Source organism: Eulemur rufifrons, chromosome 1 (assembly GCF_041146395.1).
Source record: "Eulemur rufifrons isolate Redbay chromosome 1, OSU_ERuf_1, whole genome shotgun sequence".
NCBI lineage: Eukaryota > Metazoa > Chordata > Mammalia > Primates > Lemuridae > Eulemur > Eulemur rufifrons.
Window position 1 is genome coordinate 42744771 of NC_090983.1, and position 130757 is coordinate 42875527.

General features: G+C 36.6%; 2 protein-coding genes across 2 annotated transcripts; one reads left to right on the plus strand and one right to left on the minus strand.

The window, feature by feature from the left end:
* The first annotated feature begins 18875 nt into the window (after window positions 1-18875).
* Window positions 18876-38967, plus strand: ZSWIM2 (zinc finger SWIM-type containing 2). Its single transcript, XM_069469873.1, has 9 exons — window positions 18876-19075; window positions 20591-20667; window positions 22017-22057; window positions 28655-28865; window positions 30258-30509; window positions 33684-33768; window positions 34491-34603; window positions 36626-36779; window positions 37707-38967. The coding sequence occupies exons 1-9, from the start codon at window positions 18911-18913 to the stop codon at window positions 38517-38519; spliced, it is 1911 nt and encodes a 636-aa protein (XP_069325974.1). The 5' UTR covers window positions 18876-18910; the 3' UTR covers window positions 38520-38967.
* Window positions 38968-62374: 23407 nt separating this feature from the next.
* Window positions 62375-121602, minus strand: FAM171B (family with sequence similarity 171 member B). Its single transcript, XM_069469885.1, has 8 exons — window positions 121371-121602; window positions 83131-83364; window positions 80784-80876; window positions 77340-77498; window positions 71851-72021; window positions 69647-69763; window positions 63986-64109; window positions 62375-63719 (listed from the first exon to the last, which is right to left on the minus strand). The coding sequence occupies exons 1-8, from the start codon at window positions 121600-121602 to the stop codon at window positions 62375-62377; spliced, it is 2475 nt and encodes an 824-aa protein (XP_069325986.1).
* Window positions 121603-130757: the final 9155 nt, after the last annotated feature.

Below are 130757 nucleotides of genomic sequence, written 5' to 3' on the forward strand. Positions count from 1 at the left end.
CCCAGCCCAGGCAGAATAAGATTTAGAACGTGACCTAGAGTAACCTAAGGGTAATTAATATGCCATTAGCTTGAATTTGCATTGCAGTTCACCCCCCTACCAGGTGGGCTTTCTTAGAGGGAGATCCTATATGCAGATGGAATTTTGAGGACACCTGTTCATCATTTGATAACATCCCACACCTCCCAAGAGCCTGCCTCCAGACTGGGCTAATCCGGTGTAAGTGAGTGGGTCAGTAAGTGATTGAGTTGGTCCATCTCTCTCCACTCGTGGAGACAGACCCATTTTATTCCATAATAAAGAGCTGCTCTCATGAAACTGCTCTTTGCCTGACATTAGTCAGTTGTATTGGCCTTGATGGTGCTTTTTCCAAGAAAGGAATCAGAGAACCAGGATAATAGTCTGAACTTGACACTTTAGTGTATCTGGTCATTCTTCAGCCAAGAGCACACCAAGAACTGAGGGCAGACTACCACCCTGACATCTTTGGGGCTGAAACCCAGGATTCTGACACTGGAATGATAAAAGTGCCCAAAGGTCACCAAAAGAGTTGTAGCCAAGATAATCTGAGATGGTTTATAAGAGATATCTGATACTGTTTGCTTCTTATTTTTCTGTCTCTGTCACTAATTCAACCAGGAACTCTGAAAACTAGGGCAAAAAAATCCTCTCAAAACTTTTAGACACATCACATATTCTATCAATTTCATCTTCTTGAAAAAGAACAAATCTCCTGGACTTTTCTGAACTGCTCCAATCTGGACTGCTCTTCTGTGTGTACACAGTAATTGTCCTGGACCTATATCCTCCGTCTATATCTTCTGTGACCTGCGTCTTTCTCTTCCTTGGCTTACTTCTGTGTTCTGGTGGAGCACGTACTTTGGTAACTTCCTGAGGGGAGAGAAAAAAATGATGGGAACTAAATATTCTTTTTTATTTTTTTATTTTTTTTCCTCTGTCCACTTGAGGTTTTTTTTAAAATTTTTTTTATTTCAGTATATCACAGGGATACAAATGTTTAAGTTACGTATATTGCCTTTGCCCCACCTGAGTCAGAGTTTCAAGCGTGTGTATCCCCCAGACGTTGTGCACTGCATCCATTACCTGTGTATATACCTATCCCCTCCTCCCCCCCATCTGCTCAACACCCGATGAATGTTATTACTGTATGTACACTTAAGTGTTGATTAGTTAATACCTATTTGATGGTGAGTACATGTGGTGCTTGTTTTTCCATTCTTGTGATACATCACTTAGTAGAATGGGCTCCAGCTCTATCCAGGATAATTACAAGAGGTGCTAGATCACCATTGTTTTTTGTGGCTGAGTAGAACTCCATGGTATATATTTATACCACATTTTATTAATCCGCTCATGTATTGATGGGCGCTTAGTTTGTTTCCACATCTTTGCAATTGTGAATTGTGCTGCTATAAACATTCTAGTGCAGATGTACCTTTTATAGAATGTCTTTTTTTCCTTTGGGTAGATGCCCAGTAATGGGATTGCTGGATGAAATGGTAGTTCTACTTGTAGCTCTTTGAAGTATCTCAATATTATTTTCCACAGAGGTTGTACTAGTTTGCAGTCTCACCAGCAGTGTAGGATTGTTCCTGTCTCCCTGCAACCATGCCAACATTTATCATTTTGGGACTTTTTGATAAAGGCCATTCTCACTGGATAAGTGATATCTCATTGTGGTTTTGATTTTCATTTCTCTGATGATTACAGATATTGAGCATTTTTTCATATGTTTGTTGGCCATTAGTCTATCTTCATTTGAAAAGTTTCTGTTCATGTCCTTTGCCCACTCTTTGATAGGCTTGTTTAATTTTTTCTTGCTGATTTTCCTGAGTTCTATAAGATTCTAGTTATCAGCCCTTTATTGGATGTGTAACATGCAAATATTTTCTCCCATTCTGTAGGTTATTTGCTCTTATGATAGTTTCCTTAGTTGTACAGAAGCTTTTTAATTTGATCAGGTCCCATTTTTTTATTTTTACTGTTGTTGTGATTGCCTTTGGGGTCTTATTCATAAATTCTTTGCCTAGGCCAATGTCTAGAAGAGTTTTTCCCGCATTTTCTTCTAGAATTCTTTTAGTTTCATGCCTTATGTTTAAGTCAGTTATCCACTGTGAGTTGATTTTTGTGAGAGGTGAAAGGTGTGGATCCTGTTTCAGTCTTCTACATGTGGCTATCCAGTTTTCCCAGCACCATTTATTGAATAAGGATTCTTTTCCCCAGTGTATGTTTTTGTCTGCTTTGTCAAAGATTAGATGGCTACATGAGGATAATTTTATATCTGAGTTCTCAGTTCTGTTCCATTGGCCTATGTCTCTGTTCTTCTGCCAGTACCATGCTGTTTTAGTTACTATAGACTTATAGTATAGTATAGCTTGAAGTCTGGTAAATTGATGTCTCTCAATTTGTTCTTTTGGTTTAAGATTGCTTTGGCTATACGGGGTCTTCTCTGCCAAGATGGCGGACGAGAAAAACCACCAGCCAGAGTGTCTCTTCAAGAAAGGCAGATTTTTGAAGACACTGAAAAAAAAAATAAACAGACAGACAAACATAGATCGGAAGAGGGTCAGAAGGAAGCGTGCCTGAAACTACAGGTCACTTCATGGGAAGAAGTTGTGGAGGAGAACTGAAAGGAGAAAGGCCCCTGAGAGGCTTGGAGACCAGCTACAAGGGTAGGTGGAGCAGTTAAATTTCCCCTCCCTTGCATCTCTGACTGCTGGTGGGCTCCTAAGCAGTTGGAGAGACCTGCCAACACCATCCCAGAGATGGCTACTGCCAGTGATCGGTGAGCCTCCTGCAGACAGAGCTCCAGGGTCCCAGCTCTCTCAAGACACCTCCTGGTCCACAGACCCAAGCCAATGGGCAGGTGCCATATTGCTTCATTCTCCCCTTCCCCTTTCCTACTTGCGGCTGCCAAGAGAGAGAATTTAGCCACCACCTGGAGACATCTGCAGGGAATGGAACCTTTCCTTTTGGGGCCCTACAGCAGACAGAGGGATACTCAGACTGTGAGCTCCGTACCCGCCAGCCCTCCCAGGTCCTGCTTGCCTGGTGACTTCAGCAGAGCAGGGCAAATCCCAAGGTGGAGAGATATTGGGCACCCCATGGGTGACTTGAGACCAGCACTCTTCTCCCTGGCAGGTTCAGGGATTGATCTCCAGGGCCCAGGGGACAGGACTGCAGACCAGATCCTTTACACCCAGGTCTCGCATTGCCCTGGGGCACAGAAGGGATATAGGTGAACGGAGCCTACTAAGGTATGTGTGCCTTCAGGGGCAGATCAGTGTGCTTGAGAGGCAACCCTCCTCCCATGGGAGGGCTGTGCTCCCAGCTCAGGCTATGATCCTGGGCAGGGAACCTCTCAGCCCACATCAGAGCCAGGGGAGATCCGCTGGCTTGAAGTCCTGCCTCACGGCAGAGATCAAGGAAAAACCATGGAATAAGGGAAGGTGGAAAGGAGTGAGGCCAGCTCCAGACTGCAGGTCTCAGACTGCCCCACCCCCACACGCAGTCTTATCGGCTGAATGGGGCCATTTCAGCCCCTCCCTGGCAGCTTTGCCCAGAAGCAGAGAATAGAACTTTGACCCCTGCCAGCAGCATTTGTAGAGCTTGAGGGCAGGCTTACCCAACCCAGCTCCATCAAGCCTAACTTCCCCACCTGCCCCCACTGAAGTGGAGAATTAAGGATACACCTGGAAGTTCCAGGGCCCCACCCACCACTGGAGGCACTAGAGTGTCTCTCCAGAGGAACAAGAACTGGTTACAGGACCCAGAAACAACACTGCAGCCTGCTCCTCCCAGCAAGTGCTACCCACTGACAGGGAGGTCATTCTGCATACCTTTTTACTGCATCTACTGACTCATACAGGGTATGGTCAAATCTTACCCACAAACACCACCTACTGGCTCAGAGACTAAACACGGTGTGTCATTATCTAAATATTTTTAAATCTTGCAAGTTTGGAAATGTTTTTTATCTAATCTGCATAATACTAAGTTCAGCTAGGTATAGAATTCTAGGTTAGAAATCATTTTTCCTTAGAATTTTTAAGGCATTACTCCTTGTCTCATAGCTTCAGTGTTGCTGATGAGAAGTAAAACACAATTCTGATTCCAGATACTTTAGTCTCTCTCTAAATATATATCCCTCCCTCTCTCCCTCTTTCTTTTCCTCTCTCCATCTCTCTTTCTCTCTTTCCTTCCTCCTCTTTTCCTCCCTCTCTCATTCACTTTCCTTCTCTCTCTCTCATGCACACCCATACACAGAGTATGGAATTTTCTGTCTGTCCCCAGAATTATGAAATTTCAAATTCTTGTGCCTTAGTACTAGGTAATCAGAGCCACCACCTACAGCACACACATGTGCACTGCATAACTTGAGTTATGGATGCAGGGTGCTTCCTGGAGTGGTTCAATGCCCAATCTACACACCCACACTCAGCAGGCTTGTTATACTTGAGGAGCCCTTTAATCAGTTAACATATGTCTTTCATTTTCAGGAAATCTTAAATTATTTCTTTAATGTTTTTTTCCCCTTTCTTTTCTCTGGTCTCTTTCTGGAATTCTTAGACATTGAACCTCTTGTACTCACTTATAATATTTTCTCACTTGAAGTCTATCTCTTTTTTATTGTTATTGTTGATAATCATAGTGATTGTCAGAGTGTGAGTTTCACGCCGAAAAATCATTAACCTGCTATCTTGCTTCTGTAAAACTGCTTGCTAAAGACAGTGCCTCAAGTGTGGGAATACAATACCCATGTTCTGCATGACCCAGCCCTAAACTGCCCAGATCCTGTTGCACCAGGACATAAGAGTGATGTAATGCTACTTTTTGCCCCTATAATCATGTCTCCTCTGCCCAAGTGATTTTTCATCCACGATAAAAGCTTTCTGCTTCAAAGGCTCAGGGCTGTTCTCTGTGCCTGTACTCTCTGCAGCACAGGAGTAGTCACTGGCCAGCTAATAAAGACTCCTAATTTGGCTCAATTTGGTCTTCAGGTGGTCATTTCTCGTGTCTCAGACCATAACATTTGGAGGCCCCAGCGAGATTCTGCCCTAATATAGAGCACCTGGCAACCACTGGTGCCTGGAGACCAGGTGTGGAGTCGAGTGTCTTGCCTAGGGGAAGGCCTCTGAGAGACGTTCCTCAGCTCCGGGCAGAGGCTTGACAATGTACCGCCCCCGACACCTTCAAAACCGTAAATTCTTCTGGATGAGTCTTCTGCTTCTGTTCACTGGTGAGTTCTTTTCTGGTCTGTTTCTGGCTCCAGAGTTGTCTGGCGCCTCAGGAGATTGGCTGGACGCAGCTTCACTCCTCAGGCGGGTTCCAAGAGGTGAGACTTCACCTGGAACTTATTGGGCATTGTCAGAATCTGACTCTGTTTCCCCTTTTCCTCCGGCGAGTCCTGGGACGTGAGACGTCACCTAGGACTTTCGAGTCCTGGTCAGATTCCTGAGTATTTTATTTTGGATTACTCTTTCTCTACTTTCATTTCTCTCAGTTTTGATTCCATTTCGGTTTCACCTGTCATCTGGGTCCTAGGTTATGGTTTCGAACTTTAAAGAACGGTGCTCGAGCTTATCATTGGGATCCGTGATTGTCAGTTTCCTATCTGTCTTTTTCCTGAGGCCTTCCGGGGTGGTAGAACTGGGCCTCTTCCCTCTCTGCCTCCGACCCCCAACTCACCGCTTGCTCTCTCTGCCCGTCTCCCTCTCTATCTCTCCCTCTCCCTCTCTGTCCATGCCTTTCTCTGTGTGTGGTCTTCAGATCTTTTTAGGCGGCTAAAACTTCTGGTTTTCTGTTTTTCTTTTTGAATGAGATATAAAGAGTCGACTGTGAAATCAACAAGGCGCCAAACTAATCCAACTGCACCAGTCAAGCCAAATTGGCAGTTCCCTGACTGCCCTTGGTGTCGGCGGGTCCGAAGCCCATATTATCAAAATGAAGAGAGGGGTAGAGGGCCTATAACACCACCACCATCTTGGGTCCGTCCAAGGCAGCAGCGACAATAGGGAGTCTGATTTATGCGCGCTGTCTTCATTGGCCAATTGTCTTGTCCTGTCCTTCGTCCTTTATGTCCACGTGTGGTGTGAGTGAGTGAGAGTGTCACGGCTCCACGCCTGAAAGGTCACGGAGCTTGAAAAACCCTACCCTGTAGAACAAGTCTATGTCTCTGTGTTTCGTCGCCAGCATAGTTGTTTAGTAAATGTAGACTGTGTACAAAAATTGTCTTTGAGACAGATTACTCAGGACCCCTTGAATTGAATGACTGAGTCAGCTTCTTACATTGCCGTTGTCCTGTTCAGGTTGACTCTATTGCTGGGTATCAGGCTTTACTCAGTGGCCCCAGAGGATTGGGGGCCAGGGAGAAGGCTGTGATTAATGGTTGTAGACTGGACTATAATAGGTTTCCTTTTCTGGTTGCAGTGTTGCTCCCCATTCTGACCATTGCCTGAATCTTGTGATATTTAGGCTTTTCATCATGGACCAATCTCAGTCCTGTGTTCTTGCTTTCCTCTTAAATGCTTCTTGAAAAATTACCAGGACTTTCAGTGTCAGGCCAGGCCCTACAGCTTTTCAGTTAACACCTTTGACTTACAAAAATTTTGTGAACAAGAGTGACCCACATTTGGTGTTAGATGGCCCCTGGAGGGCAGGGTCCAAGTTACCTTTGCCAACAGGGTGCAGGCCATAATTTTTGGAAACGCAGGACATCCAGATCAAATCCCTTATATACAGATCTGGAATGACATCTTAGCAGACAACCCAAAGTGGTTACAGTCTTGTCTTAAACCCCACAAAAACAAGGCTGCAAAAGAAAAATCAGTTCTCCTGACTGGGCCTCCTTTAAAGGGAAAGCCCAGCCCTAGAAATAAAAAAGAAAAACCAAGCCCCGTTCTAGTTGACCAGCCAGAGGGTCCCCCTACTGCTGGGGCCCCCATCATATCCCGCTGGCCCCCCAATCCGGCTCCTAGGAGAGACCGTGAGCCCTTCAGCCCTCCGCACACCGGGAGTGGCTCACACTATAACCTTTCCACAGATCCCCCTTCGCCAGGGTCTGACTCTTCAGGGGCGCCAATCCTTCCTCTGAGACAGGTCCCTTCCCCACCAGGACCTGACTACCCTCCATTCATGGTTTATGTCCCCTTCTCAACTAGTAACTTGTATAACTGGAATAACCAAAGCCCCTCCTTTACTGAGAAGCCTCAGGGACTACTTTCTCTCCTGGAGACTGTCTTTTGTACTCACCAGCCAACTTGGGAAGACTGCTAGCCTCTTCTCCAAACCCTCTTCACTTCTGAAAAGCATGAGCAGATGAGGAGGGAGGCAGTCAAAATCATTCCTAGCCCGAATGGGTAACCCACAACTGACCCAGTCCGGGTAGAGTTTGTCTTTCCCACCACATGCCCGGACTGGGACCCAAACGAGGAACAAGGTAAGAAGGCTCTCAATCAGTATTGCCAGACTCTGCTAGGAGACATCCAGGCTGCAGCTAAAAGGCCGACTAATTTGTCTAAGGTAAGCAAAACCATACAAGGACCTAACGAGCCCCCCCCCCCACCAGCGGCGTTCTTAGAACGCCTCTTTAAAGCTTACCGCCTGTATACTCCCATAGACCGACAGGCACCAGAGAATAGACATGCCATTAATATTTCCTTTGCCACTCAGTCGGCCCCAGATATTAGGAGAAAGCTGCAAAAATTAGAAGGATTTGAGAAAAAATGATGTCTGAGTTACTAAAAATTGCCCAGAAGATCTACAACAACAGAGAGGACCCTGGGACTGCACAGTCTAAGGGGATGGCCAAAATTCTCATATCTGCTATGACGGAGCAGGAAAAATATAAAACTGAGAGACAAGGGCCCTAAAAGATCAGATCAGGGTACTAAAAGGAAAAAGGCCAGCTTAGGCCGTGATCAGTGTGCCTGTTGCAAAGAACATGGTCACTAGGAGATTAAATGTTCCCCAAAAAGCATGAGAAAACCAAGCCAACGTCAGTCCTTATAGAAGACACAGACTGATGGGGCCGGGGCACCATCCCAATAAGCCCCCAGGAGCCCAAGATAACTTTAAATGTTGGGGGCAAACTTTGGAGTTTTAGGTAAACACAGGAGCAACATACTCTGTTCTCCAACTAGCTAAAGGGCCCCCTTTCTAAAAGAGAAAAACTCTAGTTTGGACTGAAACTAAAACCCAGACTTTTGAGACTCTCAAACAAGCCCTCACAAACGCTCCTGCCTTGACTTTGCCGAATCTAACTAAGCCTTTCCATTTATATGTTGCTGAGAACCAGAGCATAGTAAAGGGGATATTAACCCAATCGCTGGAACCCTGAAAAAGACCAATGGCTTACTTATCTAAGAGACTAGACCCTGTGACGTCAGGTTGGCCAAACTGCCTGTGGGCCATCGCCACAACTGCCATCCTGGTCAAAGAAGCCTCTAAACTAACCTTGGGGCAGGACTTGCATGCCATAGCCCCACACTCCGTAGAAGCCTTGCTAAAAGGTTCCTTCCGAGAGGTGGCTTTCAAACTCCCACATAACCCAGTATCAGGTGCTGTTGCTAGACACCCCCAGGATTCGCTTCCTGAAAACAGCCTCCCTCAATCCTGCCACATCTCAGAGGGAGTCAGGTATGCAGGGGCGACTGTTGTGACTGCTGACCGGGTTATCTGGGCACAGGCTCTTAGACATGAAACCTCAGCCCAAAAGGCTGAGCTCATAGCCCTGGCCCAGGCCCCAAGACGGGGTAGAGCCTTTGCAACAGCACATATACATGGAGCACTTCACCAAGAGCGAGGACTGACTCCCCAGTGATGAGAGGAGATGCTTTCACTGATGCAACAGCAAGAAAAGTCGCACAAAAACCAGTGGGGCCTCTCCTAACTCTCCCTGCTCTGCCAAAACGGCTCTTGCCAAACTCTCCAAACTACACCAAAGAAAAAGTTAAAACAAAAAAGTCCTAAAGACTAAAACTGATTCAGGAGGTTGGATATTCCTCGGCTACACCACCAAGCCCGGCAAGCTTCAGCAAGTTGCCACGTCTGCGCTCAAGTAAATCCAGGCAAGTACGGTAATTGCTTATATTCATTGATCCTTGCTCTGGATGGGCAGAAGCTTTTCCTACAAAGTCAGAGACAGCACAAATAGCTGTAAAAAAACTAGTTACTGAGACTGTTCCCCGATTTGGCCTCCCGCTCACACTGGGGTCCGACAATGGCCCAGCGTTCATTGCCCAAATGACTCAATTATTAACTAGGACATTAAAAATTAATTGGAAATTACACTGTGCTTATAAGCCTCAGAGTTCAAGATAGATAAAAAGGATAAATAGAACTTTAAAAAAAACATTAAATAAACTAAAGCTAGGGACTGGCGAACACTGGGTGTGCCTCCTCCCCTTTGCTCTGCTAAAGGCTAGATGCACTCCTTATGTTAAAGGCTTAACCCCATATGAAATCATGTCCAGCCGACCATCCCTGCTTATCCCCAAGCTGGGGGAGGACAAGGTAGCAGAGTTAAATAACCATTCCCTTCTTAAGTCATTGCAGGCCTTACAGTCTGGTGCCCAGCAGACCTGAGACCTTGTAAAGGCTGCTTATCCTAGACCAATTAATCTTCCCCCAAAAAAAGGCTTCGTTTCAGGTGCAGTCCAGAGATCTCATCTGGATAAAGAAACTCCACCCTGCTACCTTGGAGGCAAGGTGGACTGGACCCCTGCCAGTAATCCTCACCACACCAACAGCCCTAAAAGTTGCCAGAAAATGTCACTAGATCCATCACACCCAGATTAAAAAGACATCTTCAGATCAGCTCCCAGAAAAATAGATTGTCCAGCCAACCGAAGACTTGCTAAAGATAAGACTTTCCAAAGACTCCTCTATTTCCTCCTAATTGCTTGCTTTAAACTTACCAAAGACACCCCCATCAGTCTATAAACTACACTTAGGTGCTTACAAAGACAATAAATGACACTGTCATAACACAAAATTCCACTCCATACTTAAAAGATAAATCCTTAGGCATAAGCAAAGCACCTTATTTGCTTGGGACATTTGTGTGGGGGGCAGAATGATATAGATAACCAGAAAAAGGTTAAAATAGATTGTTTATAAAATCATTTTTAACAATATATATTAATATGTTTGGCAGTGCTGTAAGCACTAAAAAAGGGATATAAAATACATATATAAAACAAATATTTTTAAATTACAATATAATATGCCCACTAAAGCCAAAAAAATAAAAGGCTATTTTAAAAAAATGTTATGAGTTATAGGTTTAAAAAAATATTTCAGGATCTTGATAAGATACACAATAGTTCAACCTATCTTTCCAGAGCTTAAAACTTATAACAAAAAAAATCAATGATTTGATTCCCCCTAAAAACCAGTGGGGAATGTCAGAGAGTGAGCTTTATGCCGAAAAATCATTAACCTGCTATCTAGCTTCTGTAAAACTGCTTGCTAAAGACAGTGCCCCAAGTGTGGGAATACAGCACCCATGTTCTGCATGACAAAGCCCTAAACTGCCCAGATCCTGTTGCACCAGGACAGGAGAGTGATGTAATGCTATTTTTTGCCCCTGTAATCATGCTTGCTCTGCCCCAGTGATTTTTCACCCACGATAAAAAGCTTTCTGCTTCAAAAGCTCAAGGCTGCTCTCTGTGCCTGTAATCTCTGCAGCACAGGAGTAGTCGCTGGCCAGCTAATAAAGACTCCTAATTTGGCTCAATTCTGTCTTTAGGTGGTCATTTCTCACGTCTCAGACCATAGCAGTGATGGTTATTTTTTGTTGCTGTTTTGTTTGCTTTATTTGGGGGGAAATATCCTCAGCTCTTATAGTGCGCTTCAGTTTTCTTCTGTAATAAATTGCTAAAAGCTCTTTTTTAATCTCAACATTTGTTTATTATAGCATTCTATATTCTTTTTTATGGTTTCAATAGACATCTCCCTGAGATTATGAAAAAAAATTCATTTTTCTCTCTGAAGAATTTGTTTCTTCATCACAGTTTTTTGCTTTTAGCTATTTAATCTCTATCTTTTATGTTAAAGGCCACCCTTAGGTTTCTAATCCTTGGTTACCAGCCCATATTTTAGAGAGGGCTATGAAAAACCCTGTTTGAAACTTGGAGTGGGCAAGTGGGGGTTTCTGACTGTAAACATCACTGTAGGTGACCTGGCCAGGCCATGTCATCAGAGAGCCCTATAATTAATATTTAGGTCTTTCGTCAGATTCTTTAGATTAGACTCTTACTTTCTTCTTCTTGAAAGGTGAATGCCTGACATCCAGTGATCTAGCTGTGGAGTAGAGTAAGGGGCTAGGATTCAGCCTCCGGTATACACATGTTTACCTAATACCACTTTTTTCAGTTTAATACTACCAGTTATGCTTGCTGTCCCTCAATGTAGAGCTCTTTTGTTCTAACGCCTCCAGAAGGTAAACCTCTATTGATTTGCCTAGGAGGAGGCAGTTACCTAAATGTTCAGAGGAAGGAGAACTGACACTGTAACTTCCTTCCTAAGGAGCTTTCAAACAATTTTCCTTATTTTAGGATATCATCCCACTGGACCCTCCAACTGCCAGAGGTAGCTTCTCCCATAAATCCTTGGTTCCTTTGGAATTCTTCAAGGTAAACTGGCCTGGTTCTTACCTTTTGCAACACAAGTTCAATAGAGAGCTTTCCCCAGTTTACTGTGTTGCCTGCTACTCATCTGTCACTCCATATTCCAAAATTGTGTTACTGTTGTCTCCACTCTGATTCCTTTTGTACTTATGGGTTCATACCTTTCATAACATGCTTTTACTACAGCTTCAGTGAGGTTTTGGAAGGTAGCTTACTTAGATTCATATATTTCATTTACCAAAAAGCAATCTTGAGTCTATTCAGCTAATAGATTTTTTTTCTCTTTTGCCACTTGAGTCACTGAGAAGAAAAGCGAAAATATACTAAATATATTGGCTTATAAGTGTTTTAATGCAGGATTCCTCAAATTTGTGCCTCCAAAAACATGATTTTTATTGGGGCCTTAGAATTGTTCATTCCTTTGGCAACTAGCTCACAGTAACAAAGAAATGCACAAAGGACTATGGTATAAAAAAGAATTATAGTTTATTGACTTCAAACAAGAAATATACTATCAAATAAATAAAAATATCCACGTTTCATGAACTGTAATTCTGTGCTCAAAGTACATAAGGCCAAAATTAATAATAGGTTATTTTAAAAGAATGAAACCTTAATAATTAATGCATAATGTTGTGCTAGTTTGATGCACTCTATGTCAATTTGCCAATCTATTAATTGACAAAACCCTTAATTTTAAATAATTCAATATAAATGAAGTCTTACGTCAACTAAGTTTTCTTTTCTGGAAAAAAAAAAAAAACATTTCATTAAGATGAGTCCAAATTGATATATTCAACTTTTTAATATGCATCTCCATTGAAAGTCCCACAGACGCCACAATCTTAACGTCTAGCCGGGACGCAACATCTTTTTTCCCTGCCCGGTTCTTTCTTCTGTGTTACCTATTCCAGGGGTTTGGAACTCATCTTTAACTCTTCCCTCTTTCTATCATCCATATCCTATGGATTTCTAAGGCATTTTAATATATGCCTTATATCGCTGGTCTGTGGCCCTTTGGGGGCCCGGGCCACGAGGCGGGATGTGGGCGGTGGGCTGGTGTGTTTGCAGCTCCCCAGAGCTCACGTGGGCTTCGCCTCCTGTCAGATCAGCGGAGGCGTGGGATTCTCATAGGAGCTGGAACCCTACTGTGGACTGGGCATGTGAGGGATCTAGGCTGCGAGCTCCTTGTGAGAGTCCAGTCCCTGATGATCTGGGGCGGAGCTGGGGCAGTGGTGCAGATTGTCATTGGCAGAGAGATTTGCCTGCACAATGAATGTGGGGCGCTGGGGTCATCCCGGGACCAACCTCCCTCTCCCCTTCCTGCCCTCCGTGGAAGGATTGGCTTCCATGAAGCTGGTCCCTGGTGCCAAAAAGGTTGGGAACCGCTACCTTAAATCCATTCTTTCCTCTATAGCTCCCCGATTATTTAGTTAATGCAGAGGCTCGTTTTAGTTACTCATTTGGTCACAAAAAAACAGAGACTCACTTAAGCTAGTTCAAGCAAGAGGGTTTATTGTAATGAATGATTGGAAAATCACACAATAATCTGGGAGGAGGGACTATAATAAAGATAGACCTCAGTGAGGCTAAGACTAGAGAGTTTTATAGATTGTGATATTAATACCTGTGGGGACTTTGGCAGCAGGAATCCACAAAGCTTTGCTCTAGTGTTCTGACATTAGTGTCACCATGAAGCCCTTCAGGATCTGCTTATTGCTATACTTCCCCAATGACCCCGCGCCTCCCTAAAAAACCTTCTCTTCAAATCTTAGTTCAGTTTTCAAAAAGGAAGCCTAGATCATCTTCACGAGCCAAGCTACTGAAGTCAGATTGGTCTATGAATCCTCATTAAATACAGTGTCCACTCCCGTTCCAAATAGATGTAACTAAAGGTACAATGATGCATGCTACTGTCCATTCACCAGAGATTTTTAGCAAGAAAGAGTCACTGAGAGGTAGGCATAGATGTAGTAGAGCCCTCTTTTTTTGTCTTTGTCTTACTTGTGCCAGCATTGCCTAAACCTGTGTAAAACCATATCAGTGAAGTTCAAGAAACAACTTTTAGAAATCAAAAGATTGGATAATATTCACATGTATATTCATTCCAGGGCATCATCTTACTTTAGAAATTCCCCCAAGGCTTAGGTCAAAGTACCATATATTCTTACTGACTCTGAAAATACACACACACATACACATGCACAGATACATATTTTCATTTCTTTTCCTTAGATAGTCATAGTTTCTATTTATAATCATATTTTTATAGTTTTACTCTGAGAATTGCAGGTGTTGCCATTTGTTACAAAGGCAATGTTCAATAATATATTCAAATTACAGATCAGCTAAATTTAGTCCCTGCTGCACAGTTGAGAATAGTGCCAAAATTACAACAGAAAAAGCACCAGCTGAATGGTGAAGAGAAGAGATTAACTGGATGCATTTCCCAAGTTGATGACTAAACAAGACAAAATAGGACACAATTTTATTTAATATTGATTTAATTTTTTTATTTACATAGACCCTAATGTCACATATTTACTCTGGTGATATTAAGGCCCATGAGGTCCACTAGAAAGATTCTTCAATGAATCAGATACTTATATTTACACATAGAATATTGGAAGCTTATATATGTTTAGAGAACTCTCAAAATGTTTTCATGTTGATTTTCCTTCAGTATGGTAACTAAGATAATATTTCCGTATATTATATTTATAGGAACGATTTATGAATGCTACTGAAAATTGTATAATAAATCTCAAATTAGACATAGCTTCTATGGCAAGTGAACAATGAGAGGCAACTCGTTTAAATAAGCTTTAAAACAAACTTTAAAGCTTTTTATCATTTAATTTAAAACAAAAACTACATAATCATAGACTCCTAAGGCTAAAATGTCCTTTAGAAGATATTTAGGACATTCTCCTATCTTGGCAACCAAACCTTCCACAGCATCCCTGAAATATGCCCATTCAGTATGCCTTTAAATGTTTTCTGTGATGGGAATCTCCAAACATCATCATACAACTGAAATTGTCCAAAAATTCCTTTTTATAATGAGCCAAGTCTGCCTCCCTAAAACATTAAGCCTTGTAGAATGGCATGAATCAAAATTTTACCCTTTCATATGTGTGCCTTTTAAAAAGTATTCCTTCTTAAGTATTCTAAGAACCCCTGCCAAAGCAGTTGGCAGCTAAAACAAAGGCATCTGACTCTACTTGACTTCTTTATAACATAAAGATGAAATACCTGCAAAACAATAGGAGAAAATTTGGAACACTGATCTACAATATTTGAAAAGAACTGTGCCAGAGGAACCAGGAAAATACACCATGTAGATTGTGCTAGTAATCAAAGAACTTATCTACAAAAATCAACTCTAACCATGACTACATGTGCTGTGGCAGCAGTAAGGACAGCAATATGACTTCAGGAACAGCTGTTTCAGGAGACCTAAAGATAAAGAAAGCCACACAAAATGAAAACTAGTGTCATTAGTAAAGAGTTTCTCCTTTTAACATTCAGGCTTTTTGATGCTGTGGGCAACAGATTTAGAAAAGGAACTTGGACTAAACTGGGTAAAGCCATTGAAAAAAACTGTTTCACAAAACACTAGAAGAAACCTCAAAAGAAAAGTTCCCCTAGTGGTACTGACCGTAGTCCTCGCTTCTTCCTATTCCTGGATCACTGAACTGTGAACCAACTCACAGGCCTAAAATGTGACAGGAGGATTCTAACAACCCCAAGTAGAAATTGAGGCAAAAACAGAAGAATCCATTTGCCCCCTTTCAGGAGCAAATACCAAGCCTAGAACAAATTACCAACATTAAGGATGAATAAAAAGAACGAGGTAACTGAGAAGAGATTCTGTAACAACAACAAAAAGGCACACCCCTCAAGAGGTAAAGGACACATGCTTTTAAGAAAGAAATTATAAATATTAGATGGCATATCTGTTTTATATGCTTAGTAAATTCACTAAAACATGGTCTCTATTAAAAATGGTAACATAATAAATGTCTTCAATAAAAGGAGAAGTGGCTGAGATTTAAAAAAAAAAAAAAAAAAGAACTGAGCAATAGGCAGAAATAGCAACCAAACAATAATTTTTAAAGTGTTGTGAAATGAACATGCAATGACATAATTTTCAATGCATTAGAGTGAAGAGGGAAAATATGAAAGGCACTTTCAGAAAGCAGAAGAAAATATTGAGAAAAAAAATAAGGAAAGAGAAAATAATAGATAAGAATAACCAAAACAAGCAAATAAAATCAGGTACAAAATACAGATAATTTGGGTTCCTTAAAAAGAATCTGAAGCAATAGAACAGAAGCAAATAATCAATAACATCATAGACTAAGACACTGAACTGACCAAGTGCCAAGAAAAAGTAATGAAAAACAACTTATAAAATCATCCTGGTTAAAGTCTTAAACACAAAGAATTTAAAAGCTTCCAGAAAGAAACATGCTACCAATATATAAAGAATGAAAATTTTGGCCAGTATCAGACCTTATATATCATAAGTCACTGGCAGAATATGTAGCATTATCTTTAAAGTTGTGAGAGGAAGATTTTAATCCAAGTATTTCATAACTAGCCAAAGTGTCATTCACCTGTGAAAGCAATTTTAAGGCAATTTAGCTTGTTCAAGACTACATAAAATATACTACTCATTCTTTCCCAGCAAAAATTATTCAAGAAGTCATTCAAACCAACCAAGAAATGAATCAGCTAAATAAAGAGAATGAAGAAGCTATGATATAAAAGGACAGATGGTGATAACAAGAACCGTTTAAAAAAAATTAAAATTAAGGATTAAAATGCTTTTAATCCTTGAGAACCAGGTCATTTACCTGTCTTCGACTGGCACCTCTGCATATTGCTCACCCACCATGTGCTAGACATGGCAAAAAGCTGAAGGTTCCTAGTACCCTGCACCTCCCTAACACTATTACAAAAGTATATTCCCCATACACACCTGCCCCAGGTATTCTGAGTCATCCCAAACTCATCTCAATGTTTCAGTCCATTGCTTCACATACTTCCATCCTCACCCCAACACATGCACTCTCATGCTGAGATTGGCAGCTGACTTCTTCCACTGACTTCTGTCACTCTTCTTCCCACCACCTAGAGCAATCTCTTCCTTACAATTCCATGGTATAATACTCTTATGTTCAGCTTTTTATGTCTTAAACTGGAGCAATTGTAATTTATTAATACTTGTCTTTCATGACAATTCTATTGCTAAAAAGGTTAAAAAATAATCCATGAAACTAAAGTTTATCAATCCATGAAACTTAGATATCTTTGTTTCCAGCAGTAACCATCCCCTCTTACCTGGGACAATATGCCACAAAATGTACCTTGCAGGGGAACACTGATTTTAAGGGAAAAATTTAATACTTGCAAAATATCACTCCTGTCACACACTCTGAAGAGATGAAGCAAACATATGGGATAGTCACCTGGCTATAAAAATGTTTTTAAAGTCTTAACTGACAGATACAAAACAAATGTCTCACAGCTAGACTAAAGTTCTGTCTAGCAATCTGTGCTTTCTCTTTTTAACTTCCATGAAAACATGAATAGTGTGACTTTTAACATCCCCCAAAATGGAATGTATGAACCTATATTCAACTGACATGACCAGTATGTCTTAAGCATGTAACCTTTTTAAAAATGGTATTTATCACTTACACATGAAGCAAGTATCACTATCTAATTATAAGTAAAACACAGCAGCTTTAACAGTTATTTGCTGTTTGTTTTTAAAAAGTCATTAGTAACCATATATATCATACACATACACACACATGGAGAAAAAGAGAGAGAAAAAAAATAATGGTTGCATAAAGTGCCTTCATTCTGAAACCCAGTTGTTACATAGGAAATATGGATTGTCGTTAGAGTTTTTAAAATCATAAGTATTAATACATAAATTAATTCAATTTATAGTTTTCTTTGTTCTCAATATGAAGGGTTTTTTCCTAATACATATGTTTTAGTTTAACATCTATCACCATTAAATTGATGCTAAAGTTGGACATATGGCAGCATGTGTGTCAGTTGTTATTAGTCAGAATAGGAGAGTAGAAATAAAATTTAGTAACTTAAAACATTAGACCTAGGGCTGGATGGTGTTTATCCAGATACCTCACATGTGAAAACTGCCATTACCATCATCATCTTCTTTCATATTGTGGCCTTTGTCATTTTGACATATCTAGTTGTAGCTTCCTCCCATGATAAAATAGGACAAATAACCTCTGTCCTTGGCCACCGAGGCCAAGGCTACTGGGCCCCTGAGTGGTGCTATCTCCTGCTTTCAATTTCTTAGAGAGATTCCAGTAATATGGCTTCTTTTTCAATACTTATGGTTTAAAATGTTGACTCATACTTTATTACAACCCTTCCTCTAGAAATTGGTAACAAATCTTGGGGATAATTTGAATTACTGAAGGTATGAACATTTCATACCTTGAAAATCTTTTCCTTTAGAACAGAGATTTGTAAATTTAGAGCCCATATACACAAAGGCAGTGGATTCTGTGCCACCACCCCCAATGCTCACCCTCTATTCAAACATGCAATTAAGAGATGTTCTCTTGTTTTAAGACCATCCCCCTCCCGAAAAGAGAGAGAGAGAGAGAGAGAGAGAGAAACATACCCCCTGACTTAATGTCTAGCTTCCTAGGGGTTAGACCTCTGCCTTCTACATCTTCCCCCAGCAACTTGCTCAGTCTGTGCATATTGTGAGCAATCGGGAAATATCTGTGGAATATTGTTGAACGTCAGCAATCATTCTGGGCTTATGATAAAGACGATGAGTCATCACAGGATAACTTTTGATTCCAGAGCCCAAATGTAAGCAGGTTTGCCACTGTCCTAACATGCAGATTTCACCATCCGTGCCTGTGAAAAATCAGAAGAAGGAATGCAAGAGATTTGCCAGCTGTCGGTCTTCAGCCGCCAGCTTTCAAATCCACCGGCTGACTACCAGAAACACTCCCCCGTCGGGAGCATCACTTCAGAAGGGTGTGCAGGCTGTTGCATGCTGCTGCATGCTGCGGAATCCTCACCCTCCTACGCCTTTGTGGCCCGCTGTAGCTCGGCGCAAGGCATGCCGGGACACCGCGGGGCCCCAAACACCGTCACCAAGGCAACCAGCCGCACGCCGTTGTCATGGAGACTGGCAGGCGCCTAGGAACGGCTAGCTGACCCGCCACCTCTGCCCGCACCCAGCTAGGATGCTTCGCCGAGGCTATAAGGCCTCTGAAAGGCGAAGACACTTGAGCGAGAGCGTCAGCTGGCAACAAGACCAGGCGCTGAGCAGCAGTATCTACCTCCTGCGAGAGATGGGCCCTACCGGCTTCCTGCTGAGGGAGGAGGAGCCGGAAAGCAGGGATTGCCGAGTAACTACTGCTTCCTCCCCCCCCGCCCCCGTTCGCCTCCGCCCCTGGCCCGGCCTACCCGTAGGGTCCCCCCAAGCCCACCCAGGATGTTTATCCACCCTGACAGTCCCTGCAGATACTTGCTGCGCCACCCCAAAGGCGTTTCCCCGTGAGTGTTCCAGACGCTAAAGACGTGCAAATTGCAGAAGGAAATAGTATTTATTAGAAAAGTTTCTTTTGGGAGCTTAGGACCTCAAATTACATCCAACTCTTACAAGAGGATGGCTGTTGATCTTTAGGCTTGAAAATGTTAGAGGCTTGATAGTAATATTTGGTTTGAGTAGAGGAAGATGTGCATGTATAGGGACAGGGAGTATATGAAATACTCTGTACTGTCTGCTCAGTTTTGCTGTGAACCTAAAACTGTTCTAAAAAATAAAAGTTTATTAAAATTTTTTAAAAAGTGAAAAAAAAATAATACTTGGTTTGCATTATGTGCGTTCTTGTATCTGTTGTTAGCGGTCACTAGCCCTGTAAATCAAACGAAATTAAAATACTATTAATACAATCTACTTACACACTGTAAATACTTGCTGACTAATTAAAATTGGTTTCCCCTTTACTCTTTATTGACGCTGAAGCTATTATGAGACCCTTTAATAGGATGGTTTAAATGGCAGTATCTTGGAAAGGTCTTAATGAATAAAAATTTTTTTTTATTTTGCTGAAAGACAACAGATATTTCCTATTTGTATATCCCATTCTCACCACTCAAAAATCAGCCACCGCACTACCTCCCAGGAATTGATTTAGAAAATTTTAATTTAGCCCTCTAGTGGTAAAAATTAATGAAATAATTGTTTTTTTTACAACTTTAAACTCATTAATTGAAATATTAACATTATATAAATAAAATATATATGAAATGAAAAAAAAAGAAAATTTTAATTTAGTGCCATGCATTTTAAGAACTGAATACAATTTACCAGTCTGTGCTTATTTAAAACATCCTTTTTTTTAACTTTGTTGCTTACAACACTTACTGTATTTAGTAAGTTGTTTTAGGTAATATAGTCTTGGTGAATAAAATTTGTTCTCTTATGTAAAATTAAATTTAATAAGGTAAATTCAATTCAAATGCACAAAAAAACAAAAATCCAAAATGAGCTATCTTACAAAAGGCGTTTAGTTCCATACCAGGGTAGAATTTTCTTACAGTAAGAAATTTATAGTTTTGGGTTTTTGTTTGCTTTAGATTTTAAAAGTAGATGTTTTCCCCTGCCTGAGTACAGGTCACTTAAAAACCATCCTAATTAACAATGCAAGTTGTTAACCAAGGCAAAGAATTAGGAAGTGAAAAATCAGCCTAGAGACTGATACCAAGAGTTAAGATTTCCTAGTAGACTTTATTTAACCTTTTGTAATCACCTAAATTAAATTACTTCTTCAAATCTCTTTTAATCCAATTATATATGGACTTAGTTTTACTCTAAAAATTAACTGACTTTTTTTAAAGTATGCATTTTTCTTTTAAAGGTTTTTCTAGGAAATCCTCATGTTTGTAACTGTTCCACATTTCTGAAAGGAGGGGAACTTTGTAAGCATATATGTTGGTAAGTCACTTTTTAATGAAGATCTTCCACAAAGGAACATCTTGGTGTGTAACATATTCATGGTTTGAGTACAGCAAAGTTAAAGAAATTTGGTATAGGGGAAATATAAAGTTAAGATGGTCATAGCTTACCAATAAATTTTTTAGTATTTCATTTTATTTTGACATAGGAATTGAAAGTATTCACCCTTTTTGTACTAGCCTATGTTGGTCAAGTTTCAGAAAATTTTCCTTTTCAGTGAACATTTGACTATGAATCTTTCAAGATGGAAGTAGGATTCTATTGAAGATTATGTCTATAGAATCTGAAATTTTCCTCTAGTGTCAGAATCTATTTGTAGAGTAATCCCCAGAAATGAAAAAAAAAAATTCTCTCCATTTAGTTTAAACCCAACTCAACTCATTTTGTTTTGTCTACCTATAATCATACCAACAAATCATTAATATATTATGATAAATAATTTATAATTGATATTTGAGGGAAAAAATAATAAATTAAGAAAAGAGTATCTTATAGTTCTAATGCTTTTCTTTACAAGTAAAAAAAACAATATGTAACTTATTTCTAATGCTTTTCTTTACTAAGTGTTTTGCTGTTTTGTTCTGATTTTTATTGAACATCTACTAACACAAATTATTTGCTCTAGTTGACATAAAGATAAAAATATGGTCCTTTTAAAACTTGCAATTTGGTATTATGATTATACTTAAAATAAGTTCTTCCCGTTTTTATTTTATACCAAGGCAAGGACATTCTGTTCTGATTATTATGTGATGTAGCTTGTTTTGTACAGTATTTTAATCATAAACTAAATGGAATATAATCCAAATGTTTAATATACTAAATTATACTTAGTACATTTAAATAAGAATTTAATAAGTATTTCTCACTTTTAAAGAAGTTACATTCGATTGCAATTGATGAAATTTGAAAATATTTTTTCTATCATACATTAAAGTGGTATATGTAGGAAAACAGTCATTTGGTACTCTATCCAGAAAATTACTCCATTTCCAGGGAAGTTTAAAAGAAGAGCTATGAATACCTAAATCCCCTCTCTATCTTCTCCCTGTAAATGACTATATGTATGTCATAAGAAATACATGGACTTTCTTTATCACAGATGTCTTTTGTTTTCATTAGTCATACCTTTTTTCACATATGCTTAATTTAAAATATAAGTTTAATTAATATTGTAACAGAAAATTGGTAAGTTTTAAGTTTATTCATATTACTTTCAGCAATGAAAATCTTATAATTCTATTCCTTTTCTAAAAGTTAAAAAAAAATGTCTTTTAAGGTTATGTCAAAATAAATCCTTTAATTTTTTTTCTACTTGTGAATATTAGGGTCTTGTTGAAAAAGTTCAAGCTTCCAAGGAATCATGAATGTAAGTTTTGAGGTTTTCTTTACACTAATTTAAGGTTAACAAATATAAAAATGTTTTATTTAAGCATATTCTAAAATTGGATGGTTTCCTAAAGATCTAGTAACTATCTATAGCCCAGCTTGTTACACTTAAAGACACTTGGAACATTCTTCTTCTTTAATAAAAAAATGTAATTTTATATGTCATTTTCAAACTCAAAGGCACTTAAAATCAGGACTGAAACAATGGCCAGCTATTAAGTAGAAAAAATTTCCTTTATGTATTCTAAGAAAAGGTTACAGTGGTTTTTGTATCTAAATTATGTTTAACTGTGAGAAAAATAGCAAATGTCATTTTTTAGATCCCAGAGACAGTAGGCATAGCACATAATTTCATTCAAAAATATTTACTGGCAAATTATTTGCAAAAATATATATTTTTAGAGTAAAAAATAATTTTTAATTCAGTACTTAAATTGAGTTTAGAGTCAGGCATATAGTTGTATAAGTTAATAATTCAAGAGTCCTCAAAAATAAAAGAGAAAGAAAAATAATTTTAATACTGGTCATTTAAATTTGTACATTTTATAATAAAGATACTGTCATTATGAAAGTGTTATTATACCTGCAGTTGAGAAGTTGTTTGACCTATACTAGATCTAAGAACTGCATTTTTAAATATATTAATAAATGTTGGTAATATTCATAAAGAATTAAAGTGATAATCAGTTTTCAACTTTTTTTCAATTCAAAGAATATTGGTATTATTTAGGCAAGTTCATGTCCCCCCAAATATTTTATACTTACAATCACAGTAGGCACATTTAAAAGTTATACCAGATAATAAATTTATATTAGTGTTTCACAGGGATTTTTCTTTTGTTCTCTTCTTTCACTCTACATATGCTTTTAGAATTGTCTCTCATTTTCAATGTCTCTGTTAACTCTTTATCAGTGATTCCCACATCTTATCAATAGACCAGTATTTCCCATTGCCTTCTGGGCAGCTCAATTTGGAGATCCCACAGGCATTTTAAATACCAAATTTCCAAAAAAAGAAAAAAATAAATAAATAAATACCAAATTTCCCCCATCTGTGCTTCTTTCTTGTATTCCCTCCCTCACATATTGGCTTTCCTTTTTATTTCCTCTCCAAAGCTAAAAACCTTGGGATTCTCCTGGATTTTTTTTCTCTCTCATCCTCTTCTCCCATACATCTACTCATCCTATAAATTCTGTGTATTTTATATCCTACCTATCTCTCAAGTGTTTCATTTTTAACATCCTCATTCTCCCCTTTGTTCAACCTTCCTCAGCCCTTAGTACCATTCTGTGTAGCATCCTTGTCTCCAGTGCCTGCACTTTGTACTTCCTCATTCACACTCTAGACAAAACAAAAGGTTCTTTCTAAAATGTCATCCTCTCCTTAATCCTTTCTCCCCGTCCCTTCATGCATGATGACTAGGTTGTATGATTTCATACATATTGTTTTCTTTTCTGCTTCTCCATTTTACCCACCTGAAATTAAATGTTGACCTCCTCTCAAGTCTGTTATTCTCTACATTGTTTTTCTATATCATTTTCACAAACTTCTATAGTAAGGCTGCCCAAGAGAAATATTGAGCTACGTAAGTACTTTTCTAGTAGTCATATTATAAGAAGTAAAAAGAAACGGGGAAATAATTTTAATAATATATTTTAACTTAACCCAATACATCAAAATATTATCCTGTCAACATGTAACCAATATAAAAGTTATGAGCTATTTTACTTTTGTTCGTAGGAAGTCTTCAAAATCTAGTGTGTATGTTATACTTACAGTGCCTCTTAATTCCAGCACTGTATTGGAAATACTTTATCTGAATGTAGCCTTCAGAAAATTTTTCAGGTGAAAAATAGATTCACATAATATCCAAATTGTTACAAAGATAATTATAACTTTTTCAATAACTTTAGATTATTAGCTTAAATTAAAAATTCAGTTTTTCAGTCATACTAGCCATATTCCAAGTGCTTAATAACTATATGTGGGTAATGGCTACTATATTAGAGAGTGCAGCTCTACCCTATTTAATTCAGCAAATATTTATTATGCTGCATATTAGCCAGGAACTCTGCTAGGTGCTTTTTTTATAAATTGAATCATATAAGTTGCTAATTATTTGGATGTTTTTTATTTACAAAAATAGCAATTTCACATGGATCAATCTAATATTTTATGTTGTATTATTCTTTGCATTTCTTGAAACCATTCATTTAATCTACAGTAGGGAATTTTTTAATGTTTAATATTAATCCTATATATTTTGAAAATTTATACTTCCTACTGAAACAAAGATTTTTCATATCTTTTATATTTAAAAGAAGTTTTAGTAATCCTAGCACTCTGGGAGGCCGAGGCGGTTGTTTGAGCTCAGGAGTTCAAGACCAGCCTGAGCAAGAGCAAGACCCCGTCTCTACTAAAAATAGAAAGAAATTATATGAACAGCTAAAATATATATATAGAAAAATTAGCCGGGCATGGTGGCACATGCCTGTGGTCCCAGCTACTCCGGAGGCTGAGGCAGGAGAATTGCTTGAGCCCAGGAGTTTGAGGTTGCTGTGAGCTAGGCTGACACCACGGCACTCTGGTCCGGACACCAGAGTGAGACTCTGTCTCAAAAAAAAAAAAAAGAAGTTTTAGTTCACACTGAGAAAATCCTTTGTGCGTAATATAATACTAGACAGTGTAGAAATATTCAAAGAAAGTAGAAGTCTTAATGACTTTGAAATTTATCATTTATATGAAAGCTAGAACAAGCATACATGAAATTAAAGTAATTTAAAGAAAGCTATAAATAATTATTCATTAGGGTTATGTAAAGTATGTAAATAAGTGTGGAAGGAATGGTTACTTGTAATGCTTGTAATGGAGGAGGAGTGTTTTGAACATCATTCATAGATTCTCTTCTAAAAGAAATCAAAAAACAATTATCTACATTCTAGTGGTGCATGTAAGAAACCTGAGACTCTCTTTTCTTTTCTTTTCTTTCTTTTTTGCCTGGGCTAAAGTGAGTGCCGTGGCGTCAGCCTAGCTCCCAGCAACCTCAAACTCCTGGGCTTAAGCAATCCTACTGCTTCAGCCTCCCAAGTAGCTGGGACTACAGGCATGTGCCACCATGCCCAGCTAATTTTTTCTATATATATTTTTAGTTGGCCAGATAATTTCTTTCTATTTTTAGTAGAGATGGGATCTCGCTCTTGCTCAGGCTGGTCTCGAACTCCTGACCTCGAGCGATCCACCTGCCTCAGCCTCCCAGAGTGCTAGGATTACAGGCGTGAGCCCCCGAGCCCGGCCTTCTCTTTTCTTTTTGAAGACCTACAAAGATGATTTTATGAGAATTTTATTATAAGAAATATAGTTTTCAATACTAACCATTCTTTTTCCCACAAATATTTTCCCAACAAAACCTAGATTTATCACCTAATGGTTTCTTCTAAATACAATGACTAGTAAATGCCATCTGTTCCTTTTGTCAATTAAATATTTATGAATAAAATAAAAAATACATTAAAGAAAATTTTTCTAAATTCCCACCACAAAGATATAATAAACTTTCTATTTTCTACCTTTTTTTAATGATTTTATATGTATGTATGCCTAATAGTCTGTTGGAATTCTGTGTTCTGCTTTTATCACACAGTTACTTTTATATTTTCAATGCTATGTAATCTGTGTAATTAAAGTCATCAAAAGCTAATATTCCACTGAATATGGTATATGATAGGTAATTTAACATTTTCACATTATTAGGCATTCCATTGTCAGTTTATTTCTAACTACTTGTTATATTCTTTGTATGAAACTTTTTCTTCTTTTCAATTATTTCTTTAGTCTAAAGTCTCATTAATTGGATTTTGGAGTAGAAGTGTTATTATTTTAATGTCTGCCTCTCATATGTATTGCCAAATTGAATTTCAAAATACTTTGGCTGATTTGCAATGATTTCAGCAATATATCAATTTCTTCAAGTTTTGGTTTTTAGATTCATGTTTTAGGCACATTTTAACCATAGTATTAATACTTAAGCATACAAAGAAAGATATTAATAGCATATTTAAGACTCCAACAAAAATAAAGACATATAGAAATATTCTGCCATGTTAGTAATATTCCTGTAATTTTAGAAAAAAAGATAGTCACGCAAAGCAGGAAAAATGCCAGATGCAAGGATTGTAGTAATCTATATTCATTCCTAGTAAATTAAATAAGAAAATAGTTTACAAATTCTCCCGCACATCTAATATTTCTTTATAGAAGATCTAAAATGCCTTCAAATAACTTTTTTAAATACAAAGGAAATAATACAAGAAAAACAAAGCATGAAATTTTATTTATTGTTGTTTATTCAGTAAGTTTTATTCATTGTTTGTGTTTCATTCTTATTTTTTTTTTTTTTTTTTTTTGAGACAGAGTCTCACTCTGTTGCCCAGGCTAGAGTGAGTGCCATGGCGTTAGCCTAGCTCACAGCAACCTCAAACTCCTGAGCTCAAGCGATCCTCCTGTCTCAGCCTCCCGAGTAGCTGGGACTACAGGCATGCACCACCATGCCCGGCTAATTTTTTTTTCTATATATATTTTTTTAGCTGTCCATATAATTTCTTTCTATTTTTAGTAGAGATGGGGTCTCGCTCTTGCTCAGGCTGGTCTCGAACTTCTGAGCTCAAAGGATCCGCCCACCTCGGCCTCCCAGAGTGCTAGGATTACAGGCGTGAGCCACCGCGCCCAGCCTCATTCTTATTTTTAACTCACTTTTCTTTGATGCCAATGAAATTGAACATCTTCTATTGCCTTGTTTACTATTCGTACTTCTTCATGTGAATTGTACTTTGGCTATTTATTGGAATAAAACTGCAAACTCTTCTTAAATATTATAGGGATTACTCCTTTTTGCAAATGTTTTTCTAATCTGTTATAAATCTTTTCTCTATTCTCTATAGCTTGATTAAATTTTGTTATACGTATACAATTTTTCGTGTTGTTAATATGGCCATTTTATATTATTTCAGTCCTTTAAGATTGTCTTTCTTCCATAGTATTGATCGTCTTTGGGGTGTTTTTTTCCTACTTTTTTATTATTATTTTTGTTCTTCATTATAGCATCCATGTGTAGTTGTGTTAGTATAAGTTGGAGGGCGGTATTTGCTTTGAATTAATTTTCTCCGTACTGCTACCCTGTTATTTTAGAAATGGTATTGAATAGTCCTTCTTTTTCTCCTTGTTTCATAATGTTTGTTATATAAGAGCCTTCTTATATATTATATTTATTGTTTGTATGACGCATTGTGATGTCAGATAAGGTTAGCTGCCTTGCTTTTTTCTTTCAGAATATTCTTGTACAATGTCATACATTAATTCTTCCAAACTAATTTCAGAAGAGTTTGTTTTGCCCTTTTATTTTCAAATTCATGTTATACCACACAGAACAGTTTATGGCCAGCTCCTTTTATGAAATTTTATTCTTCTGTATTTCTGCTGCCCCAGAGAATCTTCTTTCCCAAACACACAATCTTTTTTTTTTTTCCTCTCCTTTTTTTAGAGAGCAGATGTTGCTATGTCTCTGTGACAAATAGCCCTAACCAAAGTAATGGTTAATTAAAGTATGATACCCTCCCACAATCCACCTGCCACACCACCTCAGACAAGAACAGAGGTTTCTGTGTTTAAATATAACTATGGCGTTTTCAGGATTTTTAGTATTTAAGTGGGGGTCTTTCCAGGAAAATGGAGCTTTTCATTATCTTGCTAGTAATTTTTAATCTATATGTATTAAAGAATGTATAAAATGAATAGAACTCAGGGGACAAATAACAGCCAGCATTTAAATTATGGCATGTTAAGGAGAGGGAAAGGGAAAGGGAAGGAGCATAGGGACGGGCCAGAGAATAAAGAATCTAGGATGTCTTGATCAAAACTATAGGCACTTAGAACACAATTTCTTATAAGGACAGCAGGATGAAGAAAATTTAGAATGCACAGAATGCATATCCCAATGGTACAGGCAATATAGTTACTGATAGATCGTCCTGAGCAACGCTAACCAAATTTGTGACAGACATGGCTAATAAGACACTCTTTTGGAAGGACACAAAACTGAAACAGGAAAATAGGCACAGTTAATTAAGTCTTGCTCTTCCATTACCCATTCACTTGTTTGTTTGTCTAACAAATACTAATTACCCCTGTTTCCTCTTTATGCATTTGTGCCGTATTTCTATTAATACTCTTGTATCATATATTGATAAAACATTTGTTCATGGACAAATGAACAAATCAAAATGTAAGGCATGATTATTACCACAATCTAAGGATGAACACTATCATATCCAAAACCCTTACAATGCATTGTTTGCACTCTTTTCAGTAACAAGAAAAAAAAAGATAATTTTCATTCTTTTTAAAAATGACTCTTTTTGTCCCTGAAAGGAATACAAAGAAGTGGTCAGTGTCAGTGTAATAATTCAACCAAAACCGTCTCTCTGATTTTTGAAAGAAAATTCTAACTTTCAGCATAAGTTATTGCATCTCTGTATCTCCGATTTTGCCACCAAATTTTAATACTTTGGGATTTTTCACTAGCTGCTTTCCAGTTGGGTCTCGTAGAAGGAGAAATAAATGACTTGCTGCGGGGGATACATCGAGTTCAAACTCCCCAACCAGGAACCAATTACGAAAATGCATATATTGAAGAAGATGGGTACATTGAACAGAAGGAAATTGGTTCAGAGGATATCTGCTCTATTTGTCAAGAGGTGCTTTTAAAGAACAAGCTTCCTGTCACATTTTGCAGGTGATGTCTTTTTCCTTTGGATTCTAAAAACTTATGAAAAGTTCTAATTTAACATGTTTGTAATTGATTACATTGTGAGACATATTGATAGAAAAAAAAGAAAGCTTTACCTATAGCCAATTTATATTTAATTAGCATTCTTTTATTTCCTGACATATATGTTGTGAGAAGTCCTGTTCTTACTCTAAACATTTCTGAGCTACATTTTAACAGTGAAGATTAAAACAGAACTCCAGCGGGTATGGTAGCTCACGCCTGTAATCCTAGCACTCTGGGAGGCCGAGGGGGGAGGATTGCTTGAGGTCAGGAATTGGGGACTGGTCTGAGCAAGAGCAAGACCCTGTCTCTACTAAAAATAGAAAAATTAGCTGGGCGTGGTGGTGCACACCTGTAGTACCAGCTATACAGGAGGCTAAGGCAGGAGGATCCCTTGAGCCCAGAAGTTTGAGGTTGCAGTGAGCTATGATCATACCATTGTACTCTAGCCAGGGCAACAGAGCAAGATCCTGTCTCAAAAAAATAAAAATAAACAGAACTCTACAATTATTCCTCCCCCCACTTTAAGTAATGAATGTAGGATAATTTTCATGTTTTTATTTTATACAAATGAATAAATGCCATGGCTTATTGTATTATAGTTACAAAGAGTTTTCTGAAAGTAAAGATTATTTTTCTTTGAAATTATAAGAATTATTTTTGGTTTTTCAAAATTCCATTTTTAAACCTAAATAATTCAAAATTTCATTTATGCACAATGTTTATTGACAGTCTCATATTCATATTATTCTTCACAGCACCACAAAATTAAACTTAGAAAATTTAGGCAACCATTTGCTATCAAAATTTTTTATTCTTTCTTTCTCTTGATTATTTGACAAAATTTTTATCCACACTGTAGTTTTTCATATGTCTGTTTATATTGCATATTGTAAAATTAACTACTTCCCAAAATATTATTTGTCTTAGCAGATATTTCTTAGGTATTACCATGTATTATGTGATATCTAGAAAAATAAGGTGATACCCTACTCTCAGTGAAGCATTTTATTTAATTTAAAGAACAATGAATAATTATCATTATAATTTTATTTTGTGTTAAGATTATATTTATTCTCTTTACAAATGAAAACTATTTTAATGATGCAAAATCTTTCACCATTTCATTGGAATTGGGGAAAATTAATGTTTGGAATTCTCATGTGTTAAAGATGATAGATTGGATAGAGTGTGTGTGTAATTAAGCTGTATCTGGAAAATCAATTTAGGGTCTATTTTGGAGAGAATAAAGATGGTAGCACAGAAAATTTTATTTATATAAATATAATATATACAATGTATGTCTATAAAACTTTGCTGTATACAAATGGTAAACTTGAATTTTATTTCTGATAGGTTTGGCTGTGGCAATAGTTTCCATATAAAATGCATGAAGATCTTAGCTGATTATCAGAATATGACATCAAACACTTCCATGTTGAAATGTCCTCTGTGCAGGAAAGAGTTTGCACCATTAAAACTTATTTTGGAAGAATTCAAAAACTCAAGCAAACTTGTGACTGCAGCTGAGAAAGAACGACTGGACAAACACCTTGGAATTCCCTGTAATAACTGTAAACAATTTCCAGTTGCAGGGAAATGTTATAAGTAAGTGTTATCAGTAAAATTAAAAGCATCTTTTTTTACATTAGGAAACTTGGAGCATTAGAATACCTATTCTTTAGCCTGCCTTTTCCTCCATATACTATATTCAACTTACGTGATGGATGCTGTAATAAGACCTCCAGACTGGTGATCTATAGCAGTCTAGCATCTAAGAATTGCCATCATTGTATTTTCTTCACTTGTGCAAGGAGATTGGCTTTGCACTTGGTCTAGGTTGAGTCTGAAGTAACACCCATCCTAGAACCTCTGGACACAGGCTTTGTGCTTTGGCCTAGATGAATTTCCAAGCTTAGAGCCCTGCTTGATCTCTCACCGCCTGTAACTTTCTTTGAATCACCAATGAGGTCATTGCCAAAAGCTCCTAAGATTGAGCCAGAGTAATATTGACTAGATTAAATGAATATTTAATCAAGGTCCTCCTACTCCAAATTGCAATGAGTGTGGGTTTTGTTTTCTTTCATATCTAATACCTTAACAATGACAACAGAAACAAGATAATTATTAGAGCCAACAATTTTCACTACTTTTCTAAGTAACCTCCAAACTTTACCACAATTTCTACAAAACATTAATTAATTGCTATACTTGGGAAATTGTGTTTTCTTAGTTAAAATTTTAATTTAATGATACATTAAAAAGAAAATATCTTGCTTCAATCTTTGTTAAAATTTTCTCTGGCATGCATCAGTTTACTTTTCAATCTTCCTGGAATTACATTATGATGAACCCAACATATGTATATGTATTTTTAAAACTCTCTCATAAAACCATAAAACTTTTTTATCACCCCCAATGGCTAATTATAACTTTCTCCTTTTAATGTAGTCGTTTTCTGTATGTGTTACACAGAAGAAAATTAATTATTAGCAAAAGTCTTTATTTAAAAATGGGTGGCCTGAGAAGGATCCAAAGGAGCATTCTAACTTGAGGAAGAAGGGCAGGATTTTTATACATGTTTAGCAGGAGGGATTCAGCTAGTTTCAGGAATGTTGGTTAAAGAAGGTCCTAGGAAAAGGAAGGACTTGATCTTTGGTATTAGCAGCCATCAGTTGGGCAATTTAAATTTTCTCAAGAGGAATGGATAGGAACAGTAAGGGGCTAAAGTCTCATGTTAAAGTTGGGGCTAGGAGGAACAGTTATGAGAGATAAGGACATACAAGGGCCACAGTGTAAAATTCTCAGTCCTTACAGTCATGTATTCCTCAAATGGTTAATGTATGGCTTCAGTGGATTATCTTAAAGATGGTCAAATCTAGCTTTTAAGTATTCTGTTGATGACAGCACACTCCTCTGTCACTTTGAGTTTTCTGACTGCTCTTTCTGTCTTGGTGGATTATTCTTCCAACTACCCCTAAATAAATGCATTCTCTACTGTTCTGCTCCCTGCTCTCTGCTCAACATTGTCCTTTGAGAATATCATCTCTTCTCATAACTTCTCTTCTATGGATCTGACTAACAAATTATTCATCTCTATCTCCATCCTCTTTTACAAATTAAAGAATGCATTTTCAACATTTGTGACTCCATTTTCCCTCTAGTCCCTCAAGTACTGACATTGTAGTCATCAGCCTGAAAAAATATTTCCGATAGTTTAGGAATAGATTGAATAGGACACAAGATAAAGTAGGAAGCTGCTTAGTTCCTTTTTTTTTTTTTTTTAGAGACAGGCTCTCTTGCTCTGTCACCCAGGCTGGAGTGCAATGGTACGATCACAGCTCACTGCAGCCTCAAACTCCTAGGTTCAAGGGATCCTCCCACCTCAGCCTCCCGAGTCACTGGGATTACGGGCATGAGCCACCATGTCCAGCTTCAGTTCCTTTTCATTAGCGTTTCATAAATTAGCTACTTCATCTTTTAAGAGGAATTTTAATTCCAAAAATATTAGGTATATGTTAAAATATTGAGATGCTTAACTTTTTCTAGCCCACCATACTTTGATGTATTGAATAAATTACACCATTGCTCTGACCCATTGATGTTAATTATTAAGAATCTTCTTTGTGTGTATAAATAGTAATAATGAATAAATTAGCAATTGCTTCTTCTAAGATGTCTGAAGGACATAGTTTCTAAAATTTCTCATGGAAATAATCTTCTAAATCTTTGATAACTTGAATAGGAAAATAAGTTTGTCTATAGGTAAGAATATTGTTTAATAAATTATGCTGCAAGTAAATGAAAATTCTCTGCTTGTGACAAAATTTGTCTAGAAGATGTAAGCTTGAGATTGTGCTTGTGTGGAAAGTGTTTTTCTTAATTTATCAATAGTTTTTATTCAGACCTTTTATATATTTACCTTTTTCCATTCTGTGGGGAAAGAGAGAGAATATAATTTCTGCTTTTAAGAAGTATGCCACTAAGTGTAACTCTAGCACTCATGAAACAATTGGAAAGCAACACTGAATAATCAAATGACAGAATATCTAATAGGCTGTATGTAGATCCTATAGGAATTTAGAGAAAGCGATAAATACAAGCTAAGTTAGTCTGGGAAGGCATTATGGAAGGGACATGTGGTGGGCAAAATAATGGCCTGCCAAATATGTCCACATCCTTAGGTCCACAACCTGTGTGTAGGGTTGCATGTCATAAGGGAATTAAGGTTGTAGATGACATTAAGGTTTCTAATCAGCTGACCTTGAAATATGGAAGTTATCTTGGATTGCCTGAATAAGTCCAATGTAATCACAAGGGTTCTTAAAAGTGGAGGAGGGGAGCAAGAGAGTCAGGGGGAAATGTGGCTGTGTGGCTGTGGAAGAAAGTCAGAGAGATGCTACATTCCTTGCTTTAAAGATGAAGGAAAGGGTCATAAGTTAAGAAATGCTGCCAGCCTCTCAAAGTTGGAAAGGGCAAGGAAATAGATTCTCCCCTAGAGCTTCCAAAAAGTAACAGAGCCCTGCCAATCCCTTGGTTTGGGCCCATTGAGACCCATGGCAAACTTCTAGCCTACAGAACTATAAGATAATAAGTTTTTGTTGTTTATTGTTTGGTATGGTAGTTTTTACAGCAGCAATAGGAAACTAATACACAATGTGACTTGAGATGAGGCCTGTCATGTTTGGATAGTTGCCAGGTAATTTTGGTCAGAATTTATCACCCAAAACCATTACAATAATTGGATTTTTCTCTTTCATGTTTTGGTGTTTTGCATTTTAGGTGTACTGAATGTATAGAATATCATTTATGCCAGCAATGTTTTGATAGCGGCTGCCATCTTTCTCATACATTTACATTTCGTGAGGTACAGTATCCATCTTGAATCTAATATGGTGTTTGTATTTGTCCTGTTGTAAAGCTAAGTAAATCTAAGAATAAGAATAGATAACACTCTGAAATAGAACTGATTAGTTATTGAAAACCTAGTAAAAACCATATTTTAAGAGAACTCTTTATCATAGGGATATACAAAACAACCAGTTCTTATATGGATGATTTATAAAATCCAACACAGTAACAAACATCTGATGACATTATAAATAAATCTTAAGAACAGGAATTGTAGTCATTAAACTTGAAAATCAGTTTTTAAAAAGCTCTCAACATTACAAATCAGCTTATTGTAACATAATGTAACATATTAAAACATTTATGGTTTCCTCTTAAAATCAACAATAATGAAACATGGAATTTCATTGAGATCATTTGAAATGTACACTTAAAAAGTATCTCCTGATGCTGAATAATAATGCTATCTTCTTCTTACTATACAAAATAAAATAAAAAATCCATAGTTATCATTCATTGTTTTTACTTTAGAAAGTAGTAATGCCATTATAGTAAGTATGCAGCAGTATATGAGACTAATAATTTATAAATACTTAAATGTAGTAAAAAATAATACATGTTTAAAACGATGAGCATTCATATTATTTTTTGTTATGCAGCCTACTAATTTTAATCCATAAAATAAAAATTTCCATGATTTTCAAAGTTATTTATACATCTACCTTTTACATATGACAGAAGAGAAACCAAAGATGGAGATTACTAGAAAAAAGATCAGATGAAGTTGTAAAATATATACATATTAAAAATGAGATGGAAGAAAAGATGCCACATTTTCAAGAAAAGCAAGGGTGAGATTCTCAGTAGAATTTATATTTCTTGTATGACTTGGGATCTTTGAGTAATTTTTCAGTTTGAATAAGTTTTATTTATCCTTTTATTTAATAAATACTTAAGGAGCACCTCCTATATACTAGGTGACATGACAGCATGCAAATGAAAAGCAAGGCTCTAGGGTCTGACTGCCTGAATCCAATCCTAGTTCAACCACATGTTGTCTATGTGACTTTCGAGCTAGTTATTTCATTTCTCTCTGCCACATCTGCCACTTTTTCACCACCGTTAAAATGGGGATAACTGTAAAATCAACCTCATAGGAATTTTATGAATATGAAATGAGTCAAATAATGTTATCTGTTATTACCATTAATTTTACCAGAGATTATCCTAGGTAATAAGGGATATAGTAGTTTCCTCAGTAATCAAATAATCATCATAAGTTATATAAAGACAAGATACAGGGGGACCTGAAATTTGCTTTGAAATAATTATCTCTGGGGCAGGAAGTCTTTTCTGCTTCATTTTCCCTCTCTCTCTCTACCCCTACTCCCCACTCCCATCGAGAAAGAGTGCTGAGCAGGTTGGTCATATTTCAGAACATTGATTAGGCTGCTTACTAGTGGACAGGCCTCCAGGCCTCTTGCCGTACTCCTTTTCAATTAAGCAAAATTAAACATACTGTGTATTATTAACAGAATATGAACTTTATAAAATATGTACAAAAAAAGCTATTTTTAAAAGGAAATGAGATAAAGTTGAAATTTAAAAAAATAGTTTCAATGAATTAACCAAACAAAAAGTATGCTTGTTCTCACTAAATACATATGTGTACATATAATATACCCACATCCACACCCCCCACACACATATATACATACACACATATATGTAAGTTTTTATCCAAACCCCATTTGATAGTTAGCCCATGCGTCGGGTACTCTGCTCACCTTGCAGATGAGAGCACTTACGGGCATAAAATGAGCCTATACAAAGGCTCTGCAACTCCATTTTCCCTGGCCAGGTATTACACTTCATCCTATTGGAATGATAGGATGCATAACTAAGGGTTGGACTTAGGAGATATTGGGGAGCAGGGAGTTAGAAAGGAGGACATTGGGGGAAGAAGGAAATTCTAGGCAAAGAAAATGGAATAAATAAAAGAAGAGAGTTTCAAGATTAAAAAAAAAAAAGAGTGGATAACAACCTTAAATGAATCCTAAAGATACACATTTTCAATTTAGATTAGACGACCTTGGTAAAAGCAATTTTGGTAGTATGATGGAGATATATCTGGAAAATAAAAAGGAGTATGAACTTATCTGAAAAATATATTTGTACTTTCTTCTAAATGACTTTTGTATTATAGGAATACATCTGACCTTTTAATCAAGCTTTTGTTTTTAAATATTTGTTTTATCTGTTTTACCAGTTGCTAATGGCATCAAATAGCAGTTAATTCACATTCTATCATCTTAGTTATGTTAGTCAGTGCTTTTGGTACAAAAATGGGGTTGGTACTTTTAGAGTTACATTTGTATAGTCTGACAGTATTGAAGTGGTAAGCATATGCCCCAGGGAAAACGAATTTCCTCTTAGATTATGATCTGCCAATTTACCATAGCAGCCTGGGATATTTAATGTGACTTACTCTATGCTTCACTTCCTACCAGATGAGTAAATTGGGTGGTGTTTTTCTAAATACATGCCTCAGTGTTGGTTTAGACTGAAATAAGTTGAGTATATATATGGTTCGCATCAAAATTTTGTTCTGGTTTTATTGACATTAACGTGCAGATCAAAAATTTCAAGTTTATATTTTTGTTTGCTATGACTAAAACTTTGTTCTTTATGAGGTTGGATCCACCTTATCCAAGATCAATATAATAGATTTTTTAACTTTATAATGTATGAGATTTATTATCTTTGCTTCAAGAAAAACTGTTACGTGATTTATATAAAGTTTATTTACTATGCTATTTATTACAACCTGGTAACATATGAACATTCATGTCTCTCTGCTTATTCTCATTCAGCCAGGTATACACACCCAAACACATTGTAAAGTTACTGCCTCTCCTACTGATTACAAAGAATAGCAAGATGCTTGCTCCAGGCTACCAGTGTCGACTCTGTTTGAAGGCATTTTGTCTCGGTCAACATGCAAGATTGCTGCCATGTGCTCACAAGGTAACAGTTACATCATTTTAGTTTGACTTTCCCTGTAAGATCAGTTTTCACAAATGAAGTGATAGTTTAAGTCTTTCTTTTTACTTTTTAGTTGTACTACATTCAGAGATGTTCAAATTGTACAATATATGTAAAAGAATTGCTGCAGAGACTATTGAGAAGGCAGTTTCTGCCCCCTGAATATGTATTCCTATTGATTAGGACTCATTTCTGCATATACTACCTACAAAAGATAAAATAGCACTTTAAGTTAGATTCCTTTACATACTTTAGTTATCTGTGGGGAGAAAAAGCTTATAAAATACTAACATTTTGCTATGTATTTTTATGATTCTTTAGATGAAACAAAAATCCCTAAATTGATATACTATTTATTAGTTTATTATGTCATATGAACTCACTAGAATCAGTCTAATAATTCTTGATCTATAACCAAGTTTTTTCTGAAATAAAATTGTTTCAATAAATAAACATTTATAGCTTTAGAGTCTCCCTTACTTAAAATGGCTGAATGTTTTATTAATTTTATATTAATTTTATTATTTTATATCTTACTGTCATCAGATCCATTTTCAACTCTAGTTGGTTATAACTTTTAGTTTTTAATATTTTTTACTCAGAAATAATTAGACAGCAATGAAATTAATAGCTTGAATAAGTAGTGAGTTACAAAATTACAAGAGTGATAACCATGAAAGGCTTTGCATTTTAATGTTAAAATGGAGATCAGTCCATAAATCAATCACTTATATTTGTAAGTAGACTTCTTCAAAATATTTTTATAAAACTTGACAAATTATAATTACCTTCCATTTTTGCTAGCTTTAATAATCACACAATTATGAAACTGGGGGAAATTTATATAATAATATACATTATGAACAAGATAATTATAGCTCTGATTAATTTATAATCTTTATTTTTAAGTTTCATAGGAAATGTATTGACAATTGGTTATTCCACAAGTGCAATTCATGCCCTGTTGATGGGCAAGTTATATATAACCCTTTAATCTGGAAAAATACAACAATGAATGGACAAACACAACAGTCTATTTCAAACATAGACATCATTCATCCATCAAAGCAGGAAGAATCGGAACTTTTTATTCCTGGTACTGGATTAATCTTAAAACAAAATAGACCTGGAATTTTACCTAGCATATCTCAACATAATTCTGATAAAATGAATACACCTCAAAGTCCAACAGATACCCATCAGAATATAACAACAGATGATCTGTGCTCTATCAAATTAGATGATTCAAATTCAAGAAAATTAATCTACGAATATAAAATTAGCCAACATTTCCCAAGGTATTTTCAAGATTTACCCACTGAATCATTTCGGAAAATATCATCTCAAACATTTCTTCCTTCTATTGATCAGAAGAATATTATATGTCACACTGGAATGGAAAGCCCATGTATCAGTGAAAAATATCACACTGGTCAAAGCCAGAAGACGACCAAAGCCTATAAACATATTAACCACAATCCAAAGAAGACTCTTGGTATGAAAATAAGAGAGGATGACAAGAGATCAAATACTTTACTTCCAGAGGATTTAAATCTTATTGCCAATTGGGGTACAACTAAACTTAGTATGTCTAAAAGGCATAATAATTATATGGGGAAAATTAGACAAAAATGTACTCATCTATCAAGACAGCCTATGCCCCCATCTTTAAATACAAAAAGTACTGAGCTATCTTTAATATTGAAAGGAGTTCAATTGTGAAAAAGTATTTTTGTGTACTATCAGAAAATATTTGAATATTAAATATGAAAAATGTTTTATATGTAGAATATAAAAAGTATATATACATTCTTAACAAATGTGTATAAAATTCTCTGTTGTCATTTTTGCCTGCTTGTCTATGACTAATTTAGTATACTTAAAGGAAATGTTCCCATTACTTATAAAATTTAAAGCATTAATAATGTGTCTTAATGAGTATACCAGTATGTTATAAATTATGAATAATTTTTAGAGCCTTTGTATCTTATTTTACAGTGATTTTTAAAAATGTTTTTACTTAAATTAATGAAATAGATTTTCCCTGCTTCAAGTCATTGTTTTCCAGTATGTTGCTTGATAGCATATAACATGCAGCAATTATTTCAAGGTACTTTTGTACTTTTTGCATTTTCCTGGCGCTAGTAATGGTCACAAATCTTTAAGAAAATCCAGATGGTAGTTTTCTTTTCCTTTATTCTCCTGGATTTTCTTAAAGATTTGTGACCATTACTAGCGCCAGGAATATAAAATATATTATATTTTATAATATAAAATATAAGCTATGCCACATCTATAATGGTTTTACTATTTTATTTTTAAGAAACTTACATTTTATAAGTACTACAAAATTTCTTGATACAATCATTATTAAAGGATCTGTTTTTTAAAGCCTGATCTATTTTCAAAATAATTAACCATTGTTTCCAAAATATTCATTTGAAAAAATATAACCCTTAGACTCTTATTTATTTTTTTAGAGATGAGATCTGGTTCTGTTGCCCAAGCTGGAGTGCAGTGGTGTGATCACAGCTTGCTGTAACCTCCAGCTCCTGGGCTCAAGCAATCCTCCTGCCTCAGCCTCTGAAATAGCTAGGACTATAGACATGCACCACCACGCATGGCTAATTGTTTATTCATTCATTTATTTATTTATTTATTGTAGAGATAAAGTCTCACTATGTTGCCCAAGCTGCTCTTGAACTCCTAACCTCAGGGGTTCCTCCCACCTTGGTCTCCCAAAGTGCTGGGCTTATAGGTGTGAGCCACCACTTCCAGCATTATTTTGTTTATTTTTAAATGCTATGGTTCAGTGGCCTTTCAAATATTATTTTTTAAAACATTGATAATATTACTGATTTTTATTATTTGTAAGAAGGTAAAAACTTCACATGATTTTTTTTTGTCATGGTGGTAATGGCATACACAGTTCTATGAAATCTTAAAGATATAAAGCAAAGTTCTTTGAAAATTACATTTGAATTTAAAGAAATGATTAATTAGAGGTTAATCACAAACAGAAAGTAATTACCAAAGTGTAGTTCAGAAACAATAACTGGGAGTTAATTAAAACATGAGCTGCATTTTTAAATTGAATGAATGTTTGGCATGTTTCTGATACATAAATGGATGGCCAAATTATCTGTCAATAATCCAGAATTTTATCAGCCTATTTGTCTTGAAAGATAGGGTCAAGGAAACTGCAAGATAATTTTCCAATTAATCAAATTATTTATGTTCTCATAGACATTGTACTCTCCTTTTAAAAATAATCCTTCAAAAAATAAGGATAAAAAATATTTTAGAAAACAAAATATATGAAAGAGCTATAAAAAAATAAGAAATTGGGGTGCTAGTCAAGAAAAACAATGATGCTGTAAAATTCATTTTTTAGTTACAAGAAAGACAATATTGACACTATTCTTATACTAGTCAAACTTGTCAATGATCATTCTGCAATTATTATTGTAGTTTTATTATTGCAGTAATATATTATGTACGAAATACCCATGATTACAAAAGGAGAATAGAAATTAGCTATTACAGTAACAATTCCTTGACTGTATAAGCAAGCTTTGCCCAGAGTTGGGTACGTGAATTAGGTGACTCAAAGACGGGAAGTTAATTTTTTAGTTTGTTATTAGGCAAAATAAATTTCACAAAAGGTGTCTGATTTCTAAGATTAAAGGTCGTCTTATTTGTAAGGATGAAGAAATAGCCTGAGTTTAGCATAAAACCGGCTCATGGTCAATGATAAATGACCTGACAGGCTACTCAGGGTAAAGGCATGTGGATGGACATATGGATGAAGGCACTGCCAAAAGCTTTCTTAGGAAAATTTTTTCTCCCCACTGTCTTTTAAGGCCACTCCTAGTCACGGAGAACGGTTGCCATCCATTTTGTTTATACCCACATACTCAGCTGACCCATTTAGAAACCAAGCCCAGGTTTTTTCCTTCTCTATCAGCTGGTCGTAGGTATGGAGCCAAAGGAGAGGCACTGCCCAGCATTGGTGGATAACAGGGTGGTCTGGACTCTCTGTCCAAGCAGCTTAACTTCTGATAGTGTTCATGGTCAAGTCTGGATTTACCAGTTCTGTATTATGATGGATTGTTGCTGGGCCCAACCAACTTTATGATGCAGTGGATCTGACAGACCCCAGCTCATCATGGGCATTTACGGGTAAATGATCAGTCAATTGGTATCCCATGGTCAGGTGCTCCATCTCTACCAGGGCATGAGTTGTTTTTCAAAGGCATATTGCATGGCTTTGTTCCAAAACCTCAAGGAACATATATGTGCTTCCCCAACTTGGGCTTGCCAGAAGCTCCACAGATCATCTTTCCCCACCACCAATACCTCTGATGCCGTAGAGTCTACCAGGTTATATGGCCCAAGCAGCAGAGCTGCTTCTATCACTCTCTGGACCTATAGCAAAGCTTTTCCTATTCTGGGTCTTTCCAAAGCTGGCAGCCATTGGTATTGCCCAGCATATGGACCACAGCAGTATTCTCAACTATAGTATAGTGGAATATGCTGCCTCCATAACTCAAAGATACCTACCTGGTATTGACCTTCCTTCTTTGTGGTGAGAAGCATAAGATGTAATAATTTGTCTTTTATTTTGGAGTGAATGTCTTGGCATGCCCCATTCACAAGAATCCCCAAATTTTAATAAGGCGAAGGTTTCTGAATCTTTGTAGGATTTATCTTCCATTCTCTTGAGCACATGTTTCTTACCAAGGAGGATGATAGCAACTGCTTGCTTGTCTGGCTCAATTGACATAACAGTATTGATGCAGTGAATCAACGTGTTGTTCTACAGGACATTCAAATTGTCCAGAGAACAGGAGAGTTAACATAGTCCTAGAGCAAAACTGTACAGTATAATATTGCTTATTCCATGTGAACTACAACTCTTATCTGACCATATTAATGGCATTTTATCATATACCTGAGGACATGTTGATCTCCTCTAACAAAAATACAACATTGGGCATGACTGCAATTGGGGTTATTACTTCACTGAATTTGCAGTAGTCTGCTCTTATCTTCCAAGATCCTTCCAATTTTTGCAAGGGCCATACTGATGAATTAGATGGATATTTGATGGGGACCAAGACCCCCTCATCTGTTAAATTCTTCAGGGGGTAGCACTAATCTCCATCATCTGCTTAGGGATATAATATTGTTTTTGATTTATTATCTTGGCTGAGTTTGGGGAACAGTTCTAGAGACTTCAACTTGCCCCCCTCTACACTATGATTACCTTTATCCCACAGGCCAAGAACCCAATATGGGGCTTGTACCAATTATTCATCATGTTATTCTCAATTATGCTTTCAGGAACTGGGGAAATAACCACTTAAGAGATCTGAAAAAACAGTGGGACCATGACAAGTCAGATGTTTCTCAGGACTCCGTTTTTTACCCGGTCTCCGTATGCCTCTACTCTAATAGAGGAGCCATAATGATGCTTCAAGTTTTGGGGTATGACTGTCAATTCAGACTACATCCGACAGTCCTCAAAATGGCTATACCCCTTTTCCAAATGCACAGAACTAGGGTGACTAACTATCCTAGTATGCTCAGGACTTTTCTAATTTCAACAAAAGTCCCATGATCCATGAAGCCCCTCAATTCTGGGCAAACCAGGATAGTTGGTTACTCTAACAGTTAGTTACATAAGTAAATGACTTTTGGGGAAGCAGTGGGAAAATTATTTCTAAGTATATTTGCTATGTTATTGCAATTTCCTTCCTACTGAGGATTGGCTGCCTCTTCAGTCAGTGGTGGATTCTGAGTCTGAAAACTACCTTATGTCCAGCAACTTGGCAGTTGATTGTGAGTTTTAACTTGAGCAATTGCCCTTGGTCTCCTAGTTATTTATCCCTGATTTCTTATGATGGTGCAAGATAAATAGCGTACCCTTGTTGTATTCACATCTATTTTGGCCCTAGTGACACTCTGTTTGATAAACTATTTCCATCTCTGTGGGTCAGGTCTCTTGCTGTTAGGTAGATAGTTAGGATCTCTGGCTCTTCTTGGGATATGGGTTCCCAATTTTGGTGCTGTTTCAAGCAATTGCTTCACCTGGGAAGAAGGGTAAGGCCAGACAATCCATTTTGGTGTTGCTCCACCCTTAATCCTATCCTGAGCAACTGCTACACCTGGGAAAGAGAAACTGCTTTATCAATCTAGGAATTCCCCAACCCAGGCAGAATAAGATTTAGAAAGTGACCTAGAGTTACCTAAGGGTAATTAATATGCCATTAGCTTGAATCTGCATTGCAGGTCACACCTCCACCAGCTGGTCTTTCTTAGAGGGAGCTCCTATATGCAGATGGAATTGTGAGGACACCTGTTCATCATTTGATAACACCCCACACCTCCCAAGAGCCCTCCTCCGGACTGGGCTAATAAAAGGAAACAATCTGAGATGTCAGGGAGGAGTGAGTTGGTTTCTCTCTCTCTCGACTCACAGAGACAGACCCGTTATATTCCACGATAAAGAGCTGCTCTTGTGAAACTGCTCCCCGCCTGAGTTTACTCCGTTGTATTGGCCTTGATGGTGACTTTTCCGAGAAAAGAGTCAGAGGACCGGGATGATAGTATCGGCTTGACACTTTGGTCATTCTTTGGCCAGGAGCACACCAAGAACGGAGGGCAGACGCCAACCCTGACATCTTTGGTGCCGAACGCCAGGATTCTGATATTTTCACCCTGCCACTTAATTATATCCAATTAGATTTTGGCAGTTAAATGCTACACTTCCCAGCACCATTGGAGTTAAGCAGAGACCTGCGACTAGCTTTGACCAATGAAACGCAGGAGAAGGTGAAAAATGTTACCTCCAGCCGGAGACAGTGAAAAGCTATTGTATAATCCAGGCTTTCTTCCCCCGCCACAGTGACTGGGATGCCACGTATTCCACATGGTGTATCAACAAAATAATGGAGTCTCCATCAGCCTGCATCCTTGAGGTAAGCAGTGAAATGTAAGTTTGGACCTCAGAAAAGAGGTTTAGGGTGCAAATACAAATGTAGGGGCCATAGGCGTGTAGATGAAAGCTATGTGAATAGGAGGCATCAGCCAAAGAGTGAATTCTGTGTAAACTGAGGGCTTTAGAGCTCTGAAGAACGCCACCATTTAAAACTTAGGAGAAGATACTATCAAAAGAGGCTGAGAAAGAGTAAGAAATGTTCTAATTTGGGACTAGACAATGCAGTTTTGCTTTAGCAATAGGAAGGCATTAGTCATTGTAGGACAGTTTAAATGGCGTAATAGGGGCAAAGGCCAGATGGATTGGGTTGAAGAGAGACTGGCAGGTGAGGACATGGGAGAAGGACATGTGCATAACTCAAAAAGGGAGATTATGAATGATAGAGATGAAATAGTAGCTGGAAAGAGGGTGTTTGTTTCAGAGGTTTTTTTAAGGCCATGACTTTAACAGTTTTAAATGTCATTGAAGACACAGCTGATGTGAGGTAATTTATAGGATAACATTCCTAGGAGGGGAAGGATCTAGAGCACAAGTGGTAGGATATGTTTTTGTTCTCTTAACTTCCCTTAGTCCTTCATGAGAGTCACAGAGTTTAAGAGCTGAAAGAAATTTTGGAGATCATTCTGTTATCTTTATGAGGAAAATGACATTTAAAGTGTTCGAACGTCTCACCCACGGCCACACAGCAAGTAAAGAGCCAAAACTACAGAAAAAATTCCCATTTCCTTGCTCCTAGCCTGACTCTCAGCTTTTAAATCAGGGGAGTATTATACTATCCCATTTTAAGCTAATGTTTTGTGGAGAATTTTACTAGAGGATGAAGCTTATAAAGGCAAAACATTGATCTTAACATGGGGTACAGTTAACTCATATTTATAGTCAGTATTATCCTTAGCAAATATCTTCATGGCTATTATCATGATTAATTACTACGTATGTAATGTGTGTTGCTTGTACATATGGTAATAAATATTTTATTCAAAGAAGCCATTATAATGAAATATTCAGAGGTACACGTTTGCAGGAACATTTCCAAAAGCAATTAGAGGATTTAATACTGATGGAACTACTTTTCTTTAAAGTGATGACTACTGTGAAACAAGTTCTACTTTTAATGTGTTCTTTGAAGAGGATGACTAATTTCTACAAAATAAAAAGTCTTTATTATTGGGTGAGTGAGGTGGGGTGGAGGGAGCACTTTTCAAGCCATGAATAGAAAATATTAATTCACATAAAAGACAATTTGGCATATAACAGAGGTATAAATCACTAGACAGTCTCCATGTTTGAAAGTTTAATTTCAGTTTGTAAATAAACTTTACTGTTTCATGGCCATCTGTTTCATAATTGAAACACATTTCCGAGATGTATGCTTATTCAAACATTTAAAACACTGAGAGTAAGGATTGGACGATACAACACTAAAAATCAAATTGAACCTCACATGGAAATTATTAGTTGCTATGTGCTAGTATATCCTTACAGTACAAAGGAGCAAAAGAACAAAGAAAATTTAAATATTTTAAGTCATTGCTTTTATTTAAAAACCACCAATAATGGACTAGAGATAGGTTTCAGTGATAATTCAACAATATGTGAACAAGATAATCAAGATACTATGATAAAAATTCCTTCCCTCCAATGAGGTATGACTTTGAGTTATGAGTTATAACTTTAGTAGAAACATGTACAAGCTATAAATAATAAAATAGGTTCCTTTTACATATTATAAAGTCATTAAACTATAATTTCCCAAAGTTTTACATACCCCTTTCACAGATTCTTGAAAATAACTATTTGATTCTTATAAGTTTTTTCTCATTATGGATAATTAATGATTTAGAAGATGCTAAAATTCTAAGGATCCATTACAGAAGAAATAGAATAAGAATCTAATGGTCATGGTTGTCAAATGTACAATTTCATAAAATAAGTTATTTTGAAGGAAAATGCATATTAAAATAGTGTTACAAAATTTATTGAAATAATCTGGATCAAAGTATCTATGTAGTTTCAATTTATGTTGCAAAACAATTATAACTGGCATAAATTTTGAAAAGAAAATATGGCACCAGCACTGATTTGTAATCTTTCATTTATAAGAGGATTCCTTTCAAAAATATCATTTAAAAAAATCTCAGTTCCTGGTTTTACTATGGTCTATAGAGTGCTAAGGAATTGTGAACAGAAAATAAGAATATGATAGTGATAATTCTCACCTGTAATATTTTTAAGCTTCAATTGATAATTTTGACAATAAGGAGTTTTAAATTACATTACTTTAGATCATAAAATCTATAAAACTAACCCAAATTTCCTCTGGGTAACTAATGTTTTATCTGATGTTTAACATGTTTTAAAATTAAATCTGAAATCCATATCTACATGTGTTTAGCTATCCAAATGCCATCATTATTTTATAGGATGATATAAAAATGACAGTAATTGATTAACTAGGAGCCAGAGAATCCTACAATTCAATGAAAAGTGAATATAACTTAATTTGAAAATGTGTTGTGTAGAGAAAAAAGTGACCAAAGGAATATGAAAAAATACATCTTTAATGTACTGTATGGGAATTTAACTGTACAATTCCAAGCAGTTTTCCACACAATACACTAAAAATTAACTTTCTTTTTATACAAGGAGATCTTTCAAAGGTTTATTTTCATTACCAAATGGATTGTATCAGGTTATTTTAGTTTTAATTTTACAAAATTTTTGTTGTGGTTAGAACTTTTATACATTTCCAGAAAGTTTAAATAGTAGTTCATTTCTATGAATGTTCCACTGAAGACATGTTTTCTTTTTCTCTTGGAAAGTCATCTCAGATAATAACTATTTCTTTAATAAAATAAGTTTCATTCAGTATATTACACTAGGGTCCCATGCTTCTGACTTAGAACCCAAGAGACTGTGCGTGTACACAGCCATTTTAAAAATGTCTGAGCTTTTAGGAAACTGTTAAAGAAGTAAATGAATATCTACAGGAAAAATAAGATACAACTGTTCAAAAAACAAGTTAGCTATTCACCGCACTATCAAACTTCTATTGCAGGGTCCTTATCCTCTCTGTCCCTTACCATCTACTGAGGAAGGGAAACAAATATGCAACCTAGATAATTTCAGACAGTGAAAGAGAACAGAAAGAATAAGGACAGATAATACGTTAGGAAGTTCCTGGGAATTGGGGGATCAGACACCAATTCAGATGGGGTGAGAGACAGTCTCAGGAACCCAGCAAAGACTAGAAATAGGCAGGAGCATTGCAAGACAGGGAAGGGGCAAATGTAACATCTCAAGGCTGGAAAAGCTTTGGAAGTTTCAAGAAGCAGAAAAAAGCCTAGAATAGTGTTCCAGTGAAGTGAACAGTGTTAGAATGGAAGATTTTCATACGGGCCAAGGAAAGAAAGGACAATTCAAGTAGAAAGGCAGTGCCTTTTCCAGATGGTTAATCAAGTTCCCTCAGCATGGAGTTCAGATCCTAAAAGATACCGGTTGGCAGAGACAGACTGTTAGAGTTGTACTTCTCAAACTGTACTGTGCTTACAAAGCACCTGGGGGATCTTGTTAAAATGCAAATGTGAATTAAATATGTCTGGAGCAGCAGTTAAGAGTCTGCACTTGCAACAAGTTCCCAGGTGATGACAAAAAGTACCAGTAAAGTTCTTCCTTCACCACTACCGTGGGAGGTGAAGTGAGGCATGGCTTCCCTTGGTAAACACTCCCTCTCCAGGAAAGGCACATCTGTCTGCTTCCCAGGCCCACTCTTACCTTAATTGGTCGGGTAGGGGAGGCTGTGGATGGTTAGCACCAATTCTGCTGAAAGGGCACCTCTCTGCAAACCCTTTGAGATGGCTTGCCCAGTATCTGAAGGTTTTCTACACTTAAAACATCTGCTTCTGTTCTCTTTCGTGGATGTGAGTCTTCAGGATAATGGGAAAGCTCCTACTCAATGTTTTGGCCCATTGTTTTACAAGTTTTAGAACAAAACTGCTAGAGTGGAGCATGTTTAAAGATAACCCAGATTCCTTTGATTAATGAATCACTGGATAACAAGCCTGTAAAAACCCTCTTTATGCCTTTTACACAGTTGCTAAGTCATTTTAGATAACCATGCAGTTATTGTTACACGACACTGACTGTGATGATGGGAGGCAAACTGCATGAGCAGATGAGCAGCACTACCCCAATCCTGTTAAATCTCCTAAATATTTTTAATGATTCTCTTCTCTGAAAAAGCACAACAAAAGAGGCTATGAGGAGCAATCTGATATTTGGAAGCTACATTTTGATAATTGACTAGCAGTGATACAGATGTTTGGTAGCAATCACAATAATCAGATCTTAACTGGAGATTATAAGATTGGTTAATAATGTTGAATCACATGAGTGACCCCTTGTAATTTAATTAAGTTTAGTATTATAGAACAATAATGTTTATATAGCTTGTGTTTTTCCTCTATACCATCTTATTTAAGTATCACATTTGCCACATAAGGCAGGTAGTACTAGCAGGTAGTACTATCATGATCAATGTCAAACCCATATAACAGATGAGGAAACTGACCTTTACTAGAAAGGTGAAGTACCACATCTTAGACCCAGATCTCCTTACTCCCCTGCTAGTCAAATATTTATTGAAGCGCTACACTGTGCTAAAGCTGTGAAAATGCAATATAGAAAAAAGTCAAATTTTATAGTAGTAGTGAGTAATGAGGGAAGAAATTAACATAAATATAATTATTTACGACTTATTTTTAAATAAGATTCTACTTATAAAGGTTGAATCTATACCAAACTGGAGATATAAAGTGAATAAAGTCATATTTATGAAATTTAAAAAAGAGACACTGAAGTCACTTTTTTTTTAACTTACATACATATCAGTTTATTTGTAAAATTCAATACTCTTGAATTGTTGTTTTACTTACACTAAGTTATTTATTAACATAATTTAATGATATCAATGGAAATCTTTTCTTACCTGCCCTTTCTGGGCCACCTTACCTTCCCCTATACATTCAACAACTGCCTGGAATTTCCCAAATCTCTATTGCCTGCAACACATTTAATATCTGATGTTATTCTAACATCTAAACCCAAGATTGATTCAAACGTGCACAGAAATTTCCTAGAATCGCTATGAATCCAAATCTAAATATCCAAAAGAAAATGAAAGATCTCCCCTACAGTCAATCGCTTCTTCCCCATTCGCCTAGTTACCCCAAAGACAAAATGGAAGTCATCTGGGACTGCTCTCTCTTCTAACTTCATACAATCTATTGGGTCATGAAGGTTAGAGCTCCCCAAGGAAATTTTAATCTATCTACTTCTCTCATTCTCACTGCTATTCTTTTAGAAACCCAGCATCACTTCTTAAATTATTTCAACAGATTTCTAAGTGGTCTTAACTTGCCTCCCTGATAACTTCCAACCTTAGGAGTATTTGCTCTGAAGCTAATGATGTTTAGATAAAGGACCCTTCACTTGCAGAAACCCACTGCTCAGTCTGTTCACACAGTAACAGATTTTAGTAAAATTTGCAGAAGTAAGATATTTTGAGTGCAATCAGTTGAGACTTCTATCTCTGCTCTTATCTCTACTCCATGATACCTTACCTGTCAGAAGGCACTGACATGGCCCCGGGGCACTTTTAGGATCCAGGTAAAAGGAGGTTGAGTTGTATTGCCAGCCACCCTACTGCTGACTCACTAAGGTTTGTGACATGAAAGTTCATATCCAGAGTTCATTATGTGAAATAAATCTATTCTTATGTGCCTCATATAAGAAGGACATGTTTAGAGAGAGGAACATTACATAATTAGATACTTTGATCTAGATTATTTTAGTAAATTTTGTAGTACTATTTTAATAATATGCATTTTATCTTGGAGGGAAAGCCTTTTGTTTTTACCTTTTAGTATGAGTTAGCTCTGGGTTTATCATAGACGGCCTTTATTGTGTTGAGATACGTTTCTCCTATACCTAATTTATTGACAGTTGTTATCATGAAAGAATGTTGTTTTTTGTCAAATGCTTTTTCTGTATCTGAGATGATCATGTGATTTCTGTCCTATCTTCTGTTAATGTGGTGTATCACATTTATCGATTCGCATATGTTGAGCCATCCTTACATGCCAGGGATACATCCCACTTGATTATGGTGAATGATTCTTTTAATGTGCTGTTGAATTTGGTTTGCTAGTGTTTTGATGAGGATTTTTACATCTATGTCATCAGGAATATTGGCTTATAATTTTCTTATAGAGTCTTTGGCTTTGGTATCAGGGTAATGCTGGCTTCATAAAATGCATTTGGAAGTATTTACTTTTCAATTTTTTGGAAAAGTTTCAGGAGGATTGGTATTAGTTCTGCTTTAAATGTTTGGTAGAATTCAGCAGTGAAATCATCAGACGCTGGTTTTTCTTTGATGGTAGATTTATTTTTTATTGATTCAATCTGCTTGCTTGTTACTGGTCTGTTCATATTTTCTCTTTGTGATTCACTTTTGGTAGCTTGTATGTGTCCAGGAGTCTATCCATTCCTTCTAGGTTTTCCAATTTATTGGCCTATAATTGGTCATAAGTCTCTTACTAACCTTTTAATTTCTGTGGCTTCAGTTGTAATGTCTCCTCTTTCATTTCCAATTTTATTTGTCTTTTTTTTTTTTTGGTCTAGTTAAATGTTTGTCAATTTTGTTTATCTTTTCAAAGCAAAACTTGTAGGTTTGTTATCTTTTCCATTGTTTTCCTGATCTGTGTTTCATTTTTTCTGATCTGATCTTATTTCCTTCCTTCTACAAACTTTGGACTTGGTTTATTCCACTCTTTTAGTTGCCTGTGGTGTAATGTTAGTTTGTTTATTTGTATATTTTTTCCTTTTTAATGGAGGCATTTATTACTATAAACATTCTTAGAACTGATTTTGCTGCATTCCATAAGTTTTTGTTTTGTTTTCATTTGTATTAATATATTTTTTAAATTTCCTGTTAAATTTCTTCCTTGACCCATTACTTGTTCAGGAGTATGCTGTATAATTTAAACATATTTCTGAATTTTCCAATATTCCTCCTATTATTGATTATTTCATATCATTGTCATCAGAAAAGACATTTGAGATGATTTCAATCTTCTTAAATTTGTAAAGACTTGTTTTGTGGGTCAACATATGATAAGTCCTGGAGAATGTTTCATGTGCACTTGAGAAGGATATGTATTCTGCTGTTGCATGGAATGCTCTGTGTATATAAATATCTGTTAGGTCCATTTGGTCTCTAATATTATTCAAGTTGGCTGTTTCCTTGTTGATTTCTTATTGTTGTTCTCTTTCTGGATGATATATCCATTGTTGAAGGTGGAATATTGAAGTCCCCCTACCATAATATTGCTATCTATTTCTCCCTTCAGTTTCTGTTAATATTTGCTTTATATATTTAGGTGCTCTGTTCTTTCGGTACATATATATTTACAATTGCTATATCTTCTTGATAAATTTACACCTTTGTCATCATATAATGACCTTCTTTGTCTAATCTTACAGTTTTTGACTTAAAGTCTATTTTGTCTGATATAAATATAGGCACCCCTGCTCTCTTTTGGTTACTACTTGCATGGAATTTTTTTCCATCCATTTATTCTCACTCTACATGCGTCCTTAAAGCCTAAAGTGAGTCTCTCATAGGTAGAATGTTGTTGGATCTTTTTTTTAATTTATTTTATTTTATTATTTCAGCATATTATGGGGGTAAAAATGTTTAGGGTATGTATATTGCTTTTGCCCCACCCAAGTCAGAGCTTCAAGCATGTCCATCCCCCAGACGGTGTGCACAGCACCCATTACGTGTGTATACTCCTCCCTCCCCCTCCCATCTGCCTGACACCTGATGAATGTTATTACTATATGTGCATTTAAGTGTTGAGCAGTTAAAACCAATTTGATGGTGAGTATATGTGGTGCTTGTTTTTCCATTCTTGTGATATTTCACTTAGTAGAATGGGTTCCAGCTCTATCCAGGATAATACAAGAAGTGCTAGATCACCATTGATTTTGTGGCTGTGTAGAACTCCATGGTATACATATACCACATTTTATTAATCCACTCATGTATTGATGGGTACTTGGGTTGTTTCCACTTCTTCGCAATTGTGAATTGTGCTACTATAAACATTCTAGTGCAGGTGTCTTTTTTATAGAATGTCTTTTATTCTTTTGGGTAGATGCCCAGTAATGGGATTGCTGGATCAAATGGTAGTTGTAGCTCTTTGAGGTATCTCAATATTACTTTCTACAGAGGTTGTACTGGTTTGCAGTCCCACCAGCAGTGTACCAGTGTTCCTATCTCTCTGCATCCATGCCACCATTTATTGTTTTCAGACTTTTTGATAAAGGCCATTCTCATTGGAGATAAGTGATATCTCATTGTGGTTTTGATTTGAATTTTCCTGATGATTAGAGATGTTGAGCATTTTTTCATATGTTTTATGGCCATTAGTCTATCTTCTTTTGAAAAGTTTCTGTTCATGTCCTTTGCCCATTTATTGATAGGGTCATTTGATTTTTTTCTTGCTGATTTTCCTGAGTTCTATATAGATTCTAGTTATCAGCCCTTTATCAGATGTGTAACATGCAAATATTTTCTCCCATTCTGTAGGTTTTCTCTATTGATAGTTTCCTTGGCTGTGCAGAAGCTTTTTAATTTGATTAGGTCCCATTTATTTATTTTTGTTGTTGCTGTGATTGCCTTCGGGGTCGTCTTCATAAATTCTTTGCCTAGGCCAATGTCTATAAGGGTTTTTCCAACATTTTCTTCTTGGATTGTTATACTTTCATTACTTAGGTTTAAGTCTGTTATCCACCATGAGTTGATTTTTGTGAGAGGTAAAAGGTGTAGATCCTGCTTCATTATTCTACTTGTGGCTATCCAGTTTTCCCAGCACCATTTATTGAATAGGGATTCTTTTCACCAGTGTATGTTTTTGTCTGCTTTGTCAAAGATGAGATGGCTATATGAGGATGGTTTTCTATCTGGGTTCTCAGTTCTGTTCCATTGGTCTATGTCTCCGTTCTTGTGCGAGTACCATGCTGTTTTAGTTACTATAGACTTGTAGTATAATCTTGAAATCTGGTAAGTTGATGCCTTCCAATTTGTTCTTTTTGCTTAAGATTTCTTTTGCTATATGGGGTCTTCTCTGGTTCCATACGAAGCATAGGATTATTCTTCCTAGATCTGTGAAAAATGATTTTGGTATTATAATAGGGATTGCATTGAATCTGTAGATCATTTTGGGCAGTACAGACATTTTAACTATGTTGATTCTACCAACCCATGAGCAAGGTGTGGTTTTCCACCTGTTTATGTTCCCTGCTATTTCCTTCCTCGGTGTTTAATAGTTCTCCCTGTAGAGGTCTTTCACCTCCTTAGTTAAATATATTTCTAGGTATTTTATTTTCTTTGTTGCTATTGTGAAGGATATGGAGTCTTTGATATGGTTCTCAGTTTGACTGTTGGCGTATAGGAATGCTACTGATTTCTGCACATTGATTTTGTAACCTGAGACTTCGCTAAATTTGTTTCTCAATTTCAGTAGTCTCATGGCAGAATCTTTGGGATTTTCTAGATATGAGATCATATCATCAGCAAAGAACAATAGTTTGACCTCTTCTGCCACCATTTGGATGCCTTTGATTTCCTTCTCTTGTCTGATTGCTCTGGCTAGGACTTCCAGGACTAGGTTGAATAGAAGCAGTGATAGATGGCAACCTTGTCTGGTTCCAGTTCTACGTGGGAATGCTTTCAGTTTTTCCCCATTCAGCATGATGTAGGCTGTGGGTTTGTCATATATGGCTTGTATCATTTTTAGGTAAGTCCTGTCTATGCCTATTTTGTTAAGCATTCTTATCATAAAAGGGTGTTGAATTTTGTTGAATGCTTTTTGTGCGTCTATTGAGAGGATTATATGGTCTTTGTTTTTGCTTCTATTTATGTGGTGAATTACATTTATTGATTTGTGTATGTCGGACCATCCCTGCATCTGTGGAATGAAGCCCACTTGCTCATGATGGATTATTTTTTTGATAAGCACCTGAATTTGGTTTGCTAGGATTTTCTTGAGAATTTTTGCATCTATATTCGTAAGGGGTATTGGTCTGTAGTTTTCTTTTTTTGTTGCGTCCTTTCCTGGTTTTGCTATCAGGGTGATGTTGGCTTCATAAAACTCGGGGAGTACTCCTTGCTTCTTGATATTGTGTAATAATTTCTGCAGGATATGCACCAGTTCTTCTTTGTAGGTCTGGTAAAATTCTGATATGAAATCATCCGGTCCAGGACTTTTCTTTTTAGGAAGATATTTTTATTGCTGCTTCAATTTCAGTATTTGATATTGGTCTGTTCCAAAATTCTATTTCTTCCTGATTGAGCCTGGGAAGGCTGTGTGTTTCTAAGATTTTGTCCATTTTCTCCACATTTTCAAGTTTATGTATATAGGGGTTTTTAGAGTATTCATAGATGATATTTTGTATTTCCGTGACATCAGTTGTAATTTCTCCTTTTTCATTCCTGATGGAGCTTATTGGAGTCCTTTCTTTTCTGCTTCTCATTAATCTAGCAAGAGGTGTGTCAATTTTTTTTTCAAAGAACTAACTTTTTGTTTTATTAATCTTTTGTATAGTTTTTCATTATCAATTTCATTTAGTTCTGCTCTAATCTTTGTTATTTCTTTCTTCTGCTGGGTTTGGGGTTGCTTTGCTCATCCTTTTCCAGTTCTTTGAGATGATTCATTAGATTGTTGATTTGTGACTTTTCTGTCTTCTGGATGTAGGCATTTATGAATATAAATTTTCCTCTCAGGACTGCTTTAGCTGTGTCTCATGGATTTTGATAACTTGTGTCTCCTTCATCATTTAATTCAAAGAATCCTTTTGATTTCCATCATAACTTCCTCCAGAAGTTCCTTATGTTTTCTTTGCTCTTTTTCATTCTCTTTTGTTTTTGTTCCTCTAATTGCATAATTTCCAATGACCTTTTTTTGCATTTATTATATCTTTTGCATCATTGAGTCTTATTGAAGTTCTCTGTGAATTTTTCAGTTCTGTGATTGTCTTTAGCTCTAGAATTTGGGTTTTTTTTTTTTTAAGGTTTCTATTCCTTTATTAAACTTCTCACTTTGTTCATACATTGTTTTCCTAATTTCATTTGTTTTTATTTTCTTCTCATTGAGCTTTAAGACAATTATTTTAATCCTTTTTCAAGCAATTTGTATATCTCCCTTTCTTTGAGACTGGTTACTTCATTCAGCTTTATGAGTTACTTTTGGAAATGTCATGTTTGCTTTATTCTTCATTATCTGTGTGGCTTTGCATTGGTGTATGTTCATTTGAAGGAGCAAACACCTCCTCCAGGCTTTACTGACTGGTTTTGGCAGGAAAAGTCCTCCCATTGAGTCCCAGTGATGATGGGATTGCCTCCAGGATTGTGGTCAAGTGGGATTGGAACTGAGTCACATGGCTACTCCTGGGTCTGTAGTTGGTGGGCCTGTTACCAGGGGCTTGTTGGCTATGGATCCTCTCTGGTCCCTGAGTGGACTAGGCTGCCACAAGTCTGGTTAGTATGGCTGGCATTAGAATGAGGGTCTGCTTGAGGGTCCTCAGATAACAGGCTTGTCACCAGGTGTGCAGATTAGTGTGGCTTCCTTTGGGTTCCTAGAAGGGCTCCCAGTTGGTCATGGGGTAGATCCCTGGGCAGGCAGTATTGGCCCTTGTCCATGTATGAGAGAGGCTGAAACTAAGTCACAGAGCTGCTTCAGGTTCCACCAAGACCAAGGTCTGCAGGCCTGCTTCTGAGGATTCAAACAAGCATATCTTCAACTGGGTCTTTCGCTGGGAACAGATGACTCTCAGTCCACAGTGGAAATGGGCTAGAGCTGAGTCATGTGGCCATTTCAGGGTCCAAAGCCAGGAACAAGGACAGCAGGCTATCATACAAGACACAAGTGGACATGACTCCTCCTAAGTTTCTTGGAAGGTAGTTCTGGTAATAGGATCAAGGCCAAACATGGGCAGCTGAGTCCACAAGGGAACATAGGCACTTCTGTGGCTAGAACCAGGACTACAGTCTGCAAACCTGCACCTGGGTGCAGTTCTTCCCTCTCTAAATGGACTTCCTAGGTCTTGAGCTTAACAAGGGCTTCACAGCCTCCCATCTGAATGCCAAAGTTCCCACAAAGGTACTTTTGTCTGTGTCTGGCTGATAAATTACTGTTGCTGTGGTGATATACAAGCAGGGGTGCTCCTATTCTGCCATCTTGCCAGTGTCACTCTCCCTACTTCTCAGAGCACTTCAGATATTTTCCATTGAACAAAATCCATTATCATTCACTCAGTTCATAACTCCATTAAATAGTAGTTACTGAGTACACACTATAACAAAGGCATTGTTGGAAATCAGAGGCATCATAAATCATGTTTCTATCTATAAGGATCTTAAGATCTCAGGAGACAAACGTAAGATGTAAGTATCAGTTCAATATAACAATTTAGTACATGCCATAAGGCAGAACATACATAATTAACAGACATTATTTTCTTTAGAAGTGCATTGAGGAGCCCATCTTGTGGCGGATGGAATTTTAGAAATGCTCTAATTCAGATTAGAATTGCTTTACTAAGGCTAATTTTAATGGTATCAAATCTTACCTTGACTACTTAAAAAAAGCAGGAAACAATAGGTCCCAATATCAAAAAGAACAAGTATACTTGTAGCTAATTTATTACACCTTGTTCTTATGTCTTATCATGGAAAAAGAAAATGATGGATCAATAGCAAGGATTACTTTTTGAGAAACCAGGGTTTCCGAAAACAGGTATGTTTTAAAGATCATTAGCATAAAATTCACTTTCAATGTTCTTTTCTTGCCATTTTATCTATGTTAAGAAAAAAAATGGTACCTGGCCAGGAAAGTAATTCTTTTTATTTTATAAATGTAAGCACTCCTTAGAAATGAATGATAAACTCTTGAATTATAAACCTCATCTACTTGTCATGTAGATCCTCTTAAATGGTCAGTATTCAAATAATGTTTTGTTAAATAATCCATGGAATAATGACAAGCAACTCATTTTTTAAAAATGAGAAATAAACACTAAACTTAAAAACGTAACAATGAGAAAAGATCTGTAAAAGTATATGTTAATAATTAAACTTTTTTTGTATTTAATGGACACATCTTTCAGAAGATATCTAAATTAGAAATCAGGGTTTCAAAATAGTATTTATACAAAATTCTGGATATTAGAGATAAATTTAAGCTGAATAATTATTTTATGAAGTAATTTCTATATAAAACAAAAACCTATGTTCTCTGGACTGAAATATGGAAATATATAAAATAATTCTAAGGTATTTACTCCATGTTGCTTAATAGCGACAATTATGCTTTTCAGTATAGTATTTAGGAAAGGTTTTTAACTAAGTTATTCAAGTGTAATAGGCACAAAGACTCCTGGGAAGGTAATTATCTAGTTTGTTTTGAATCAGACTGTCTGCGGTTAGTCTAGTGTTTTAATAAGGTCTACAAGGATTAGAACCAGTCAACATATGAATTATGAAACCTCTAGTAAACCTGAAGAACAGAAGAAAAAGATCAACTCTAGGGGAAATTGTGGTATCCCTACAGAACTGTGGAATATTATTCACAACCATAGCAAGTGTAGGCTTGAAAACCAGGAAATATAGGGTTCAACTAAAAAAGGCTTTGTCACCTAAAAACAAAACAAAACAAATAACATATACTTCTCAACATGGGAACTTTCCCAAGAGAAATAGGAAGGTATTCATCTACTATAGGTAACAAGGTAGAGAAAAGTGTTATAGCAATGTTTTGACAAACATCACAGATAGTAAAAAAGTCATCTTTATGCCTAGTTATTTTGAAAAGAAAATAGTTATTGTGATTTTTTTACATAAGAAATTTGCCATATAGGTTTGAAAATGTTTTTCCATCATTTGTACTTGATTTTATTAATTTTGGGGTATTTAAAATTATAAATTGTTATTGATTTCTAGACTAATTTTTTCTAGTCAAACTCTAAACATGTTTTTACTAAAAAAAAAATCTTAATTCAATAAACAGAAGTCTATAGTTTCAAAATAAACTGAGGCTTAAAATAAAAAGAAAAGGGAGAAAGCAAGTCAAGGAAAGAATATTTATCTTGGTTGAGCAAACAAATTCAAATCTAAGACAATAGGGCAGTTTTCTCAGAAGAAATTAGCCCTCCAATTGATTTAGAGTTTACTGATGGAATTAAATGGTGTCATTGTATCCAGCTATCAAGAAATCCACCTGTAAAAGGACCAAAAGGTAATTTTATGGGGTCCAGATAAAACAACATTGTGGTGCAGTTTAAATTTTTCTAATCTGTAGTTCAAGAGAAGGGTCACTGATCATTTGACACAATTAAGCACCAATAGGTGAATCACTTTTGATAAATTGATTAACACATCTCTTACCACCTTTCCTATACTTCTTACATCTCAGTTTTCCCATATTAGTTTCCCTTCTAAAATGAGAATGTGATGACCAGCGCATGAACATCATACATTTAGCAGTTATATTTCTGATTTATGGTGTTTTTTCACAAACCAGTTCCTTGTGGATTTGGGTCTCCTGCAACTTCTCCGGGGGCTGTATCATTTCTGACAAGACTCTCAGACTCTCTTAGATGCAGACCAGGCCCTCGAACAAAGGGCTCTGGCTGGCACTTTCAGGGCTCCAAGTGGAATTATCACAATGCCAGTATTGGGGGTCATAATCTCTACTATATTTGTGAGTGGATTCAGAGCCCAATTTTCATCAGACGTCATCAAAGCTATTTCTAGTACATTAATTTATAAAAGTTATAGGAAATGTCTGAAAACATGGGAGCTATGATGATTCTAAAAAGCACTCTAAAGCTCCCAAATACAAACTGCCTGAATTTAAATATTGTTCAATTGACTTAGCATCTCTGCTCTTGGAGATCTAACATTTTAAGTCCAAATAGCCTCTGTGTCATCATTTCAACTTAGGTTTCAAGTCCAAAGAGTATTTTAAAAGGGAGTGAGGGGAATATTGTATCATTTTCTCTCTAAGGTGTTTTGGGAATTATAATTTATTTTACATTCTATCAGATTATCTTAATAAGTCTCACTGGATGGAAAACAATTTGTCTACATTCAGCTTTAACAGTAAAAATGTGACCTTCAGAGACATGAAGTATAAAAGATATATCAAGTCCATTATATAAATGAAGGGTTTATTTTACTGCAGGGAATATAATGAATAAAAAGTAATAATTGAATATGCACTAGATTAACTGACAACCTAAGAGAGGAATGTTTTATAGTTTACCCAAAATTAAACAATGCATCAAGTACATTTTAGAATTACTTTATTATTTTTAATGAACTATGTTTAACATTTTACAAATCTTCAGATTGTTGCAGTTTTCAGCAGTAAATATAGTAGTAACAGCAATAAATACACTGAAATATGAGAGTTCTCTGAAAGAATACAAAAGATAGAAACACTTGGAAACAAGGGGCAAAATGTCAACTCTAGGTCTGAAATAGAAATTAATACAGTTGAATTCCTTTACAATGCTGGTACATGGGGAAATGAGTAACTCATACCTTGTAAGTGAATACGTAACTTTGAGCTTTACCTTTCTGGGAAGTTTTGAGGGGCATAATTTGACCCACAGAGCTCTAAAACCCTATAATATATATTGATACCAGAGGATTCAAACACACAGAAAGTGATCTGAAAATGATTGCCAAAGCAAAGGAAGTGCTTTTATTCATTAACATTTGTGATCTTCATGGCATACTATGTATTATAAAAGGGTATAATCCCTATATAACTGCATAAAGTCATAAAAATTGATTTTACAAACTCTCAAGATCATATTATGTGTTCAAAAATACATATAGCTGTGCTTTAGTAAATGAATCCATCAGTTGAGACAGTTTTGCCTTTAAGGTATATCCAAAGTATATACAAAGGATCCACAAATGTTAACAATTTGTGAGTAAAATTATCTAGGTTTACATTTGCAGAAAAATTGTACTAGTTTTCAATTTAAAAATTTAAGAAAGTTGTGAGTATTGATTTATCACTTGGGTTAAGAAAAAGTAGATGGCTTCAGCTTTTTAACAGGAAATCCGTGAACTACGCACAAATGAGAAGTCACGTTCTTTTGATCATTAGAAAAGATAAACTGCCTATAATTCCCAATTGAGAACAGCATGTGCAGTGTAAAGAAAAAAGTTTTATTCTGAAACCAAACAAGTAGTTCTAGAAAAGCCCTTGGGATACATAGTCTCATTTCCCTCACACAAGAATGAATAAAATAAACGCCATACCTGAATGGTAAAATGGTATATGCCCTTATATCAATCTGTGTATTTCATTACCCAGCTGAGATGAAACATTTTTATTTAAGGGTGGGAAAATATATACACTTAAAATATTGAGGAGGTACAACATTTTGCTATATAGTTTCTAACTCAATCCAACATAAACAATTATCTATACTGGATTCAAAAAAGGATTAAACACACAAAAGAGAAATGTTACTTACATGCAAAATTCATTGTTCCAACATGAAACACTAAGTCTATTTCTTAATAAAACTGCACATCTGTATAATCTGGCTAACAGAAAATGTACACTTAAGATATTATATCCTTCTAATAATGCAGATCTATATCAAAGGCACTTCAGCAGAGTACTAACTTTTTAACCTTTTCCAAATCATTTTCATTCATGCTGCTTTTGATGTATCTTTCTGTATAAGACCAGTAAGAAGCCTCTTCTAATGGTGAGCCTTATCACTACTCTAATAATAAAAAGCAGCAGCCTAGGTATTACACAAACTGTTTATTTCTTCTATGGATTGGGATAATACATAGCAAACATTTGCCTAGGTCTTTATGTTCTTTGGGTTAATATAGAAAGGTAGGAGAGTTACCTGACAGGACATGTTTCAGAAGTGTTTACAAGAAAAAATTGCTGAAGTCTACTATCTTAGGGAAGAAAGCTGTTGTCTTTCATTGTACATTTATCTACAATTTTACTAAAGCTAATGTGGCTATTTTGGTTCTTTCGACTTGTTTATGTGGTTTGGGTCTCTATGTTGCTCCCATGTTGAACAGTAGGGGATGAAAAATCAATTTAGTTTCACTTTTTTCCCCAAGGGAAAGGAAAAAGTGCTTCAGATATTTGTCTTTATGGAAATTTTAAGAAAAATGGGATGAGTTGATTTTACTTAACAATAAACTTTCATTTTTAGGACATACCAATGATAATTCAGAGTTGAAGACACAATTAAAAACTGCTGTTAAATGTATACACACTGAAATTCTTTGCTATAATGAAAAGGATGTGCATATATTATGTATAAAACTGAAAAAAATGTTGCAAACGTTATCAGTGACTTAAGGAAAAACTTTTACTTTTCCCCTGAAATTGAAACTGTTTTCCTCATACACCTTTTATGAATGTCAACATCTCGTGTAGAACTAATATTCTGAAGATATTTTTGAGTCTCAGGAAAATGGCATTTCTTTTTCTGCCCATCAACATTTCAGGGAAAAAAATAATCAATGTTTATCTCCACATATTTTGTTAACTTTTTGGTGTTCATAAAACATTTTCAGATCATTGATTTTTAACTTGATAGCCGTTAAGTGACTGAGATTGGGTTTTTGGAATAGAGGAAATATACTAAAACTGACTTTAGCCTACATGTATCAGTGAGCCTTAAACTAAAGTCACAGACTTTTTTTTCAGATTGTTGAGGGGTAGAAAAAAGTAAATTTAAAATAAAAATTCAGTATCAGAACATTCATTTCTCAAATTTCTAAATAACAAATTACCATCTTATTTATTCTATGAAATTATACCTAAAAACAACCAAAGAGCTGGTGTCTCCATCTCCAATGACCAAGCAGCCTCTTGCTCATCTTATGTGAATGTAGGATTTACTTTTGGGATGATATAAACACATGCTGTTTATCTCAGAAAATGTTTGGTTTTAAACTCCAGAATAGCATCAGTCCAGAACATTTATCAAGTAATTCTCAAGTACAGGCAGAGGAGGAAATAATAGTATTTCACAAGAACATGATACCTGAAGAAGACAGTTTCATTTCTAAATGTTCCATAGGGTAGTCACCAAGGCAGAGGCGACCTTTTCGTAAGCAACTTTAGTAGTACATGTTTCACTGTGTTATTCTTAACAGAGGCAGGGCCAAATTGATTGACTGAGCAACATTGTCAAATAACATCCTGATGCCATTTTACATTTTGAAAACTTGGATACTTCAAATTCATCACCCAAAAACAAATGAAAAGAATAGGTCTCTTGATATCTTTCTCTCTGATTATGGCATTACCATTTCACTATTTACTCTGCTTGAGACATGTCCAAGGACCATGAGATTGCTCAGTCTCAGCTTCTTAAGTTCATACTGCAATTTACAACAAGAAGCAGGAATAGACAGCACGAGACAGCAGACACACAACCACCCTAGCAGTTAATTTATGGGGATCAGTGGGCGTTCCTCTCGCTTCTTCCAGATATTAGTCTTGCTATCTCTTTTGGCTAGTGGTGGTCTGCCCCTTTTTTTAGTGGGGGATGTATTGGCTTCAAAATCTTCAGTAGTGCTTTTTCTTCCCAGGGACTCCTCCCCAGGGTGCTCCATGATAACTCCACTCCCTCCATCTAGGATGTGCCTTAAAGCTGGGTCCTCAGGGGAGCAGACAGTGGTTCCGCTCTCACTGCTGCTGAGGTCTAAATCTTCTAAGTAAAGGATCTTGGGTTGATGCATGCTTTTGATGAATGTTTTCTCCCTCTCAAGCTTTCTACTAGAGTGATGCTCGTTCATGTCTACCCCAGAGTCCAGACTCGTGTCATTGCTCTGGGTTCTCTTGCCCTTTTTCAGGTCTATAAAGGAGTGCCTCACTTGCGCGACTGGCTTTCCATCAAGAGAAACAAACCAGGCTCTGGGATGGGGGGAGGGCTTTCCTTTGGACAGCTCCAGGAGGGTCTGTTCTGAAATTCCTTGAAGCTCTGAAGAGAATGGAGTCATTACAACAGCCTCATTTAGTGTTCCAGGAACAGAGACGGATTCCAGTAAGCTGTTCGAATATCGGCTCCAATCTGAAGTCTGGGATGGCAAACTCTGTTGACCTTCAAGTATGATATCCTCTTCCCTGGCATCTGGGGGCTGTGCATGAGAATGCATTGGCATTTTGGGCAATGTCTGTGTAAAGTTTTCTCTGTTTACTGGTTCCATCAATTGGCCATAGACTAACTGTCCCTTTCTTGGCAAAGTAGCTGACTTAGTAGCATGTAACTGCTCTGGAGTGGAGAAGAGGTCAGACGTTTGAAGGATGGCAATGGGCTGGCTGTAGATATGCATAAGCTGCTCAGGAATGTGGGAACGCCCATACACCTCCTCATTACCTGGGAGGTACCTCTTTTCCTCTTGAGCATCACCTAAAGATGAAGATAGATTGTTGTTAATATGTTTAGGTTGTTTGGATCCTACATTGGGCTCCAAAGACTGTGTTGGGTTTCTTGAATAATTATTTTGATTGACTGACAGAAATGAAACATCTTCATTGTAGATTTTAAAATTGTCCCGAGTTTTTACCATGGAAACTCTTTCTTCTGTTTCTGTCTTTGTCGGTTCCTTTTTCTGAGGGCTATATGAGGAGTTTTTGGCATTGAGTAACTGTGACTTGTCCTCCGCTTTTAATGCAACCTTGACTGAACTGATGTGATTTATGTGTGTGGTTGAAGTCGTCTGGTCTCTCTTGAGAACCTCAAGCTTCGTGATATTTCTTTCCCTTTTCTGTGGAGTACCACACTTATCCCTAAAATAGAGGAGAAGGCAAAAAATATTTAAAAGTTATGATCTGAAAGGTTCATTTTTTCGAAATCACCCCATTATATGCACATCACAGGTACAATGCTACTGTTAGAATATATCCATTTTTATTTTTAATCTACATATTTCAAAGACTAAACTATTTCTAAAATAAACTTTGTAATGCACAGAACATACTGAAGTACCATAATTTGATAGTTCATATCATACACATTAATATTGTATATTCATACACATTAATATTGTTCTTACCTGCAATAGCAAAGCAGTATAGCAAAAAATCCAATGACAATGACAATTGTTCCTCCTAATATGGCTGTAAGAAACACTGTGTGGTAGGCAGTTATGTCCTTGGAATCTTCATTTACACCTGAACCTACATGGTTCAATATAAACAAAGAAAACGTTATTTTAGATCAAATATTTAACTATGTCACTTCCTGGGTGAGGCAAATTGAATATGTGTACACACTTTTGTTTGCTTCCCTCCCATGGCAGACTTCCCTGTGGGTAAAGTAAACCTTCCCTATCCTTTGAGCTTAACTGGTTGACTTGGTTTGACCGATGAACTGTGAGCACCTTAAATGAGGCTGCATGGTGTGCCTTTGCCCTCTTGCTCGGGCCTTCCAATATGTGAAGATTTAGAAAGTCACTATTTGTTCAACCTGGGGTCTAGAATGAGAAAATCTGTTGAACTGAACCAAGCCAAGCCCAACAACAGTATAGAAGTCAGCCCAAAACGCTTGTAAAATATAAGTAGCAAATAAATGTTCAATATTATTAGCCACTGAGACAGCAGGGTTGTTTGTTTCTGCAATGCCTGCAGAAATTGGTATCTAGATGCTGCTATCACAAAAACCTAAAATATGTGACACTGGCTTCTAGATTAGACAATGAACAGTGAGGAAATGGTTTTAAGAGGCAGTAAAGTGGTAACCCAAGTAGCAAAATAAACTGGGAGAAAATATTTCTAACTTTTTTGTTGTTGTTTATTATACTTTGTACTTTAACAGATGCAAAAAATATTTCTAACTAATTTAAGCTTTGTGCTAAGAGGTTTTGAGATAGAATGTTGATTATTAGCTGCATTTGATTTAAAAAATTCTGAAGTTAAATTCAAAAAAGAATTTGCCAAAGCAAGCACAGATGTAAGGAATAGAGAGAATCCAAAAATTCTGGAACTTGAAGGACTCTGAGTTATAAGTCCTTCCACCTAGACTCTAGAACAAGACAATCCCCCAGGTAAGGGGTAGCAGAGGCACAGTTGACGCACCGTCCTCCTGTTTTGACAGAGCGCAGGTATACAAATGCTGTTGCAATAAGCTTTATTGTAGTAAATGCTGGCTAATTCACTAGGAGGATCAGCATAGGCTATTAAGAATCTGCAAAAAATGCTACTGGACAATTAATCTTGAAGTAATCTGCTTCAGTATCACTAAGGCTTCAATAATAAGTCTACCTGTCAGTATCAACTAGATTCTAATATGGGTTCAGGGTGATGGGGTGAGAAGAGTGAGTGGTGGGACAACTGGTTTTCTAGTAATCTCTACCATGAGGAAACATCCATAGTGAGGCTTCCAACTGCACCGAGGACACTGGAAGAAACGGAAGGACCACCAGGTCTTTTAAGTCTATTTTTTAAATTCTTCATCGTCTAATTTGATAAAGGCAAAGCAGTAATAATAATATTAAAAGTTTGGAGAAGCAGCGTTGTGGATATCCACATAGACGTGGGAGCCAGAGTGTCTGAATTGGGATCCTGGTTGCCTCATTTATTTTTATGCGATCTTGGGCAAGTTTCATTTCTTTATATCTCAGTTCCCTCATTTGTAGAGCAGTAATAACAGTCATATCTAATCCATGCAAGTTGTTGAGGATTAAATGAGTTAATACTTGTGAAACACTTAGAACAGTGCTTGGTTCATGATGAACACTCAGTGTTAGCTCTACCACACCTTTGTTGTTGTTGAATGAAGCTTCAAGGTTATAGAAGAGGCACTCTAGTATTGGCCACAGTTTCACAGATCATGACTGATAATAAAGCCTTTATCTTTTCTAATGGGCAAACAAGTAGAGCAATGCACAATATGAAATTTCTTCAGACAAAAAGGAAATGAGAGTAACTTAATCTTATCTGTAGATTCCTAAGGAGGATCAAGAGCTGCAGGACAGTAAAGTTTGATAACAACTGGGTATATATTAATACATGTTTCCACAGTGGAGTAATGCTAATTTTCACTCCACAGGAATCCAACAGAACTCACATTTGGAAATAGGTTGATAACTATTGGGCTTGCTCCAAATCCTATACATATGACAATAGCAAAAGAGTATGCATCTGCTCGTGTGCATGTGTGTGCATGCCTACGGGGTTAGAAAAGTAGAAAATCACAATGTATTTTCATTCAAATATATTTGGAAATGCGCACTTAAAACATTAACAAATACTTGTTTATTAAACTCTGTTCTGCCAACTACTCTCCTGCAACAATCTGAAAAATTATTTTAATCTCTTGCACTTAGCATTTTTACCAAGGAATTCTAGAATTCTATTTAAAATTTAATTTAAAAAACAAAATTTAGTGTATTATAATAACCACATTATAACTAAAGTAGCTCCAGCACACCAGACACTAATTAGCCCATCATAGGACCAATTTTGATTTTATAGTAATAATCGCATCTTAAAATGTTTAAGAATATTAGGTAGGGGTTGAGACATAATAAAATGTGTGTGTGTGTGTGTGTGTGTGTGTGTATGCTCCTAGTTCCTGACACAGCTTCTAAAACCCTTGGAATTTCCTGAGCAATAAGGGTGCTAGAAGAATCTTTTGTTCTATTATTTGGACTTTGACCCCAGTTCCTGACACAGAGCACCTAAATTTTTGGAATTTCCTGGATGATAGGAGAATCTTTTGTTCTAATGAGGCAACTGTTGATGGGCTCCTGGATGGGGGTTAGTCACCTGAAAGACCAGGCCATGGTCAGAAGCTTGAAACTTTCAGCCCTACTCCCAGCCTCTGGGGAAGGGAGAGGGGCTGGAGATTGAGTTAATAATCAATCGTGCCCTATATGATGAAGCCTCCATAAAAATCCCAAAAGTATGGGGTTCATAAGAACACTGATGAATACATCCATGGGCCAGAAGGGTGGTATGCACCCCAACTCTGAGGACAAAATCTCCTGCACTCGGGACCCTTACAGACCTTGCCCTATGTACTCCTTTATCGGGCTTCTCATCTGTATCCTTTATTATATCCTGTATAATGAATTGGTAATGTGTTTCCCTGAGTTTAGTGAACCCTCATAGCAAATTATTCAACCTGAGGGGAGAGGGTTGTGGAAACCCCCAATTTGAAGCCATGTTGGACAGTGTGGGTAACCTGGGGACACGCTGCTTGCAATTGGCATCTGAAGTTGGGGCAGTCTTAAGGGATTGAGCCCTTAACCTGTGGGATCTGATGCTAACTCCACAAGCAGATAGTATCAGAATTGAAGTGAATTACAGGACATCCAGTCAATGTCCACTGAGAACTGGAGAATTGGTTCGTATGTGAAAAGGCCACGTAAGGACCTTGTGAGAAGGTGACCATCTACAAACCTTACAGGACCATGATCTTGGACTTCTATCCTCCAGACTGTGAGAAAGTATATTTCTATTGTTTAAACCATCCAGTCTGTGGTATTTGGTTATGGCAGCCAGAGCAGACTAAGACAATATCGAACTCCCCGCTTTGGAAACAAGAAAACTAATACACTCAGATGGGTAAGTACCTATGTCAAGCTCACTCAGTTAATTACAGGCAAAGCCAGAGCTATCATCAAGTTATCTATACTTCTACGGGGTTCTGTTGTCTATGATATGCTTGCAGAATAGATTTTTCAAAAGAATCACTAGAAGGTTTCTAATTCAAACTAAATGAGAATCCCATCCTTTTATTTTAGTACTCGGATCCACACAAAATCTTTTCCAACAGATATGCTGGGACAGAACTTCTACCTGTTTTAGAAAACAATTTTGGCTTTTATAATTCACAAAGCCATCTTATATAAATTGATTGTTTCAGATATATTCTTAGTGGAGTTATACTCCTCTATAAAACTCAAATGCTTCTTAGGGTTATTTTTATTAAAAATAACTTAGATTTAGTTGAGTTGAAGTATTAAATATTAATTGTTCTTTTTCATCAATATTTCATTATAGTTGCAAATCTAGAATGGGATAAGGCCAGACAGCTGGCAAGACTGCATGATATTTTACATCATGAGGAGCAAAAGTAACCATCCTCTGGTTCCTCAAATAATATTGTAAGTACTAAATTCAAGTAGAAACAAAAAGAACATCCCTCTTGATCAGCTATGGCTAATGATTCATATTTCTTTTATTGGAATACTAAATTTTGGCTTCACTGAAAAGTCTTGTTATCATGGATAGTTTAAAATTCAAATATTGTCAATATAAAATGAAAATAAAAATCAAACTGGCTTACCAAAACTCTCTTAGAAAACCCTGAGAGCCTTCAAAATAATAGTTGTTATAAAGTTAGAATGCTGCAGAGAAACATATGTAAAAAGTCATTCATATCCCAGATCAAGGTATGTACTGAGACTATTCCTAATCAGTTGCCCAGTCAGCAGTAGCTGTCTCTCAGCTGGGAGCCAAAACACTTGACAAACCCAAAGAATCATCCCTGGCACATGAGTGAAGATGGTAGAATGAGAATACATGCATTCAACTTTCACTCTAAGATCTTCACTAAATTTTGCTTTATTTTGAGTCTGTAAATACACAAACCTACAAGGATAAAGGAAAATGAGACAACAGATGGCAGCAACAAACTGCTGAAGACCAGAAAGTTGATTTAGCAAAGCTGGTGGTAGAGAAAGCCAAAAAACAACCCAATTTATGGCAGCAAACACCCAAGCATCCTGAAAGTGGTAGCAGGCTGACAGTGCAACCAGACTAGACAAAAGCAGGTGAGAAGATTTTTCTTTAAGATTTAATGGATAAAATAGGCAATGTTTGAGTACTTTGAGAAATCTACACAACTTGAGATGAATGTAGGGTTTCCTTAGGTACAAATTATTTAGATTATTTTATACTATGTTAAATCTAAGGACATGCTCATTTCTCCTGGAATACGAATGTCCCTACTGGACAATTCACTGTTTTTTACCACCAGCCTCCATCTACTTTCTGTTCAAAATGTAAGTCCAATCGTCATTTATTATATCACTTGTCTTCTCTTGGAAACAACCACTATTATTCAAGAGGGCACTATTATTCCAGACCTCTTCTCCCTATACCCCCACCAAGGGGTGTACTCATGACCCAGTGGGATAATCATTCTTCATCCCTATAATGATCAGGGACACTAAGAGGAAAAGACTGGAAAAGCGTGGAGCCAGCCATCATGCAGCAGCAGACTGGCAAAGACAGCCAAGCGGGCCTGCTAACTGGGCCCCGGCGCTGCAGGGATTCCTGGCTTTTGGCATCTGGTTCTTCAGCCTTCCCTAGGATCCTGTGAACTCTCTACATACTTCTAATACAGTAAATTTCTTTGAATTATCCAAAATCTTTTTCTGTTGCTTGAAACCAAAAGCTTTAACTGATCTGGGTAGAATTTACTTACGACACAGTAAACCAAGAAAAATACTTGATCTGAACCAACTTCAGTCTTCACAGATTGATCTACCATATATTCATATAAGGGGCCTTAGAGTCCATGGAACTTAATTTTTTCTTATATAAATGGAAAAAAAGCTGAGATCAAGAGATCAAGCGCTTTTCCCAGTGTCATATAGCTGGTTAAAGTGGCAATGCTTAGAATGAAATTGGGGTCTGCTGATATCAATTCCAGCAAGACTAACTGGATTACTTTTAAATATTACTTTGTTTCATTTTTACAATACCTCTAGTTCCTGGAAGTGGAGCTGCTATCCAGTAGCCCAAATGTGGTGCATCATATGTCCAAATTAAATGACTGTTATATTCCTTTACTATTCCCCGGCCATGATTTACCCAAGCACCTAAAAAGGAAGGTAAGTAAAAAAATACCAGTTAGTTATAGTTATGTATCTTTCGAGATGATAGGATTTTTCTGATTGTCATGGGTAGAATACTTCACAGGACTTTGTCAAAGATTACAAAAACTGTGGCAATATATTATCCTGGGATAATATATATTATAATACAGAACATACGATAATATATAAAATACAATAATTTAGATGATTTGTTATGATCAAAACAAATCATTATAAATAAAGGATACAATGCAGATATATTCAGAAAAATCATGACTCTCCAAATATTTAAAATGTGCATATTGAGATATCTCTTAAGGATGTGAATAGTGGAATCCCACTTCATCATCAGGTAATTATTTGTCACCTGTTCTGGGATTTTGATTAAACACTTACCGTATATGTTTTATGGCCTTATTAAGTATTTTTATTCTAGTATTGTTAGCATTTTTTGAAAGTTTAAGAAAGTAAGTTCTAAGAACAATGCTATCTGAGCCAATAAAATTTTGCCATCCATAGAAAAAAGAATTCAGTAAAACCTATAAGTTTGCTATATATTTGTATTTTGATTTATTGATTTGTTGCAGTAAATTACCTATAACATGTAAAACAGCCTTTTTAAAGGTAGAAAAACGTAAAATGATAGGAATGATTTACTTATTGTGTTTAAATAACACAAAGTGTTGCATAGGTATAAATCAATTCAAAAATTTTGTAACTGAAAGGTACCTTAAAAACAAAGGCATTTCCTAAGAGGGACAACCAGAAACCAGGACTCAAACAACAAATATTCTTTGTTAAAGTGTTTTAAAACAACTTTCTCATTCAACAAATTGGGAAACTGAGGCCTAAATAAGTTAAATGACTTGTTCCAAATGGTACTGCTGATAAATGGACTAGACTCCAAGTTTCAGAGCTCTTAATCCAATGATTTACAATAGAATATTATCATGCTTGTATAGTTTCCACTCTTTCTTAAAAACATATTACTGCTTATCTTCTATAAGTGAAAATTTGTGTGGTTTTTTGGCCTCACCACCCACACTTTCAGTTACAGTGAAATCCCATTCCAAGTCTCTCCTTTGAGACTCCCTGTTCTCAGTCCACGTGACTAGTTTGGGATTCCATCCCCAGCTCCAACATGTGACCTAAGCCTAAATAAATCTGTGCATTGTACTTGCCGGCCATAAAGACAGGTTCCAAGATGGGCATGCAAACTCCACTCTACAACCACAGTGAATCCAAGAGCTTGTGCTGCAGTGAATTTAAGAGCTACTAGGAAAAGAATCTCTCTTTTCCACTGGCCTTCAACCTGGCTAAGTATAAAGTTATAGCACCTACAGCCTTCTTGTCACTCTGAAGGGAAAGCCTATCCTAGAAAGAAGCTAACTCTGAGAAAACAGATGAAAGAAACCAAGCCCTGTAAAACTGCCTAGGCTTTGTAGCATGCCTCACCCAAGGCAGTCCTACCTCTGGACTTTTCAATTATGGGATGATCATTTCTTTTTCTTTTTGGTAACTTAGACTCCCAGCTTATTTACATAGGAACACAAGAACAAAACCAAGGGAAGCCAAGAAGAAATATATACATATAATTGTAGATGCTATTTAGAAGGCAAAACCCAGGGATGAAAATTGGTATGTAAGGATTTTTTTTTTTCTGGGAGGGCGTAATGATCACTCTATCTCTTAACACAATGTTGGTTATTTTTTGAAATTAGCAAACATTTCTCAATTCCCTTAACCAAGCTTTTAGATAAGCTCATATTGTCTATCAAAAGAAAAAAATCCTACAAGGAAAAATAATTTTTTAAAATTTATTTCTGCCTCTAAATGTTAGGTAGTAAAAAGGCAAGGGATGTGAATAAATATTGCTACTTTTTATATAATGATATAATGCTATTTTTTAATATAATTTCCCCCCATAGCTGTATTAATCAAAGTGAGGCCAATTTTAGTCACTAACAAAGTAAATAAAACAATAATGCTACTGAAAAACTACAGCTGTATCAAATTCATAAGACAAAAGATTCAAATATTTAAAAGAAAATGTTCAAAATATTCAGAGTATCTTCACCTAGCTCACATACCTGTGTTCATATCAAATGTCCAAGCAGGTATTCGATCCCCTGCACTTATATCATTTGTATGTAGAAGGGGAAGAGAAACTTGAATAGAGCCATCCACCTTTAATTCTTTTCCTCCTGAATATATTTTCACACATATTGCAGCAAGAGGAGTCAATTCAATGTTTTCAAAACCTAAAAAAGGAGTTTATTAAAATCATACGTAAATAAAGGTTGTAGTTAGTTACCTAACAAATTATTATGAATCTAAAATATCTAGTTCCTCTATTTCACCCAGGGTTATTCATCTTAATATCAAATAGTTACACAACCTAACTTTGCACCTGAAGGAATTAGAAAAACAACAAAAACCAAACTCAGAGTTAGAAGAAAAAAAAATAACAAAGATCAGATCAGAACTAAATGAAATAGAGGCCAAGAAAACAATACAAAGGATCAATGAAACAAAAAAATTGGTTCTTGGAAAAGATAAAATTGATAAACTACTAGCTAGACTAACCAAGAAAACAGAGAAGATACAAATAAACACAATCAGAAATGAAAAAGGAGGCATTACAACTGATATCACAGAAATACTAAAGATCATCAGAGACTATCATGAACAACCATATGCCCACAAACTAGAAAATCTAAAGGAAATAAATGAATTCCTAAAAACATACAACCTCCCAAGATTGAGCCAAGAAGAAACAAAGCTTCTGAATAGACCAATAATGAATAATAAGATTAAATCAATAAAAAAAATCTTGCAACAAAGAAAAGCTCAGGACCAGATGGAGTCACAGCTGAATTCTACCAGATGTACAAAGAAGAACTGGTGCCAATCCTACCGAAATTGTTCCAGAAGATCAAGAGAGAGGGAATCCTTCCTACCTCATTCTACAAAGCCAGTGCAACCCAGATACCAAAGCCAGGATACAACGACAAAGCTACAGACCAATACCTCTGAGGAACATAGATGCAAAAATCCTTAACAAAATACTAGCAAATGGAATCCAACAACACATCAAAAGGATAATTCACCACAATGAAGGGGGTTTTATCCCAGGGATGCAAGGATGGGTTAGCATATGCAAGTCAATAAAGATGATTCACCACATAAACAGAATTAAAAACAAACTATATGATCATCTCAGTAGATGCAGAAAAAGCATTTGATAAAATCCAGCACCCCTTCATGATAAAAACTCTCAAAAAACTTGGCATAAAAGAAACATACCTTAGAGTAATAAAAGCTATAAATGACAAACCCACAGCCAACAACATACTGAATGGGGAAAAGTTGGAAGTATTCCCCCAGACAACTGGAACAAGACAAGGATGCCCATTGTCATCACTTCTATTCAACATATTAATAGTACTGGAAATCCTAGTCAGAGCAATCAGTCAAGAGAAAGAAAGGGCATCCAAACTGAAAAATAGGAAGTCAAATTATTTTTGTTTGCTGATGATATGATCTTATACCTAGAGAACCATAAGGACTCCTCCAAAAGACTCTTAGATTTGCTAAATGAATTCAGCAGAGTCTCAGGTTATAAAATCAATGTATAAAAATTAACAGCATTTCTGTATACCAACAATGACCAAGCTGAGAACCAAATCTAGAACTCAATTCCATTTACAATATATGCAGGAAAAAAAAAAAAACCACTATGGAATAGATTTAACCATGGAGGTAAAAGATCTCTACAAGGACTATAAATCACTGATGAAAGAAATTATGGACAAAACAAATGGAAAAATATCCCATGCTTATGGACTGGAAGAATCAATATTGTTAAAATGACCTATGTGATGAGTGCGATGTGCACTGTCTAGGGAATGGACACGTTTGAAGCTCAGACTCAGGGGGATGGAGGAACATGGGAAATATATATAACCTGAACTTTTGTACCCCCATAATAAGCTGAAATAAAAAAAAATGACCATACTGCACTATATACGGCAATATACGGATTCAATACAATTCCTATAAAAAATACCATCATTGATATCATGCATTGATTTTTAAAAAGATGGTACTTCCTGGTAAGCAGCAACTCAGAGTAGAAAGAGCACTGGACCTGGAGTCAAATGCAATGCATACTGTTTTCTCTAAATGCACTCTAATATCCTTTCTGGATCTAATGTTCTATTATCTTTTACTATTGAATCTTGAAAGTTTGGCTGATTGGTTTAAAAGTTGTTATCTTTTTCATCTTGTCCTTTTTCTTTTTAAAGGTTAGTTTTAAAAATTGAGGTGATTTTTAAATGGCAAAAAAAATACCGTTTTCACAGAATTCAAAACAAAGATCCTAAAATCATATGAAACCAATAAAAGAGCCCAAATAGCCAAAGCAATCCTAAGCAAAAAAGAACAAAGCTAGAGGCATTACATTGCCTGACTTCAAACTATACAAGACAGTAGTAACCAAAACAGCATGATACTGGTACAAAGGTAGATCAATGGAACAGAATAGAGAACCCAGAAATAAAGCCACATGCTTACAGCCAACTGATCTTTGACAAAGTCGACAAGAACATACACGAGGGAAAGGATACCTTTTTAAATAAATGGTGCTAGGAAAATTGGATAGCCATATGTAGAAGAATGAAACTGGATCCCTCTCTCTCACCATATGCAAAAATTAACTCAAGATGGATTAAAAACTTAAATATAAGACCTGAAACAATAAAAATCCTAGTAGAAAACGTAATAACTCTTTTGGACATTGGCTTAGGCAAAGAATTTATGACTAAGACCCTAAAACCAAATGCAATAAAAACAAAAATAGATAAATGGAACTTAATTGAACTAAAAAGCTTCTATGCAGCAAAAGAAATAAACAAAAAAGTAAATAGACAACCTACAGAATGGGAAAAAATATTCACAAACTATGTGTCTGACAAAGGACTAATATCCAGAATCTACAAGGAACTCAACTCGGCAAGGAAAAAAAAACCCTTAAAAAGTAGACAAATGATATGAACAGACATTTCTCAAAAGATATACAAATGGCCAATAAACATATGAAAAAATGTTCAACATCACTGATCATCAGGGAAATGTAAATTAAAACCACAATGAGATATCACCTTACCCCTGTCAGAATGGCCATTATTAAACAGTCAAAAAACAACAGCTGTTGGTGTGGATGTGGTGAAAAAGGAACACTTATACACTGTTGGTGGAAATGTAAATTAGTATAACCTCCATGGAGATTTCTTAATGAACTAAAAGTAGATCTACCATTCGATCCTACAATCCCACTTCTGGGTATCTCCAGAGGAAAAGAAATCATTATGTCAAAAAGATACCTGTACTTGTGTGTTTATTACAGCACAATTCACAATTGCAAAGATATGGAACTTAAGTGCCCATCAACCAATGAGTGGATTAAGAAAATGTGGTGCATGTACGTACCATGGAGTACTACTCAGCAATGAGAAAATATGGAATAATGGCTTCTGCAGCAACTTGGATGGAACCAGAGGCCACTGTCCTGAGTGAAATAACTCGGGAATGGAAAAATAAATACATGTTCTCACTTATAAGTGGGAACTAAACTATGGCTGCATAAGGGCACACAGAGTTGTATAATGGACATTGGAAGCTCAAAAGGGAGGAGAGTGGGAGGCAGTGAAGGATGAAAAATTACCTTTGTGGTATAATGTACACTACTTGGATGATGGACACACCAAAAGCCCAGACTCCACCATTATATGATATATACACATAACAGAATTCAACTAGTACCCACTAAATCTATTAATTTTTAAAAACTATTTTAAAAAAATCAAATAGTTACTGGATCCACATTAAGGATATTTTAAATGTAATCTTAAAATGTTTTATAAACAGGCTACACAATATAACATTAACAAATTAATATGAACCTAAGTTATCTAATTCTCTCAGAGCCATCTGATTTTAGGGCACTGGAATCCAATTCAATGTTTTTAAAAACCAACAACCAAAAAACCATATCTCATTAGTATACCCAAATACTCTACCATACCACATCATCAATGCAGATATGGATTTGAAACATCTGGCCCTCCTTCCTCCAAGACCATCTGCTTCAAGGCATGCTAGCACAAACAGACCCACCTGTACTCCTTACGTAAAAAACATTCAGATCCAAAATGCAATTTTTAATGGGTAGATTTGACAATTAAACATGAAACAAAATCATTATGCAATGTTGTTATTTGATAAAAATTATGTCTTGATAATATACTTAATACTATAAATGAAAGAATATAAACTTGGCTTCCTCAAGAAGCAGACCCTGAGATCATTTGAGTGCAAGTAGTTTATTTGGGAGGTAATCCAAGAAAGCACCTACCCCTAAGGGGTGGAGGCAAAACACAGCAGGAAAGGAAGACAACACACAGGCTATGTTATCAAGCAGGTTATCACTGTGGCAACTCCAGCTCAGGCCCACTGGGGACAGAAGCCGGCTCAGAGTTGTCCTAGCCAAACCAGGTCTTGTCTGTCATTGGTTGAGAGCTTGCCCCAAGTGAGGGCCAAGCCTGCTTCCTGGACTAGGGGATGCCCGCAGGCAATCACAGATGTGAGTAGAAAAAACATAGGTTTGTTACAGAAGAGTGAAGGTCATCTGGCTGAGGCACTGATAGCATTAGCTGCAGAAGATTTAAAAAAAAAAAAATACACACACACACACACCAAACCCTATCCAAACAAAACACTTATTTGCCCTTATTACTGTCATTTCTGGCTGCTCCTAATATGAAATGAATCAAAAATATGACACAACTGAAACCATCAAAATTGTCTGAGGTGATTTTAAAACAGTGGAGTTTGTTATAACAAGTGGCAGAAATGATGGAACAAGTGATGCACACAGGGAATGTAGAGTATTTTTAAGACAGTTATTCATGAATGTATTTTTAAATGTATATTTCTATCATTCTCTTAACTTTTATATTATGACAGCCTTATGTTAGACCTGTTGATTCTGGAATACATATATGTTCAATATTTATATTTTACTCAGAATAGCAAATACATATCAAAAGAAAAAAGCTTACTCCAATCTCTAAACTTAAATTTTTTATATCAATCATTGACATTTCACATATTAATGAGTGTAAGGTCAAAATATGCAAAGATATGTATAAACTTCAAATCAAATTTTGATTTTTAAAAGTATTTTTAATTTGTAAAGTTACACAATAATTATTTATTACACCTTGCTTAAGATCCAAAGCAGGTATCAAATAAAATTTAATGAATTTAAATGAAATCAAAGGAAATTTCCATTAATTTGAAATAATGTATGCTGAAGACTGGTATAATCTTTCTTTCATTGCATAAAAGGGGATTTCTTATAAACATTTTAATAACTAGATTTGTTTCAAAAGTTTCATGTATTCTCTGAAGTATAAATGAATATCAAATATCTAATAGCTATCTAAGTAAACAAATATTTGAAAGATTTATGTGATTTTCATAAATATGATTACATTATACAAAAGTGAGATAATACCTGGTTTATTGAGAGTAATTCCAGTTGTATACAGGAAATTGTCCACTTTCAAAAATTGTTGTAGAACTGTAAGATAGCCAGTAACATTGCTAATGTGATGGTTGTCAGGAAGTTTAATTAAGGCTTTTGAAAACTGAACACTTGGTTGAGATTTGGCATCTGAAAAAAGGAAAACTCATTAACAAATAGAAAAATGCATGTCAAACATAGCATCATTGGTCACAACATTTTACTTTAAAAGCAGCAGTTATAATCATTTCTAAACATCACTAACATCTTCTCATAATTATTTTAAATTCAGAACCAACTAAATAAGAAATTTCCTTTTCTTTAGATTACACAAGCCACCCTTGCATTACTTGATTCTGCTGCCCAGAATTTCCTCACCCATTTTTGGGTTTCACTCTAGGAAACACCACAATGATCATTTTTTGCCCATGTGGCTCAGTTGGGGTCTCATTTCTGTAACAGGAATAGAGTTGATGGTGCATACCAGAATGGCCTAAACCAATTTAAAGCATCTCATTATTGTCTTAGCCACAGTGATTTGTTCAGTGATGGGCCCTGTCCCAAGCACAGGTAATGAGATGCACTGTGAGTTTTGCTTGGACATGGCAGTGCTGGGGGGAGGGCAGGCTAGCTTTTCCCCCAGTGGATCTTATATGAGCAGGTATGTATCTGGGAGTTGCAACAGCCACCTTGTGACCAAAAATGGAAGCTCATTTGAAAATCCAGGCAATATTCAAAGAGTGGAGAGTTGAAAAATGGAGAGAGTAAAACCAGTTATCAATTATTTCTACTAAGTCCTGATCAAGCCATATCCAGTTGGTCCTACTCTAGATTTATCAATTATTTGATAAATAAATGAAGGCTTCCTTTGGGCGTAAGGTAGTTTAGAACTCGGTTTTCAGCCACTTACAACAGAAAGTATCTGACATGCAGCCACATATTTAAGTGACCAGGTTTCTCTATCAGATAATTAATCATGCATTAAAAGTCTTCCAAATATAAGGCATTCAACTTATAAATATTATCTCAATAACTTCAAATTGATTATTTTCCAAAATTATCAAGTGAGCTCAGTGACAATATTGATATTTCTGTAATCAACACATTTTAACAATTCAAAGATTAATTTAAATCATTACAAATAAAAATTATCAAGAACATCAGCTTTTGCTTTGGACTTTGATAAGATCACTAATAAAGATAAATGTAATCAGTTAAATTATTAGAATGAAAAAAGTTATCAGTTTTTAAAGAGTTGCAGGACAATAAATGAAAAACTAAGAGAATCCTAAATCACTTTATTTCTGATGTGTGAAGCTAAAATACCACCTGGAAAATAGCTAAACAATACAACACTATTATACACTGTTGTTTGGTTAAGTTGTTTAAGAGCATAATCTGATGCCTTCTGATCACTTGCAGGTACTATCCACAACTCACTCTTTTAAAATATGTGGCTTAATTATGTTGAAGATCCAAATTTCTTACAACTGAAAACATGTACACCAAATGAAATATCTAGCTGAGCTTATGTAAGGTTTTATACATGCCTAAAGTTTTATATTTTTCCTCCTTTTACAAAAAATACATTCACACACAGGGCTAACATACTTTCATTGTACAAATTGAACACCTTCCTGATGAAATAGCTTATGGAGGTTAAGAAGTGAGGATTTTTTTTTTTTTTTTTTTGAGACAGGATCTCTCTCTGTCACCCAGGCTGGAGTGGAGCGGCGTCATCATAGCTCACTGCAACTTCAAACTCCTGGGCTCAATCTGCCTGCCTCAGTCTCCCAAGTAGCTGGGACTACAGGCTACACCACCATGCCCAGATAATTTTTCTGTTTTTCGTAGAAACAAGGTGTTGCTATGTAGCTCAGGCTGGCCTCGAACTCCTGGCCTCAAGTGATCCTCCCACCTCTGCCTCCCAAAGTGCGAGAATTACATGCATGAGGCACCAGGCCCAGCCAAGAAGTGAGGAGATATATCTTCTACAAAAAGATTTAACATCAGAAACATCTATCCTTTCCTGCTTGGCCTTACAAATGGGTGACCTCTTAGGGAAATGAGGTGGTAAAAGGAAGTGATCTGAGAATTCAAGAGGTTTCATGGTGTTCTCATGGAGACCTGCCAAGGCACGACCAGTCCTGTCCATACAAACAAGCACTCACCATTGCTTGATCTCACACTGATCCATGTCATGAATGCCAGCAGAAACTGCAATTGCTAATGGTTTGAAGAGGCCAGTAAGAACTAGGAATGTGTCAAAAGACTGAAGAGATACTGTAGAGAACCTTGATTGCATTAGGGCCCCAGCAGCATAAACTACAGCCTCTCTCTGCAGACGTAGTTCCTATTTACTTTCCATCCTTTCACACACAGCTCCACATCCACTGATGCCCCCGTGAGAGCTGTGATTTGGAAAGGACGACAGAGCTCGTTCTCCTATCTGCCACACACCAGCAAAATCAGTGGCTCAAAATTCGGCCAGACGCCTTGGCATTTCAAGAGCAAAAGATTCCACAGCCTCACTCAGTAAATGACTCCAAAGTTAATCAAGCCCTAGTTTAATTTTTTTTTTTCCAACAGTAGTATTAGGTTTTCTAGTTTAATATGTTAGGAATAAGTATGAATAAAATAGCATCTAAAAATGAAAAGAACTTTCACAAACAGTTCTCTTCGTCATGACTCTCTTATTGGACTCTACCTTGAGGATTTTCTCACTTTACCAGTCATTGCTATTATGCATTAGACCTAAATATTAATTTACCAGTACAAAACAAAAAAGCAAATTGTTGTCATTTAGAGGTCATATGATATGCAGTAAAAGTCACAGCATTCGGAGGCTTCTCCTAAGCACTAGTTGAGGGGTTTAGGGAGGTGAGGTAAGAACGAAACCACCATCTCCATGGTTGGTAAAGCAGAATTGCAGGAAACAGCTTGAATCAGTACCCCAAATAAGGCTTTCTGCACCGTTCCCCTTGGGATATGCATGTGAGGCAAATCATGTCTGCCCAGTGTTAGGCCTCTCCCACACAGGCAGCAAGATTAACTCAGGACTAGAGGCACCCTGCACATCAGAGAGCCGCAAAGGTCTGAGCAACATGTGTTCTCTCTTTTCCCAATTTCTCCCCCCACTGAAACCTCAGTAAGAGATGTGATTTGGAAAGAAGGACAGAAGCTTTTTCCAATACTTCCAAAAGTCAAGCATTCCTATTTGGGAGGCTAAAATAGTAAAGGAAAAATTGATTACCACTACACAAAAAAAATCATACTATTAGTTTGACAGTACAATAAAGACTGGTTCACAGTCAGTACTAATTGCTGATCAATTTAGATTTTTCCCGTTATAATTGACATTTATTCATTAGTCAAGAAGTACAGTTAATAATAACTTTAAGTGTTTTCTTACTAAGTAAGAAGTATTGTACTTACCAGCTAATTTTCCAGTAATTAAAACAGTGTCTTCAAATAGCCATATATTTGCTTGGCTTTGTGGGAACAGTGAAAGTGTAACTGATGAATATACTGTGAAATATAGCACAATTAGAATATTTTATTTAATGTGGGAAATAAAACTGGGACAAATACAGCTCTGTGACAGCGAGTCCTAAAAAGTGGGGAAAAAAGAAAAAAAAACTGATGGGAAGAACGATTCAAAACAAAGGAGGAAGGAATATAAGATATGATGCAGGAAAAAGGATCACAATAAAATGAGAAGAAAACACTGGGCATCACTATGGTATTTCACTAATCTTTTCTATTTCCTATAGTAGCTTGTACCAAGGTAACTGATGGTGTTCTATAACTAACTCCAAATGTAAATGATCAGGTTAAATGCTTGCATAACCCTCTGTTATTCTCTCTCTATAAGTTATTTGTTATTTACTTCTAACGATTTTTAAAAATTTTTTTTCTTGGCTCCATGATTCAAGGTTCTCTAGATAGAGACTACATCCACTCTTCATGTTTAACTTCCCACATGAGCACAATGCTCTTCTGCACATGGTACGGTTTGCCAAAAGGACTCTGAGTTGGCAGAGAAGGAAACAGTTTAATGCAGAAAATGATTCACAGGCAACCTTTGGTAGTAACACAGCATGTAGCCGAACCTGCCTGCAAGAATAGACAGCTGAGCTATGGTGGGATGAGTAAGTGCAGATCACCTGAAAGACAAATTACTTCAAGATCTGGAGCAACAAGCTGGGACAAAAGAGCATTCTATAAACAAGAACAAATCAGATAAACTTACCAATCTTGCAAAAGAAAAATAAGTTTTGAGGAGTTATTCAAAGCACAAGCTCTCATTTGGTATCTCTCCTGTATGCTATAGAAGTATTTAAAATTAATAGAAATAACACAGTATCCTCAAGCCTCTCAAATGAAAACACACTTGCATGGAAATGTTTTTAATATTTTGAGATATTGCAAAGAACTTTAAAAGAAATATGGAAAAAGGGTAAAGTACAAAAAGTATACAATGATGGGAAGTAAAATGAAATATACTTTTCTTCCACAGGAAAAAGTGAATTACCAAATGAAAGTATAATTTCAATTTCAGAATACATTAACATTTAGACTGATAAACAGTTTTATTAAATTGGGGAAGAGGTGGTGGGGTCGTAGCTTGGACCTCAAGATGATGATAAGTAGAGCATTATCCCATATTTGGATACTTTCTTAGTCACAGGTAGCTTAAAAAGGGACAGCCCTGACAGTTTTTTAAGGCTACTAAACTTGAAGAGAATCTTTCTGAACCTCAGTAAAACTTAACATTCAGATTTCTTTTCACTTAAAATTTTTTCTTATTATAAAAGGGATGTAATGTCCACTTTGAAAAAGTTGAGGAATACTGAAAAGAATAAGAAGAAAATGATGGACATTGCAATACCACGACAGGGACAACCACTAATGATATTTTAGTACAGCTCTTTGTTGATTTTCCCTGTGTGTTTTTTTTTTTAAATAGCAAGTACGATATTGTATATAGAATATTTTTACTCTGCTCTTTTCATTTAATAACATAAGCATTTCTATCTCTCAATAAAAACTTTTCATAATATTTTAATATTTTTTAAACTTTTTATAAACTTTTAAAAAAATTTTTCCAAGGTGAAAAATCTAAAAAGTGTGTATTTCTTTGGTGTACAGATCTTAGATTATTAGGGAGACAATAACACATTGTCATGTTTACTAATCATTTGTATGTCCTGTTTTGAAAATTGCTAGCCCATGATTTTGTCCATTTACCTTATTTAGGTAGGGCCTTGACATTTTCTCACTAATTTGTATTAATTCTTTGCATATTATAATAAATATACCACCCCTCATTGTTTCAAATATTTTTCCAACCTCTATTGCTTTTTATGTTTTTAACATACGGGGCATAGGCCCTGTAAATGTGGTGCCCTTTATAAAACAGGCCCAACGGACCTCGTTTGTCTGTTCTACCCCGTGAGCACACAATAAGAAGTCAACATCTATAAACCAGAAAGCAGGCCCACACCAGACACCAAATCTGCTGGCACCTTGACCTTAGACTTCACAGCCTCCACAACTGTAAGAAATAAATTTCTGTTGTTTATAAGACACCCAGTTTATGGTTATTTTGCTATAGCAATCCAAACAGACTAAGTTTTCTTTAAACAGGCACTCCCTTCTAATGTCCCTATATTGACTTCACTTAGGCACTCTCATTTTCAGCTTACCAGAACAAGATACTACCAAAACAGAGGGGAAAAACATCCTTCATACTTAGTGGATACACTCATTAAGTACTTACTTGGCATTCTTCCGGTCTTCCAAGGCAGAGGGGTCAACACGTAGCCATCTTTGTAAGCAATAATAGTTAAGCTGAGTCCTAATTTATAGGGTACCTTTATCAACACTGCACCATTGTTTTTAGTTACTGTGGAATTCGTCTTCGTGTAGTTTACAAACACTTCTACAACTGCCTGACTCAGGTACTGACGACTGATGATGTCATTCACCTGGACTTTCAGCATAAATACAGACACTGAAAAAGAAGAAGGCAGAAAGTGCAGTGTGTTATATCCTAGACTGCGTATGTCTATACTTTAAATGCCATTCAACATGTCTGAATAACAGGACAAAACTTGTTAAATTTAGGAAATACGTATTTATGGATGGATAAAGAAAAGTAAAAACATTCTAACTAATTCATTATTCTTCCTGGAACTAAATAAATTTGCATATAGTCAAGCCCTGCATAATGATGTTTTGGTCGATGATGGACCGCATATATGACAGTGGTTCCACAACATTATAATGGAGGCCAGGCACAGTGGCTCATGCCGCTAAGCCCAGCACTTTGGGAGGCCAAGGCAGGAGGATCACTTGAGGCTAAGAGTTTGAGACCAGCCTGGGCAATATAGTGAAACCCTGTCTCTACAAAAAATTTTTAAAATAGCTGGGCATAGTGGTGCGCACTTGTAATCCTAGCTACTCCAGAGACTAAGCCAGGAGGATTGCTTGAGCCTAGGAGTTCAAGGTTATAGTGAGCTATGATAATGCCATTGCACTTCAGCCTGAGCAAAGAGCAAGACCCTGTCTCTAAAAAAAATATTCCAATTGCCTAGTGATGTTGAAGCTATTATAATGTAGTAGAGCAATGCATTACTCACGTGTTTATGGTGATGCTGGTGTAAACAAACCTACTGTTCTGTCAATTGTATAAAAACACAGTACATACAATTATGTACAATACAAAATACTTGATAATGACAATAAATGACTATGTTACTGGTTTATGTATTTACTGTACTATCTTTTCTATCATCATTTTAGAACGTAGTCCTTCTACTTATAAAAACAAACCTAACTGTAAAACAGCCTCAGGCAGGGCCTTCAGGAGGTATTCCAGGAAAAGGCATTGTTACAATGGGAGATACTCCATGTGTCATTGCCCCTGAAGACCTTCCAGTGGGACAAGATGTGGAGGTAGAAAAGAGTGATATTTATGATTCTGACCCTGTGTAGACCTAAGCTAATATATGTGGTTGTGTCTTAGTTTTTAACAAAAAACTTTACAAAGTAAAAAAATTAAAAATTTTAAAAATAGAAAAAAGCTTATAGAATAAGGATATAATGAAAGAAAATATTTTGTATAGCTGTACAATGTGTGTTTTAAACTGTTATTACAAAAAAATCAAAAAGTTTAAACATAAAAATATATAAATAAAATAATAAATAAAAATATATATAAATACATATAAAATAAAAGTTACAGTAAGCTAAGCTTAATTTATTAAGAAAGTTTTTTTTAAATAATTTTAATGTAGCCTAAGTGTGCTGAACAGTATTTATAAAGTCTACAGTAGTGTACAGTAATGTCCTAGGCCTTCACATTCACTCACCACTCACTCACCATCTACCACTTTTATCTTTTATATCATATTTTGGCTGTACCTTTTCTGTTTAGATACACAAATACTTACCACTGTGTGGCAATTGCCTACAGTATTCAGTACAGTAACATGGTGTGCAGGTTTGTAGCCTAGGAGCAATAGGCTACACCATATATCCTAGGTGTGCAGTGGGCTATAGTATCTAGGTTTGCGTAAGTACACTCTGTGACGGTTGCACGTCACAAAGAAATCGCCTAATGATGGATTTCTCGGAATGTATCTCCATCATTAAGCGACACATGTCTGTATTTATTATTAATAAGGCACAATATTATTACTCCATCTTTTTCTATCAATTAAAAGGAGAAGAAAAGAGAGCCATGAATAACAAAAAGACACAGGTTCTCTCTTAAGAAAAACACTTTTTAACTTTGTCTCACTAATTCTAATGCTTTCAAGTTATGTAGATCTAATACTAATTCCAAATGCAGTCAAAGTTCTTAGAATAAAATACCATTTATGCATGGTTCACTATTTTATTCCATCTTCTGGAGAGCAGATGTTTTTCAGTTCCAAATATCAAAAATGTTTCTCTAAAATATTGAAGAGCATTATCCATTAATTATACAAGAAAAACAAAACTAACATAAATCGAAAAAAAACAAGAATTAAAGCCAGTTTATACCTAAACCTCTGGCCTTACTCCTCAAGTATAGATCTTGACAACGTGTTCATAGATTTATACATGATGATGTCCACTTAAAAAAGAATGTGTACCACCAGGAAAATGCCATTGCTAGCAGGAATCATGTCTTTGCAAAAGATGCTTTCTCTTCCCCTGCAAATGGGCTCTGCAGTCAGTCAAGGTTCACCTTTGCCATTCCCTAGATGCGTGACTGTCAGTGAGTTACCTTTCAAAGGCCATGTGCTCATCTGTAAAATCAGGAGACTAGCAACTACTCCTAGGTAATAAAATGAAATAATGCAAGTAATGTGCTCAGTACAGTACCTGGCTATCAAATGATTATTAGTAGTAAAAACTATTACTCCACAATTGGAGACCACAAACATTAGAGCACATTGATTAGAAATACTTAAGGATTGATTATGCTGCTATGTATCTGCATAAACAAATCCATTTTTACCCAAGGTAATTTTTATCAGGAATAGCACATCAGATAAAAAATCCTAGTTAAACTTGATTGAGCCTCATTATTGCTACCAAACTGTCGTTATGCCTGTCTGCTCTAACTTTGTTCAAATAAACTGGACCTTAAGTTGCTTTTGGATCATAATGAAGACATTTTAAATACAAATAGAACCATTGTAATAACTGCCCAATTCTAGGGAAGGTACAATCCACCAAGCTAGAAAAGAGAATAGCTCTGATTCTTTTAGGAGTCTAAAAATGGGGTTAAATGTTAACCAAACACTTCTGTGTCTATAGATTCAGACACAAACATTTTCAGTATATTTCTTCTTACGTATGATAAAAATGTTTAACCATAATATAAAATAAAATGTGTTGAGGGTTAATGAGCCAGGCATTGTGTCCATTTTTACATGCATTACTCCATTTACTCTTCAAAAACCCACATGAGAGAGATGCTATTGTTTTCTTCATTTCACACATATTGGTAACTGAGAGTTACAGCAGTTTGAAAGCATCGTGGCTAACCCACAGCAAATGAAAAAACAAAACAAAACAAAACAAAAAACCAGAACATAAACTCAGGACCATCTCCCCTCAAAGATTATGCTCGTAAACCATTGCAACACATCTGCCTGAACATACTCTTAAAAGCAACTATAATCCCAGTTTAGAGTGTGGAGATGCAAGAACTGATTGGGAAAAGGAAAGAAAAGAAAAGAGAGGATTATATCCAATCATACCTTAAGATGCGGTTCCATTAGCCAGTGTGAGATACCATCAGTTTCCTGAACAATATCATATATATGCAAATGTAAATATGGGGAAGAGATTCCAAGGTGAAATACAGATAACTAAAGTTTATCCACACCTCTGCTCCTTCAGCATTTTTAATGATAATAGACAGCCTCGCAGGAGGTCAAATTATTTGTGAGCAGTCATTACTATCATTACTCTAAAGAGACAAATTGAGGAATATCAGGTAGTAAAAGGTCAGTTAAGTCTTGGGCCTTAACTCCAACTGTTCCTTAAACTATTTAACTCTTTTTCCCTTCATATTATTAATTCAGCCTATTACTATTACTTTAAAATAAGTAAAATGTTTTTTAATAATTTAAAATCAAAAGATGATGAAAGGTTGGGAATAAATATATGTGCCTGGTGCCATATTATCACAAAAATCTCAATATACCTTTGTAAAATATACAGTATCAAGTCTATTTTACTGATGAAGAAGTGAGGATTCAGACAGGTCATGCAAACGGCTCAGCCTCACAGATGGTAAGAGGCCATGTCAGCCTTCAAGTGCACCCATGAATGACTCCAAAACCATCTCTGTACCACATACCAGTAGGTCTTGGGGACACACTTCTAAAATTAACTCAAGTAATACATATTTGAGCAATCATCATTGAGAACTTAAATTCTCACTTAACATCAATTAAAAAGAAAAAATAAAAGTGTCCCCTGGCCACATACGTTCATGTCAAACCATGGCCTCAAACTCAAAGGGGAAATATAACTCTTGGGTAAAAAAAATGAAGATTGAAATACATTATATATGACATGATGGGCTTCTAAATCAAATGTACTTGAATAGGTCCATCTAGTACAAAAAACTATTATAAATGTAGAGAATAAGTAGATGCTGTTCAATTCAAAATAATTCCCCCAGCCACCCAGCCCCTAATCCCCCAGTCAAAATTTATTGAGCCATTGGCATAAAGCACTTACTAATACAGGCCAGACAGAGTCTATCACGACCTCAAAATGTGAATAAGGATACACAGAAGCTAATGTTTGCTGGAGCTGAATTACCTTAGAGAGAAAGTCTAGGAGACCCTACCATTGTGCTTTCCAGCACTTCCCTGGTACCTCTCCTTCCAGAAGCTGGGCTGTGCAGCCCCTCCAGCAGATCAGTGACCTACATCATAGCCCTTCCCTTTGTTTCTTGTAGCCAGAGTCAGTTTCTGTTGCCTGCTCCTTAAGTAAGCACATTAGATGATATAGGGTACAATGTAAATATAGCCTATTTTATTTACTAAGCCACATTATCTGTTACAGATATACATCTTTTATAGAAAGTGAAGGAAGTATAATATAAAGTACCAAAAATATGATAAGCCATATGAGAGAGAGACTGGACATAACTAACAGATAAGGGAATTAGGATTCCCTATTAAAATTGGATAATGGGTCTTATTCAAACCAAATGTACCTACAATGGCTCCTTCAACAGCATATTCAGAAATAAGACTTGGGGAATTTTTATTAATTCATTTGCTTCAAAGATCAATTTCAGAAATTCTTAGAGCCTTTGGATTTATAGACAAATCCCAATGTGTGGTGACATCTTAAGTTAAATTCACAAAAAAGCTCCGCATATTCCATCTGTCTCATCCTTATAAAAGTAAAGTTGCCAAGAAAAGACACACTAAAACCTCCTGACATTCTGAAACTGAGTTCAATATATAAAATGTTTTCTAAAACATTTTCTGATCCAGAATGGATGATTTTATTTTTTCACAAGTAATAATAATGTTACTATAGATTTGATGAGAAAATAAATCTATTTACAAAAAAAGATTTGTAAGGATCAAATCTTTGCTATCAAAATCACAATTCCCCTTTCTGATGAGATCCCGTGTATCTGTACCTTAGATCACTTAGTAACTTAGTGCATAATGTAGGTATGACCTTCAGGGTCCTCTCTAGCTCAACTTGGAAAAACCTAACAAATTATATTCCCATTGTCTTCTCCCAAATCCCTTTTAAGTGAAAGCTGACATCATAAATCACAGGTTTTATATATACATACATGTTTATTTGTGTGATACACCCATACATATCCAGTCCACTGCTGGAAACTTTATACTTGTTTTCCAATTTCATCCTAATACAGACCTGCAAGACATGTTCCAATATTAAGGCAAGGAAAATTGCATGGCTAATAAGGGTATAGCCAGGATTCACAGACAAGTTCCTCTGACTCCAAGTGCCACGCTCTTTACTTCACATCGTCTCTCTTTGAAAAGCTTTAGGGATTTGGTTTTCATCATATTTACTAATTTATTTTCTCCCAACCAATGCCGAGAAGGAAATGCTGACTCTGAGCCTCTTTTCCCCATTTTCAAGCCTGGTTTGTCTCTCACCCCAGCGCAAGCTACAGCAAAAGCAGCCTTTAAAAGAAACAAACAAATAAAAAACCTTGGCTAAAAGGCTGGTCACAGCAATTTAAAAAGCATGAGCAACTCTTTTTTCCTTCAAATAAAAGGAAAAGTTATAAAGAATTACCTGCTCGTGACTTACACAGGATGCTTCTGACTTCTGTGGTGTCAACTGTTGATCACACAAGCAGCACTGGCAGTCAGACACAATCCACACCCATGACAATCCCCCTTATTAGTTCTCTCCTCCAACAAAAATACTCTGGCATTTAGATGGGGCAGATTCCACGATTAAATATATGATTTTCCACCAGAGGTGCTTTTGTCTCCATAATCTATCTACTCTTTTCTGGTGTATTTTTCAGCTTTCCATGAACATATTATTTCTCTGTCACTTAATGATAATCATTATGTCTTGCCCACATAATCTTCTTTTCAATATGTCACCACTGGTTTAAAAATGGTTCAACAGCAAATGATTTCAACTACAGACCTTTAGAAAACATATAATCTAAATGTTGAGAGAAACAAGTAAAAATAAAATGCATACCAATGGGCTAGGTCCTGAGGTTGCTGGAAAAGATTTAACTATTTAACACATGATTAGAAGCATTGTTAAAGTAGTGAGAGTTATCTAAGTTCGAAGAATAATAAATAGGAATAAGGAAATGTTCTAGAAAAAGCATATCAGAACCAACACTATATTATGGTTCTGCTATAAAATACAAATAGGTAACTCAAAGTCCAGAAAGGGTTAAAAAAAATACTGCTAACTATATATTTGGGTGACATCTACATCTTGATGTGGGTGGGCTGATAAAATTACAATCCCACTTCTTTTCAAGACAATCTGACGTCATCCCATTATGCTGTTACCATTATGTAGGTTACAACTGCGCACACAGAGAAGCCACCTCATTTTCAGATTTCTCCCATACAAAAACTCGCCTACTTCTTTTCCATTATGTTTCAAGTGTCTACAGGAATTTCATTTAAAGTATTACAACTTTTTTCTTTAAGAGATGGGGTCTTGCTCTTTCACCCTGGCTGGAGTGCAGTGGCACAATCAATCATAGTTCATTGTAACCTCCACCTCCTAAGCTCAACAGATCTGCCTGCCTCAACCTCTCGAGTATCTGGGACTACAGGTACATGCCACCATGCCTGGCTAATTTTTATTTATTTCTTTGTAGAGACAGGGTCTCACTATGTTGCCCAGGCTGGTCTCAAACTCCTAGCCTCAAGCGATCCTCCCCACTGGACCTCCCTAAGTGCTAGGATTACAGGCATGAACCACCATGCCTATCCTACAGCTTTTTTCCTTTTTGGAACTATAATGCTAAAATAGAAGCTTTTATAAATAGATCATTGGTCAAATTTTTTAAATATAATATTTAAATGAAATAAATTCAAAAAACTTTATCAAGTTTTCTGTATTCTAATAAGAACTAGAAAAATGGCCGGGCACGGTGGCTCATGCCTGTAATCCTAGCACTCTGGGAGGCCAAGGCCGGTGGATCGCTCGAGGTCAGGATTTCAAGACCAGCCTGAGCAAGAGCGAGACTTCGTCTCTACTAAAAATAGAAAGAAATTATCTGGCCAACTAAAATATATATAGAAAAAATTAGCCGAGCATGGTGGCACATGCCTGTATTCCCAGCTACTCGGGAGGCTGATGTAGTAGGATTGCTTAAGCCCAGGAGTTTGAGGTTGCTGTGAGCTAGGCTGACACCATGGCACTCACTGTAGCCAGGGCAACAAGGCGACACTCTGTCTCAAAAAAAAAAAAAAAAAAAAACCTAGAAAAAAATAAAGAGCCCCAAAATACAGTGAAGTAAAACGGTTGGGAACAATGAGAAATGTGTACTTACATGAATGCTTACTGTTGATTACCTACTTTCAGTCAAATCTGCACTAGATATATATTGGGATTACAAACATTAATAGAACATAGTCTTACCTTGAAATATGTTCTGAGGGGAAACAACATGTGAAAAAACAGTACTGCAGAATTTCTGATACCTCCTTCTGATAAAGGAGGTAGAAAAGCAATATTGAAACAGACAAAAGAACTTTCTATAGTATCTAAGTCTTCTAGAAATTAATTTAGAATATGTATAAAAATTCCTGTAAATATCCAAACATATGAATCTAATATCTACTTTGGAATCAGTTCACCCTATCATTGTTTGAACAAAGAGAATGTCACCATTCTGAGTTCAGATCCCCTAAGGGCCTGCTCATGCATTCTCACCTATTTCCCATGCTATGACTTTTTGATCCATTTCTGTGGAGCCTTTATGGTAAGAACCCAAAAGATGCCAGTCTTCTCCTTATGACCCAAATCAGGCTTTACTGATGGCATTCATCGGCCTACTTTGCTCTCTACCACCATTTTCACACAAAGAAATCTTAGTTTAGAGCTAATTATACAAATATCTTAAGATATAAAGAGAAAAGATCTGCTTCCAAATTTATATGTCTAGGTATTTAAAACCTTTAGTAGAGACATAACCATCATGCTTTCACTAAAGAGTAGATCAATTAATTCCTAACTCTTTAGGTTGGTGTTAACAGTCCTCTGAGATCTGACTACCACCTCCCTTTCCAGCCTTGTTCCCCACTAATCAGACTCTCATATCAGGGACTGGCAAATCATAGCCTGCAGGCCAACTCCGACCACTGCCTGATTCATTTATGTATTACCTATGGCTACTTTTGCTACAATGACAAAGCTGATAAGGTGTCAGAGGCTATATGGCCAGCAAAGACAAAAATAGTTACTATCCAGCACTTAACAGAAAAAGTTTGCTGAACTCTGCTCTATATTGTCACATAAATGGGTCATTGGTCACTATCCAAGACCAACACAATTTCCTGCTACAACATCATTATTTATTTATTTCTTCCTTCTGAAATGCCTTTTTTTCAAATCTCTACCTGTCAAAATCCTAATCCACCCTTCAAAATTTAAGTCAAATGCCCCTTTTTCAAATAAATTTATCCTTATCCCAACCAGATGGAATTTCTTCTGTACTAACTGATCTAATGGCACATGATATATTCTGGTGTGTATTTTCCTTTTCTGTGTATTTGTCTCTCTCTCTTTGTAAGAGTCGGCTTCTTGACAGCCAATATTGTTTCAAACTCAGCTTTGAGTCTTACCAGAGCTTAGTAAGGGTTAGCATGTGGATACTCACGGAATGGAAGAAGGCTGAGGAGAAAGAGAGGGAAGAAGAGAAGATGCATAGGAGGGAGAGACGTAGAGAAAGGAGGACCAAGAAGATCAGAAGTGTCCAAACACTTGGGATAAGAATGGTAATTCTCAAATTTTGACAGGGGGCACCAGAAATTATGGCCAGCTCTCTAGCCCCACTATTGGGTGTAGAATTTTAAGCTTAATCCCATGGTTGCTAGTGAAAAATAATTTACATTACTGTAACAATTACAATAAATAAATCTTAAGATTTCTTTTCCTTTTAGAAATTAATACAACTTTTCCTTCTTTTTCATAAGAATGTTTCACCTGGAAATTTTGACTAGAAAATACAATTTTGACTACAGGATGCTACTAGGAAGTAGCAAAACTTCCTGAATACATATAAGACAAACATATCAAAACAGAAATTAAATTAAAAATCTTACTTTTAGTATTATAAAACAATACCAACAAAGTAGTTTTGCAAGTTGTTCTCCCAGGGTACTAGCACAATTTCCCTCTTTAATTGGAATGAAGGCTGAAAGTTTAGAAAAGAGTTGAGAACAACAAAGGAGCTTACAAAGAGAAAGGACCGTATTATTATGCACTCTGTAAAGGAGCTGTGTGGAAAGGGTTTAAACAGTTTGATCTTTAGGACATTTCAAATATGGACACACAAGCCTCCTTCTTTTAAAGGAACAAAGGGTCCTGAATCTAAAAAAATTTTAAAACTCTCAGAAAAATAGAAAAGCCTCCTTTTCATTGCTTAAGCCTCAGATTGGATCCAAAACTCTTATTGGCTTTGGGACTTAAAAGAAAAAAAACAACTGTGTATATATGAAGCAAAAACAAATTTCTTTGCAGTAAACTAATATTCATAAGAGAAAATGTCAAATCTAAAAAGAAATTAGAGAGACAGAACATGATCTCCAAAGGTATAAAATGTTACAGAGCAAAATAAAATACACTTTTTCTCTATTAGGACTGAAAGCTTAAGTAAGTGTGATTCACCAAAACTAATGAAATGGATAACATAAAAAGAGCCTTCACAACTTAAGACTAGCACATAACAGACGACTCAACAGGGAACAAATGAGAGAGCTGAGCCATTACTATTTGGACTCAAATCCTTCTTGCCTACCCAAAGGACCCTTTTCCTCAACGGAAATAAATCAATCTGACTCAAGCTCCTAAAACATATTGTCTAAGCTCACTCCACAGGCATTTATCATCCTGACTTGTTTTTTCTTCCCAATTTCTCATCCTGCCTTAGAATCACCTGCAACCATTCATTCACTCAATTTGCTCACAAATTCATTCAACATACATTTATTAAGCATACTGTACATGAAGGCACTAGGTAGGTGTGGAGCGACAAAGAACCTATAGCCCAGTAAGAATAGTTGCAGATCATTTTTAATTTAAGTGTTTGAAAAAGCACTGGTCACAGCTGCTATGTAAGTAAGTGCTGGGCACCTAACTCAGACTAAGGTAAGAAGGTTCCTTTGTGGAGACAAAACCAGAATTGAGTTTTGAAGATGGAGTGTGGGGGAGGAGTGAATAGCTCCCTCAGAGGCCTGCTCTGAACTAGAGCATTCTCCAGGGCAGGAGGGGATGTTGAGGGGCTGGGAGAAACAGATTTTCCTTTTCCTTTGAACTAATTTGGCATCACAGATGAAAAGAAGGCTGAGAGAAAGAAGTGAAATTTTTTTCTAGGGTAACTCAGGAAAAATTCTAAAAGACCAAGGAAAGGACAATGAGGTTAAGAAGAATATGTAAAGAATCTGCCAAAAACAGAAATATAGGTGAGCAGAGAAAACATGAGAAGCAGATATTCCTCCTTAGAGGAAAGATGGGAGTTTAGGAATTTGTTTAGCAAGCACATGCTGACATCATCCTCTATGCTCAAGAATGTCCTTGTCTGCATCTCTAAACTCATTTCTCCTCCTTTATCCTCACTCACTTTAATCCACAACCACCTCCTTATACTTCCTTGAACATGCCAGGCATGCTCCCACCTCCAGGTCTTTGCACAGTCTGTTCCTTCTTCCTAGAATTCTCTTCTTCCACCTACCTGAATGGTACTCCCTCACCTCCTTAAAGTCTTTGCCAAAATGACACGTCTCATGACTCCCATCCCCCCAATGCCCCTTACCCTGTGTTTCAGGGGCCCCAAGACCACCTTGATTCACCAAAAGGACTCACAGGTCCTTTGACAGGTTATGGTTTATTACAGCAAAGGATGAAGAGTAAAACAACAGGTAAAATATATTTATGGCAAGTCTATAGAGGTTAACACAGAACTCTTGAGTCCTTCCCCTTCTGGGATTGCACAAACCATGCACTGTCTGTAGCTGTGAGCTGCGGGGACTCATGGAAAGTGTGTCTGTATAGGGAAGGCCAACTGAGTATTAGGGTCCAAGGTTGTCATAGGAGCAACAGTCATATGTAACACATTCCTGTTACATAATCAGTCATGGCACCAGAAATGCAGGACCCTAGCATAAATATCAGGTGTATAAAATGAACTTGCTAAACAATCCTGAGAAATCTTTACAGGCTGGAACAGCATACTCCATTGCTCCAGCCATATAAAACATCATCAGCAATCAGTAACATAAGGAACATTCGGAGGGCCATATTCCCAGGAGCTGGCCAAGGGCAACCATGGTTTCAGGCTGCAAGACACACAGGACTGAGGAGCCAGACCTGCTGTGTTAATATACTTCTCACACCCTGATTTATTTTTTCCATAATCTTTTTCCATACTACCTTCTTAACACATATATACTCATTATGTTCATTTTCTGTCTCCCCAACTAGAATGCTGACTCTATGAGTCATGGGCTTTTTCATTTTATTTACTGCTGTATCCTCAAATATCAGTACTTATTTATGAATGAATGTATGAGTAATTGAGTTAATGAATGAATTCCTTACTCTTGTGACACTAGGTAGGTAAGTCTTAAACAGAGGGTGGGACAAGGAGATGTGTAAGCAACCACTGAACATTTGTAAGTTATATATTTTAAACAAAATATGAATTCTTTGATTCTCTACCATTTCTTTCTTCAGCAACTTCAACAGATTTGTTAATTCTTGTAATGTTGAAAAAGGATTCAAAACACAAGATTAGGGCAAGCATTGTTGTTTTTGCTTAGAAAAACTAATATATGAAGATTAAATTCCATCAATTATCTATAACACAACTTTAAGTAATTAACTGGGAAAATACTGGAACCAAAATTGAAATTGGCAATAAAAAATGAGAACAAGTAATATAGGTGAAAACAAAAAGGCTCTGATAAGGAGGAAAGCCCCAGTTAGGAAAACAAAAAACTTTTGAACATACAGTTGTTATAAAATCTATTTCTCACGGACTTAAGTTTCTTAATAAATTACTATTTAAAAGGAGTCATCCACTAGGATTCTTTGACTAGTACATGTTTGTACCCCAGGTGTTTCAAATACATTGACAGTAGTACTTCATGGGAGAGACAAAAAGACCTCTAGGGAATTAACAATTTCTGCATGTTCCCTCTCATGAATGTAACAATGGAAATCAGGTTAGACTTGTCAGCTAGGCTACAATACCCCCTTGGGGATGAATTAAACATGAATTACTTGAATTGGATACAGAGTACTCTAGCCTCCTTTGCAACTTAATGACTCAGTGTCTTTAAGTATTCCCAATTTAGTATAATTGATGGATGAAGTCTGGAGAGGACTACATCATCCCCGTGCTAAAAGGAGAATGAAGCTATTGCTGCTTATATAATTAATATGCTGAAAAGGATTTATCATCTAAAACTGAAAATGTCCCCCCAAATTATCCCTTCCAAAAATTTCCCCCAACATTTCTAAAAAGGATGCAATATCCCCAGACAGCAAATAACTGTAAAGTGTGATTACTATTTTAAGTGTGATTACAATTCTGAGCCAGGGGACCGGGAGTAAGAGAGAACTCATTGGAGTCCATGTCAACACATTTCAACAAAATGGGCTTTAAGGTAGGGTCAACCATCTGTTCCAACTGGGATGGCCAGTGGTCTCCAACCTCCTGCCAAGGGAACTGTCCAGCACTGCCCAAAGGCCATCATGTCTACGTCTCACCCAGTCCTCTCTATCCTGCAGAGACACGTTTTCTTTATCATTCCTGTAAGGTGCATTCAGTTTCAAAAACATTCAAATGTAAAAAAAAAAAAAAAAAAATTGTTGATCTCAGAATCAAAGAATATGATACTATAAAGTAAACATTAACACACTGCCTTGATTGTAGTCAATGCTTTTAAGAAAAAAAAAAGAGTACTATTTTGACTGGTTCCACATCTTAATGCTAAAAAGAAATAATGTGACCAGCAATTGACTATCTAAAGTGAACAACATAATTGACAAAAATTTAGTAAATAAATCCTGTGTAGTACCTAAAACAGAAAAACATCAAGAGCCTGAGATTTGGGACCACAGTTCCCAAACTACACTTGAAGCTACTAAGGATGACACAACAAACTAACAGAGGTTCCAGAAGATATTTTAAATTTTCCATGCAAGCACACTGATACTAGCCTCTGTTGGACACTGCACAAATTTGAGTTTATAATTTCGACATTAGATTATACTACACTCAATTCAAAACATCACATCTTTGTGAAGCTGGGTTTTCAGTGGATGCTCTGACAGAAAGTAAATGCCGCATGAAAATGAACTGTGAGCAAGAAATAGGGGTGGCAATGTTCAATCTTCTTCCAAGTTTGGTGAAGCTGTACTGTGCCTAACAGGCACACATATTAATTAGCAAATATATATATATTATTTTTTCAAATGACTACTAAGTTGTTAGAAGTTGTTTTGGCCATTAAAAAATTACTGAGACACTTAGGGAACTGTGAACTAACAAAGTGTGGGAGCCTCTGTGTAGTTTTTACACTACATACTTTTATTAAGTACCTACTATATGCAAGATCTATACCGGTCACAGAGAGGCACAAAGAAATTAGTTGTCTTCAATATATACAAGAAAGAGCTAGTTGGAGAGAGTGAAAGTACCAAGAAAAGTACAGATAAAATGGGCATTCACAGGTATAATTAAATTATCCTAATGTTAAGGAAGAAATCAGGCAATATGAACTCTTAGTGTACATCTTTCTAAAAGGTGCCTGTTTACTTTATTGCCTTAGTAAGAACATTCTAGAAAACATACTTTTTCTTTGAAAAAAAATTTACTATTATAAATACAGGCCTACTTATTTTCTGAATGTATGGCTGATTGCTTGAGTAAATAAATGAAATCTTAAATGAGAATTTTATAAACCTCTAGATTATAAATTTTCATAATGTGTTATTATCGTTAATCTTTTCTAGAATGCTTAACTCTCTTGGCCTAGAACAGCAGTTCTCAACCCTGGCTACACAATAGACTTACCTAGGGAACTTTCGCTACGTTCCCAGGCCCCACCCCAGTCCAATTAAGTCAGAAAAACTGCAGATGGGATCCAGGGAATTGTATTTTTAAGAGGTCCCAGATGAGTATAGTGCACCACCAACATTGAGAACCACTGACCTAGGATGATAAACAGATGTATCCTGAGGGGGTAGAGATGAGATCCAAAGCCATCCTCTTCAGTTCATATTTAATTGTTCTGTTTCTTTTAATAGAACAAGAAGAATTGAAACTGCTTATATTTGATACTGTAGATATTCCATGGCTTGGCCTGTGGTCCCTCTGCTGCAAACCACTAAAGGCATGAGCAGCCCAGAGAATCAGAGATGTGGGATACTGACAAAAATGAAAGCTGACCTTTGTAGCCACTATATCTACTGATAGCTATTGTTACTTATTTTTTCAAACATATCACTGATATCTGCCATGTCTAGTAATTTATTTATGTGCCCTTCCCATATGGAAAATACTTGGGTTTAACTCAGGGTTTGGGTAGACTCAATACTTTTAGTTTTCTTTTTTACATGATCTACACAGAATATTTGGAAAATATAGAAAAATACAGAGGAAAGTAATAACATTTCCTAATCCCATTTCTCAGAGGTAACTTAGTTTCCATCTAGTACTTTTAAAAGCATACTGACAAAAATAGAGCTACAAAAATAAGATATTGTATATTTGTGATTACTTGTGTCTATGTTTATGAAGTAAGGTGTGAAAGAAACTCACAAAATTATTAATATTGACCATATCAATAGGTTCTTGGGGGAATACCATGTGATTTGCTACAATGTATGGTATGACCTACTACAGTAAGCATGTATTACAGGTAGGAAGGAAAAAAAAGCCAATAAATAATGTTACGTGCTATGTTTTTCAGTTAAGATTATATTATAAACATGCATCTATGGTACTAGATATTTTTTAATTACCTTGTTTCATTATTGAAGAAAATTCTATCGGTTATTTAATGATTCTCCTATTACTATATGTTTAGTCATTTCTATTTGTTCATATTTGCAAATGATGCTTTAATTAAAATCCCTGTACATATATCTTTGTCTGAATTTTCAACTATTTCCTGAGGAGGAGAAATATTAACAGGTCACAGGTATGAACTGTTGAAAGATTCCTGATATGTACTGCTAAACTGTTTCCCAGAATGCAATAGCAATTTACATGTAAACAGGAGAGTATTCCTATTTTATTTTACTACGTAGAGTCAATGTATCAATGTGACTGCTCCTGTCTCCCCAGGGAGTTACCAAAAAGGGAATGTTCAGTAAACCTTTGAAATCATTCTATTTTCCTTTAACTTACCTTTCATTCCCAACATTGTTAGTTGTTTCACTTTAGTTTTTTCCTCACAACACCCTCTTGACAGGTTGAAAGAACGAGCCTCTTATGAAGAAAATTAAATACACAAACAATAGCTTGGCAAAGAGCAACAGGTACTATTTTGTTGTTTGGGGATTCCACTGGTACACTCACATACTTTATTCACAGTCAAATAAAGTGGAAAGGACTTAATAAAACATCCATTTACCCATTTACGGAAGGCTTTCTCTCCTTGTTTTATCTACATGCAAAGTATGTTTAAATCAATAAAGAAAATAATGGAACCTACTTAGAAATTGCCAGACACATGCTTCAGCATGTCTCTGAAAGGGTTTGAAACCCACTGTTAGCATTTCATTTAAGCAGATGAGACACACCGTGTGGAGAGAGTGGTTAGATTTAAACAGAATGAGGCCCAGCATTTTCTCCAGTGTTTCTCTGGCACCTTAGTAAATTGTAGCATTTTCCCTGTAATTCAACATCTGAAAGGAATACTGACCAGAAAATAGAAATTCAGGTGCTATGAGAACACTGAACGCCTAAAGCATTAGCGCAGTATGAATACCATAGCATTAAGCATTAGCAGATAGCCACTATTTTGCCAGGCCTGGAAATTTTAAGCAATTAATTCATTTTTTTCAGTGAAAAATATTGGAAGAGCTTAAAAGACAAAGCAGAAATGACACAATGGATATGCAGTATACATTCTGTATGAAAGAAAAGTCCATAGGTAGCATCTCAGTATTTTCAAAAAGGATACCAATATCGATTAAATTTGCTCCAGTAAACATTTATTGAATACTGACCAGGCATTAAGTCAAAGTGCCAGGTCCAGTAGCAGCATATGCCATAACAGCTTCTACTTATTCAACACCTCCTTTGTGTTAGTTAAGTTTGTATGTATGTTATTCTATTTAACATTCCCCAATTTCAAGCCTGAAGTAGTTCAAAATCTAGTGGGAAATGCATACAAAATGATACAAACTATTATCGACATACGAAACATGAAAATATGAATCCTAAATGAGGGAATATGGAATATTTTCAAGTGGGAATTAATTGAGACTGAAATTGAAAGAGTAGATAAACTTTAAAATCTAGAGCTGCAGCAAGGACACATCAGGAAGAGAAAATAGCATGAGAAAGGGCATTAAGGTTTAAAAAAAAAGGTAAATAAATTCACATTAAGGGAATGACAGTTGTAGCAAGAAAGAAAAAAAAAAGAATCTGGGAACAATGGAGGTGACGAGATTTCATTCCACCGCCAATGTAATGAACGTCGAGCAGTGTGTGACAAGACTGTTTTGGCAGAGAAAGACCTCTCCGGGAGCAATTTGTAAAATGGGACTGTATAGTGAGAAACTAGGCTACTGAAATGGTTTAGGATCAAGTAAAAAAAAAAGTCAAAATTAGAGTACAAACAGTGACAAAGAAGGCTCAGAAGCAAAAACATTTAGGATCTGGCAATTGACACGATATTGAGATTAGAGGAAAATTTAAATGACACTGAGATTTCTGAGTTTCAACAACTATGAGAGTAGAGATAATTTTCATTTTTTTAACAATCATTTATTGAGCACCTAACAACTGTCAATCAAGGTGATAGGTCCTGGCGGTCAGCCAAACATAACAAAAACAGGAATAGTCCCTACTCTGGACTAGAAAGCCTAGTAGGAGGCCCGAGACAAATCAAAAGGCCGTTTCAACCGAGTGCAATGAGAGCGTGCTTCAAGAAGTCAAGTGCTCTAGAAACACATAGCAGAACACAAAGCCAGACCTGGAATGTCCAGAATGGTTCCTGATAGAAATGAAAGCTGACACCAGAAAGTCTCTCCTCACCTTAACAAGCTTTCCAGACAGAAAGAATTCTAGGCAGAGTGAGCAAGGATACTGAGGCCTAAGACAGCAGGGGGCAGGAACTGCAGACAGGACAGCCTGCCCAGGGCATGGAATGGAAGGGAGAAGGAGACAGAGAGGTAGGAGCGGCATCTGAACAGAAGCACCCGTGCAGTACACTCACTTATCGTCCTCCTGGAAAGAAACACGTATGAGCTTTCAAAGCCTGCCCATCCTGGTGACTCCGTGATACAACTCCATTTAAAAGCTCTCTCCTCTTTATACCAGAGCAGTAATTCTTTAATCTTTAATCCCTTTGAGAATCTGATTTATTTATGGATCTCTCCTCACTCTCACCCCAACAAAAAAAATGCATGAACTCACAAATACACAAAAATTTTGCATGCAATTTCACTGGGCTCAGAGATTCACATAAGCTAAGGTTCTAAATATTGCATCATGTTCCCTGTTTCACATTTTTTAAAACAAGAATGACTGTTTTAACTACCACTGCTAATTTCAAAAATGTGTTCTGACTTCATGGGTGAGGATTGGCCATTTTCCCAGAAAGGCTATGCAGTCTACCGTAAGAGCCAAACAGCCAGGGTTCTAACCCCAGCTCCATCTCTCACTACCCATGTCATCACGGCAAAGTACACTGCCTGTCTGCCTGAACTGCATCCACGAAATGAGGGCAACACCAGCCCCTGACTAACAGATACACCTCATAGGGTTATCACAGGATTACATAAAATAGTATAATCAACATGATTAGAATAGCACCTGGCCCTGAAGTATTACTAGAAAAATAAATGGCAATGCATCAAAAAAAAAAAACTCTCAGAAAAGGAAAATAGAAGAGGAAAAATATTTAAAAATATTAGGCACTTATCTATAACCAGGAAAATGCAAACTGTACAAGTACTTTTGAGTTGGACAGACCTAGATATGTTGAAAATGTAAATACCATATAACTGAGCAATTCCATTTCTTTGTATGAACTCTACAAAAATTCTTATGCACATCTAAAATGAGATACCTAATAGATTGGTCATTGCACCCTATATAATAGAAGAACAAAAGATGAAACCTAATTGCCTGTCAGTGGTTTATTTATACAATGGAATATTATGCCAGCAATTAAAATGAATTAATGAGATATCAATGTATCAACAAGGGCAGTCCCCCAAACATGATGTTGAGTGAAAAATATCAAACTGCAAAAGGATATGTATAATATGTATGTACATTTCTTACAGTTTTTAAAACAGAAAATGATCAGCACCAATTTCAAGACAGTGATTAATTCTGGGTAAGGAAGGAAAAGGGATGAAAGTGGGGCTTGAGTCTATCTTTAATTTTTATTTCTTAAAAATGAGGGAGAGAGGAATAGGAAGCAAATATTACAAAAAGCTAATATTTGATTAATGTCAGTGATGAGTACATGGGTGTCCACGACATATGGACTATATTTCTGTAAGTTTGGAATCTTTCGCAATTAAAATTAAAAAATTTAATAAAAACAGAATAGAACTCATTACTACAGTAAGTATGTGAGGAAATATAAAAATACAAACCAAAATCTTGGTTTCTATTTCCTGCCTTAAGTTCTAACAGCCAGCCTTCCATTTAGACACAAACAGCAAAAAAAAATTCTCCTTATTCCTTGCCAGCCACTTCCTTTTATGTAGGTTCTAAGACTGTGGTGATCAAAAAACGATAATTAAGCAGAAAACAGTTGGGAAATCAGTCCCTTTATAATTGAAACTTTGTCTCTCCTTCCCTCATGTTCCCATGGCACTTTGAAATGCTAATTGAGCATATCATGACATCTTGCCTTACATTTATATATATCTATGCCCTCTCTGCCTATAAATGTTAAGTATTAATACCTTGAGAGCGAAAAACTCACTCTTCAAAGTCCCTTCAAAAAGCCAGAGAGATTGTGTACATAATAAATGTTTATCTGCACTTGCTGTATTGAATTTGAGTGTTGTATTCTATGTCCATTTCTCTGTTTGACTGTTTGAATAATTTTCCATCTACTAAGTATATCAGTATATCATTTTTAATTATTGGACATTATAGACTTTAAGAAATTCCACCTCTAACATAAATTTTTCTAATTCTTTCTCTTATGACAAAGCCTGAGAGAGTAACACCAACTGCTTTAGGTTAAGAACTGACCAACAGAGTTCAAATCCTTTATCTAGTTGGCCATCAATTTAGACACAGCTGCCTTACTAGCCTTTGCCACACTTGTCAGTCAATTCCACCTAACCAATCAAGAAGGAAACATTCATCCATCGATCTAACTATTCAGGAAGCTATTACTGTGACTAACCCAAGTCCAGGATTTATGCGGCCTTCCTGCCATTTGCCAGACTCTGGAAGTATAGAGCAAAAAAAATATCAGTTTAATATGGCAGAATCCTTTGTTTTCAGTTCCATCCAAAGTACACTAAAAGTAATTCCTAAATAATGCTCTCGTTTATTTTCATCCTACCAACTTTCTGAAACTTCACCTGATTTATTACTTTAATTTGGACACAACTCATATCAAACTAGGAAGTTATAAATAAACTTCCATAAAAAGTTGTTTTATCTGTGAATATTGTTAACATTAGAAAATTTTTAACTATTTAGACGCAACTGCCATAGCAATTTGAGAATTTAACCAGCCTCAAATTTCACAGAACACAATCTTCTAAATCCAATCAATGGATTAATCAATCAGCTACCTCCATTAGGATGTTAATGCCCTTCTGTTGTGGAGTAGTAACTGCAATACTAGAGAGAAACATGATTTACTATTCCTTTGAGGTAAATATTCAAAAAAAATAATAAAGATTTCATCTGCTCTGCAGCAGAATTCTTTTCTCAAGAGAGTATTCCAAGATACACCATTTTAATGGACAAATGATACTACCCAACAGAATGCCAAGGCTAGCAAAGAAAAAAGAAGAGACCTATAAAACATTCTTGTTTTTCCCATAAAAAGAAACACTATCTTTTCAATAAAAAGTTTTCCAAAGGACCACAGCCAGTATTTGTTGGCTTATTTGTATGCTGAGAATATTCTAGCTCATGTTAAGATTTCCTGAACAGAAAAAAAGAATAATGAAAACTACTGTTTGAATTCAGCCTTTAAGAACCAATTTATCTTCCCAGCAAAACAAAAGGAATCAATATAGTAGTGAAAACTTGAAGCTCACAGATGAATACCTCATTGATTTTTGGCTTTCAAATATATTTTTCTTATTTGCTTGTTTTAGGTAATGTTCCAAAAACAATGTTCTTTCTAGGCTGTCTTAAAAGAAAAACACTAATTTAATTCCACAATAGGCTTTAATGGCACTTACTATAGAACCATATGCACTTTCAGAGTGAATTCACAGTAAGTGCAGTAAAACAATGAAAACAAATCCAGTCTCACATACTAGAAACGTGTGTTACCTTTTCTACCTATTCAACCCTTACTAACATAATATTATAGAATATAAATCAATAAAATATTCATACTTCAGAAATATTTAATTTACTAAAAACCATCTCTAATAATAATTGATAAATATCAATGCTAGGTATTTTATACACATCAACTTTAATGCTTACAATAATTCTGCAAGGTAAATATTATTCTATCTCAGAGAAAGTTTAATTAGTTGGCCCAACAACATCCCTCAGAAGGGGTAGAACAGACTTAGAACTCCAGTTGCCCTCACTCTGAAGCCCCTGCTCTAGCCACTGACCCATGAGGCCCTGGCACGAGTCTTCTGCTGGTTCCATCAACCACAGAACCCCGACCATGCTGAGCCCTGCCTCCCTGTGCACCCCCGGCCCAGGACCCTTTCACCTCACCCTCTCCAGAGCAGCCACTTGGGACTTCTCACAAGTCTCAAATTCACCCAGGTCTTTCCTGTCCAACCTCACAACCATGAACTGATATTTAGCTAATCACCCAGTGCCAAGAAAATAGTTTAATGACTGCCCCCATTTGTTATGCTTTCTGTGGCAAAGAAAACTTTTATTTAATAATTATTGCAGACTGATTAATTAAATGTACTTGTTTGTAAGGTAAATTTAGAAATGTGTCTTTATAAGTCAGAGGCCTTTGGGCAGTATTTTAAGGATAAAAAAAAAATTCTTGTTTAGAAAAGAGAATCCCAAGGACATCTAAATCAGTACTGTGAAGTGAGGGAAAAAATAAAGGTGAGAAAGAGGAGGGGAGCAGGAGTGAGAAGGCATGAGGTTATCATCATGGGCCAAAAAGTGACAAAACTAGGTGCTAATAAGAGACAAAAAATAAAGGTAGAAATAAAAAGAAACAAAAATATAGAACAAGGGAAGAAAATGACTCTTAAAAGGTAGTCCAGGTTTACGAATTGTACTTTGGTATATTAATATCATGATTGACTGACAGTCCTCAATCTCAAAGCCTCTTATAGTATTATTCAATTCATCATCTTCCAATTCATTTTAAACCACCAGCATTTGCCCCAAACTCACAAATCTGAGAATAAACACTTTTTAATTAAAAAGAATTTTGGAGAGACATACCTAGTATGTGTCTGGCATGAAGATATAGCAGAAGACCAAAGAGCTACTGTTCATGGGCCTTATTCTACCAAGGAGACAGACAACTAGCAGTTAATCCCACTGAAACATACTTTGGGACATGCTATGGGTACAAAGAAAAAGGTGCGATGAGAGATTATGTCACATAGTGATGCACTTAGATAATTAAATACTATATTATACTTTAAAACTACAACAAAAGTAGCAAAATAAGGAATATAATAATAAGCAAATTCTGTTTAAATTAGCCTGAACATTTTGTAAATAAATACATAAATAACAAAAGGTACTTAATTCCTTAGATATTTCCCTTTATATATATGTATAAAAAACATATTATATATAACATGATTATATATATAATCATAACATATTATGAATCAACATGCTTTTATTGAGCACTTATTGAGTACTAGGCATTCTGAGACATAAAATGGGTAAATAAATATATCTATGCCCTGAAGGAATTCAGAAGTTCAAAAGGGAAATACACCAGAAACAACTAGACTAATTTAAAAACATATTATCAAGTATTGAATCACCAAATAAAGATTATAAGTGATCGAGCAAGAGAAAGATAATCACAGACTGGAAAAGCTTCATGGAGAAAGAAGAGCTAAGTAGGTTTCTGCTGGAGTTTGGGATATGAAAGAGGTAGGGTAGGGTCAATGGGATGGAAAAGTATCAACAGATTTAAAATTTGCTTGGAGTTAGGACTTAGTATAAGAAATAACCTGTAGAGCTGGTTAAGACTTTTTGGTTGAAAGTTATAGAAATCCAACCAGAATTTGCTGAGGCGACAACAGAGGTTATCAAGCCATGGAATACAAAGAAACGTTGTGCAAGCCAGCCAGGGGATGGCGATTATCCCGCCGGATCTCAGGAATGACTGGAAGCAAGAACTCCATTTCTGTGTACTGGCTTCTTCCTTTCCATTCACGGCCTGGCTGGCTTTCTCCACGTCGTGGGGATCGTGGAAATGACACACTGACGACAACTCCCAGCTTTCGTATCTTTACCATTTCCACCATCAAGTATGGATGGATGAGGGTGTAATAATCAGAGAAAGAGGAGAAGAGGTACCAGACACCCAATTCTATATACATTCACCATAAAAGTTATAGGTAAAGGCACAGTTGGCCAATGGGAAATGATCCTAGATTGGTAGGAAATGACCAAAGAACAAAAATACTAATAAATCAAAAGACTGGCTGAGAGTAACTAAAATGCCACATTCATTAGACATACAGTCTTGGCTGGGCTTGGTAGCTCACTCCTGCAGTCCGAGCTCTTTGGGAGGCTGAGGTGAAAGGATCACTTGAGGCTAAGAGTTCAAGACCAGCCTGGGCAACAGCTCCGTCTTTACAAAAAAATAAAAAATAAATTAGCTGGGCATGGTGGCATGTGCTTGTAGTCCCAGCTACTCAGGAGGTTGAGGCAAGAAGATCGCTTGAGCCCAGGAGTTTGAGGTTGCAGTGAGCTATGGTGATGCCACTGCATACTATCTCAGGCAACAGAATCGGACCCTATCTCAAAAAACCAAAACCAAAAAAAACACAGAATCTTATCTAAATAAGACTAGTCGATATATAAATGTTATTTGTACAAATGTAACAAGCCTATCAAAGTAAACCTTCTCAAGGATTTGCCACAGTCTATAAGATTCATTCATTACTTGAAGTTCTATATTTCTTCGTTACTGATATTTTATATAGATCATTTAAAAGTTTTTAATAATTGTTTTGCCACTTTAAAAAAGTATTACTTGTCCATTGAAAGTTACCCAGATCTTAAAAGAGCCATGCTGAAGCTTTTAGGGATGAAAATTCAGGATGTATACAACTAAGTTTCAGTTAGTTTTACAATATTTTTTTTTGTGTGTGTGTGATGTGTCTAGAAAGATAGTAACAGAGAAAGCAAATATGACAAAATTTTAGCAACTGTTTTATCTTGGTGAAGGTACATGGATATTCATTACTCAATTTCAATCTTTCAGTATATCATTAATACAAAGTATTCATTATAAACAGTAGGAGATAGAAGTCTGAAAGAGATTTCAAATTCTAATGACAATATAATGAAAGCTTAGGAAAGAAAGCAGTGTTTCAGGAAGATGCATTCAGCAAGGGTATGGTTTGAGTTAGAGGGAATAAAACAGGAGATTACTGTAATGATCCAAACAGATGGTATTGGGGCCTGGACAGGGAAAGTGGCCGTAAAAATAAACCCACAGAAACAGACACTAAAAACACCACGATCAGATACAATTGATCAAGATTTCAGGCCCTCCAGGTTGGATGACTAGAGAAATGATGGAAATATTTAACAGATAAGATGGAAAGGGTAGGCAGATCTGTTGGGTTAAGACAGTGTCTTTCATTGAATAGACTTATACATTGTCTCTTCCATATTAATACACTGAATTCACACTCTGAATGGTGGAATATGTGGTATAATCTCCCCCTCAGTCTCTGAAAGCCCCAAAAAACAACATACCACACAGTACCCTGAGAACACTGGGCTTGCGCCCGAGGGAGAACAGCACAGTCAGCCCATATGCTTCCCCTGTTCAGCCACCTGTTTCAGTGTCTCGGTTCCCTCAGCCTGGAAGATTTACAGAATTTCAGGGATTTAAAAAAATGCAGAAACTGCGTGACAGAGTGCTTTATACGGTGAGAGCAAACTTTGATTGTATCCTCAAAAATACATCAATGTATGAAGTACACAGGATACCCTTTCCTCTGCTTTGTTAATTTCCAGTTAAGTGGCCTCCTGCTCTGAGTACATCTCTAGGCTAACCTGAAAGGAGAAAACTTCATGAATGCATAAAAATTCCTAATATTTATTAGTTTTCATGAACATTAAAATTTTAACAGAACACCAGGCAACTGATAATGTGCAATTATATTTTTTAAAAGTCCTCCATTCAGATATTACAACCATAATAATTAACAGAATGTATTTTAAATCATTCACTGCTTTGTGGTGAGATGTAAAAATGAAACTGGAGGTCACTGACAGGGAAAGAAGAGAAGTTGTTTCCACGATAGACTGGGGAAATGGCCAGCAAGCTGGCACACATGGGAAACAGAGAGGTTATAGGAGACATCAAGACACAACTGGTCTGTGTTGTGTTCATGTTGAGGACCGATAAGAAAACAGCACAATTTGGTCAAGGTGGTAACACTCTCACTGTTTTCATGGTGGGGAAAATACTTCAACCATATATCAATGTAAAGGCAAAAAGTACCAATTGCTAGCTCATACTAGATCTCAATAACTTAATAGAAATGGGGCTTACTTCTGAATTCTGAATTCAATCCTCTTATTTAAGAAAGAAGAACGCATTATCAGTCTGTTTTCTTCAAGAAATGTGGGCACTATTGGAAGAAGCTACATTTTTTTTTTCTTTTCTAACATGGAATGACAAGCCATAAAAGTAAGAAATAAAAAGAATTCTAGTGAATACTAAAGATAAAAGGGAGCAGAATTATTATTATGTCAAACTAATAAATTATTATTTCAGAAAGAAGTAGAAAAAATAGATCTAAATCAAAAGTAAAAAATAAATTATTACTTCCTTTTCCTGCCTTTCAAAATAATTTTGAAACTCACTTTAAGTGTGTTTTCTACTAGGAAACTCAGGCCAAATTACTTTCCCCCAAACCTGTTTTCCACAGTATCCTATACATTCCTCTAATATACTTATCACACTCTATTATTATTTGTGGTTTCTTTATCTATGTCCCTAATGGGTATTCTCCGCAAGCAATGACAATGTATTTTATTTCTATATATTTGTTACCATGCATGGTACCTGGCAAATAATAGAGACTCAATGACTTTTGTTTAAAAAGAAAAAAATTAGAGAGATCAGTCACTACAGGAATCCTGTATGTTATCACCAGCTCATATATAAACTAGCATATGCTGTGTTGAACTTGAGTAAATACCAATTTCTCTTCCTGTGTATTTTTTTTTCCAAAGCAGGCATTGCTTTTGACCCAAAACCTGTATACTTTGGCCACTTCACTCTTAAAGTTCTACAGCTTTTTCCTATATAAGACCTTTTTCATATATACACTGTCTTGAAAAACCAGCTCAAGCATGGAGATGAAAGAAGATATTCAATTACCCAAATATTTATCTATACTAAGGCATTCATTTGTTCATTCCATAAATATTTATATAGGGAGAGAGTCCCAAGCAAAGCAATTATTGTACCTGGCCTGATCTGGCTTCCAATCTAGAGGAAAAAAAAAAATATGGAAATGTAGAACAGGTGCCCAGCCACAGATTAATTACAGACCTTGCAAGTAGGAGGAGCTTCTGAGAGCACACCACAGAGGAACCTAGCTCAGCCTAAAAAGTCAAAGAAAAACCTTTTTTTAAAAAAGAGGCACTGAAGCTAATATCTGAAGTTTCAATGCAATTAACCAGGTGAATGGGGTGTGCAGGGGTACGTGTAGCGGGGTGTGTGTTAGACGGGGCCAGTGTTGCAGGCAGAGAAACCGCCTGTGTCAAGGCCCCAAGGCACAAAACCTGTCACTCTGGAGATATGGAGAACGGAGCTCACTGATGAAGTGGGAGGGAAGCAGGAGCTGAGGCTGGAGTGGTAAATTATGCAAAGCCTTCAGGTCATGTTAAGACTTCTGACTTGATTCATATGTAATTGCAAGGCTAATCAGATTTGTACTTAAAAATAATCACTATGGGAGGGTGGCAGGATGACTCCTGTGGTTTCTCTGGGGAGTATGGATTTTAGAGCATCCAGAACGGACATAAGGAGGCCAGTTAATGTGCTCGCATGAACTGGAGCGTACAAGTGACCTGAGCTAGGGCAGAGGCAGTGAAGATGGAGGAAAATGAACAGATGAGAAACATTCAGGAGGCAGACTCCTAAATGGGGTTTGGTGATTGACTGGACGAAGGTAGGGCAGGTGGCCGGCACAATACCCATGACTGCCTCTCATTGGCTAGTGGAGCACTTTATTAGCTTTTATAATAACAACAATAAGGAATAAAATATTTATTCTAGATGGTGTGGTAGGAAATCAAAAGTCCAGTTTTAGATATGGATGATTAAAGTGAGATACCCTGTGTTATAGCTACATAAAAATGTCAAGATAATAGGTGGATACATTCAGGAGCAAGCTCGGGGAGTCTTAGCATAGAGATGGTATTTAAAGAAACTGGAATGCAGCCAGATATGGTGGCTCATGCCAGTAATCCCAGCACTTTGGGAGGCTGAGGTGGGAGGATCACTTGAGGCCAGCAGTTCAAGATCAGCCTGAGCAGCAAAGTGAGACCCCTATCTCCAAAAATGTAGAAAAATTAGCTGGGTGTGGTGATACACACCTGTAGGCTGAGGCAGGAGGATCACTTGAGCCCAGGTGTTGGAAGTTGCAGTGAGCTATGATGATGCCACTGAACTCTAGCCTGGGCAGCAGAGCAAGACCCTGTCTCAAAAAAAAAAAAAAAAAAAAAAGCAACTAATAAATGAGAGCAGCTCATAAGAAGGGAGACTGAGAAGAGAGTCAGAGAATGTTAAACAGAGAAATAAACTAGTTTTTTCAACTTTCATGTTTTAGAATATAAAGATATTTCAATGACCATATATTACAGTGTCAAACATTTTATGGTTGTAAATTAATATTTAAGTACAATTTTTCGATATAATTATTAGATAAAAAATTATTGAAGAGTTATAGACTTTATACTGTATTTTGGATTAAAAAAATATTTATAGGAAAGAAAAGGGAGTAAATTGGGTCTACATATTTTCACCCGCCCTTGTCAAACTTACCTCTAAGGTACTGGATCCATGATGGGCCCCACACACAGTCCCTGCATAGAGTCCTGATCTTTGGGCCAGCCTTTACATACAGGAAGTACAATGGCCACAATTGTACTTGGATTTATCAGGGGTGCCTATGTCTTTTTTCTTTCTTTCTTTTTTTTTTTTTTTTTTAGAGACAGGGCCTTGCTATATTGCCCAGGCTGGTCTCAAACTTCTGGTCTCAAGTGATACTCCTGCCTCGGTCTCCAGAGTAGCTGAAATTACATGCACAAGCCACCACACCTGACTATATCTTTTTTACCTTCAAGTCTGTGCCCTATGCTGTTCTCTGAAGCTGTAGCTTTCCAAGTCTCAACACATGCTATTATTTATCTTTGGAACATCAGAATGTGCTGAAATACAAATTTCTCCATTTGGATTTCCAAGTGAAAGAAAAATTCTGCAAAATAGAGCTAGTCCTCCAAGGAATCCTTCACTCTGCTATTCACTCTTCATGGCATCTGACTTTTCCAATGTAGTTGGTTATTAGTGAAACCAGGAGAGGTGTGAATCAAAAAAGTAAGAAAAATACGGATTTCATTGATTTTAGAGATGATATTAATTCCAAAAGCCTAGCACACCGTTGGTGATAAAAATAGCAAGTTAAATCACAGATTTAAATCACTGTAGGCTGAAATTACTATTTTGACCCCTAACCTGTTTATAGACCAAACATTAATATAATACTTGTCTCAGCAGTGGGAAAAGACTGAGGTTTTTATAAACGCCTTCTTTGGGAATTACTAACAATCAGGGTAGGCCTCCATCTGCCAAAATTGACTGAGGTTTATAATCAGGCCTTGAGGGATTAGATGACTAGAAAAGTCATCAGAGCCCATATTAAGATTATTAACTTAATCTCAGTGACCCTATCCTTCAGTGGAGTAGCCAAGAGCCAAGACACAAGGAGTTTCTGGGTTGACTGCCAAAGAATTCTGAACAGAGGGTTTTTTCAGGTATAAGGTATCCTGCCAGTTAGTTATATAATGAAACCGGGATATGAAACAATTCAAAATCATGCGATTTATCAAAAGATATTTATTACATTTTGGTAGCCATTCTACCAACAGAATGGAAAAACCAAAGGCTGAAAGAATTGACCAAGGTACGTGCATCCTAAGCAATCACTTCTTTTCAGGGTTAAAGCCTTCAGGCAGGATTGGTTATACTGCTGTCACACTTGCTAATTTTACCCATCAAAGTTCCACAATAACAAAAAACTCACATGTTAAGAAAACACAAAAATGTTATTTGAATCTAAATGTTAACTGAGTCTGAATGGTACCTTTGTTTTCTTACTGAGTCCACTAACAAAGGCAGAATTAACGATGGCAGGTTTTCTTAACCTTTTGGGGGTCAGGGATGCCTTTGAAAATCTCATAGACACACTGAACACTAGATAATTGCAGACTGTGTAATTAATTTCAGGGTTCTCATGAGCCCCCTACACCTTTCTGTGGGCTCCCTAGAACTCTGCATTAGAAGGTATAAGGGACAGTGAGTCACATATATGGGGGGAAGGAAGATTCACTACTTGTGAGCACTTTCCTTCTCCATGGACTATTGACTTGCCTGACTCTCTGCCCTCTCTCTTCTCTTGAACCTCCCAAGACTGCACTTTGAACACCTTTATGCCCTACATTTGCCAAGCTTTATTGGTTCACAGACTTCTTCCCTACTTGAAATACTATGGTACAGAAGCAATTTTAAAATGTACATTCTTTTGACTCCTCTGATTCACGAACTTGAATCAGTTGGCAGCGAAAGTTTTAAATTATGAACAAGTTCACTCTTCATATTTGCTATGAAGGAAGTCATCAAATCATCCTAAACTAACAGTTTTAACAGACTTTCAACTGCCAGGTGGTACCACAATTTAAGGATATGTTCTAGCTCCTGTCATATACTTTTCACACGTTGCCAGAGCAAAAGCATTTAAGAGAAGGTCATTCCTATCTCATTCTAGTTCCAAGAGCCTATGATTCCAAGAAGGCTTATTATAAAGTATAGAGCCTAGTACAACCTGTGATCACTTTTTTAAAAAAAGTTATTATAATTTTAATCAATATTAGATATTGCTTCATTGTAAACAGCAGTAGAAGATCAGATTAGTTGTTTCACAAATACTATAAAAATAATTTTTTCAAAAGATTATAATGAGAGTCAAATTCTGATTAATGTAAAGAAACTGAAATTTGGGTATTAAATCATAGCTTTTTTGCTAAAACCTCCAGAATAGCACAAATATATTGTAAAATATACCTTAGGAAGTACCTATTTTATGAAGAGAAATTGTCTTTAAATGCAAATATTTTACAGGTACTAGTTCATCTAAATATAAACAAGTAAATGGATTTTTTTAACTTCAGATGTCATTGAATTAATCAGAATTCCTGTCATGACACACCCTTATCATCACCCTAGGTATGGTTCATCTTATTTAAACAGTTAAATAAATTTTACTATGCTCATTATTCTTAGTGGCATTTTCCCCTTAGACAAAAAATGCTGTCTTGTCTTCCTCTATTTCACTCTTACAGTAAATGGGTATTTGCTTGGTAATCTTGTCTCAGTTACCTAGACATTTATAAACAAACTCTACCCATGCAAACTTGAAAGAACATTAACAGCATGTTTAAAGTTTTGAAGAAACATAACTATACTGAGCTGTATTTTGACATCTTCATTTCTACCCTTTCCCAAAATATATGGGAGCAGGCAAGCGTGGAATGGTCACAAAATCCAGTGAATCACAAGTCCAGGACATCTGCAATCTCTACTTAACTCCTAGTTTAGTTAACCCATTAGGAAAAACAAATCATCTATCTACCCATCCTGTTTCTGTTTGTGTCACATTCCTATTATGAAAAAGCAGAGGAGTAGGTGGTTGGGAATAAAACCAGGAACACTGTTTTTATTTTATTTTATAAAAGCCAACGGATATGTATGGAATTCTATAATGTCTCTATAACACTTCCTCCAGATATAAGTCAGGGACCTGACAGCATGAGCCTTGAGTTGAGGCTGGACATTCTATCAGCTTCCAACTGGTCAACTGGTCACCTAAAGCTCAGCTAGCATTTGGGTTCACAGATAAGAATTGCTATTGGCCAAGTAAGTGTTCTAAATTTCAGCAGAGCTAACAAGTGAATTAAAAATACATCAGATGTTTTTGTAATTGTTAACAAGGAAACAAAATAAATAAAATTTTTAGCAGGTGGATCGCTCAAGGTCAGGAGTTCGAGACCAGCCTGAGCAAGAGCGAGACCCCGTCTCTACTAAAAAATAGTAAGAAATTATCTGGCCAACTAAAATATATATAGAAAAAAAATTAGCCGGGCATGGTGGCACATGCCTGTAGTCCCAGCTACCCGGGAGGCTGAGGCAGTAGGATTGCTTAAGCCCAGGAGTTTGAGTTTGCTGTGAGCTAGGCTGACGCCACGGCACTCACTCTAGCCCGGGCAATAAAGCAAGACTCTGTCTCAAAAATAAATAAATAAAATAAAATAAAATAAAATTTTTAAAAATACACCATTTATAAATAGTATTTCTTTACTGAATAGGAACAAAAATGAAGTACAATAACTGATAATACTAGTGAATATTTAAATTTTACATTATTCTCTAACTTGTTATGATATAGAAATCTGCTTAAAGAAAAAAAGCACACTAAATAGAAATTGAAATCTCATTCATATATAAATAAAATTAATTTTAGATCTTAACTTCTGTGCAATACGTAGAACCTTAGTACAGAGAACTCTGGCATTATTAACTCAAGGTTTCAAGAGTTGTAATATATTACTGAGGCATTTTATAGTCTTGGTTCACTAGGTCACTGAGGCGTATTTGACACGTTAGTAATGATGGAAAGTGATTACCATTTCTTTGACACCCACTGCCCTACAGGAAATGGCACTAGGAATCACTCACTCATTTTAGGCCCAAATGAACTGGCCTTTATATTCACAGACATCATCAACAAGTATTTAAGAATACAGCCTAGTCATTAGGACATGAACGGTCATAACAGAAAAAAATTTAAAAGGCACAGAATCTGGTATGTCCTGGACATGTGTACTGTGCTGATGCAAAAGGCTAAAGAGACATCTCCAAACAGAATCTTCAGAACAAACAGAAGCTGTTTTCTTAAGCATATACAATCATGTGCCACTTACAACATTTCAGTGGACTGACCACATACTCAAGATACTGGTCCCATGAGATTATAATACTGTATTACTACTGTACCTTTTCTATGTTTAGATAAATAAACACTTACTATTCTGTGACAGTTACCTACAGAACAGTAACATGCTGTACAGGTTTGTAGCCTAGGAGCAATAGGCTCTACCACGTAGCCTAGGTATGTAGTAGGCTATACCATCTAGTTTTGTGTGAGTACACTCTACAATGTTCACACAACAACAAAATTACCTAATGATGCATTTCTCAGAATGTGTCCCTGTTGTTAAGTGATGCAAAATTGTATTTCATTATAACACATAGCTTTCATGGTTTTAGAATTTTCCAGGTAAGTACTCCAAAGCACAATTCTTACTAATAGCAGATGGAAAATATTGTATCTACTTCTGAGCTAAAGCAATTTGGACAAAAGGAAATTAAGAAACATTACACTAAGCCAAGTAAATGAATGACAACAATACTGCAGCTAACCTAGTCAGACAGAACATTGAAAGAGAATCAAGTTCAATATTTATATAGTTGGGGGAAGAGTTTTGTTTCAGAAAAATATTTGGTACAGTTTCTGTTCAGTCACATTAAGAACGCTGCAAAATCACCACTAAAACAAACTGGACTCAAAAGCAACACAATGGCATGTGTTTTTCAACCTGTAATCAACACCAAGAAATAATTCCTTTTGGTTACTAAAATCCTGGAAAGAAATCAGGATTACCCCATCTGGGAATATGGACTTTAAAGCATGAGTACTTTTAGATAGAACAATTTCTAATCCCATTTTTTCTATTGATTTTCAAATTCCTTGAACAGAAAAAAAGTAAATAAATGCTTTCATGGATGGGAGATTTAAATAGGGAATAAAACAGGAGTGGGAGGAAATAAGTGGTGAGATGTAGAGCAAAGGTACAATACTGTGGACATGTAAATGAGTAAGTCTAGAGATTTAAGGTACAACATAAGGTCTATAGTTATAATATTGCATTGTATACTGGAAATTTGCTAAGAGAGTAGATTTTTTTGGTGCTCTTACCACCAAAAAAAAAAGTAACTATGCAAGAGGATGGATATGCTAATTTATTTGACTAAAATAACTATTTCACTATGTATATCAAAACATTTAATAAACATAATAAAAATTTTTTAATAAAGTTTAGATCAAGTTATTTTAAGAACAAGTATATAGTAATACTCTATCAAATTTCATTATTTTTTAATCATTTTATTAAATGAGGTAGGTGTCACCTACATAGAATATGTAGAAAAATATTTTTTACACTTCAAAAGTATATCCGTTTGGCCCAGCTATTCCACTGATAGCCATTTATCCAAGAGATATGAAAACATGTCCACACAAAGATTTGTATAAGAACATAGCAGCTTCATTCATAATACCTAAAACTGGGAAAAAAAACCAAACACCCATCAACAGAAGAAGCGATAAATCGATCCGTGGTAATTCATAACGGAATACCACTCAGCAATAAAAAGGAATAAACTACTGAATGTGCTACAGCATGAATGAAATCAATGGAAATTACCCTAAGCTAAATAAGCTGGACACATGCTATACGATTCCATTTTGTGAAGTTCTAGAAAATTAGAAATCAACTTATGATGAAAACAATCAGAACAGCAGGTGTCATTAGGTGAGGGGCAGGGACTGCCTAGGAAGGGCATATGAGGGAGCTTTCTAGGGTGTCGTAAATGTTCTGTATCTTGACAGGGCAATGTTTATGTGGATATATCCATCCATTTGTCAAAACAGTACAGTTAAGGTATGTACATTTTACCTCAAAAAAAGAACTATAAAAAAAATGCCATGTAGTGGAAATGAGTAGAGGTATGGGTGAAACAACAATGGCAGGATTTGGACCCCTGTTAAAGCCGGGTGACAGGTATAGGCTTTATTACACTCTCCTGTTTACTTTCTATATATCTGACATTTTACAAAATAAAAAGTTTAAAAACATTTATCACTGAAATGTACAACCACAAATTTTTATACCATGAAAATATACCTCTCAGGAAGCTTTCTCTGTTATGCAAAAGACATTTCTAAAGATCCATGGAGGCCGGGCGCGGTGGCTCACACCTGTAATCCTAGCACTCTGGGAGGCCGAGGGTGGGCGGATCGTTTGAGCTCAGGAGTTCGAGACCAGCCTGAGCAAGAGCGAGACCCCATCTCTACTAAAAATAGAAAGAAATTATATGGACAGCTAAAAATATATATATAGAAAAAATTAGCCGGGCATGGTGGTGCATGCCTGTAGTCCCAGCTACTCGGGAGGCTGAGACAGGAGGATCGCTTGAGCTCAGGAGTTTGAGGTTGCTGTGAGCTAGGCTAACGCCACGGCACTCACTCTAGCCTGGGCAACAGAGTGAGACTCTGTCTCAAAAAAAAAAAAAAAAAAAAAAAAAAGATCCATGGAGACCCTGTGTCTCCGCTTCGCATGGAGAATTTAAAATGGAGCTCATTATTTTTCCCAGCTCCCCTCGCCCCCACCCCCAGCATACCTCCCATCAATGGGCCATCAGAGTGAATATGATGATACAGTTGTCTCAGCTACCACTGGCCCCCAAATTAATTCTCTGGTCCCTCAAATATTTATTTGTAGCAAATATTGGTGCTGAAGTCAGAGGTGCTGCATACACTGGAGAAAACAGCTGATTTGACAGATTTCAACCTTAGCCTTTCTCCATTCTCACTATTCTCTGAAGATGTTTTTGCAACTTACTGAGAAAATGGAAATATACTTTTAATCCTGATTTTTAAAAAATTTTACATTTTTTAACCTCATTTTCTTGTCTGTCAGCAATACAAAGAGACATAAATTTTAAGAATAATAAATCCAGAGAATACCAACCAAGGTCAATGGTCAATTTCTCGACTGCAGACTGACAACACTTAGTCACGTACTAGTCACTGAATGTGTTGTATTAGTTTTCTTAATTTTGCCTAAGAAAAGTTCTATGACTTGTCCAAAGAATCAGAAGAACTAAAAAGGAGCAAACAATGAACCTAGACTCAATTACAGCTATTTACGGTATAGTTATGTTAATACCCTCCTAGGTCATAAGAGTATAAGCGCACCTAGGTAAAGAATCTTCTAGACAGAACCTAATAAGTGGGCTCAAATACTGTTATGAATCAGTTTTCAACAGTCAGTGTAAGAAAAACACTGAAATCAGTTAAAAATTTAAGATCCAAAATTTACATACATTATAACCTTTACTTACAAATCTTCCTACATAACATTCCTTTATTTTTATACATCCTCTGCTAAATTCCAATGGAGAATTTCTCCAGTGGAGAATAGCAAACACTCAGAAAGTGAAAATGATCCTTGATGCCAGCACATTCATTCATTCATCCATCCAACAAGCAGTTGACTATTTATAGATACCAGGTGCTCTTCTAAGTACTAGACATATAGCATTGAACAAAATGAAGTCCATGCTTTCATAGAGCTTACTTTCTAACAAGGGGAAACAGGCTTATAAGAAGGGCTGAGGATAACAAGTACCATGGAGGAGAATGAATCAGGGTAAGGGCAAAAGGTCGTGCAAATTACTATTTAATATACCTGGTAAGGAAAAGCCTCTCGGTTATAGTGACATTTGAGCAAACCTGAAGAATGTGAGGTTCCAGAAGTCCAGACAGAGAAAATGGTCAGTGTGAAGGCCAGGCACCAGAGCCCCCTTGCAAACTGAAGCACCAGAGAGCCAGGCTCTAGGAGGTGGGAGAGGGGATAAAAGGATCTAGACCTCCGTAGGCCATTTTCAAGATCTGGGGCATCTAGTGAGAGAGATGGGAAGCCATTGGAGAACTGGGAGCAGAAATTATCTTATTTAATGTTTTTAAAAAGATCACTAGCTGTGTGAGAAGAATAGATCACAGCGGAGGGGGGGATGGGGGGGGTAAAGGTTGAAACAGGAAGTCCAGTTCAATGTAGAAATCACAATTAATTCAGAGGAGTATTTTAACTTCATTTGTTTTTAGGTTTTGTTTTGTTATAAGACTTGATATTCCAATAACTAAACCAGCAGGCAACTGAATGACTCTCTTGTTTGCCACTGGCTTAGGGGGTTAGAGTTTTTGAGGAACAAGAGCCCTCGTATGTTACTTTTTAGGCTCTAGTTTGATCTATTGCATAGCGGTTCCTTAACCTCAATTAATCTAATAGATAAATAAGACAAAAACTGCTAGTTTCCCAAACAATCATCCTTTTTAAAATATTCCCTCACAATTATCCAAAAACAAATATTTTAACTTGCATGCCATATACAAAAGGTTTCTATTATTATTGTAATTATTCATAACCCTCATCACAACATATATATATATCACAGTAGTCAAAACCCATTTAAAATTACTGAAAAATAAAATAAAAAATATATTGCAAACCATAAACCCCATCAACACTCTCCCAAACTTCTGTTTAGTAATTTGTGAAATCTCTCTTGTAATGAAGACACTCAGTCTCCTATCTTCAATTTCCTTAAGTTTAGTGAATAGCATGTGTAACAGCTGCCTCGCCCAAACCATGTTGTGATCACTTTCTGTTATTAAAAGCTAGGTAGGAGAACCACCACACAATGCAAACCTTTCAGGACTTTTAGCCACACCTCAGTGTTATTAATTGGTTTAAGAGGGTGTCAGAAACACATGCTTTCTTGTACACTTTGGTGATTGCATCCTATGCTCAGAGCACTCTGATAAATTAAATCATCCTGGCTGTGTCATGAATCGCAGCTGGCATGCCTGAGTACTGCTCTTCAATGATGAGCAAGCAATACAAAATAAGACGATGATTCCACTCTTTAAATCTCATTTTCAGCATCTTGTATAATCATACTAGGCAGAATTTTTTTTAAAAAAACAAATGTTATAATTCACTTTGGTTTCCCAAAACCTAAGCCCACATGCCAGTAAATTAATGGCTTTTTTTCTTTCCAAAGAGCAGACAGCATCTACACCCAGGAAGGGAACTGGGTTGGGAGGTAGGGAGAGGCTACTTAGATGGATAATCCAGCTCTTTGCTTACTGATGGTGCTAAATGGGGAGCGCGGCGGGGGGTGGGGGGGCCCAGAGAGGAACTGGGGAACTGTTAGATCCACATACACTACAGCCGTATGTCTTCACTTTCACTGAATGGCGTCAAGAATCTGTCTCATTTAAGTTCTTACTAACAAGTAAGATTTCCCTCTCTGGGGAGAGGCTTTTGCTATACTAAAATCACTGCAGACTTTATCTTTCTTATCTGTCGTCCCCCTATCTTTTTCCCTTTCCTTCAATTACAAACTATTTCATTTTGTTTTGCTTGGTCTTATTGTAATGAAGGCATTCTTTAAGATGAACCCTTAAACCCTTCCTGGGATAAGGAGAGAGAGAAATAATAAACAAGATTTCTTTCTCCATGGCTAAATTTAAATACAGCAGGCGAGGAGAAATGGTGAAAAGGGGTGTGTGGGTGTCTATGGCAAGATTTCTCGGTCTCTAGGAGAGAAAAGGATAGAGAACAAAATGCTAAAGGGATTTGAGGAGAGCGTGTGTGTGTGTGTGTGTGTGTGTACAGTCATTCCCAGGGCGGAGGGAAGAATTCAGGAAGAAGGGAAGGCTTAAAAAAAAAAAAAAAAGATAATCAATCCAGGCAGTCACCCAGCCCCAGCGCTCCCGACCCCTCTCCAACCCACTGCAGTGCTCCAGGATTCCCAGAAAGCTCATTACCAAAGGGCAGATTCCCGGCACCAGAGCAAGGGACCAAAGGCTGGGCAGGCAGCCTGGGGAGATCGGGAGGGACAGGGATGAGGATGGAGATGGCTAGGGAAGGGGCGAGGAAGCCAGCGAGGCCATATACGATCGCCTGCCGAGAAAGGGAGGCAGGGCCGGGCAGCCGGGACCTACCTGGAACAGCCAAGGTGGAGGATGCCCCAGGCACCTCCGGCCTTTCCTCCTCAGCCTCCTCCCGCTGCTTTTGCTGCTGCTGCTGCTGCTGCTGCTGCTGCTGTTGGATGAGGCTGAGGTCGGAGCGGCTCAGTTCGGCTCTGGCGGCCGCAGGGACCAGCCGCGCCTTCAGGAGCACGGCGGCCAGGCCGAGGAGCAGGGTGCAAGGGACGCGCCGGCAGAGCCTCGCCATGGCCGAGAGCCAGCGGGCCGCGGCGGCATATTGCGGGGCTCCGGGCGGCGGCGGGCGCCAGGGCTGCGGGCTCCCGGCAGCCCGCTCGCTCGCTCCCCCTCGCGCCGTCTGCCAAGCACACCCTCACCGGGAGGAGGAGGAAGGCCGGGAGGCGGAGGGGGCGGAGGAGGAGAGGCGGGGGGCAGTTTGCATCCTCGCGCACGTGACGCGCGGGGAGGAGCGAGCTGGGTGCCCGCCGCCCGGCGCCTCGCTGTCACTTGTCACCCGCGGCCCGGCTTCTCCGAGAGGACGCGGCTGCTGGGGGCGCTGCGTTGGGTAAACAAGAAGGGGGAGGCTTTCTGGGAGCTGGTAGACCTTCACACCCTCCAGTCCCTACCAAGGCACGGGGCAAATTTGCAGAAAGTGGAATAAAATTCCCGCCACCTGACCCCTAAGTAGGAGAGCAGGTGGCATATTAATTACCCTCATTAATTACCCACAACACTTAACGTGGCATCACCAGACCAAAAAGCCAGGGTCTCTTAACGAAATAGTCTTTGCTGCATCACGGCCATCATAGCTCAGCTGGAAAAACTGCGGCTTTCTAGATTTTAACTAAACTTCCTTTTTCTGCCCAAGTGGGAATTTCTATATCATAAAATATTCTTAATTACATTTTGTCTAATTATAGCCTACACTTTTCATCTGTTCGAAAAATACCTTACTAATTACTAGGTGCCCACCACGTGCCAGCATTTAGTCAGGTGCTTGGAGAAAGTAAAACATAATCCTTGCATTCCAAGAGTTCACCACCTGTTGGGGGGGGAACATATAAACATTATAATCCAGTGTGATGGTTGCAACTGGAAAATCATTATAACGTCCAATTGTTGCACAGAATTGGAAAAAATTAACTGTCTTGTTTATGGAGGGGCCATGAAACACTGGGGGAGATAGGATGTAAAGAAGAATAAGTTCCAAACATAAATAGGAGAAATCAGGTAGTCACAAAAGTGGAACTCTGTGTGTGTGTGTGTGTAAAGCCCAGAGGTATGCAAGACCAGAGGTGTGTAACAACAAAGTGTGCTTGGAAATGTGTGAGCAATGATTCTAATGGAGGAGTGACTGTTTTAGATTGAAAAAAAGAGTGGAGACCAAGTCACTAGAAAAATAATAGTAATAGCAAACATTTCTGTTATACTTACTGTGTGCTGGGCATTGTTTAAGCACTTTGCATTTGTTAACTCCTATAATAAGCTTGGATGCAGTATAAGGAAATTGAAATTTACACTGTAAATGACAATGAAAGAAATTAACTAAGAAAGAGACTTGCTACCAGTGGTGCATTTTAGAAGGACCACTTTGCTATCAATCTGGAAGACGGATTAGAGCAGTAAAGCCTGGAAGAGAAGAAGCCAGTTCAGAGGTGTTTGCAAAAACCCATGAAGACATTCTGAAGGCCTTCTGAAAAAGAGAGGAAAGGAGTGGGAGGTTCTGTATTTAAGAATAGAATCAACAGACGTATTTAATAGTTAATTGGAGGTGCAATAGTGGGAGATGTGTCAAGTATAACACCCAAGTTGCCAGATCCACAATCTTGGGTGGCTGCTTATGACATTAACAAGATTAACTGGTCTGGAGCGATGGGCCTCGGCATATTCAGTTGTAGTCTCTTTGTATTTGGAGTACCTGTGGGACATCTCATAGTGTAATATAAATGTCACCTGACTGTGACATCACCCTGTTTACCATCAAAGTTCATTCCACTGATTTGGCTGATTGGACCCTGTCTCTTTCTACCCTCACCATTCTCACCTCCCAATATTTTCAACTTGCTAGGAAACAACAAACTTCTCAGTAGTGAAAAATTATTCTTTGATCAAGGGTATGAAAATAGTGCCTATATAACCATAAATAATAATAGGTATTTTGCATACATTATCTCATTTTATCCCCAGAGCAGCTCTGCAAATTAGTTCTCAGCCTATTTAGCAAATGGAAACCCTGAAGATCACAGAGGCTCTGTGTCTTGCCCAAGGCTACACTAACAGTATGTGACTTTACCTTTCTGCACTGACACTTCTACCATGAGTTTCTATTGCTTTTATAGTGACTTTTAAACAAAAGTAAGCTATGTGCACAGCATAATTTTTTGGAAAACATATGTCAAAGTGAGGGCTCTAAACGTTCTGTCAGGGCTTTGTCTCGCTTGTGTGAGCAGGAGCCATTGTGGGGAGGGGGCTCCCCAGCTGAACGCAGCGAGTTTCCATTAGTCTCCTCAAGCTGTTTTTGTTGCAGTCTCTTCCAAGTTACCTCTGCTCCTGGAGAGAAGAAGGGAGAACCTGGAAATGGCTCCAAAAACCTGGCTGGTTGATCAGAAGGAAAGGAATGCTGCCAGGATTTCTGTCATCCTGCTTTGAGGTAGGTAGCCAAGTCATTTTTAATATGTTAGGAGCAGATCTTCTGAAAGCAAAGCCACTGAATCATGGCCCCCAGTAGAGGGTGAACCTCAAATCTTTCAATACTATGGACTATTTAAAGAAATAAAAAGTTTTATCAAACAAGAGCTTTTAAAAGGTTTTTCAATGCTCCATTACTCCTATAGTTTATGCTTAATTTCTGTAATATACAAAAGCCATATTATCTGATTCACCAGTAGTTGGTGAATCAAAAGAGTTGGTCAAGAGACAGAAAAATCAATATATCTTAAGTGTATCTTAAGCCACTTATTTTCTACACATTTTTGAAATATGTATTCATTCACCAATCTTTTGATGTAGGGCCACAAATTTTTCTTTCGGTATTTAACCACATCCTAGGGCTTGAAGTCATAAACCGCAATTATAATACACCCCTATGATTTGCAGTTTTAGTTTAAGTGGAAGTTCTCAAAAGACTCTTGCCAAATAATTTGAGTTCCAAGTTTTTCCATGTTCAATTTTTCCCCAAACTTTTACAATTTTCTCATATACTTAGTATTAAACTTAGTTTTCATAGGAAAAATATACCTCCTTTCATAGGAAAAATATACTTTCAAACTCATATTTCATCCATTCCTTATATTACATAGAACTGGCTAAAAAACCCAAATTTGTGAACAAATATAACTGACTTTTGGCACACACGTAAACCAGCTGGTGGAGGCAAACACAGGTGGACCTTCAGGAAAATGAATCCTGTATACTACATATGCCTTAAATTTCAGTGTGTGGTTTACAAAATAATAAAAATTATCAATTAGTCCAGCAAGTTATTTTCAGGTTGATAATCCATGATAATGTTTATGTCCAATGTAATACAATATAATAATTAATGTTAGACATTCTTCATTTTTACAAAAATACTGCAAGAGCCATCAGAAAGCAAAGTACAATCTTTACATATATAATTCTTCTCTGCCTAAGACCAGTAGCTACCCATTGCTCTTAGCATAAAGTCTAAAATTCCTAACATGATTTACAAAGTTCTTTACAGTCTGTCCCCTGACTACCCAGGCTGCTCATACACACACATGCACACACACACACACACACACACACACGCAGGGATTCTTCTATTAATTTCTTTCAAATAGACTTTTTTGAGTTGCCCCTAGACCTTTACATATGTGATTTCCACCCATTTAGCTGGAAAGCTCCTGTAGAACCTAAAGGGTTCATCTTAGATATTACTTCCCCCTAGACACCTACCCTGACACTCTTATCTTTGATTAGGTGCCCCTGCTATGAGCTTTCAAGTCACCCCATATTTCACCTATAACCCTATTATTTAAAATGGGCATTATTTGCCTATATCCTCACTAGTATCCCCATAAGGGCCAGAACCATTATGTTCACAGCTCCTACCACAATGCCTGACACTGATTGATTGATCACTTGGTTCATTAAATAAATAAGTCAATTTTAAGAGGTAGAGCTGTTGGTTAGGGGTAGAGGGCCCTAGAATCAGACTGCTCTGGTATCTACCACTCACAACCTATGTGATGCCCATAAGAGTCCAGGAGTCACTTTCCTCAACTGTACAATGGGAGAAATAATAGAATATAATAGAGGTAACAAAATGAAATAATGTGTAAAATACTTGGAGTTTTTGGCCATAGAAACTCTTTAGTAAATGTCACCCATTATTTCTTTTGCTCAAGTAATATATGATTGTTCTGTTTTGTTTATGTATTTTTATATGTATATAAAATTTCATGTTACATACAGTTGCTTCATATTTTTCTTGGTAATGTTCTGTAAAGTCACCACAAATACTGAATTAGTAAATACTGAACCCTTGCTCCTAGGTGAAATGCAAAGTTTGGTTCCTGTGAACCTCTGGTCACAACATTTTTGTCAATAGGTCAATATATAACTTTATTCTATGTGCATTTCTGTTTAAAGACTATTTATTATATATTATTGGTTCAATAACATTGAACACTTGGCCGACAGCACTCTAACTCATGCCTGAAGAAAGCTTATCTAACACTTGTATTTTCTCTGTAAGGCACATCACAGCCTTCTTGTGCTTAGGAACACTAGACGCCACTTCAGCACTTATGCTTGAGAGCCATTTTAAACAACAAATCATTAAGAAAAAAAGCACACAACTGTGAAAAAGATGGCACTAAATAGACCACAGAAAGGACACTTGTTTCCAGTATGAGAGCTAAAACAAGAATGAAGAGCATCACTTTGCTTGACCTCAGCTGGGGAACATGCCATGTTGGGCAACTCAAAATTTTCACAGCTCGGTTTTCATGAACACCCACAAAAGTGCCACAGGTATAGATTTTGGGGTCACAAACACATTTTAGCAACTAGGCAAATTCAGAAATATGGAATTGTAAAAGTAAGGATAGACAGCACATGTGTGTACATGTATGTGTGTGTGTGTAATATAAACATGTATTTCTTTTGGTGTAAAAAAGATTAGATAAAAGAAATTATAGGGAAGCCAAATAATCCTGGACAAAATAGAAATGGTACCAAGAATTAAGACATTGCTGCTAGAGATGCTCCAAAGTGCCCTGCATAATAGTGGATTAGGCAAAAGGCCCAACAGGAAATTTATCTACACACCTTATCCCCCTACCTCCTGTGGGAAGAAATCTCTGGGTGAACCTGTTTTTTTTTTTCTTTCAGCATATTATGGGGGTATGGGTGAACCTGTTAATCACAATAAGATGGTCTGTGGTAGGCAGAATAATGGCTGCTCAAAGATGTTCGTGTCCTAATCTCTAGAACCTGTGAATGTATTACTTACATGGAAAGAAGCATTTTGCAGATGTGACTAAGTATAAGAACTTTGAAATGGGGAGATTACCCTAGATTACCTAGGTGGGCCTAATCTAATCACAAAATCAATTGTATTTCCATATGCTTATGGTGAACAATCCAAAAATGAAACCAATAGAACTATTCCATTTACAATAGCATCAAAGATAATAAAATACTTAGGAATCAGTTTATACTCTAAAAGCTACAAAATATTGTTCAAAGAAATTAAAGAAGATTGAATTAATGAGAAAATCTCATGTTCATGGATTGAAAAATTTAATATTGTTAATATTGTAATGCTCCCCAAATGGATCTACTAGATTTCAAAACTTATTATAATAATGGCAATTAAGACATTGCGGTACTGGCTTGAGGATATACCTGTAGATCAATGACAAACAATTGAGAATGCAGAAATATATCCATTTGTCTGTGGCCAACTAATTTTCAACAAGAGCCATTTAATGAGAGAGAATATTCTTTTCAACTTATGATGCTGGGACAACTGGATAGCCACACACAAAAGAATGAAGGTGGACCCTTACTTTACATCATTTATTGAAATTGGCTAAAATTGGATCAAAGACATAAATGTAAGTGCTAAAATTATAAAACTCCTAAAAGAAACATAGGGATAAATTTTCATGACCTTGGATTCAGCAATGGTTCCTTCTTAAGCATGACAACAAAAGCATAAGCAAAAAAAGAAAAAAAATAGATAAATTGGTTTTCATCAAAATTAAAACTTTCATGCATCAAAGGACACTATCAAGAAAGCAAAAGACAACTGACAGAATAGGGGAGAATATTTGCTAATCATATATCTGATAGGGGTCTAGTAGCCTGAATATAAAAAGAATTCTTAACAAGTCAACAACAAAACACAAATGCAATTTTTAAAATGTGCAAAGTACTTGAATAGTCATTTTTCCAAAGACATGCAAATGGCCAATAAGCACATGAAAAGATGCTTGCCATCAACAGTCATTATCAAAATGTAAATCAACTACAATGGTATACAACTTTACACACACTAGGATGTCTATAATATTTTTTAATAGAAAATAAGTGTTGCCAAGGACATGGAGAAATTGGAACCCTCATACATTGCTGGTAGGAATGTAAACTGGTGTGGCTGCTGTGGAAAAAAGTTTGGCAGTTCCTCAAAAAGTTAAATATAGAATTATTAACCCAGAAATTCCACACCTATGTATATACCAAAAGAACTGAAAACAAGTGTTGAACAAAAACTTGTACAAAATGTTTGTAGCAACAGTATTCACAATAGTCAAAAGGTGGAAACATCCCAAATGTCCAGCAACAGAGGATTGGATAAACAAAATTCAGTATGTCCTTACAATGGAATATTAGCGAGCCATAAAAAAGAATAAGGTACTGATACATACTGCAACGTGAATGGACCTTGAAAACATTATGCTAAGTAAAAGAAACCAGTCACAAAAGACCACATATTATATGATCCTATTTACATTAAACACCCAGAACAGGCACATTTATAGAGATAGAAAGTAGATTAGTGGTTGCTTAGGAATGGGGATAGGGTATAGCAGAATAGAAGAATGTAGCTAAAGGATGTAGGGGTTCTCTTTGCTGTGACAAAAATATTCTAAAATTGACTATGGAGGTGGTTGCATATATCTATGAATATACCCAAGCCATTAAATTGTACACTTTAAATGGATGGATTGTGTGGTATGTGAATTGTAGATCAAGAAAGCAGTTTAAAAAAACAAAAAAATTTCTGGATCCAACATGGTGGCATAGAAGCAAGCTGGCTTCACTCTCCACCACAGAAAACAAAACACAAATATACAGCGCTGAGATTATCACCAGCTATATTCCAGAACTGAAATATGAAGATGAGACAGTTCCTGGGGCCAGAGAAGTGAAAAAACTTTGAGCAGATGGTAAGAGAATCAAACTTCCACATCCACGATACCCCTCCCCTATTCTGTCCAGCACCAAGCATGGGGAAAATCTTCCCCCAACTCACTGTTTCTACACAGGAAAGAGAGATCGAGGTAGACAACAAGCTTCCCCCCATCTTGGGTTCCCTAGCAGGAGCCCTGTCCCTGACTTAACCCACAGGAAGCATTGTGAGTGCCTGAAGGGAGAAACATCCCTGAGAACAGGCAGAGACAAAGGAGAAAGACATGACTATCAGCCCGGCAGTGGAAACTTTGCTCTGTCACTCAGCCAAAGGAGACACTAAATCAGAGTGGCTGTTTAGGAGCACCATGCCATAGGAAGTTCGTTGCACAGGGCCGCTGAGTACCAACTCCTAAGCAGCCTTCCCGCACTTCCTGGATAGCCTCTTTGGGACCTCCTTCATTCAGAAAGGGCAGCATTCAATCTGTTACTAGAGCTGAGGCAAACCTGGGCTTAACGCACCACCTAGAACCAAAAAGGAGGCAGTGACCTAGTGGTAAAAAACCTCTAAGCAAATATATCCAATAAAAACCAAAACAAGCCAGACAAAGAAGACTGAAATTAATGACTATCCCTTCAATGCAAAGACATAGATACACATCCACAAAAAAACAACAGCAAACAGGGAACCACGATATCCCCAAATGGACAAAGCAAGGAACCAGTGACTGGCCCAGAAGAGATAGCAATATGTGAGCTCTCTGACCAAGAATTCAAAACTGCAGTTTTCAGTAAACTCAGTAATCTCCAAGATAACACAGAAAATCAATTCAGAAATTTATCAGGTAAATTTAACAAAGAGATTGAAATTTTAAAAAATCAAACAGAAATCTTGGAAATGAGAAATACATTTGCTGAACTAAGCAATTCATTAAAGCCTCTTGACAGCATAATGGATCAAGTAGAGAAAGAAACTGAGAGCAAAGAAAGCCTATTTGAAAATATACATTCAGAGGAGAAAAAAGACAAAAGTATAAAAAGGAACAATGATCACTAACAAGATGTAGGAAATTACCTCAGAAGACCAAATCTAAGATATATTCATGAGAGAGTTGAGCAAAAGAGCCAGGGATAGGCTGGGCTTGGTGGCTCATGCCTGTAATCCTAGTTCTCTGGGAGGCCGAGGTGGGTGGATCACTCAAGGTCAGGAGTTCAAGACCAGCCTGAGCAAGAGCTAGACCCCGTCTCTACTAAAAATAGAAAGAAATTATCTGGCCAACTAAAAATATATATAGAAAAAATTAGCCGGGCATGGTGGCACATGCCTGTAGTCCCAGCTACTCGGGAGGCTGAGGCAGTAGGATCGCTTAAGCCTAGGAGTTTGAGGTTGCTGCGAGCTAGGCTGACACCATGGCACTCACTCTAGCCTGAGCAACAAACCGAGACTCTGTCTCAAAAAAAAAAAAAAAAAAAAAAGAGCCAGGGATAGAAAGCTTATTCAAAGGAATATCAACAGAAAATTTCCCCAAATTTGAGAAAGATATGAATATCCAGACACTGGAAGGTCAGAGAACACCAAACAGATTCAATCCAAATAAGACTACTCCAAGACATATAATAACCAAACTCTCAAAGGTCAAGGACAAGGAGAAGATACTAAAAGCAACAAGTGAAAAGAATCCATAACATTTAAAGGTACTCCAATTCATCTGGCAACAGATTTCTCAACAGAAACCATGCAGGTCAGGAGGAAGTGGGATGAGATTTTCAAAGTGTTTAAAGAAAAACCTGCGATCTAGAATACTGTAGCCAGCAAAGTTATCTTTCAAATATGAAGGAGAGATAAAGTCTGTCCCAAACAAAAGCTGAGAGAAATCATCATCACCAGATCAGTCTTACAAGAAACGCTAAAGAGAGTTCTTCAACCTGAAGGGGAAAAAACACCCATGAGAAAAAAGAAAAAAAAAAAAAAACAGTTGAAGGTATAAAACTCACTGGTAAAATTCAATACATGAACAAACT

Excerpts from the sequence above, each read along its gene's own strand:
- ZSWIM2 (XM_069469873.1), top strand. The coding sequence starts at position 18,911 with ATGCTTCGCCGAGGCTATAAGGCCTCTGAAAGGCGAAGACACTTGAGC. Across the intron at positions 20,668-22,016 it reads CTTTGTAAGCATATATGTTG|GGTCTTGTTGAAAAAGTTCA; the intron begins GTAAGTCACTTT and ends TGTGAATATTAG. Across the intron at positions 34,604-36,625 it reads CATTTTCAAGAAAAGCAAGG|CCAGGTATACACACCCAAAC; the intron begins GTGAGATTCTCA and ends ATTCTCATTCAG.
- FAM171B (XM_069469885.1), bottom strand. The coding sequence starts at position 121,602 with ATGGCGAGGCTCTGCCGGCGCGTCCCTTGCACCCTGCTCCTCGGCCTG. Across the intron at positions 83,365-121,370 it reads CTCCACCTTGGCTGTTCCAG|TGTCTGTATTTATGCTGAAA; the intron begins GTAGGTCCCGGC and ends CTTCTTTTTCAG. Across the intron at positions 69,764-71,850 it reads GACATTTGATATGAACACAG|GTGCTTGGGTAAATCATGGC; the intron begins GTATGTGAGCTA and ends CTTCCTTTTTAG.